The sequence below is a fragment of the Megalobrama amblycephala genome, linkage group LG15, assembly GCF_018812025.1.
Source record: "Megalobrama amblycephala isolate DHTTF-2021 linkage group LG15, ASM1881202v1, whole genome shotgun sequence".
In the NCBI taxonomy this organism is placed as follows: Eukaryota; Metazoa; Chordata; class Actinopteri; order Cypriniformes; family Xenocyprididae; genus Megalobrama; species Megalobrama amblycephala.
Window position 1 is genome coordinate 6,976,138 of NC_063058.1, and position 144,179 is coordinate 7,120,316.

Below are 144,179 nucleotides of genomic sequence, written 5' to 3' on the forward strand. Positions count from 1 at the left end.
TTAAAGTAATATGCAGTGCGCGCCGGCGCATTTGCGCGAGCAATTCTTGAGTTCACACTTCGAGCACAGTAGGCTATAGCCTAACGGCTGATTGGAGTTTTACTGATATAGCCTGGCAACATCTCATGTGACCGCAGTTCACTGTTGTTCAGCTGAAGCTACCTTTTCCGCGCTCGTTTGACTTGCGGCTGGCGCTGAGGCGAAGGTGGAATGCGCGTCTGAAAAGTGTCCCGTTTGTTGTAGTCGTAAAGAGACATTTCTTTATAAACGCAGCGTTTTACTTGGCGATGTTTTAAAAAATATTTTTATTTTTGGTATTTTTTATGCTCTGTTGGTGGTTTGTGGAGTAGCATCACCTGGGGGGGGATTAGACAAATGCTGAATTGGAGACGGTAAAAGTGAGTGGGTCCAATATCATTGGTCTTAAAAAGTGGGTGGGTCTTGTCCCACCCACATACAATGGTTCCGACGCCCATGCCTAGAATTGAAAATTGAATTTACCTCAGCATAGTTAAATAATTAGGGTTCTGTACATGGATTTTTGACATACAGTGAGTCTCAAACACCATTGTTTCCTCCTTCTTATGTAAATTTGATTTGTGCAAAAGACCTCTGAAGAACAGGCGAATCTCAACATAACACCGACTGTGACGCAACAGTCGGGATCATTAATATGTACGCCCCCAACTTTTGCATATGCCAGCCCATGTTCAAGGCATTAGACAAGCTAGTATTAACATTTGGATCTGCGCACAGCCGAGTCAACAGACTTTATGCAGGTAAGCAAGCAAGGACAATAGCGAAAAATGGCAGATGGAGCAATAATAACTGACATGATCCATGATATCATGATATTTTTAGTGATATTTGTAAACCGTCTTTCTAAATGTTTCGTTAGCATGTTGCTAATGTACTGTTAAATGTGGTTAAAGTTACCATTGTTTCTTACTGTATTCACGGAGACAAGAGCCGTCATTATTTTCATTATTAAACACTTGCAGTCTGTATAATTCATAAACACAACTTCATTCTTTATAAATCTCTCCAACAGTGTAGCGTTAGCCGTTAGCCACGGAGCACTATCAAACTCATTCAGAATCAAATGTAAACATCCAAATAAATACTATACTTACATGATCCGATAGGCTGCATGACGAACACTTTGTAAAGATCCATTTTGAGGGTTATATTAGCTGTGTGAACTTTGTCTATGCAATGTATTATAGAGTTGCGGAGGAGCGCGAGTATTTAAAGGGGACGCACGCTGAATCAGCACATTTATAATTATGCCCCAATATAGGCAGTTAAAAACTGAATTTAAAAAAATCTATGGGGTATTTTAAACTGATACTTCACAGACACATTCAGGGGACACCTTAGACTTATATTACATCTTGTGAAAAAGCATTCTATGGCACCTTTAACAGGTCAATCATTCCCAGGCTTTGAACACAAAAGCAACATGTCCATGGATGGTGGTGCAGGAGGAAGGGACAGTGGTGATGGCACATTGTACATGCATGTCTGGTTTGGGAGAGGTATGTTCCCACACTGTGGCACTGATGTACACAGTTTTGGCTGCTGTTGACAAGAGAGAAGGACAAACATGCACTGAGAAGCCATGCACATGGACAAAGCCAAGAACGAAAAAAGTGAAGTACGATGAGTTGTCTAACATCTTTGCTAACCAAGAGCAAGTTGCAACTCATGACCATTTGCAGCACATGACACCATCTGCTGATAAGTTCAAGTTCTTCTGTGCACAGCTCCACCAAAGTGAAGGCCAAGAGGCAAAGCCCAAGAAAAGTGCCATCCTGTCAGTCACCGAAGGCCATTCCCTCAGATACATGCCCAAGACTGTATTATTGGATCTGCCAACACCTCTGACCACTCTCTATGCAAGCACCAGGCTTGAAACGGATTTGCCCGATCTGCTGGAAGAGGGTGCCAAAATCTTTGAGGACCTGAATCTCACACCAGAGCAGGTAAGAAATGAGAATGGCTGTCATTAAAACAAGTGTGTTGTTAAATCAAGCGGTAAGTGCAACCTGTATTGAAAAGTGCTATACAGTTATTATCAGAATGTCAAATTCCCAATATATATACATGACCTAATTCATTAAGACTAGATTCATTCCTTTGTGATAATTACAGCTCTTTTGATAGTTCAATTCTTTTTTGAGTAATTGTTAGTTTAGGAAAAGACCAGGGAACAGAGAAAGTCGAGAGTGTGGTTTGATCAGAGAGCAGTGAGAGTTACTGCATCATCGTTCCATGAGGCATCCAGGACAGAAAAATCTTCATCTTTGATTTAGAGAGTTTGCTGTCCCTGTTCCTGTCAGTTTTCTACTGAAGAAAAATGAGGACACTGCCAGAGAGCCATACCTGATGACGATGCAGGATAATTTCTCAAGATATCCACAGTTATGTGCAGTTATGTGCTTGTCACTTGTACGTCCACCCCAGGCTTTTGACACAAGGGATATAACACCTTGTGGTGTTATTGAAATCAAATATGTTACAGTGTTGTGATGCTTCTTTGGCTTCTCTATGAATATTTCAAAACAGTCAATGATAGAAGTGCTGTATAATTCATAAACACAAAAAGTTATCCCTGAAACACATGGACAGACTGACCTGAATTTGTTGTTTTGATGGCCAAAATATAAGTGGTGACAGTCTAACATACATGACATCTAATGTACTATGAACCATTGCTTTTTAATCACAATCCAAACAAAGATGCCACACACGTTGCATGAGCAGTTGTTTTTCATTTGAATTAGATTTAATTTCAAGATTTAAAGCAAAAACAGAACGGTCTGACTATCTTTGTGAAATTATATGCCATACACACAAAAAAAGCTTGAAACAAAAACAGCAGGCTGAATGAGACGCATATTCACTCTCTGACAGCAGGTGGCACTTATGGAACAGCAGTGATATAGCGTTTCCTTGGTTACCGCTGTAAACAAAGCTGAACTGCGCTAATTAGCTACTTATTCTGAGGTAAGAGTAAAATAAAATGCCGTTGCCATCGAAATTCCTTTTAAAGATGAATTCATATAACCCCTCACCCCAATTCAATATTTATATTTTCTTCCTATATTTTGAGCATCGTGAACAGTGAGCTGCTCTGCCTGCTACAGAATTTTCTCCTCTTCGCGTCCGTTTTGGCCTCTTGTTAAGACTCATGCTACGTTCCAGGCAGGTTTTTGAGCCCGTAAGTCACGACTTCAAATCACGACTCACGACTTTGTAGCGTTCCAGGAAAGTCACGCCAAAATGCCTAAAAGTGTAAACAAACCAACATGGCGGACCGTACGGGGCTTATGCTCATTAACAATTATTTCTATCGCCAAAGGTGCTTACTCCTTGCTTATTTGAGGGAAACGGAGGAGGAAAACGGCGCATAAGGCAAGAGAAGCGGTTATACCTCTTATTTTACCGCGCACTTGCATAAACACCGCATCCGTAGGGGCTGCCATTGTTGTTTCGCGGGCTATGTGACGTCAGAACCCGTAACTGGGAGTACATCGATCTAGTACGAGTTCGCGGGTGGGAAGTCACGGCTTTGACTGCTGTTCCAGTGCACTTTCACGGGTAGAAGGTCGTAAAAACACGGGTTACGGGTTGCCTGGAACACGGCATCAGACATGAGGTGGGCTATTTACCTTTATCACTGTCCCAGTATAATAAGCTCATGGTGTGTTTGAATGATGGCACTGCTAACGTTAATTAAATGGCAACTGAAGTTATGTTCCTGGAAAAGGGAGCTAAGAAATAAAAGTTATAATTGGTTTAATTGATGGCTTTACCAGAGACAATGTGCTGACTGCACAATCTGGAGTTGGATGTTGGCTGCCAGTGGTCCCTTCTGATAGAAACCAACCATTTATTCCACCGATCTAACTCCTTTGGAATTGAATAAAATTGCAGTTCGGGGTTTCTCTGACGACTGTTGTTACAGTTTACAGCACAACATATCCCGGGCATGTTGTGAACCTTCTGGGAATACTTTTTTTGGTCTTCCGCCAGTAGTTGTTACCATAGACTTATACAGGTCACGCAGCTGTGACCGGACACAAAAATGGCGGCGATAAAACGCAGTGACGTAGCATGAAACCCACAAGAATTGAGTGCTTATATAGCAGGGGTCTCAAACTCAAATTAGCCAGGGCAATTGCTATGATTGACACCTCATATAGGAGGGCCATTTTAACATTCAAGCACAAGAAAGTGCAACATTTCTGAAAATTTACTTTCCTTTGTATTATTTCTCATTTACTTCAAATTTCATTACTAAAATATTTTTGCCATACTTAACAAAAAATGTAAACAGCATTGTCTCTATCGTTGTTACGTACATTATAGTGCAAATATTTTTCCTTACTTTATTTTAGCTTAGATAACATCAAAATCTTGCACTGAACAACACTGTACTGAACAAATGCAATCCCTGAATACATTTACACTATTCTATTTCTTGCCAGACACCTGACAGCGCTTCTGCTCACACAGCTGATCTACACTGGTCCAAGATGCCGTTTATTGGTAGCATGGGACGTATTTCTGTGGTTTAAATCGACGCTCGCGACTTGCGCGAGTGCTCCTTTAATCCTCGTTTACACTGCACGCGTCTGCGGTGCGTTACGGCTCCGGCCAAGTTTTGTTCCGTCGTCTGCGCGGTGTCAACTCACACCAGAAGCATTTCAGAGGTGAAGCTGCTGGATTCGCAAGACCACGAGATTTGCCTGTCCAACGTTGTTTTCATTTACTTTGTAATGTTTTTAATGGCTAAATTGTTATATTCTGTCCGGTTTTATTGTGTTTATTGCTATACCATACTTTATTTTGTTGTAGCCTACAGATGAAGTTAATACACTTAAAAGTCCAGCTATGGACAACAAGAACAAAGAAATTTCAAGTTTTTCAACTTAGAATCTCTTGTCGTCAGTTTCTGGCATCCTAGTGATGTGAAATATGAGCGGGAGTCTACACAGGGTGATTATTTTGACTTTATTTTGTATTTGAGCTGCGCGTCTTGGACGCGGGATCCGTCAAAAAATAGGCGAGGCGCCTCTGGGACGCTTCTAAAACGCACCGCGGCGCGGCTGGTGACACATTGACTAGAGTGGCCGCGCGTAAAGTGGCCCGCGGGCCTGCAGTTTGAGACCTCTAGTTTAGTTAATACAGTTGTTCATTGTTTGTTCATGTTAGTTCACAGTCCATTAACTAATGTTAACAAGATTTTAATAATGTATTAGTAAACATTGAAATTAACATTAACAAAGATTAATAAATGCTGTGTAAGTGCAGTTCATTATTAGTTTATGTTAACTAATGTAGTTAACTAATGTTAACTAATGAACCTTATTGTAAAGTACCTTTCTGGGTATGCCATATATGGTACAGTTTGATCTCTGAGTACTATGATTGGATGCCCAGGACATCCTGGATGTTATTGCTTGATCTTGTGTGTATAAATATGACCCATCTTCCTCAAATTTGAGAATGTTATGGTACCACATTTGTGTCTTCTTGATCATTATCTCGAGATCTCGCACTGCTGCTGCCACACATTAGCTTTGAGGCTTCAGATAGTCTACCTAAAAATTAATCTAATAGATCTGGCGGCTCTCCCGGAATATTCCTAAGGAACACTGGACAGAAATTTATACTTTCTTACAAAAATGTTTTCAGGGATCCTCCTCAGTCTCTCACTGAGTTTATGGTTCTGTGACGATAATTCAGGTAAGTGGAATGATTTGATTGAAACTAATTTCTCTTAAGAACATCATCATATTTTTTTAATCACAATATATTTCACTATGTAACTACTATGTATTTTCTGACTCACATTACAGCAAAACTTTCCCTTTTTTTTTATCTTTTTTTTTTTATCTACAGTGGGAGCTATGGAAGCACCATGCATTAATGATACCAACTTCAACCATGAGCTTGAAAAACTTCTGGACAGAATTAAATATGTTGCTCGAAGCTGCAAAGAAATTCTTGACAAATATCATGTTTATGAGGGTATGGTATTTTTGAATTTTTTTTTTTGTTGTTATCTCAAGCAATAACTCAATTTAGGTCACTCAGCAATGCTTTGTTAATGCAGATGGACTGTACTATCTGATCTCACCAAGAGGGGTCCTTTACCAGACGTTTTGTGATATGACCACTGCAGGCGGTGGCTGGACGCTGGTGGCTAGTGTTCATGAAAACAACATGTATGGAAAGTGTACTGTTGGTGATCGCTGGTCTAGTGAGCAGGGCAGCAACGCAAACCGGCCTGATGGTGAAGGAACATGGGCAAACAGAGTCACATTTGGAACTGCAGAGGCCGCTACAAGTGATGATTATAAGGTCATTTTTTATTACATTCAACAATTAAAACATGTTAATCTACAAAATGAATGAACAGTCTGTTTTCTTTCTGCCATAGAATCCTGGATACTTTGAAATTGCGGCACAGGATGTGTCTGTGTGGCATGTTCCTAATAATATGGTGATGGAACACTGGAGCACTGCCTCCATCCTGAGATACCACACTGAAAATCGCTTCTTAACTCGACAAGGAGGAAATCTTTTCAATTTATTCAAGGTCAGACAAAGTTTGACAGCAGCTTTGAGTTTTAAATATTAAAAGGAAATATAGGCTAAAGGCAAAAGACTACAATTTTGTAACACAATTTTTTTTCTTCATTTTCCCAGAAATTCCCTGTGAGGTTTGGAATCGGGACTTGCAACATTGATAATGGACCTGCTATTCCAATAGTGTATGATACTGGAAATCTGGATTCTACTAAAATACTGTATGGACCTTATTCAAGAGGTACAGCAATTCCTCTTGGGCCAATATTTTTCAAATATTTTTAAAGAAAGTAGCTGCATCGACTGACATAAAATCTGTGTATTATTCAGTGATGGTGCCTATTATTTACAAAGCATCATGTTGAGATCCAATCACTTTAATGAATGAATGAATGCTGTGTGCATGGACCTATCATGACAGACCATCATCAATTATATATTGTGCTTTTTTCAGCAATATTTGAGCCTGGATTCATCACATTCAGAGTCTTCAATACTGAAACGGCAGCCCTGGCACTTTGTTCGGGTGTTAAACCAACCGGTTGTCACACTGAACATGTGAGCTAAACAAATATTAAGGATTATTTATAACAATGTTCATGAACAGCATTGGTGAAGTGCTGCTGATCACCACAGGCAAAAATGTATGCTTTAGTGTATAAATGAAGAGGAAATTAATTTACAGTAATACAATTACAACAGAAGTAAATCAACTGCAATGTTATGATGAAATAGATATGTTTTGTTGTATTAATGTACTCATATTTTTGCAGTTCTGTATTGGTGGAGGTGGACACTTTCCTGAGGCGGCCCCTAGACAGTGCGGGGACTTTGCGGGTTTCGACTGGGATGGCTATGGTACTAATACAGTATTTAGTGCTTCCAAAGAGATAACTGAAGCAGCTGTACTTCTTTTTTATCGCTGACCTGCTTCCTTTCCTTCAGTAAGAGATATACAACATTGATTAATACCTGAATACACAATAATTTGCTCAAACATATTTCTTTACAATATATACTGTATATTTTATATTGGTCTATAAACTAAGAATGTGTATGGTGTTTGTAACTGATGAAAAAAAAAAAAAAAAACTGTCAGATTAGCAGTTTATTGGGAGGTTTCTTTTAGTGCATATGAAGACTTCAGATGCAAAAGCCTCTAAGTGCAATCTGAAGTTTTCTTCTAAAATGAGCATTTTTATCAAGCTTGTATGTTTATGGTCAGTAATTTCATTCATTAATAGGTCCTTTTCTTCACCATTAGAGTGAAATTACTGACCCTAAACATATTCCATGAACATACTTGGTTTGTTTACGTTCTGTTCTGCTAATAAAGCCTGTTATTACTAATTCGTCTTCGAGTTCCTGTTAAACCACACTTGGCCGAGTCGTGACCCTGAGTACAATATACATCTGAAATTATAAGGATGCTTCATAGCATTAAACACTCAACATCTTGTGTTGTTAGGGAACATTTGAATAATAATCCTAATATAAGTGCATTTACAATCTCAAGTCCATGTTAAACATGCAGTCTTTCCTTGGCTGTCACACATGGCAGCAAAAAGGGACAGTTTGTGCCTACTTCTGAAATCCACAGGAAAACCACATCATCACTCCGTCTGCTCCGTCATGTCCTGGGTAGTGTTTCCCAAAAGCATCGTAAGCCTAAATTGATCGTAGCTCCATTGGTGGCAAGTTGTATCAAGTTTTGTTGCCAGTTAACAAAAATAAACCAAATGACACTGAATCATGTTTTATATTTGTGTAATTTTTTTTTTTGTTCAACTCAATCAGTTGTTTGGATTTTCTTTGTTCTTAAATGATTTTAAATGAATAGTTTCACAAGTATCACTTAACTAACTTCAAAGATAGCAATACTAAAATTCACCACACGGGGTCACTTTAACAGCGTATATAAACTCCGAACTCAGATATCACAGGAATAATAATAGGAAAATTGCAGCAAACTAAATAATACGGAGTCCCGCACATGACATGCAGGAAAAAAACAGTAGGCCAAGGCTAAATCGAGCGCACTATTTACTATTTCGTTCCCTCGATTTATAAATCATGCGCATGTAAAATTTCGAAGAATTGACTTGAATTAAATCGCGCGCACGATTTATTTATTTATTTGCTTGCTTGTCATGTGCGGGGCTCCGTAAAATAAAGTGTCAATTCTTCAAAATTTTACATTATTACTATTGTTAGGGCACACTTTTAGGGTGAAACCTACACTTTAGAATTATACACATACCTGTACGGTAGTGGCACCCTACCCATAAACACAAAACCCACCGTCAGCATTTTCATTACGTGAATTTAAATACTACTACTAGCATATTACTGTAATTACACAATCTTCGATCATCTCGAACCCTAAGCATAAAATGCACATTTTACATAAACAGGATGAAATTAACAGCCTATTACACCAAATTAAACGATTATCATCACATTCATTCACATAGATCATGGATTTGACCCAGGATGATACACGATTAGATTGATCTCTCATGCACTGCTTAGTCTGTCTCAATATCGCACACTTAAGCCCCGGGTATACATAAAGGTGCTCTAAGCGATGTTACGTGTTTTTAGGCCAAAACATTTTTTGTCACATACAGCAAACATCTCCTCACTATCCGCTAGCTGCCTATCCCCTGAACACGCTGTAAAAAAACACGGTCTCTGTAGTCACCACAAGCTCCGAAAACGGCAATAAAAACAAACTGGTGCAGCCTGGACCACTTAACATAATAAACATGCTCCAGCCAATAACCGAAAAGAATGATTTTAAATGCGCGTTCATGACTGTTTCAGGAAGCACGGAGGGGAGGGAGAGGAGGAGGAGGGAGGGTCTAGCTAGCCTCTGTTTTGTTTGACAACACTTCGAACGTCAACAGGAAGTTACTCCGCCCAGGATCGCTTAGAGCACCTTTAACTTTCCACGCCTCGCGCGCAGTCGTGTCCGCGCATCTTTCAAAGCACGTCATCATCAGCAGCTGCTCTCTTAAAGGGGAAGTACATCTTTTTCGGGGTTTATATTTGAATACCACCAGGTTACATTGACATTTATCCAAAGTGCTATCCAAGTTTCTCAGTTTGTTGACTTTTCATTTACAACAAAAATCTGGCTTGGTTAAAAGTTTGGTTTCATGCCAACAAAGTCCATACTAAATATATATAATCATCTTTCTTTAAAGTTGGAGTTGACTGCTTAGGTTGGCGTATGTAGTGTTAGGTAGTGTTTGTTTGTAGTATTTGGTAGTGTTTATTCCAACCACAATGCAACCTCTGCCCAACAAAGGAGTCTAATGTAAAGACAACATTAGGTTTTGACATCAAATCAATATTAGTTTTTGACATCTGTCCAACGTTGGAGCTTGACTTCAAACAAACGTTGGATTTAGACATCAACCCCATTTAAATTTTCTACCAAAATTTGACGTCTGCACAACATTTCAGTTCAACATCTTATACTGACGCCTGCTGGGTAGTTATTAGGCTTAATAGGCTATAGCACACTTCTTAACGCCACCCTAGGCCTCACTAATTTTCAAACCCTGGTTACGACCTAGTGTTGTTTTTGGCGGCCTGTTTTAATTTTAGTTTTAGTCTAGTCTTTGTGTCAAGCTGGCATTTTAGTTTTTATTAGTTTTTAGTCACGTTCATATTCTTTTTAGTCTAGTCAACTTTCAGTTGACTAAAAGTCTGAGCATTTTAGTCTTATTTTAGTCAGAATTATCCATGACTATTTTAGTCTAGTTTTAGTCGACAAAAACTGATGACATTTTAGTCTAATTTTAGTCAATGAAAATTGTATTTTAGTCTCTTTTTAGTAATGCAATTCTATTTATCCCAATCAATATAGTATAGTACCTAGTAGTATAGACGAAACTAAAATTTTCTTTTAGCCAAACCTATTTTAAACAAGGTTATCTTATTATATTGTTACCTACATTATATAGATAATACCTTATAATGCCTTGAGATGTCTCTTAACCCTTTAAGACCTGAAGGCTTTTTTAGAGGTTTTTTTTTTTTTCTTTTTTTTTCTGAGCAACAAACACAAAAGTAAAGACTCATAACTCCAAAACTGTAGCAAGGAGAGTCAAAAGGTAGGCATCATTTGATAGAACACTTTTTATTGTTTTAGAAAATATAAATTACAAATTACATTTGGACATTTTCATGCTGAAAAACTGCTGATAAAAGACTATATATATATATATATATATATATATATATATATATATATATATATATATATATATTTCATTACATGTGAGCTGCATCTTTTTCAAATTTTGTAGTGATAAAGTGTTATTCATTTTTTCGCCGCTAGATGGTGACCACGGGCGGTAAACTCTGGCTTAGAGGCACTACTCAGCACTCCTTAGGAGTTTTTCGAAATTGTTAGATGCATTAAAAAACAAGTTTCTAAGTTTTAAGATGATACATATTTTGTGTTATTCCACATTGGAAAACGAACATGGATGGGTCCGGGAACATTGGATACACACTGCATCCCGGAAAGATGAGAGACACATTTTTAGCCAAGTATGTTAAATTATTCCATGAGTAATATCTTGTGATCAACGCAATATATTATGTTGATTTTGGATTCATTTTAATCGTAAGAATCTGCTTTAAATAATGATGTGCATTTTCTATGATCTGTGCATTTTTCATTAAGTTATGAGCACATGAAATCTACATATTTCTCTACATATCGGTCCCTTTCTCTATGTCAGAGGAAGTGACGTCGCCTGTGTCTGCGCAGTGCGACCTGATGCAGTCCCTGAAGTGAGACACAGGAAACAGAAATACTGCAAAATAATAATAATAACCCGACTAAATGAGACGAAATAACGTTAAACATTTCGTCTCGTCTCGTTTTGGTTAATGAAAATGAAGAGACATTTTAGCATAGTTTTTATTTTGTAAACTACATTTAGTCTCGTTTTTATTCGTCAACAATATTGCATTCTACATTTAATTTATAGTCATCGTCACATGACCAGCATTTACGTTGTGTCTCGTCTCGTTTTCGTCACGTGATAAAGGTTCGTTGACGATTTAGTCATAGGCTGCGTCCAAAAACCTAGGTAGCTGTCTTGCTGCCTCGCTGTCTTATAAGAGAATGACTTGTACAGCAGCGTTTGTGCATGAAGGTACCTCACGAAATTGATTTCGGACAGACTTCTGAGCCAGCGTAACAGTTTAATGATCTACAGCAATATAGCGCGAGCTTTGGTGAGAACTAAACAAATATTTAATTATTACAGTAGTAATTTCTCGATAGAAATGATATCAAAATTTAAATATGTTGGTCAAAATCATACATTTATACACAAACTGAGCAATAAACGCAACTTTCGGACGGCATCTTTATTTTTCTAGCTGTGGGATATCAAAGGCAGCTAAGGATACATCTATGCTTCCTTCAAAAATCGACCTGAGGAAGGTATCTCATGAGACAGGAAGTGAAGCTAACATTGGATTCGGACGTGCTTTGATGCCTTACTACCTTGAAATGTGTCCTCAGAAGGCAGCATTTTCCAGTTTTCGGACACAGCCATAATTTTCGTTGACGAAAGCAACACTATTACGACCACACCTACTTTATATGCATATTTACTTTCGAGTTGAAAATATTGTAAAACTCTTTCATTTGCTGGGTGTAGAGCAGGCCCCCCCATGCATGTCCATGCCCCCAGCCTGACGACACTTCTTATTTGTTCTGCATTTACATTTACATTAATTCATTTATCCAAATCGGCTTGAGGAATACAACCAGCGATTTATCCTAAGGAGGCATTTAACACAAGAAGTGCTAGCAATACAAAGTTTCAATCATCATTCAGAATAGGACAAGCATTTTGCAAATTATTCCTGGCAAAATGAAGCTTTCTGAAGCAGCACATCAAGCTCAAAACAAATTATAGTCAAATCTTTTCTGCCATCTGGTGGTTAAAGAGAAGATGAAGCGCGGTGTCCTGTTTCAGCAGCAGGTTTTGGGTCTGATTCTTCAAGTTGTCTTGACTGCATTAAAGTGCCATAACATTTATTAATAAAGCTATTATTTTACTATTCGGTGCCATTTGTGTCCCCAAGACATAATAGTGTATATTTTATTTAAAAATGCAATTATACTATTTTTTTAAAGCTTGTCTTATATGATAAACTCTCCTCCACCATAGAAACCAATGATATGTACCTATATAATTAAATTTAATTTAAAATAATTACTCATTATTCAGGGCAAGTAGGCTGAACTGCCATGTCCCCAGTCATGCATGCTTAATTTCAGTTACAAATATAACTAATAAAATAAAATAAATCCTAAACATTTCATTGCTGTTGTATAGCCATATTTATAATATTCCTCACCAAAAGTTATTTTTAATTATTAATGCATTTTTAATTATTAAAATCTATAAATAAAGTTGCATCCCTAAGATGAATGTCCCCCTGTTACTCTTATGGAAATCCCTCTGAACACACCCCCTGGTTGCTCCTCTAGTCACATGACTCTCAGGGAGAAGCTTACAATTTTGGAGGGAAATCATCTACAAGAAGCAAGGTAGGTATTACTCTTTTATCAGATTTTTATTTAAAAATTTAGAATAGTTCACTGATGTGGTAAAGCATAACATGTCCCCCCTGTTATGCTTATAGAGGAAACAATATTTTTTTTGTAATTTTGAGAAATATTGTTAATAAACATGTTAAAAATCTTCCTCTATGGTCAAGTTAGCCTATTGTTTACCACATGAGTAGTAATGGCCAAGTTTAGCATAAAATGTCACTCCTTTTACTGTCCACCCTGTTACTGTTTTACGTAGTAATGGTTGTACTATATACACTGTATTGATATTGATATTTACTTTTTTATTTTATACATTCAAAGAAGATTAGTTTAACAATTTGCATGTATTTGTCAGAGAATGGCACCATTGTCTGCTGCAAAAAAGCAGAGACGATACAGGGCACGTCGTGATGCAGACCCCAAAAGAAGGCAGGAGTACTTCAATAAAGAGAAGGAGAAGTGGAGAAAAGGAAGGAAAAAGAAAGTGTCAGACTTCATTGAAAGAGAGAAAAAAAGCAGAGAAAGAAATGGCGAGACAGAAAGAGAAAGCAGAGAGCTAGTGCCAGATCCAGGACAACCTTCCAGATAGGGAACACTCCTCCTCCAATTGAAAAAATGTTCCTTGGGTCAGTAGGAGTAAAGGAGTTGCTGTTCTTTACTGAGATGTGTTGCTTACTGCTAATGTGATGTCTGAGATTAGACATTGAAAAATGTTCCTGATATTTCCTTTGGGTGTTCAGTACAGTTTATTACTGCAGGTGGAGTGAGGGTGGAGTAAATGAGTTGCCTTTCTTTAATGAAATGTTTTGTTGTTCACTGGTGTGATGTCCAGCTTGTTTCTCCTCTGTCCACCCTGTTACCTGTGCAGTTTTTTATGTTAATAAAATAAAATGAACAAGTATTATGCATGTATTTGTGGTTACTTGCAAGGAATTAATTGACAAAATGAAGTCACTTAAAAACGGGACTTAATTGCATTGAACCACCATTTTAAACTAAATGAAATGTGACAAAAAATCAATTTGCTGTAAAACATAATGTCTTTCTTTAAGATAATTCTTGTTTACTAATACTTTTTTAAAAATATATTTGCAGGGTAAACTGAGGGACATTTTAGCCCTTAGAAAATGTAAATATTAAAGTAACTAATTATTCTAAACAGATGGAGAATGTCCTGTAACAGGGGGGACATTTGGCCTATGTCACACATGAAAAATCTGGTTAAAATTATTAAATCATAATATCCAGAACTGGCCCAATATATTTTTCTTACAGTTTAATAAACCCTCTTTCAGCTGAAATTATAAAATCATGCAAATTAAAAAAAAATAAAAAATATGGAAAGTTACTACCCTGAAATGGCACCAAATAGTAGGAATGACTCATTTGTTGTTATTTATAAGCTTGTATATGTATAATAACAGTTAAACATAAATAGTGAGATATTTGTGTTTGATTCACTAAAAAGAACTGAGTCATTTGAGTCATTTAGGTAAATCGAACAACAGTGGTCATTCGTTCGGGAATCGTACTAAACTGTTTGGGTAATCTGTTTGCTGTATTAGTGGTGCTGTGTGGTGGTGCAATTGAATAAGAATTGCGACTGCAGGATATTCTATCTGTAGCCTATAATATTCCGTTCGTTTCGTGGGAAGAATGCTTGTGCAAGAAATACCTGTGTAGGTCATGCTGGTGATGTGACCTCTTGTGGTTAATTGGAGAAGTTTCAGACTTGTGTGTGATATTGACATTCGATCAGGAGGACGTTAAAGCTGTCGGTCCTTTGACCATCATCTGCTCACAGAAAGAAATGTGGGTTGGGATGGGGTTAACCTGAGTACATTGATCCCTTTTAGGAAACATCAAGTAAAAAAATTGGGTGTTATCTGTGACAGTGCTGTCAAATTTAACTCCCAAATCAGCAAAGTTGTCAAAGTTAATGCATCGGTTGAGTTTATTTGCCTGTATTATTTGGATTTACCTTCTGAGTGTTTAAGACTTTCAACCTGATCTTCCTCTTCATCTTCTGTTTTCTGCAACCGAGCGTGACACTTATAGAATTAATTTGTTTTTAAATCTTTGCATGGTACAGCCCCTCCCTACATTGCTGATCTTATTCATGTTCATGAGTCAAAGAGATCATTACAATCTATTGTGCAAAATCTCCTACATGTTCCTCGATCAAACCTAAAGTCCAGAGGTGATCATGCATTTGCGGTAACTGCCCCAAGGCTATGGAACACTTTACCAGAGTATTTGATACAATCATCGTTGAATTAATTTAAGAAACATTTAAAAACTTTTTACATTAGAATTTAATCAGGTATGAGTGTTGAGTTATTGTTGCTGTAGCTATTTGACTGAGTCTTTCTGAATGGTGTGTGTTGCTGTTTTAAATCCGTTATTTTTGTAATTTTTTTTTATTTGATTTGATGACATGTGGTCAACTTTGTTGTTTTATTATGTGCTTTATAAATAAATTTAGATTTGGAGGAGCTGTAGTGGTTGCCGGCGTCTTTGAGGAAGTGTATGCGGCCTACACACACAATGGTGATGGCCATTACTGGAAGGACCATGGATAGTGGGATGATCTCTGGGACTGTGACGACCCCTGCTGTCTGTTTTGGAGACGCAGTTCGTTTGCAAATTAATTCAGTTGATCGTAAATTGGAGTCATATTGATTTGTTTGTTAGTTCACCTTCTTGTGAGAAAAGAGCAATTATTAAAAGAGCAATTATTAAAAGTTGCAGATCGTTATCAAGTGGTGATTTCTGATAAGAAGTTCAAAGAAAACAGTAAAGTAGTTTTAAAAGCTAAATTGATTGAAAAAGGTATTTTGAAGTCCGATATGGATGAGTCTATACCAGTTACTTCGCAGCTACAAACTAATCTGTCTTTTGAGCAGCAGAAAGAATTGCTGCTTTTACAAATGGAGCATGAAAAATTAAGACAGTGTTCTGAACAAAGAATAATTTAGTTGGAAAAACATAGTTGAAATCATAGTTCCTTAAGCTTGATTTGATGAAAGAGGATTTTCTTTGGAGGAGCAAGGTATGTCTTTTCCTCTTACCTCAAATCTAAAACTTGTTCCGAAATTTAATGAAGACGATCCTGATACTTTCTTTACTCTTTTTGAATGCATAGCAGAATTGAGAAACTGGTCAGATGATAACCTTATTGCACTGTTACAATGCGTGTTAACTGGTAAAGCACAAGTAGCTTTTTCTTCTATGTCGATCAATGATTGTAAGGATTATGATAAAGTGAAATCTGTCATTTAGTGTATGAATGCATACCAGTGCATAAATATGCACAATTTGCGAGGGATTTGAGAAGGAATTTTAATCGTTGGTGCACAGCAGCCGATGTTAAAACACTGGAACATTTGGGTAATTGGATGCTGTTGGAACAATGCTGTTGGAACAATTTAAGAATTCAATTCCGAATCATGTACTGTAGCTACGTTTATTAACGAGCATAATGTAAAGACTCCAGAGGAAGCAGCTTTGCTGGCTGATGATTTTGTACTGATGCACAAGTCCACTTTGTTGACTTGAATGTTCGTGATAATGCTTCTACTTTTGTAAGTTCCCTGCCTAAACCTGACCGTGTGTTCATGGAAAAATTTGACCCAAGTAAAATGTGCAATTATTGTCATGAGAATGGGCACTGGAAACTGGATTGTCCAGTCCTTAGAAATAAATCTAAACATACACATTTCCCTGTTAAGCTGTCTGTTTCTGCAGCTCTGGTTCTGTCTGAGGGTAGAGTCACTAAACAAAAATCTGTTGAAATTTTCTCTTCTTATTCTCCTTTTTTTACAGAGGGGTGTGTGTCTTTGGTTGGAGGAAAATTCCTGTTTTCCTAATTTTGTGAGACAGGATTAGTGGATTCATTTATTTTGGCATCGGTTTTACCTTTTTTCCCTGCAATCTCATACTAGTGAGAATGTTTTAAAGGTGCCCTAGAATGCTTTTTCACAAGATGTAATATAAGTCTAAGGTGTCCCTGAATGTGTATAATGTGTAAATACCCCATAGATTTTTTTTAATTCGTTTTTTAACTGAGAATGAAGTTGTGTTTATGAATTATATAGACTGCAAGTGTTTAAAAATGAAAATAGCGACGGCTCTCTTGTCTCCGTGAATACAGTAAGAAACGATGGTAACTTTAACCACATTTAACAGTACATTAGCAACATGCTAATGAAACATTTAGAAAGACAATTTACAAATATCACTAAAAATATAATGATATCGTGGATCATGTCAGTTATTATTGCTCCACCTGCCATTTTTCGCTATTGTCCTTGCTTGCTTACCTGCATAACGTCTGATGATTCAGCTGTGCACAGATCCAGACGTTAATACTAGCTGCCCTTGTGTAATGCCTTGAACATGGGCTGGCATATGCAAATATTGGGGGTGTACATATTAATGATCCTGTAACAGTCTGTGTTATGTTGAGATTTGCCTGTTCTTCGGAGGTCTTTTAAACGAATGAGATTTAAATAAGAAGGAGGAAACAATGGTGTTTGAGACTCACTGTATGTTATTTCCATGTACTGAACTCTTGTTATTCAACTATGCCAAGGTAAATTCAATTTTCAATTCTATTGCACCTTTAATTTGAGTAATCGGGATGAATGTTTTGTCTGTGCCTCTTCATACAGTGAATCTTCTATCTGATTTGATCCAAGGTAAGGTGTGCGATCAGCTCTGCCAGTTGAAGGAGTTCACATTATTTTAGGAAATGGTGAACGGGTCTGGGCTGATGGTCCAGTGTTTCCCATAGTTGCACTTAAAAATGAAATTGAGCACAGTTCAGTGAATCAAGATGCTGTATGTGCAGTGACTCGGGCAATGACACAAATAAAAAGGAATAAATTGAATGATCCGAAGGTCATTTCATCTGATAAAGTGTGTACTAATGTGTTTATATCTGATTTGTCCACTTTGTCTTACCCTGTTTTGGCAGAAGAACTTGGAAAGGAACAGCGAATGGATTCTTCTTTGGATGAACTTTTTCAAAATGCTGTCACTCCAATGGAATTGGGTAACATTTTGTTGGGGATCCTGTTTTCCAGGTGGTGGTTCCAGTCAAGTTCCGACATATGATGATTGAAGCTGCGCATGATAAATCTGGTCACTGGGGTGTGCTTAAAACTTATGATCGCCTGTTGCGTCATTCTTTTTGGCCACGAGTAAAACGAGATATCTCTGCTTATATTAAGCAGTGTAAAATCTGTCCGTTAACCAGCAGACCTAAGCCAAAACAACTTTTGCCTTTGAAACCGATGCCAGCAATGGGTGAACCTTTTGAACATCTCAATGATCAGTGTACAGTTGAACGTCGCGATTGTGAATCAGGCGATCAGGTCCTTGTCCTTCAGCCGGTTGTATCTTCTCCTTCTGAAGCTAGGTTTGATGGCCCCTTTGATGTGCAATGTAAGTTATCTAATGAGAATTACGAAATAACCCTGCCATGGAAAAAAACAGTTAATACCATATAAATTTGTTAAAACTATATCATGAGAATAAAATTAACCCAGCAGAAAGTAAAAACTCTGCACACCCAGTACTTTCTGCTGCATCTACTGATGGGGGTAAGGTGGTTTTAGTGGGGGAAGAAGAGGGGACAATTTTGCCTGATAATTGTGTTTTTCATGGCCGTTTAAAAAATTCTGAATCTTTGCATAATTTGGAGTGAACTCTTGGTTGCTTATCTCCTGTGAAGTGTCAGAGTTATGTCGGTTGTTATGTGGTTTTCCTGCATTGTTTGGAGATGCACCTTCTCGTACCAATTGGGTGACGCCTAATATTTATGTGGGGGGCGTTTTTGGCCTATTGGCCGTTTATCTTGATTCTGGTGTGCCTGTTGTGATATGCACTGATCATAATCCACTGACATTTTTGAATTCTTTACAGTGTCCGAATCAGAGACTTATCTGGTGGTCTCTGTTTTTGCAGTTCTTCTGCCTGGATATCAGACATATTCGGGGTTCAGAGAACGTCATAGCTGACGCCTTATAACATGCATAACAGGGACCACCGAATTTGGACTTGGGACCCTCGGGCTAGGAAACACCAGAGTCATGGTTGATAAATTCAATGTAGATCCCAGCTTCCTATCCACTGGAGCTTGGGTACTATAGCAAAATTGTACTTCGGGATGATTTTAATGTGATCCCAGATAATAATTTAGATACATGTAGATGGTCTCCCAAAGGAGTAAAAGATGATGTTAGTAACAAGATAAATTCTGGGTTATGTAATAATTTAGGGACTTGATGTCTGGCGGAAAATGAGCCTCCAAAACTTATTTGATTTGTCATTGCAATCTCGTATAGATTTATGGTTAATATCAGAGGAGTTGACATCCTTTGTAGACAACGTTACTATTGGTCCTGCAGTTTTTATGGAACATTAATCTAAGATCTAACAATAGAAAGAACATGAGCAGAAATGGATACTGGATTTTAAAAATTTCTTGATTAGTGTGTCCACGTGCGTTTCCCAAAAGTGCACTTTTCATGAATGCGTGAGAACATGTTCTATGTGCTACTTAAAGCTAATATTTGTGCCCATTTGCAAAGTGCTGAAACATAACCTTCAGTGCATTCCAAACGGGATATATTACCCTTTCGAAGGGCACTTTGGAGTGAAAACAATCATGGCCGCCATATTGAAGGGTCATTCCAAACCGAAGTGCTCAGAACAGGCCACTTCAAAGGGCCCTTTGGAATGATGGATTTTAAAGGGTACAACTGATGGACACTTCAGGCCCCCATGATCCTTTGCACTTGGAAATTGTTTGGCATCACAGAATGGGTACAGGAGGCTCGATTTTACCTATAAATGTATGTATAGTATTTTTCTATACTACTGTAATATTTATACAAGTTATATTTAGTACATTATTATGGTCAAAACAACATTGTACTTCAACAAAAATACTTTACAGCTACCTTTATCAGTCCATTCAGATGTTTCAAATACATAGACACAATATACAATATGGTGCGATAAACCAAAAGTAAATAAATAAACTAATGTTAAATAAAAGGCGCAGCTTGCACAATCTACTTATCGTTCAGAGTGTGTTTTTTTTTTTTTGGTCAACCAGCATACTAAATGTGCGACGAAGGCACCTCCTTGATTGGCTCGTTAAGATGATGCAGAAGTGCATTCCAAAAAAAAAGAGGTTTTTTTTTTTTTTTTTTTTACCCCTACACCCTTCACCCCTTCAAAACTCTCACTCCAGAGGGTAAACCCTTTGAAGGGATTAGGACATAGGGACGAGCCCTTCCGAATGGAACGCAGGGCTTATATGGAATCATATCCTCAATGTTTCACCTAATAATGGTCATCTGATGTGGATTAGCAATCAAGACAAGTATATGAAGCACCTACCTACAGGCTGAGACTCTGACAAAATGGCTGAACAAAAACAAAAACAAAAAAAGAAACCTTTTCAAAAAAAATGAAATTAATGTCCTTTAACAAATAACAAAGATGTTATTTTCACCAGATTTAGAGGACACCATACAAATAAGGAAAAACAAGGACATTGCTACCAAATTAACAGCAACCAGGAGGGTAAAAGATCAGGCTAGGAGGTCCGCAAGAAGTGGCAGGATTTTGCAAGTCTGGCAAAAAGGAAGAGGGCACTGCAGAGGACTGCAATTAAAAAAACAGGTGATCGGACCAATGAGTTCCCCCTTCTCACAGCAGAGGAAGAGAAGGCCTTATCAATACTTGGCACAAGTGCTTCAGATGGCATTATTGGTGGTTATCGACATCCATGGAGGAGTAGGGGTAACTCAACCTGAGCCTGAGGCAGGTCCTTCATGTTCAGAGGAACTATCAGTTTCACCTGCCATCTCCCAGCACCTACCATCTCCTAGTCCTCCAAACAACCCTCCCAGGCGCCAGCCTCCAACTTTAGTTGTCCAGACTGCAGCCACAACACCTCAGCAATTTGATGATGTCTGTACGTAGGGCTGGGCGATATATCGCATGCGATTCTCACGCGCATTTCATCAGTAAAGACGGTTCCCTGATTACCGCTAAATCGCCATCACCTGCTTTCAAATGGAGCGCCATTTAATAGCCAGAGCCGTAGTTCACTGATAAGCCACGTTCATATCGCAGATGAATCGCCTTCGATAATGAACGCGATATTTGCGTGGCTTATCAGTGAACTACGGCTCTGTCTGTTAAATGGCGCACCATTTGAAAGCAGGTGATGGCGATTTAGCGGTAATCAGGGAACCGGCTTTACTGACGAAATGCGCGTGAGAATCGCATGCGATATATCGCCCAGCCCTATCTGTACGTGTAGTCAGTACTTAGTTCAGATGGAGAGGGAGAAACTAGATGTCTTGAAAGATATTAGACAATGCCTTAAAGAAGCCAACAAGAGGGACAACAATTTTCAACAGCAGGCCTTAGAAGAGAGGACACTTGCACTAGATGACATGAAGTTTGCAAGGCCCTCCATTTCTGTGCCAATTATCTTGCCAGAACAGTCAGATAATATGATTATTGTTCATTGGGGATTCATTAAGTTTTTTCATTTCTTGTGCAATTTGAAATGTTTTCTATATGAGGTTATGACTCATCCCACTGTACAATGTCTTTTGCAGGTCCTTGGGAACTGAATAACCCAAATTAATAAAACTATGTTGTTGCAATGTTTTTGATGTCCATGTGTTTGTTGAACCACACAAGGCCTAAGGCCCTATGAAATAATATAAGAAATCTAATGAGTTCTTCCAAGTGTTTCTGAAGTGAATGGCTAATGATTTATGATTATTTTCAGACATGTAAGTTTCAATTTCATTAATATATAAAGTCTATATATTAAGGGTGACAGTAGCACAAATATATGTACTTCATCTAGTCAATACAGTTCTACAGGTACAGAGAAAAAAGTTTATTGCAGACATGTTTTACCAGCACTATTCTATGTATACATATTAAGAAGCACAACTTTTGGTCATTATGAACATTACAAACAGAGGATAGATTTAAGTAAGATGTAATCTGTACAATTTCTAAGCATGCCTTTCTAAGCATGCCTTCACTTTTTTTCAAGGCAGAGCCTAATGTGATTACTTAAATTGATGATAGGCAGTGGGATATGTGAACATTTTCACAGCCTGATTACCTTCACATGGTTCCTTCAAGTAAGGATAGTATATAGAGTTCACACCTCACTAGACTTGCAAAGGAAATCATGGCTGCACTACAGCGTGTTCTTCAGTTAAGGGTCAGAGAAAGACAAAGACAGAGATAACCACGAAGTAGACTGGTGACTTTAAATGCCTTCATCAGAGAGCATCAAACCACTTGGAAATCCTTGATGACATGGCTATAATTGGGAGTTATCGTTTGCCAAGAGGACAAAGGGAGGCATACAGTGGGTACGGAAAGTATTCAGACCCCCTTAAATTTTTCACTCTTTGTTATATTGCAGCCATTTGCTAAAATCATTTAAGTTCATTTTTTTTCCTCATTAATATACACACAGCACCCCATATTGACAGAAAAAACACAGAATTGTTTACATTTTTGCAGATTTATTAAAAAAGAAAAACTGAAATATCACATGGTCCTAAGTATTCAGACTCTTTGCTCAGTATTTAGTAGAAGCACCCTTATGATCTAATACAGCCATGAGTCTTTTTGGGAAAGATGCAACAAGTTTTTCACACCTGGATTTGGGGATCCTCTGCCATTCCTCCTTGCAGATCCTCTCTATTTCTGTCAGGTTGGATGGTAAACGTTGGTGGACAGCCATTTTTAGGTCTCTCCAGAAATGCTCAATTGGGTTTAAGTCAGGGCTCTTGCTGGGCCATTCAAGAACAGTCACGGAGTTGTTGTGAAGCCACTCCTTTGTTATTTTAGCTGTGTGCTTAGGGTCATTGTCTTGTGGAAGGTAAACCTTCGGCCCAGTCTGAGGTCCTGAGCACTCTGGAGAAGGTTTTCGTCCAGGATATCCCTGTACTTGGCCGCATTCATCTTTCCCTCGATTGCAACCAGCCGTCCTGTCCCTGCAGCTGAAAAACACCCCCACACCATGATGCTGCCACCACCATGCCTTACTGTTGGGACTGTATTGGACAGGTGATGAGCAGTGCCTGGTTTTCTCCACACATACCGCTTAGAATTAAGCCCAAAATTTCTATCTTGGTCTCATCAGACCAGAGAATCTTATTTCTCACCATCTTGGCAAACTCCATGCGGGCTTTCATGTGTCTTGCACTGAGGAGAGGCTTCCGTCGGGCCACACTGCCATAAAGCCCCGACTGGTGGAGGGCTGCAGTGATGGTTGACTTTCTACAACTTTCTCCCATCTCCCGACTGCATCTCTGGAGCTCAGCCACAGTGATCTTCGGGTTCTTCTTTACCTCTCTCACCAAGGTTCTTCTCCCCCGATAGCTCAGTTTGGCCGGACGGCCAGCTCTAGGAAGGGTTCTGGTCATCCCAAACGTCTTCCATTTAAGGATTATGGAGGCCACTGTGCTCTTAGGAACCTCAAATGCAGCAGAAAGTTTTTTGTAACCTTGGCCAGATCTGTGCCTTGCCACAATTCTCTGAGCTCTGAGTCTCTGAGCTCTTCAGGCAGTTCCTTTGACCTCATGATTCTCATTTGCTCTGACATGCACTGTGAGCTGTAAGGTCTTATGTAGACAGGTGTGTGGCTTTCCTAATCAAGTCCAATCAGTATAATCAAACACAGCTGGACTCAAATGAAGGTGTAGAGCCATCTCAAGGATGACTAGAAGAAGTGGACAGCACCCGAGTTAAATATATGAGTGTCACAGCAAAGGGTCTGAATACTTAGGACCATGTGATATTTCAGTTTATCTTTTTTAATAAATCTGCAAAAATGTCAACAATTCTGTGTTTTTCTGTCAATATGGGGTGCTGTGTGTACATTAACGAGGACAAAATGAACTTAAAGGATTTTAGCAAATGGCTGCAATATAACAAAGAGTGAAAAATGTAAGGGGGTCTGAATACTTTCCATACCCACTGTATGTGCAACAACATTTGTTTTATTCTTGATATCACAGATTACAGTCAACTTCTATTATTTTAATAAGGTGTTCGATACAGTGGAACACAAATTCATGTCTGCAACATTAGAATACTTTAAATTTGGATTTTTTTAGAAAGGCAATTACAACCCTGAATACACAGAGTGTAGCAGCTGCATTATAATGATTCATGGGACTTCCTGTAGATTTTTTTCTTTCTAAAGGGCATAAGGCTGCCCAATCTTTCAGTTTCTTTTTCTGCTTGTCACACAGGTTCATTCTTGTTATGCAAATATTAATTTCTTTCAAGGTATTAATGTTTTGGGGAATTAATTAAACATTTGTCAGTTGGCTGATGACAAACTGTGACGTGTGCTCTGTTTTGGTTTAGTTTCATTGTGTTTTAGTTCTGTTTGCCTGTGTGACCAAGTTTTCTAGTGTGTTCCTTTGATTAATGATTCTGTTCACCTGTCGTTCTATTTCATTAACTCATTTAGCCTGTGAATATACAGTATACTCTTTGTTTTGTTCAGTTTTTTGTCCGGTCTCGTCTTATGTGGATGTTTCCCCTGTAATTCTTCGATGTATTCTGTGGATTATTGGATTAAAGTTTTGATAGAGTTATTCGTCTTTGTGCACTTACAGCCACTCGTGAAAAGTACACTATTTTTAAAAAAATGCTGCAGAGGTTAGCAAATCAATTGAAATCATAATAATCTATCTAAGATATCTGGATCTTAAATATTAAGAAAATTACCTTAAAGGGTTAGTTCACCCAAAAATGAAAATTATGTCATTAATGACTCACCCTCATGTCGTTCCAAACCCTTAAGACCTCCTTTCATCTTCAGAACACAGTTTAAGATATTTTAGATTTAGTCCGAGAGCTTTCTGTCCATCCATTGAAAATGTATGGCAGTATACTGTCCATGTCCATAAAGGTAATAAAAACATCATCAAAGTAGTCCATGTGACATCAGTGGGTTAGTTAGAAGTTTTTGAAGCATCTAAAATACATTTTGGTCCAAAAATAACAAAAACTACGACTTTATTCAGCATTGTATTCTCTTCCGGGTCTGTTGTTCATCCGGGTTCACGACTCGGGTTCAGTGAACCGCAGCGCACTGCTGACGTAAGACGCTGCTGACGTGTTATCTGGTGCGCCAGAGTTTCGTTTACAGTCTGAGGGAGACGCACGCTGTATTCAAGCTATTTTTTAAAATGGTGCGTAAGTGTGCATGTCGCGGATGTCCTAATCGCCAAAAACAACGACGTAAAAGTGCATTACCAACGCCGACAGATGAAAGGATTCAATGGAATCAATTCAATGGAATCAATTCAATGGAATCAATTCAATGGAAAGGATTCCAGAAGAGAATACAATGCTGAATAAAGTCGCATTTTTTATTATTTTTGGACCAAAATCTATATAAGATGCTTCAAAAACTTCTAACTAACCCACTGATGTCACATGGACTACTTTGATGATGTTTTTATTACCTTTATGGACATGGACAGTATACTGCACATATATTTTCAATGGAGGGACTGAAAGCTCTCGGACTAAATCTAAAATATCTTAAACTGTGTTCCGAAGATGAACGGAGGTCTTACGGGTTTGGAACGACATGAGGGTGAGTCATTAATGACATCATTTTCATTTTTGGGTGAACTAACCCTTTAATATTACGGTCTGTTTGCCAAAAGCATTGTAACTTAAGTAGCACTTGAAAATCATCGTAGATCTACGAGTGCTCTAGAGTAATCATAAAGCCCTAAGTGCATCGTAAGAACAGTCACCTGCAGGACAATCGGCTGGTCTGGTAAAATTCTGCCCATTTTACTATGGAAAAAAAAAACATAGGTTAAATACCATTTTGGTGCTCTCTAATGTTGCGTTCGCTGTAGCGCCTCAGTTCAGTGAAGCGCATGTGAACTGATCCTCTCCTCCGCTTTAAAACCAGTTACAGCATGAAATAAACATGAATGAACATCTGAAGGTATGTTAAAAGATACAGTACAACTTACCGAAATCCCTATCATGTCTAGTGTAATCGCTCAATCAGTGTTTCAACCGCGGAAAGACATTAATAAAACGGCTTGTAAACAATGTTACATTACATACATTTACCTCAGAACAAACATATTCAGTGACTATAAACTCGTTAGTCAGGTAGATGAAAGATTTTATGTTTAAAGTGTTGGTCTCAGCATTGAAGGAAGGTAAACAGAGGGTCTTTTGTCCTCTGTTAAAGCTATAGTCTATACTATAACATCTGGTTTTCTTTATGTACCAGAACAACTTCCATGAGGCTTCTTCCATGGATTGTGTAAATCTGATACCCGGTATCCTAAAAGTTTGGACAGGGTGGTGGAATTTTTTCCCTTCGTGAAACCTAAAACCCAAGGGGAGAAATACTGGACGTGGATCAAGCAGTGTGGAAGGCCTCATTCACAACTAAATGTCGACAGGATTAACAAAAACACCTACGTTTGCTCCAAGGTAAGAGGACGTTAATGTTAGCTCGCTAGCTAACTCACCACATCATTGCTTGGAAATAATGACAGTTCTTTGTTCATAATGCATATATTTGAACGGAAAATAAGATGATTAAAGGCAAGACGGAGGCTGACTGACATACTTTAAAAAATATTTTAGCATTTTGTTAATGGATGGCCTACCCCTGAGTACCCCAATCCGATTGCGGCTCTCCCGGGTTAGGGAGGGAACATCAGGGGGCTTGCCGGAGATCTCCAAGGAAAAGGTTGGTATGTAAACGTAATCAGTTCATTAACAGTAATCACTTATGTGCTAAAAATATAAGCGGGAGAATGTTATCATTGAAAAGTGGTCAGGCTATTGTCTTGTGTTTATTTCACAAGACTTATGGATAAGCTGTCTGATTTATAATAATTAGATTATTTTCACAAATTTCACTTACCCTGCTGTGCATGAACAAAGCTGTTCCCCATTTGAATGGTCAGCGTATGAGGCAGCTGCTGCTTGCGCTGGGACCTATAGGCTTTAGCTTAAATTTTGATTAAATTATTTTCTAATCAGTTGCATATTATGTTGTGGATATATCCCTCAAATGCATACTGCAGTCCCTTTTGTCTTGCTCTCTCAGATATTTCACCTGTTCGCCAAAAATGACTAATTATCTCCATGGGAATGTCTGACACCGGTGCATACATACTGTAATAGACTTGCCAGGCGCGAAAGCTTGACAGGCGTAGCAACAGTAACTAAGGAGGGCGGGGCTTAGCGAAGGGTCAATTAAGAGGACTGGGATGAGGGACACTTCGGGAGCAATAATCTAACAGTATAAAAATATATGCACCATATTACATATTATAATTTTTAATGTTGTTTAATACCCTATATAATGCATGTTTGAATAAATCCGTCAAGTTGACAGCCACCATTTAAATGTTAATATTTCAAAAAACGAATTGGAGTAGAAATAATTTTAGTTAGTAGGCCTATAATAACTTTATTATTATAAAAATGTAAGTGTAATTTAAGTTTGCATACAAATCAGTTCATTTTATCCTTCAATATTATTGTAGTACCAACTGATTCATATGTATATTTTACAGCAGTAGTTGAGTTTTTTTTTCTTGAGAAAATTTGCCATGTACTGTACCTGATATACAGTATATCCAAAATGACTGATATCGAAACGAATTGCAAGCTTGTGAATAGAAATGCATAACTATCATATATGATGACAGACTGGCAGCAAAACAGAAAATAAAGTCCAAACAGGGTGATATTGTGACATACTGATAAGTCTCATCTTTCCATTATTGTTAATAATAGTTGCAACTTGCACTCTTAAATGTGCATTGAAAATTGCCAGCTGATAAAACCTATGCTCCAGGGGACCATTGCGCGGTCGCCAGCCCATCCGCTCCGCTATCCACACTTCGAGACGTCTAGACCAGCCCTCACCTCCACCGATGAGACAGACACCTTCTTCCTCATCGTCTTCATCGACATCCTCCTACTCCATGGCCCAGCCAAACATTCCTGCAATCGAGAAATGGACAGTGCTGGGATTAAGGCAAGCATTGATCAGCACGGATGTCCATTTTTTGAAAGGGATGAATAAATCAGAACTATATCAATTATATACTAATCTGCAGTCAACTTGTGCTCCTTTTAAACCCTCATCTCCCTCTAAGGTCTCCATTAAAGCAACTAAAATCGGTAAGGTTAAAAAACCACGTACCTCCCAAACCCAGTCTTCCTCTACAGCAAGACTGGACCATGGCTAATCATCAGGTAGGGGCAGTGGGCCTTCAGCGAGCCTGGGCCAGGCCCCAGATTCCGCTGCTGCTAGGAATGCTGCTACCCTCCTCCATCCTCTAATCAGCCTCACTCCACGGGTTTTTCCAGCACTGTACGGAATTACCCGCCCCTACCAGCCACTGTCTTCCCCCTAACGCAGATGCCCATACCTCCAAACGCCATTGCTTCAGAACCGCCCCCTGTCGCCAGCAAAATCAGAGCGCAGATTTTATCAGGTGCGGATATTGAACTATCATCACTCCTTTCCCTGCTTCCCCATCCGATTCTAATCGCCAGATTGATTGTGGCGACTTTTCAGTCACCTTAAAAAATCCAAATAATATCTCATCTCAAATCTTTTCATTTTCATAATTTTGCATCGCATTTGGTCGATACACAGAAATTATCTGCGCTGTTTTTCCCCATAGCTGAATGACTATCTCGTGATAGTGGCAGAGCTTGCGTTATCCTAAGGGGGATCAAATTTTTACACTTACCACAAGCTGTTTTCAGCAAATTGCCCCGTTCAAACCGCCCAACGGAATCAGTGCCCCGATTACCCCTACACGGATTTCCACAACGAAATCTTCCTGAGTGTTCGAAATTTTTCCTGTGCAGTTTGTAGGTCGCTCGCCCATTCCACCACAACTTGTCCCCAAGGAAATCCGTCAATTCCTCCAATTCCAGTTCCTAACCAAGAAAAATCAACAAGTCACGTTCCACAGCCAGCTACTACAAACTTTGACTCCTCTGGAAGAGCCACAGCCTTTTCCTCGAGACGACAGGTCTGCAATCACATTTGCAATTACTGTGGCGGCGCTCACACCCACACTATATGCCCTGTAAGAAAATCTACCAATAAAAATTCAAGAAATTACTTATGTGAACTTATGTTTGTCATCGGAATTGTCTCAGCACCCTGATCCTGAATTTACTAAATATTTGATGTCTGGTCTCGAGCATGGTTTTGAACCAACTCTAGAAAGCATTCCCTCACAAAATATGATTTGTGATAATCTTCAATCTGCTCTTACAGAACCCGACACAGTGGACAACTTGATCAATAAGTTAATTCAGGCTTCATGATTGGACCTTTCTATATTCCTCCTTTTGAAAACTTTTGCATCAGCCCTATTGGAGTGGCTACAAGAAAATTCTCTGGTATAAAACGCTTAATAATCAACCTCTCAGCCTTGTCCGTTTCCAAGCATAAACAGCCTCATCCCACTTGAAGAGTTTTCTCTTCACTACCACGACATTGACCAAGCAATATCATTAATCAAATACGCTGGTTGTGGCGCTTGGCTCGCCAAAGTCAACATTATTTTGGCATTTAAAGTGATGCCCATCCACCCAGACTCGTGGCATTTATTCCGCGTCTGATGGCATGAAAAATATTACTTGCCTAACTTTCGGATGCAAAAGTAGACCCAAGATTTTTGACATGCGATCTGAAGCAATTTGCTGGATTCTTTCTAACAACTACGCAATTCCTTACCTTATTCACCTGCTTGACGACTTCGTAATCATCTCGCCTCCTGATGCCATCCCAGCAGCGCATCTCATTACAGTCCAAAAGGTTTTTTCTGAGCAGGGTGTTCCGATCGCCCAGGACAAAACCAGGGGCCCAGCCATGTCCATCGAATTCCTAGGCATTAATCTGGACATTGCTAAATTCCAGGCTTCTTTACCCAAAGAGAAAATTGACAAAATAATTCTGGTCTCTTCCACGTTACTAGACAGCCCAAATTGCTCTAAGCGCAAACTCCTATCTCTGCTCGGCCATCTAAACTTTGCAATGCGCATAATCCCACAAGGTCGCGCTTTCATCTCACATCTTCTCTCCCTTGCATCCTCTGTTGTTGCATTAGATGACCAAATCTCTCTAACCAATTCATGCCATGACGAGCTAAAATGATTGATAACCTTTCTTAAACAGTGGAACAGATTATCCTTTTTCTATAATACTTTGGTGTCCCTCCCAATCGGTATCCAGCTCTACACCGATGCAGCTCCCTCCATTGGCTTCGGGGGATTTTATCAAGGCCGTTGGTTCTACTTGGCCACCTCAGCTTTTAGACTTGATGCATTTCTCAGCCTCTTCAGCACTGTTTGAACTTTATCCTCTCGTCATAGCAGCTTTTCTATGAGAGGCATATAAAGGCATCCAAAAAACTCATCCTACCCACCCAGATGCTAGACAACCTCTAACGCTAGACTTACTCACCAGATGCATCAGTACCCTTCGTCTAGGCTACCATTCCATTAACACCGCTCACACACAACATTCCAGTCTGAAAATTTAGTCTTAATCCTATTCCTACCCCTAAACCTAATCCTACCCATAACTTATCCCTAAAATCAGAGAAGAAAGATAGGTGAATAACACTGATGTAGAAGCATCCAACCCTGCTTGCAAGCCTAAACAGGACATAAACGGTAAACTTGTGCCTCAAATCTGATTGGTTGATTGGAATGTTGTTCCAGGATCAACATCTTTGTCTTACTTGGCAAAATCATGGTGACCGTGTTATTCTCCTGATAGAGGAGAGTCTCTACCTTTCCTTTCGTTTCCTTCTTCTCCATTTTTTTCCAAGAAACTGCACCGTATCGCAAAAATGCAAACAAATATCAAGCTGTTTTGCTATTTCTCTCAATCTCATTGTCGAAGTAACCATGGTAACGGATAGCGTATCCTTCTAAATGGTGATGCCTTCCCGAAATGCAATGAGGAGTGAAAACATTGTGACGTAACTCCTCAATTACGACGCAACAAAGTTAGATTTTTTTTTTTGACCAGTGTGTTGTTTTCCCCCCATTGCCCTGCAATGAAATGGGCCATCCAGTTAGATTTGAGCTTTAGATCATGTACCCAAAGCCGCTGCTGTTGTACAAGAGTGAGAGTGGTGCTGCTGTTTGAAAACCAGTTTGAACACCAAAGCAAAGTATTCCAGAAGAGAGAAGAGACTGTTCTTTAAAATCATTGGTGTCTGTAAACAGATTTATTCTCACATGTTCTTTATAAAATTCTATTGTACAGTAGAACATACTTCTCACAATAATAACAATAATAGTAATAATAATAAAAATAAAATTATTAAAACTTTATTTTTTAAAGGAATAATCACACAATTTTTCTTCCATGTTTTAATTTTAACAGTAAACCTCTGTTGTGCAGCACTTTGCCAAAAAATAAATGGAATTGTTAAAAACATTTTTTGATTACATTTTAAAAGATAAATTGTTAATGTTTTATGCCTTCATGTCCACCTTTTTGATAAATTTGTATTAAAACATAAAAATAAACATTTCATTGGGGCCTTTTATTGCAAACATTTTAATTAATAAGTTGTTAAAGTTTTATGAATTCAACTGATTAGACATGCTTGTTGAGGTGTGCAGCATATCTAAGAATGTGTTGTTCCCATAAATCTTGAATCATAAATCGGGGACTTGTTTCAACTGGGATGGCTATGGTACTAATGCAGGATTTAGTGCTTCCAAAGAGATAACTGAAGCAGCTGCACTTCTTTTTTTTATTGCTGACAAACTAAAATGACCTGCTTTCCTTCTGTCAGAGATATACCACATTGATCCTCTGACTTTTATTGTGTGGACAAAAGATATAACAACATGATGAGGAGTGAATGATGCCAAATTTGGAGTGAATGATGCCAGATTTGAAACATGATTTGTTTATTGTTCAGCAATGTCTACAGGTTGTCCCTTGATAAGAATAGGATTCCGGATCCTAGTCAGATTCCCAAGAAATAAAATTGCTGCATCCCAATTCGCCTACTTATACTACACCCTAAAAGTATGTACTGTTTTTGTGAAGAAAAAGTACATACATTTGAATATGTAGCAAAAGAGTGTGCAAGCTTTGGGACATATTACTTCGTCAAATTTGTGTCTTTAACGGACGCTCTGTCTCTTAGTTACATGCACCCTGTAACTGAACATGTGCATGGAACCTCATCAAGTGATAAAATTTAAAAAAAAAAAGGGGGTTTCATGGACCGCAAGGGTTTCCATGACACTAAATGTTACTGTGTAACATTACTGATGGCAACTCATTTGGGGTGTTTGTCTGCATTGGCCAATGCCTGCTAAAAGAATCAGGTCTATTTTTTTTTTTTTTTTGCTTTATATTTGGTTAATAGATGTGTGTCATGACCATATGTATAATATTACCTCAATAAATTTGTTTCCATAGAAGACTTACATGACTTGTGCCTGGCTTGTGGTGATAAATATTCACATACACAAGGCAAAGTGGGCACTTGGGTACATTGGATGTAGAATATGATTTACATTAAGAATTTACAATAATCTGACATAATTTTTGAAGATTAAACTGCCCTGTCAATCATCACAAGAATTATCACAGTTAAAATTCTCCACATTCAATTAAATTTCATTTCCTACCGTTTCGTAGAGAAATGTAGTCGCACGTTAATCTGCCAGTCATGGGTCTTTCATACAGAGAACTCTCCTCATGTTTGCATAATGATGCATTGTAACATTAATGACCAAACGCATCATTATACAAGTTCACAATGTTGTTGCAAATTAAATGTAATGTGGATAACATTTAATAATTTTTTTTTTATCAGGTTAGATTCTGATTATTAATCACTCAAACCCCTTTATCTAAACCGCTCTGTGGTCTCACACATCGGTCTCACACATCTGTCATTTTTGTAGTAGTGTAACACTTTTTGTAGTTCTAATCGAATCCTCATCCACAGTGCAATGTGTTGTGGGCAATATTAGCTGTTAAGTGTGCACAGATCTGCACTTTGGATTCTAACCGGAAAAAGTAGACCATCCGGGTATCTTTGGAATATTCATTTCAACATACTACGCTTTGGGACACACTAATTCTATTTAGGACGGATAGTATGAGAATTGGGACACAGCAAATCCCTTTCTCGTGATATTTGCCAGTAAAGTGCACAAAGAAGTCTTTGTTCTTGTTGTTCTTGTTTACAGTTAAAGTTCTGTAATGTCTGTTTACTTTAGTGTCTTAACAATCATCAACTGATAAGAAAAGGATGTAAATAAGCATTATTTCCTTAAGCCACTTTAGACACCAAGAAAAAAAAAAACTGTTACTTTACTACTGGCTCATGGAAATGGTAAGTTAAAGGTGCTAAAGAGGATGTTTTGTTTTATACATTTTTGCAATATTACTTGAAACTGACTCTACTAACTGATAAAAGACTATTTATTAGGTGCACTGAAAGTAATAATATTAATATACATCATCTGTGCACGAGGTAGGGCCTTAAAAACATCAGCCAATTGTTTACGCGATCATCACGTAAACGATTGGCCCTCTGGCTTGTCAATCACTGCCGTGACGTTCCTTGTGAGAGACGAGCGCGGCTGCACGCTCCAGTAACTTTCCGCACTCCACAGGTGCTGCATGCAATGTTTTTGTCAGGAGACAGGAGTAACAACTGCAGATTATGAGTTACCTGCGGTGAGTCCGACATAATGAATCCAAAAAACACGACACAGCGAATGCCGGTGGTAAACACTCGTGTTCCAATACTCGTGCACGAGTTTTGGGAGGCGTTCCTTTGAAATGAGCTGTGAAGGAAGGGGGCTGTTCTTACGCATGTGCTCATTTCAAAAACTCAGTAACAGTCTTTGGATTCTCAGTCGACGAAAAAATCCTCTCTATCACCTTTAATACACTGTCTTGTTCAGATAATAGAAAAAATTACAGTTTAATCACAACGTTTGCTTTTAGTAAACATCCTTCACACAAAACATTGAACCAAACACATCACCATTTCAGGTTTGCAAGTTTTCAGAGTGATTTTAATCATGAAGAACTGTTCTCCTTTAGTATGCAGACTGTTAATTTCTTATTTCTTAGGCACCACTTTTGACTACTATTGTGTAAGACTGCCCTTGTTTTATAGACACACACATCTCTATATTTCTTGATATGCCATTTATGGTACGGTTTGACCTCTGTACTCTGACTGGATGTCCAGGACATCCTGGAGGTTATTGCTTGATCTTGTGTGTATAAATATGATATCTCTCGCTGCTGCTGCTGCCACACATCACGGTGCGGCTGAGAAGTCTGTTTTCAGCTGATGACTGATAGCTTCAAGGCTTCAGATAGTTTACCTAAAAAAACAAATCTGGGGACTCTTCTGGGATATTCCCAAAAAACACTGGACAGAAAATCATCCTTTCTTACAAAAATGTTTTTTGGGATCCTTCTCAGTCTCGGACTGAGTTTATGCTTCTGTGATGCTAAATCAAGTAAGTGTAATTATCTGATTTGAGTGACACTAATTTCTCTTAACTCTCTTCATTTAGGTGTCACACTTGAAATGTAACTTTTTTTTTCTTCAGGAAAACTAATGTAATATATTTTTTTTCAATATATATTTTTGATTATTATTTAATATTTTGAGGGTATTTTATGATACTATGCATGCAATATTTATACAATTTTATTAGCTATTTTCCCCATTGAAAATAATTCACAATTGTTTCTAATATATTTTTCAATTATTTTTCAATTAAAGCAGTATTCCATGTTCCAAGGCATTTAAAATCCATTTTTTTAAAGGTAGATTAGTGCCATCTGGTGGGAGTAAAAAATGAAAAACTTACATAATGCCATGGGTTAACCAGTGTTTACTCTTTTTATGATTTTTCTACAGTGGGAATTAAGGAAGGAATACAAGTAACTGATTTTTCTACAGTGGGAACTACAGAAGGAATACAAGTAACAGCAGCACCATGCATTAATGATACCAACATCAACCATGAGCTTGAAAAACTTCTGGACAGAATTAAATATGCTGCTCGAAGCTGCAAAGAAATTCTTGACAAATATCATGTTTATGAGGGTATGGTATTTTTGATTTATTTTGTTGTTGTTGTTGTTGTTGTTGTTGTTATCTCAAGCAATAACTCAATTAAGGTGACTCAGCAATGCTTCTGTTAATGTAGATGGCCTGTACTATCTGATCTCACCAAGAGGGGTCCTTTACCAGACGTTTTGTGATATGACCACTGCGGGTGGCGGCTGGACGCTGGTGGCCAGCGTTCATGAAAACAACATGTATGGAAAGTGTACTGTTGGTGATCGCTGGTCTAGTGAGCAGGGCAGCAACGCAAACCGGCCTGATGGAGAAGGAACATGGGCAAACAGAGTCACATTTGGAACTGCAGAGGCCGCTACAAGTGATGATTATAAGGTAATTTTTTATTACATTCAACAATTAAAACATGTTAATCTACAAAATGAATGAACAGTCTGTATTCTTTCTGTCATAGAATCCTGGATACTTTGGAATTGCGGCACAGGATGTGTCTGTGTGGCATGTTCCTAATAATATGGTGATGGAAAACTGGAGCACTGCCTCCATCCTGAGATACCACACTGAAAATCGCTTCTTAACTCTACACGGAGGAAATCTTTTCAATTTATTCAAGGTCAGACAAACTTTGACAGCAGTTTTGAGTTTTAAATATTCAAATAAAATATAGGCTAAAGGCAAAAGACTACAATTCTGTAAAAAAAAAAAAAAAAAAAAAAAAAGAATTTTTATGTTATTTTCCCAGAAATTCCCTGTGAGGTTTGGAATCGGGACTTGCAAAACTGATAATGGACCTGCTATTCCAATAGTGTATGATACTGGAAATGTGGATTCTACCAAAAATATGTATGGACCTAATACAAGAGGTACAGCAATTCCTCTTGGGCCAATATTTTCAAATATTTTTAAAGAAAGTAGCTGCATCGACTGACATAAAATCTGTGTATTATTCAGTGATGGTGTAGGCCAGTGCTATCTCACGACCAATTTGTATGTATTTACGTTGTTCACTCGTACAAATCCATACGATTTGTCTAAATCCAAGTTACCGGTAGGTTTAGGGGAGGGGTTAGGGGTAGGTATTCGTACGAACTTGTGAAATACGTTCGATTTAGCAAAAAACGTACTAATTTGTATGAGTAAGGTGGTACAAATTCGTACAAATTAGCCACCTTGTAAAATATGTACGAATTGCTGTGAGATCAGGTTGTGTAGGCCTATTATTTACAAAGCATCATCATGTTGAGATCCAATCACTTTAATTAATGAATGTCATGCTGTGTGCATGGACCTATCATGACAGACCATCGTCATTTGTATATTCTGTGTTTTTTTTTGTTTTTTTCAGGATGGTTTGAGCCTGGATTTATCACATTCAGAGTCTTCAATACTGAAAAGGCAGCCATGGCACTTTGTTCAGGCGTTAAACCAACCGCTTGTCACACTGAACATGTGAGCTAAACAAATATTGTGGATTATTTAACTATTTTGAAAAATGTTCATGAACAGCTTTAGTGTATAAATGAAGAGTAAATTCATTTACAGTAATACAATTACAACAGAAATAAATCAACTGCAATGTTATATGATGAAATAGATATGCTTTGTTGTTATTAATGTACTCATATTTTTGCAGTTCTGTATTGGTGGAGGTGGACACTTTCCTGAGGGGGCCCCTAGACAGTGCGGGGACTTTGCGAGTTTCGACTGGAATGGCTATGGTACTCATAAAGTATATAGTGCTTCCAAAGAGATAACTGAAGCAGCTGTACTTCTTTTTTATCGCTGACAAACTAAAATGACCTGCTTCTTTTCCTTCTGTCAGAGATATACGACATTGATTAATACCTGCATAAACAATAATGTGATAATTATATTTCTTATATTTCTTAGGCTATATATTTTCTCTTTTTCTATTATCTAAGAATGTGTATGGTGTTTGTAACTGATGAAAAAAACAAAAACAAAAAAACCTGTCAGATTAGCCGTTTATTGGGAGACTTCTTTTAATGCATATAACTAGTGATCGACCGATATTGATTTTTTATAACCGATACCGATACCGATTATTTGCATGTTTATGTACCTGATAACCGATATGCAGAACCGATATTTATTTACTGTTATACTTCTGTTTTTGACAATTATTACAACACAAATGAGCTGAACAAACCATTTTATTTATAACAATCACTCCCTCCTTGCATACAAAAAAAAAAACCCGTTATATTTATTAACTAAATAATGGTTATGTAGTAAATCAAATGATTATATAATCTAGGGTGTTTAAACGAGATAATCTTGTCAAAAATTTCATGCAGTGGCCGTGCTTGAGGCTTCCTGATCATCAACCCATTCAGGTGCTGAGCAATATGAACGAACTTTTTTTCCGAGACTATATAAAGTTAAACAGCACTTGTCAGTTGACATTTTATGATCTAAATTTAATCTAACGTTAAATCATGAAATGCCAACTGACAAAGTGCTGTTTGACTATAACTTAATCAACCGCGATCGCGCATGGAGATAATAAATAATTAATTTCCACAAAGCGGTAGGCTATATTTATATGTGTATTAGCGAAATAATTGTTATGTAGTAAATGATAATATAATCTAGGGTGTTTAAACAAGATAATCTTGTCAAAAGTTTCATTCAGTGGCCGTGCTTAAGCCTCCTGATCATCCGTCAGTTGCTAAGCAATATGAACGAACTTTTTCTTCTAGACTAATGGTGAGCAAATACAACAGATAGAGAATTAAATTCAGCGCTTTTATTTTCAACATGCACTCATTCATGTCTGTTTTATTTAATTCATGTAAAGTTACGTCTTTATTGGGGCAGGACATGACGAATTACACTACGTGACTCAATGAGTTCGTCTCAATTGTTTAGAAACAAGCTGCATAAATTAACTATATCAGGAATTTATGTCTCAGATCTCATTTGTGCATGTCTGTTATGTTAAATAAAGTTGATTAATTAAAGCAAACCAAGTAGAAAATATACTTTACCTGTGCACTGAGTTGTTGTTGACTGATCTCCTCAGACGCCCGGGCTGCAATGGCGGAAATCTCAAAACGGCCACAAGATGGCGCCGTAAATCGGCGAATCCGATATTACAAAACCGATACCCGATTATGGAAAAATGCTTAAATATCGGGAAAAATATCGGTAAACAGATACATCGGTCGATCACTACATATAACCTACTTTTAACTTCTCAATGTTCATATTTTTTTTTTTTTTTTTTTTTTTTTTTTTTTAACAAATGGAAACAAATGTATAATGTTCAAATAAAACCAATGGGTTGACAATGCTGTTCAAACAATAGATTCAAAACCTACTTTAGGTTTCATAGTTAATAAGTTACACTGAAAATATTCCATGAACATACTTGGTTTGGGTACGTTCTGTTCTGCTAATAAAGCCTGTTATTACTAATTCGTCTTCATCGAGTTCCTGTTAAACCACACTTGGCCGAGTCGTGACAGCATCCCTGAGTACAATACATCTGAAATTATACTAGACAGCCCAAATTGCTCTAAGCGCAAACTCCTATCTCTGCTCGGCCATCTAAACTTTGCAATGCGCATAATCCCACAAGGTCGCGCTTTCATCTCACATCTTCTCTCCCTTGCATCCTCTGTTGTTGCGTTAGATGACCAAATCTCTCTAACCAATTCATGCCGTGACGAGCTAAAATGATTGATAACCTTCCTTAAACAGTGGAACAGATTATCCTTTTTCTATAATACTTTGGTGTCCCTCCCAATCGGTATCCAGCTCTACACCGATGCAGCTCCCTCCATTGGCTTCGGGGGATTTTATCAAGGCCGTTGGTTCGCATCTACTTGGCCACCTCAGCTTTTAGACTTGATGCATTTCTCAGCCTCTTCAGCACTGTTTGAACTTTATCCTCTCGTCATAGCAGCTTTTCTATGAGAGGCATATAAAGGCATCCAAAAAACTCATCCTACCCACCCAGATGCTAGACAACCTCTAACGTTAGACTTACTCACCAGATGCATCAGTACCCTTCGTCTAGGCTACCATTCCATTAACACCGCTCACACACAACATTCCAGTCTGAAAATTTAGTCTTAATCCTATTCCTACCCCTAAACCTAATCCTACCCATAAATTACCCCTAAAATCAGAGAAGAAAGATAGGTGAATAACACTGATGTAGAAGCATCCAACCCTGCTTGCAAGCCTAAACATGACATAAACGGTAAACTTGTGCCTCAAATCTGATTGGTTGATTGGAATGTTGTTCCAGGATCAACAAAGATGATGATCCAGGAGTATGTCTTACTTGGCAAAATCATGGTGACCGTGTTATTTAGTCTCTCCTGATAGAGGAGAGTCTCTACCTTTCCTTTCGTTTCCTTCTTCTCCATTTTTTTCCAAGAAACTGCACCATATTGCAAAAATGCAAACAAATATCAAGCTGTTTTGCTATTTCTCTCAATCTCATTGTCGAAGTAACCATGGTAACGGATAGCGTATCCTTCTAAATGGTGATGCCTTCCCGAAATGCAATGAGGAGTGAAAACATTGTGACGTAACTCCTCAATTACGGCGCGACAAAGTTAGATATTTTTTTTTGACCAGTGTGTTGTTTTTTTCCCCATTGCCCTGCAATGAAATGGGCCATCCAGTTAGATTTGAGCTTTAGATCATGTACCCAAAGCCGCTGCTGTTGTACAAGAGTGAGAGTGGTGCTGCTGTTTGAAAACCAGTTTGAACACCAAAGCAAAGTATTCCAGAAGAGAGAAGAGACTGTTCTTTAAAATCATTGGTGTCTGTAAACAGATTTATTCTCACATGTTCTTTATAAAATTCTATTGTACAGTAGAACGTACTTCTCACAATAATAATAATAATAGTAATAATAATAAAAATAAAATTATTAAAACTTAAAGGAATAATCACACAATTTTTCTTCCATGTTTTAATTTTAACAGTAAACCTCTGTTGTGCAGCACTTTGCCAAAAAATAAATGGAATTGTTAAAAACATTTTTTGATTACATTTTAAAAGATAAATTGTTAATGTTTTATGCCTTCATGTCCACCTTTTTGATAAATTTGTATTAAAACATAAAAATAAACATTTCATTGGGGCCTTTTATTGCAAACATTTTAATTAAAAAGTTGTAAGTTTTATGAATTCAACTGATTAGACATGCTTGTTGAGGTGTGCAGCATATCTAAGAATCTGTTGTTCCCATAAATCTTGAATCATAAATCGGGGACTTTCAACTGGGATGGCTATGGTACTAATGCAGGATTTAGTGCTTCCAAAGAGATAACTGAAGCAGCTGCACTTCTTTTTTTTTATTGCTGACAAACTAAAATGACCTGCTTTCCTTCTGTCAGAGATATACCACATTGATCCTCTGACTTTTATTGTGTGGACAAAAGATATAACAACATGATGAGGAGTGAATGATGCCAAATTTGGAGTGAATGATGCCAAATTTGAAACATGATTTGTTTATTGTTCAGCAATGTCTACAGGTTGTCCCTTGATAAGAATAGGATTCCGGATCCTAGTCAGATTCCCAAGAAATAAAATTGCTGCATCGCAATTCGCCTACTTATACTACACCCTAAAAGTATGTACTGTTTTTATGAAGAAAAAGTACATACATTTGAATATGTAGCAAAAGAGTGTGCAAGCTTTGGGACATATTACTTCGTCAAATTTGTGTCTTTAACGGACGCTCTGTCTCTTAGTTACATGCACCCTGTAACTGAACATGTGCATGGAACCTCATCAAGTGATAAAATAAAAATAAAAAAAGGGGGTTTCATGGACCGCAAGGGTTTCCATGACACTAAATGTTACTGTGTAACATTACTGATGGCAACTCATTTGGGGTGTTTGTCTGCATTGGCCAATGCCTGCTAAAAGAATCAGGTCTATTTTTTTTTTTTTTTTTTTTGCTTTATATTTGGTTAATAGATGTGTGTCATGACCATATGTATAATATTACCTCAATAAATTTGTTTCCACAGAAGACTTACATGACTTGTGCCTGGCTTGTGGTGATAAATATTCACATACACAAGGCAAAGTGGGCACTTGGGTACATTGGATGTAGAATATGATTTACATTAAGAATTTACAATAATCTGACATAATTTTTGAAGATTAAACTGCCCTGTCAATCATCTTGTCACAGTTAAAATTCTCCACATTCAATTAAATTTCATTTCCTACCGTTTCGTAGAGAAATGTAGTCGCACGTTAATCTGCCAGTCATGGGTCTTTCATACAGAGAACTCTCCTCATGTTTGCATAATGATGCATTGTAACATTAATGACCAAACGCATCATTATACAAGTTCACGATGTTGTTGCAAATTAAATGTAATGTGGATAACATTTAATAATTTTTTTTTCATCAGGTTAGATTCTGATTATTAATCACTCAAACCCCTTTATCTAAACCGCTCTGTGGTCTCACACATCGGTCTCACACATCTGTCATTTTTGTAGTAGTGTAACACTTTTTGTAGTTCTAATCGAATCCTCATCCACAGTGCAATGTGTTGTGGGCAATATTAGCTGTTAAGTGTGCACAGATCTGCACTTTGGATTCTAACTGGAAAAAGTAGACCATCCGGGTATCTTTGGAATATTCATTTCAACATACTACGCTTTGGGACACACTAATTCTATTTAGGAAGGATAGTATGAGAATTGGGACACAGCAAATCCCTTTTTCGTGATATTTGCCAGTAAAGTGCACAAAGAAGCCTTTGTTCTTGTTGTTCTTGTTTACAGTTAAAGTTCTGTAATGTCTGTTTACTTTAGTGTCTTAACAATCATCAACTGATAAGAAAAGGATGTAAATAAGCATTATTTCCTTAAGCTACTTTAGACACCAAGAAAAAAAAAACTGTTACTTTACTACTGGCTCATGGAAATGGTAAGTTAAAGGTGCTAAAGAGGATGTTTTGTTTTATACATTTTTGCAATATTACTTGAAACTGTCTTTACTAACTGATAAAAGACTATTTATTAGGTGCACTGAAAGTAATAATATTAATATACATCATCTGTGCACGAGGTAGGGCCTTAAAAACATCAGCCAATCATTTACGTGATCATCGCGTAAACGATTGGCCCTCTGGCTTGTCAATCACTGCCGTGACGTTCCTTGTGAGAGACGAGCGCGGCTGCACGCTCCAGTAACTTTCCACACTCCACAGGTGCTGCATGCAATGTTTTTGTCAGGAGACAGGAGTAACAACTGCAGATTAGAGTGACCTGCGGTGAGTCCGACATAATGAATCCAAAAAACACGACACAGCGAATGCCGGTGGTAAACACTCGTGTTCCAATACTCGTGCACGAGTTTTGGGAGGCGTTCCTTTGAAATGAGCTGTGAAGGAGGGGGCTGTTCTTACGCATGCGCTCATTTCAAAAACTCAATAACAGTCTTTGGATTCTCAGTCGACGAAAAAATCCTCTCTATCACCTTTAATACACTGTCTTGTTCAGATAATAGAAAAAATTACAGTTTAATCACAACGTTTGCTTTTAGTAAACATCCTTCACACAAAACATTGAACCAAACACATCACCATTTCAGGTTTGCAAGTTTTCAGAGTGATTTTAATCATGAAGAACTGTTCTCCTTTAGTATGCAGACTGTTAATTTCTTATTTCTTAGGCACCACTTTTGACTACTATTGTGTAAGACTGCCCTTGTTTTATAGACACACACATCTCTATATTTCTTGATATGCCATTTATGGTACGGTTTGACATCTGTACTATGATTGGATGTCCAGGACATCCTGGAGGTTATTGCTTGATCTTGTGTGTATAAATATGATATCTCTCGCTGCTGCTGCTGCCACACATCACGGTGCGGTTGAGACGTCTGTTTTCAGCTGATGACTGATAGCTTCAAGGCTTCAGATAGTCTACCTTAAAAGACAATCTAACAGATCTGGGGACTCATCTGGGATATTCCCAAGAAACACTGGACAGAAAATCATCCTTTCTTACAAAAATGTTTTTTGGGATCCTTCTCAGTCTCGGACTGAGTTTATGCTTCTGTGATGCTAAATCAAGTAAGTGTAATTATCTGATTTGATTGACACTAATTTCTCTTAACTCTATAGTCCTCTCCGTTTAGGTGTCACACTTAAAATGTAACTTCTTTTTTTCAGGAAAACCAATGTAATATTTTTTTTTTTTCAATATATATTTTTGATTATTATTTAACATTTTGAGGGTATGTTATGATACTATGCATACAATACTTATACAATTTTATTAGCTATTTTTCCCCACTGAAAATAATTCACAATTGCTTCCAATATATTTTTCAATTAAAGCAGTATTCCATGTTAAAATAGAGACAAGGCATTTAAAATCCATTTTTTTGAAGGTAGATTGGTGCCATCTGGTGGGAGTAAAAAATGAAAAACTTACATAATGCCATGGGTTAACCAGTGTTTACTCTTTTTATGATTTTTCTACAGTGGGAAGTCTGGGAACAAAGGAAGGAATACAAGTAACAGCAGCACCATGCATTAATGATACCAACATCAATCATGAGCTTGAAAAACTTCTGGACAGAATTAAATATGTTGCTCGAAGCTGCAAAGAAATTCTTGACAAATATCATGTTTATGAGGGTATGGTATTTTTGATTTTGTTGTTGTTGTTGTTGTTGTTATCTCAAGCAATAACTCAATTTAGGTGACTCAGCAATGCTTCTGTTAATGCAGATGGCCTGTACTATCTGATCACACCAAGTGGGGTCCTTTATCAGACGTTTTGTGATATGACCACTGCGGGCGGCGGCTGGACGCTGGTGGCCAGCGTTCATGAAAACAACATGTATGGAAAGTGTACTGTTGGTGATCGCTGGTCTAGTGAGCAGGGCAGCAACGCAAACCGGCCTGATGGAGAAGGAACATGGGCAAACAGAGTCACATTTGGAACTGCAGAGGCTGCTACAAGTGATGATTATAAGGTAATTTTTTATTACATTCAACAATTAAAACATGTTAATCTACAAAATGAATGAACAGTCTGTATTCTTTCTGTCATAGAATCCTGGATACTTTGGAATTGCGGCACAGGATGTGTCTGTGTGGCATGTTCCTAATAATATGGTGATGGAAAACTGGAGCACTGCCTCCATCCTGAGATACCACACTGAAAATCGCTTCTTAACTCTACATGGAGGAAACCTTCTCAATTTATTCAAGGTCAGACAAACTTTGACAGCAGTTTTGAGTTTTAAATATTTAAATAAAATATAGGCTAAAGGCAAAAGACTACAATTCTGTAAAAAAAAAAAAAAAAGACTTTTTATGTTAATTTTCCCAGAAATTCCCTGTGAGGTTTGGAATCGGGACTTGCAAAACTGATAATGGACCTGCTATTCCAATAGTGTATGATACTGGAAATGTGGATTCTACCAAAAATATGTATGGACCTAATACAAGAGGTACAGCAATTCCTCTTGGGACAATATTTTTCAAATATTTTTAAAGAAAGTAGCTGCATCGACTGACATAAAATCTGTGTATTATTCAGTGATGGTCTCTATCTCACAACCAATTTGTATGTATTTACGTGGGTCACTCGTACAAATTCATACGATTTGTCTAAATCCAAGTTACCGGTAGGTTTAGGGGAGGGGTTAGGGGTAGGTATTCATACGAACTTGTGAAATACGTTCGATTTAGCAAAAAACGTACTAATTTGTATGAGTAAGGTCATACGAATTCGTACAAATATAGCCACCTTGTAAAATATGTACAAATTGCTGTGAGATCAGGTTGTGTAGGCCTATTATTTACAAAGCATCATCATGTTGAGATCCAATCACTTTAATTAATGAATGCCATGCTGTGTACATGGACCTATCATGACAGACCATCATCAATTATATATTCTGTGTTTTTTTTTTTGTTTTGTTTTTTTCAGGATGGTTTGAGCCTGGATTCATCACATTCAGAGTCTTCAATACTGAAAAGGCAGCCATGGCACTTTGTTCGGGCATTAAACCAACCGCTTGTCACACTGAACATGTGAGCTAAACAAATATTGTGGATTATTTAATTATTTTGAACAATGTTCATGAACAGCTTTAGTGTATAAATGAAGAGTAAATTCATTTACAGTAATACAATTACAACAGAAGTAAATCAACTGCAATGTTATATGATGAAATAGATATGCTTTGTTGTTATTAATGTACTCATATTTTTTCAGTTCTGTATTGGTGGAGGTGGACACTTTCCTGAGGGGGCCCCTAGGCAGTGCGGGGACTTTACAGGTTTCGACTGGAATGGCTATGGTACTCATAAAGTATATAGTGCTTCCAAAGAGATAACTGAAGCAGCTGTACTTCTTTTTTATCGCTGACAAACTAAAATGACCTGCTTCTTTTCCTTCTGTCAGAGATATACCACATTGATTAATACCTGCATAAACAATAATGTGATAATTATATTTCTTATATTTCTTAGGCTATATTTTTTCTCTTTTTCTATTATCTAAGAATGTGTATGGTGTTTGTAACTGATGAAAAAAAAAAAAAAAAAACCTGTCAGATTAGCCGTTTATTGGGAGACTTCTTTTAAAGGTGCCCTAGATTATGTTTTTAAAAGATGTAATATAAGTCTAAGGTGTCCCCTGAATGTGTCTGTGAAGTTTCAGATCAAAATACCCCATAGATTTTTTTTTATTAATTTAACTGCCTATTTTGGGGCATCATTATAAACGCGCCGATTTTATGCTGCGGCCCCTTTAAATCCCGTGGTCCACGCCCACAGAGCTTGCGCTTGCCTTGAACAGTGCCTTAACAAAGTTTACACAGCTAATATAACCCTCAAAATGGATCTTTACAAAGTGTTCGTCATGCATGCGTCGGATTATGTGAGTATTGTATACTGTTATATTGTTTACTTCTGATTTTGAATGAGTTTGATAGTGCTCCGTGGCTAACGGCTAATGCTACTCTGTCGGAGAGATTTATAAAGAATGAAGTTGTGTTTATGCATTATACAGACTGCAAGTGTTTAAAAATGAAAATAGCGACGGCTCTTGTCTCCGTGAATACAGTAAGAAACGATGGTAACTTTAACCACATTTAACAGTACATTAGCAACATGCTAACGAAACATTTAGAAAGACAGTTTACAAATATCACTAAAAATATCATGTTATCATGGATCATGTCAGTTATTATTGCTCCATCTGCCATTTTTTGCTATTGTTCTTGCTTGCTTACCTAGTCTGATGATTTGGTTGTGCACATCCAGACGTTGATACTGGCTGCCCTTGTCTAATGCCTTTTATAATGTTGGAAACATGGGCTGGCATATGCAAATATTGGGGGCATACACCCCGACTGTTACGTAACAGTCGGTGTTACGTTGAGATTCGCCTGTTCTTCTGAGGTCTTTTAAACAAATGAGATTTATATAAAAAGGAGGAAACAATGGAGTTTGAGACTCACTGTATGTCATTTCCATGTACTGAACTCTTGTTATTTAACTATGCCAAGATAAATTCAATTTTTCATTCGAGGGCACCTTTAATGCATATAACCTACTTTTAACTTCTCAATGTTCATGTTTTTTTTTTTTTTTTTTTTTTTTTTTTTCAACTGTTCACAAATGGTAACAAATGTATAATGTTCAAATAAAACCAATGGGTTGACAATGCTGTTCAAACAATAGATTCAAAACCTACTTTAGGTTTCATAGTTAATAAGTTACACTGAAAATATTCCATGAACATACTTGGTTTGGTTACGTTCTGTTCTGCTAATAAAGCCTGTTTTTACTAATTCGTCTTCATCGAGTTCCTGTTAAACCACACTTGGCCGAGTCGTGACAGCATCCCTGAGTACAATATATCTGAAATTATAAGGATGCTTCATAGCATTAAACACTCAACATCTTTTGTTGTTAGGGAACATTTGAAGAATAATCCTAATATTTGAAATGAAATCATCAGTCTGAATGACTAACATACTGTCAATTAAGGTCACATCTCTCATACATATTTATAAAAAATAAAGTTACATACTGTAGAACATCTTTTAAATAAGTACCAAACTTTATCTTAATATAGCCTACAGTTGTATGTTGTGCAGCAGACGAGGTTAAAGCCAAATTGGAAAACCTATGAGATACATTCATGAGGAAAAATATATTCTCTGTCAGCGCCATCTTGTAGGCATGAATTAGCTGAAGACGAATGATCGTTTTTCACGCCTACCTAAGTTTCACTCTTGTATCGCAAGACTGTAGATGTACGTAGAGTTCAAATATAAAATTGAGTTAAATATAGCTAGTAAATCAATGATGGGGGAATAAAATTGCAGGGCACCTTGTTTTTCAACTCTCGACTCCCTGGAGCAAAACCCCAGTGAACATGTCATCGCCTCATTAACAGAAAGGTTGCATTTATCCTTGCTTTTTACCTTAGCTTTATGCTAAAATAATCATTTACTAATTAATCAGTGATACATTTCCATATGTGCACATTTTATTAAAAGAATTTTAGGTTCTCTGTTTTATGGTACAAAATGGCCAGAATTTGTGGTGGTTTGCTCCATCAGAGTGGTGGGCGCACTGCCTGCGGTAGGGAAAACGTTGGCTTAAGTGATAAACTTGTATATTTTTATTCACTGCTTTATTCAGGTGTCACAGTCTCGTAATGATGTTGAATAAATATTTTTATTTTTAGGCTTTTCGGCTGGGAACGATACAGCCTGATATTGGACACATGGGAGTGGGTCCAAAAGACAAGCGAGAAGGCAAAGCCTTAATCGCACCCTAGTTACACTTAAGGAAATAATTCCTGGGGTTGTGTGAGGCGGAACTCGCCAGAGGCCGCTTAATCACACTGAAAGAACCCGAGCTTGCAAGGTCGGGACATCGAGATGATAGAATCTGACAAAAGTGGACGGCGAAGACCAGCCGGCCGCCTCACAGATGTCTTGAATGGAAACTCCGTTGGACCAAGCCCACGAGGAAGCCATTCCTCTAGTGGAGTGGGCCCTGACTCCTATGGGGCAGTCTGCACCCAGTGAGGAGTAGCACAGGTTAATAGCGTCCACTATCCAACGGGAAAGGCGCTGTTTTGAGACCGGAGACCCTTTGGTGCGGCCACCAAAACAAACAAAGAGCTGATCCGACTGCCTGAAAGGCTGCGATCGCTCCACATAGGTCCTCAATGCCCTGACTGGGCAGAGTAGCTCTAGCTCTCGTTCATCCGCCGAGGGAGGAAGAGCAGAAAGCGAGATGACCTGAGCTCTAAATGGGGTTGAGAGCACCTTAGGAACGTAGCCATGCCTAGGTTTCAGAACGACCTTCGAGTCTCCAGGCCCAAATTCAAGGCATGCAGGGCTCACAGAGAGGGCCTGCAAATCGCCAACGCGCTTAACCGATGCCAGTGCTAACAGCAGAGCGGTTTTTAGCGTTAGGGTCCTGAGATCGGCTGAACCCATTGGCTCAAAGGGGGCTCCCTTTAAGGCCCTGAGGACCAACGAGAGGTCCCAAGTGGGAACGGTGAGGGGGCGAGGAGGATTCAATCGCCTAGCACCCCTCAGGAAACGGATTATAAGGCCGTTACGTCCCACTGATTGGCCAGCAATGGGAGCATGGAACGCCGCAATGGCTGCTACGTAAACCATAAGAGTAGAAGGGGTGCACCCCATTTCCAAGCGTTCTTGGAGGAAAGACAGTATGAAGGATACGTCACTCTCCACAGGGTCTATGTTGCGTGAGGAACACCAATCAACAAAGACCGACCATTTCTGGTCATAGAGGTGTCTCGTGGACGGGGCTCTAGCCTGAGAAATGGTATTTAGGACGTCCCCGGGGAGGCTGGTCGGCTCCCATCGAGGGACCAGAGGTGCAGAGCCCAAAGCTCCGGCTGTGGGTGCCAGATCGTTCTGTTTGCCTGAGAGAGGAGGTCCCGTCTCAGGGGAATCGGCCACGGGGCTCTCAGGGAGAGCTTGAACAGCTCCGAGGACCAAACTTGGTTCCTCCAGAGCGGGGCCACCAGAAGGACTCTGTGTTGGTCTTCTCTGATGCGCCTGATGACCTGAGGGATCAGTGCGATCGGAGGGAAGGCGTAAAGGAGCGTGCTGGGCCATGTATGGGCCAGAGCATCGACTTCCTTCGAGAAAAATGTTGGGCAATGAGAGTTGTCTTCTGAGGCGAAGAGGTCTATCTCTGCCCTCCCGAAGAACTCCCAAATCTTGAGGACCACTTGGGGGTGGAGCATCCACTTCGTCGGAGGGGATGTTGCTCCGTGACAACATGTCTGCGCCCAGATTGTTCCTGCCAGGAACATGAGTCGCTCTGAGCGACTGAAGCCTCGGAAGAGCCCATTCCAGAAGACGTTTCGCCAGAGCGCATAAGCGGCTGGACGAGAGACCGCCCTGGTGGTTTAAATATGACACCACTGTCATACTGTCCGATCGGACTAGAACATGACGTCCTGTCAAGTGAGCCTGAAAAGACTGAAGGGCCTTCATCACTGCTAGCATCTCTAGACAGTTGATGTGTAGACGGCTTTCCTCATGACTCCACGATAGGGCTGCACGATTAATCGCATGCTATTCTCACGCGCATTTCGTCAGTAAAGCCGGTTCCCTGATTACCGCTAAATCACCATCACCTGCTTTCAAATGAAGCGGCATTTAATAGACGGAGCCGTAGGTCACTGAAAAGCCACGCAATATCGCGTTCATATCGCAGATGAATCGCCTGCGATAATGAACGCGATATTGCGTGGCTTGTCCGTGAACTACGGCTCCGTCTATTAAAAGGCGCTCCGTTTAAAAACAGGTGATGGCGATTTAGCGGTAATCAGGGAACCGGCTTTACTGACGAAATGCGCGTGAGAATAGCATGCGATTAATCGTGCAGCCCTACTCCACGAGCCAAAGGCCGGTCTTCCCTCGCACACAGCGCCCCAACCCGAGTTGGAAGCGTCCGTTGAGAGCACCGTCCTTCGTGAGACCGCCTGTAAGGGTACTCCGCGCTTGAACCACATAGGGTCCATCCAAGGTTTCAGGGCTAGAAGACAGGCCTGATTGACTTTGAGACATAAGCGGCCGTGCTGCCAGGCACTGGGAGGAACCCGGAACTTCAACCAGTACTGAAGAGGCCGTATCCGAAGAAGGCCGAGCTGCAGCACCGGGGAGGCGGAAGCCATCAGCCCTAGTAGCCTCTGGAAAAACTTCAGAGGGAGACAGGCTTTGTTCTTGATTGAGGCCGTGAGCTGCTGAATCGTTAGAGCACGCTCCGGCGAGACTACTGCCGTCATGCGGACTGAGTCGAAAACTGCCCCTAGAAACGAGATTCGCTGGGTGGGGCACAGTGAGCTCTTGGCTAAGTTGACCCTGAGACCCAGACATTGTAAATGGCTGAGGAGCACGGATCTGTGGTGTTCCAGCTCGGCTCGTGAACAGGCTAGAATGAGCCAGTCGTCGAGATAATTCAGGACCCGGATTCCCATTTGCCTCAGAGGGGAAAGCGCCGCGTCCATGCACTTGATGAAAGTGCGAGGAGCCAGAGACAGCCCGAAGGGCAGGACCGTATATTGGTACGCCACTCCCTCGTATGCGAATCTCAAGAATCGTCTGTGACGGGGGGCTATCTGGATGTGAAAATACGCATCCTTCAGGTCCAGCGAGCAGAACCAGTCCTCGGGGCAAATGTGCGCGAGGATCTGCTTCAGCGTCAGCATTTTGAACTTCCGTCTCATGAGGGAGTGATTCAAAATTCTGAGGTCTAGAATGGGTCTGAGACCACCATCCTTCTTGGGGACCAGAAAGTAGCGGCTGTAAAAGCCTGACTCGCTCTCTGTCGGGGAAACTATTTCCACAGCTCCCTTTCTTAGCAACGTCATAACTTCGGCTCGGAGGACATGAGCGTCGTCCGGATTGACCGAGGTTTGAAGCACCCCGCCGAAGCGAGGGGGCTGTCGTGCAAACTGGAGCGAGTAGCCCTGGGTTACGATCCCCATAACCCATTCTGACACATCGGGGATGGCCTGCCAGGCCTCGGCCCGAGTGGCAAGGGGTTGAATGATATCGGGTGACAGACCGCCGTTGAGGGGGTCGTACACCGAGAGGGGTGGAAGAGGAAATTTGCTCTTTTTTAGATGAGGTGAAATATTGTTCGCCGTGAAAACGGCGTTTGGAGTGGGCGCAACAGGTGTGGGCCCAGCTATCACTTGGAGCATGTTTCCCACGCCCGGAATTAAACGAGGCGGAGGGGAAATTACTCGTGGGAGCTTTGGGGGCTGTCCGGTCGCAACAGGACGATCCCCCATCCTCTTCCTTCCTGACGAATCAGGACGACTTCGGAGGCACCGGGTCCAGCACAATCTTGGGCCGGGGTCCCTGGCGTCTCGGGAAGGGAGGGCGCTTCGCAGGGCGCGAGCGCTGGCGATGCTCCTTGGGTGGCGCTGCCTGTGTTGCGGGTGGAGCTGGCTTGTTCTGCTGAGCCGGCGCAGTCCTGGGGCGGCTGGACGCAGAAGCAGAGCTGGAGCGCTTCGGCAAGAAATGCCTCATAGCCTGAGACGATTTCTGCGCAGCAGTAAAGCGCTCGGTGAAGCCGTCCACTGCAGGCCCAAAGAGACCAGAGGGAGAGACCGGGGCGTCTAAGAAGGCCGTCTTATCCAGGTCCTTGATCTCCGTTAGGTTGAGCCACAGGTGGCGCTCCAACACTACCAGGCTGGCCATGGAACGCCCGATGGCCTGGGCCGTAGCCTTCGTGGCTCGCAGGGCAAGGTCGGTGGCGCTGCGAAGGTCCTTGAAGGCCGGCGCGTCAATTCCAGACTCGTCCAGCGAGCGGAGGAGTTTGGCCTGGAAGACCTGAAATATGGCCATTGTATGGAGCGCGGAGGCAGCCTGGCCCGCCGAGGTGTAAGCCCGTCCAGCCAAAGTAGAGGTGGTCCGACAGGGCTTGAAAGGAAGGGCCCTCTTGGTCTTCCATCCCACAGCCGCGGGAGGGCAGAGGTGAGCAGCCACCGCTTCGTCTAGGGGTGGCAGGTGCTCGTATCCCTTCTCTTCGGCGCCGTCGACGGCGGTGAGGGCGGAGCGGTGCGTTGTGTGAAGGCGGGCGGAATACGGAGCGCGCCACGACTTCGTGAGCTCCTCGTGGACCTCAGGAAAAAAAGGGCGCTGAGCGCTGGCGAGGTGCTTGGCGGCGGCCTGGCAGGAACCACTCATCCAAGCGGCCGCGAGATGGCTCCTCTGGAGGGGCCCACTCGAGGTCCAGCTCTTCCACGGCTCTGGAAAGGATGCGGAAAAGCTCGGCATCCATGCCCTGGCCGTGCTCAATGGGCTCCAAGGGAGGCGGGGGAGCGGGGTCATCCGGCTCGCCAGCCCATCCTTCGGAAGCCGCAAGTGACATGGAGTCATCCTGCTCGTTGTCTGTTCCTCCGAATGAGACGAGGTCACTTGCTTCGGCAGAGGGACGCTGCTCAGGGCGAGAGAACAGGACGGGAGAGAGTTCCCTCGGAGGAGAAGGCGAGGCACGCGGGGGCTGGGCCGGCGTGAGCTCGCCTAACTCCGGGCCCTGAGTCGCTCTACCCCGCTGTCTCTTCCTGGCCGGTTCGCGGGAGGAAGGAGACGGGAGGGCGCGAGCGGCGAGATCGCCCTCCGTGAAGAAGGCGACCCGCGAGCGCAGGGAACTGAGACTCATGCACTCGCAGTGCGGGCATGAGTCTCCAGCAAGCGCGCCGTCCGCATGGGGCTTGCCCAGGCAGGCGACACACTCGCTGTGACCGTCGCTATCGTGCAGGGGGGCCCTGCACGTAGCACATGAGTGACGGGGCATCGTGAGACGCCGGTGCCGTGAAAACGGCAGTTGGGTGGCTCTTTGTAGAGCGGCGAGGGCCGCGGAAGCTCTAGAGGCGGTGAAAACCGCTGAAATCGCTCTTTTAGAGCGGCCGTTAAGCCGCGGGTGAAGCTCTCAGGCGGCGCGCCGAATGGCGGCAGGGGACGCACAGGAAGCGGCCGGGAGCGGGAAGCGGGAGGCGGCGGCTCGACGACGGCGCAGAAGCTGCAGTCAGTGAGGGCGCCGGCACTGTCCTCAACCGGCGAGTCCAGGCGAGTCCGCTGCGGGAGCCTCTTCAGACGGCGGCGAGAGCTGTCAGGAAGGCGGCGAGCTTCTTCGGCTTCAGGCGGAGATCAGCGAAGAGAAGTAGAGGTCGTCGCTGAAGGAGAAAACACTGAAATCCTATGGCGAAACGCCTGCTTATATAGCCCCTAACCCCGCCCATTTCGGCGGGAATATTCGCACGCTTTGTCGCCATAGGTCGCGCAGCTATGCCGCGCTGTCATTGGTTCAACAACTTGTCTATGAGTGAACCAATGACGATGCAGTTACACTGCGTTATTGAAAAAGGCTTCAGCAGCGGGGAAAAAGGGAGACCTTTCCCCATACGCAGTACGAGTGAAGTATCGAAAGGGAACTGTGCACTGCACCGGTCTCGTATTTCTCCTAGAGGAGCTCCAGAAGCATAAACGGACAAAACAGTAAAGGACAAGAGAGGACAACAAAGGAGTCTGATATAAAGACAACATTAAGTTTTGACATTAAATCAATATTGGTTTTTGACATCTGTCCAACATTGGAGCTTGACTTCAAACAAACGTTGGATTTAGACATCAACCCAATTGTAATTTTCAACAAAATTTGACATCTGCACAACATTGGAGTCCAACATCTTCCTGAGGTTACACTGATGTCCTGTGCCTGCTGGGTAGTTATTAGCTATAGCATAATTCTTAATGCCACCCTAGGCCTCACTCATTTTCAAACCCAGGTTACGACCACACCTACTTTGAAAATCTTGTAAAACTCAGCCTATACTGTAGTATCTTTCATTTACTGGGGGTGGGGCAGGCCCCCATGAATGCCCATGCCCCCAGCCTGACGACACTTCTTATTTGTTCTGCATTTTCATTTACATTAATTCATTTATCCAAATCGACTTGATGAATACAAACAGCAATTTATCCTAAGGAGGCAATAACACAAGAAGTGCTAGCAATACAAAGTTTCAAACATCGTTCAGAATAGTACAAGCATTTTTGCAAATTATTCCTGGAAAAATTAAGCTTTCTGAAGCAGTAAGTCAGGCTCAATACAAATTATAGTCAAATCTTTTCTGCCATCTGGTGGTTAAAAAGGAGATGAAGTGTGGTATCCTGTTTCAGCAGCAGGTTTTGGGTCTGATTCTTCAAGGTGTCTTGACTGCATGGAAGCCATAACATTTATTATTAATGCTATTATTTTAATATATAATTTTGTTGTTATTTATGAGCTTGTTTTGTGTTGTATTGTGTTTATGAACTGACAAATTGTTGTCCTGGCTGTTCAGAATTATTAAAGCAAATTTATCATGATGATTGTGTACAGATTCTAAACAACTTGATTATGGTTATAATTAGTCTGCAAATATTACTGCATTAAACTAAAAAAAATCACCTGGTGAGTTTTTCTGGGGTTAAACTTTTAAGCAAGAGAGTAGGAATAATAGTGTTTATTATTACAATTATATTTCAGTTACATTGAAATATATTATATTTCGCAATAATGGACATAGCCTACTGTATGCATTCTGTGGAAAATGCACAAGCAAATGAATCACATCGCAATTCAGTCCAGCTAGTAGTTTTTGTTGCATTCGGAAAGAAATGCCAGCACTGTTTGTGACAATGGTTTTTGAACTAGGTTCAACATTTCTAACTTAAAACAATGGAAATGTAAAAGGTTACACAAATGACATGGTCTTTTTAAATGGGGCATAAATCCAACATTTGGATCCAGTCCTTTTACTACAAAAACACAAACATACAAACTAATATATATATTAGTTTGTAAATAAAAGTAATAACAAAAGTTAAACATAAACAGTGAGATATTTGTGTTTGATTCACTAAAAAGAACAGAGTCATTTGAGTAATTTTGGTTATCAAACAACAGTGGTCGCGCTGTATTTGATTCATTAAAAAGAACCCGCTCATAAGAGTCATTCGTTCGGGAATCGGACTAAACTGGTGGGGCAATCTGTTTGCATGGTAGTAGCGAGTTGTGGTGTTGTGTGGTGGTGTAAGTAAAACATTGGGTATGATCTGTGACAGTGCTTTAAAATTTAACTGCAAAATCAGTAAAGTTGTCAAAGCTCCTGGTTCATCACTACCAGAGACTCTCGGCCTTACGGCTCCACTGGGTTTCCTCGTCCCTCCAGCTCCACCTTGGCTCAGTCATCACCAGGGGTTAAATTGGGCCAGGGCCGTCCGGGGCTGAGCCCCGGCACATAGGCTTACCAGGGCTCGACATACGCTTGTACGGAACTGCAGGACAAGTGGATTTTTTGATGTGAAAGAGAATTCTACTTGCCTGACCAGATAAGTAGCTTGATTAAAATGTCAATAACAACCAAAACGTAAGAATGATTAATTTAGCTTAAGTGGCGATAGTTTATAGTGGATAGTAATATGTAATGTATATTGGCGGTGATAGCCTATTGCGCTGTAGAGACGCACATAACCCCTTGAGGAGAATTCAAAACAAATGAGCTCTGCTCACACAAAGAATCTCAGTTATCATGTTGCAATAAAAATTCAATATGTGGGGGTTTTATAGTTTGCTATTTATGACATAAAAGATAAAGTAAAGCATTACATGACCGAAAGAGCTGAATTCCTGAATATCACCTTGATTGAAATTGACACTAATTTCATACAACAGTCCAATAAACAAGTAGTTCATATTTATTACTTACGTTTTGGGAGCACTATTGCCTGTTTTTGTTCTATTGTAGCAGTGAAAATAGTTCCAAACAAAGCAGAACCAGCGCATCTTGCAGCTACGCTCAGCCGTTTTGAATGATTCAGCGTTTTGAGCGAATCAGTTGAGTGAAGTTTCAATGGCCCAATCATAAACAACTGCTTCATTCTTGATTCAGCCTTTGAATGAATCGTTTGAATAAATGACTCAGTGGCTCACTCATTAAAGGGGTGGTTCAATGCGATTTCACTTTTTTAACTTTAGTTAGTGTGTAATGTTGCTGCTTGAGCATAAAAAGTATCTGCAAAGTTACAGAGCTGAAAGCTCAATGCAAACGGAGATATTGTCTTTTAAAGTTATGGCAATTTAATGCCTACAAAAACGACTGGTTTGGACTACAACAAGCTTCTTCCTGGGTTGGTGATATAAACCCTGCAAAACGCCCCCGGGAACACGCAACAAAGTGGGCAAGGCCATGTCGCGCAGAAGAGTTGTGTACACCGGACGCGAGCGGCGCGACGTGTCAAAAGATATAGAACCCATTATAATCTGTGATATTTTCTACACTGGATGCTAAAGACAGCTTTCAGAATCTACATAAGTTTAATGCTGGATTTGCACAAAGGCTTTTACTGAAAGAAGCAGTTCCTACTTTAAAAGCAGAAGCTGCTGTTTATTGGCTTCAAACTGTAAGTATGTTTTATTGTTTGTACATGTCTTTTAAAAGTATAGTTCTGTTGCTATTTTTGATTGCATCAAGGACATATACAAAGAGCAACTCGTTTTTGCTTCGCTAGCCAGTTAGCTAAATTCTAGTGCATACTTCTTCAACAAACGCCAACAAACGTCTATGTTCATAGACAAACAGTTGTTCATGCTATAAATTAAACGATACCTTTACAAAAATGCTACTACTCAGTTATGTATTCTGCTTCAGTAAAGCTTTAATCAGGATAAAACTGTATACTGAAAGCTAACAAGCAGCAGTGACAGCATACCTAAACACTTTGACACAAATACAAAATGAAATATAGCTGCAAGCAGCGATGACAGGCCAAAGCCCGGTGGCACCAGAGCAACTGTGCACTACAGGCAATGGGCATTTAAATTGGTTAAACATAAAAGGTCTATGTCAAAGTCACACTACATTTACTGCAGCAGCTGATGCTCCTATGATCACAAACCACAACAGCCACATCCATGAGATCGGTTAAATTGAGATGAATTTCATGTCATAGAATGTCATATGTCAATTTCAAATGAGTGCAGAATATCATCCTAATCTGACATGTCTGTGTTTTTTCTCAGACAACCCCTATAAAAATTCTAGAGCTAATTATATACTATTATTTGTGCAAACTCCACAGTGCTCTGAGAAATGTAATCCAGTCTTAATGCAAATGTCTGTGATTGCTGATGTTGTATAATCCTAACACTTCTCTTCATTTGTTTTTGACCTCCCTGAGCTGTTGTTTGTGCACCAATCTTATGCACCAAAAGCATGCTTTCATTTAATTTCAGTATGTGTGGTATAAGATGAAAAAATAAAATAAAAAAATAATAAATAGAGCCAAATCACAGAACCTGCAAAGGCAATTTTAATGTCAGTCTCAGATAATAGTAAGGTAGATTTTTCTGCTCACTTATGCAATTTTATTTTAAACAGCCACTATTATAATCATGTGAAATTTACTCATGTGAAATTTACTTGAATTATATCAATAAATAATTAATTTAAAAATAATAATTGTAACTCGAACAACATTTACTAATGTACTGTACTAATAGTAATATAGTGTCATAGTTCAATTTGAAATGAGTGTGAAGTTATCATTTGCAGTGTGTTTTTATATTTTATTTAACCTGTTAGCCAGCACCCCCACTTTTGGAAAATCCCAAGAAATGACATACCCAAACTAAAACAGATACAATTCATGAACCCTTTGCACTAAAAGCATAAGTAAGGTCTCGTTTGAAAGCAGACACTTTACAGTTTATTGTAAAGTCATAATTAATTATTGTCACAATGAAGAAAATAGTTAAAAATAGCTTCAAAGTTTTGAAAAGTTATTAGAAATTAGTTTTTATGAAATATCTTTATGGAAATAAAAGTGAAGTTGGCCTTTTAGCAATCTAGAAATGCACTGAAGCTAAAGCCACATGTCTGACCATGTTACATTTCAAATCTGAAGATGATAAGTCTAAAACTTTTTTACATGTTTCATTACATGTTTTTCAAGACCATTTCATGAGACTTTATTTTGAAAAGACTCTAAAGTGCTAACTGATGTTTATTGTCATCATCTAAGCATCTGTTCAAGTGTATTGTCTCGTTTGTTATGTGATGGTAACTGCCCCATTCAGTTTCAGTCTCCCTTGAACACATTCACACCTCTCCAGCCTGCTTATGGCTCAAATGATTATTTTCTTTTGTCCCTATTATAATTACTATTCAAGATTTAATCCCTCATTTCTTTTACCAAACTTCTCACTTCACCTTCTTTGAAACTGTCTCTAATGCCCTTCTTGAAAAAAAGAAAGAAAAAAATCAGTGAGCTGTACAATTCAAAATTATTTATTTGCATTAGCTCAGAACAGGTGCATCTCTGGGCTCGCTAGCATGTTAGCTTAGCACACCAACAAAACACGACAATTTATAAAATTAAAACCATGTTTTTGCTCCAAACTTACTAGTCGAGTGTTTTAAATAACCTTCTTTGATGTGATGTGGCTTCGGATAAAAAATCAGACAGAAAATATATCATTGTATGCTATTCTGCACAATGAGAAAAGCTATCTCGATTAGCATTGCATTATTAATATAATCTATCTATTATTAATACCAGATATGTCGTAAAGAACAAAGATAAACTACATATCATCACAATCGTGTATTTATTACTTTCAAAAGTGTCAATTTGCATATTTATTGATGTTTTCAGCAATCTCTGTGTTAGTTCCTGTGAGGTCACATGATATGTTTTTTTCTTCCGTGAAGCATTTGTGGACTAGTGTGCACAGAGCGCCCTCCGGCTGCAGGTATGAGTTGAAAACACAGTAGTCAGTGTATACAGCGCTAAAATGATGAAAACAGCGCGTTTTGGGTAAAAATTGAATAAATATTACTCCTCTGTATAGAAAATTGATATAAACATATGACAATCCATCAATATTTCTCCAAATGTGCATGCCTTTAAGCTAAAAGCCAAGAGGGATGTTATTTTGTCAAGTTTTTTCATGACGATCTCAAAGGAGTTTTTCTCAATGGCTGAGGCTGACGCTCATATTTCAATGAAAAGGTAACGACTCTGTTTCTCATATTCATAACTCCCGATGCATATTAACAAATAACAGACACCATACGATATTAAGAGTAAAATAGAGATTAAAAATTGAAGCTTGAGTCTTAGATCTTTTTAATGATGTATAGTTTGTCAAGGTAATTACATTACATTTAACAGTAAATTTGATCTAATTTAAACAAAGAAGCTTTGGTGCGTCGGCGCGCCAGTACAGGTTAACAGGTTAACCTAATTATCAAACTAATAATGTAATACTATGTTGTCAGTGGCCTACAAATACACTGGCTTCAGGCGTGTTTGATTTGAGTTGGCACTAAACTCTAAAGCACAGTGAGTCTGCAATAAAAGGGTTAAATAATTTATCATGATTGTAAAACTCACTCTCTCTCTCACTCACACACACACACACACACACACACACACACACACACACACAGACTGTAGGAGTGAGGGGAGAGGGGGAGAGGAGGAGGGAGGGGGTGGGGGTTGGACAGAGAGAGAGAGAGTCTACGTCTACGTCTGTGTGAAAAATCCACATTCAAACTAAAATATCTGACTTCCTGTTGGTTGGAGCTAATGACTGTAAATTAGAAAGTTGTCCAGCTTAATGAGAACAATATGTGTACCATTTGGTGACTGTAGTTTAAACTAACCCCCCCACTTTTATCAAAAGATGGCACTATAGAGGCCCTCCTCCCCACCTGTTTCTACGGCTTTGCCCGTGTCTACTGGTTGACATCTCTGACATTTGTATCAAGTTTCATGCAGTGTGAAGCATGCTAAGCGTCTCAAAAGCATCCAAAATGGAAATTAAAGTTTGATGTGTTGCCATGGCAACAGTGTTTGAGATATCACAATTCTTTTCACAGGTATCTGCTGTGTATTGACATTACACTGATGAAGTTTGAAACAAAACGGGTAAAAAAAAATAGGGTGATCTCAAAGCATTTTGAATGTGACACACTTCCTGCTGCCAATTGGAGGCACTATAACTTAGACTCACAGTAATCACATCCATGTGATCAGCAACCTATAATAAACACACAGGTGAAGTTTCATAAAAATCAATCAATGTATGCAGACGTATGCAATGTATGTTTTTCTTTTCTCGTCATAAATTCGTTGCCTTGCCATGGCCAAACTGAGATATCAAAAATCCGCTCGCAATTTAGCATCCTCAATGTCTTAACTCCATGCTGACCGAGTTTGGTGGTGATCAGATTAATCGTCTAGGAGGAGTATATCTAATTCCAGAGCACGCATTTTTCCAAACAACCCATAATAACTGACTTCCTGTTGAGCTGGCGTATAACTTAGAGCATGAAAGTTGTTAGACCCGATGAGGTCTATATGTGTACCGAGTTTCATACAAATATGTGCAAGCGTGTTTGATATATGGATAAATTTTTTAGGCACCATTCAAGGGGGCGCTGTCGAGCTCCCCTGCCACGCCCGGGTACCAGCTTCTGCCCGGCCCTGATGGCCAATGATTCCAATGTGTGTGCAAAGTTTCAAGAGTTTTTGAGCATTTTAAGGGCCCCAAAAACCCCAAAAACTTAGAAAAAAAAATAATTTTGCTAAGGAAAACAGTAGGGCCTTCAGCCTTTGGCTTTGGCCCATTGCCCCATTCATATAAATATAAAATGAAATACCATTCATAAACATCCTTCAAAAGCAGCGATTGCAGAGGTTCTGTTTGACCTTCTTCATCTGAGTCTGATTCGGGCTCAATTTGATACAGCAATATAGACACCATTATTTACATTTTCACTGAAGCACTAGTAATAACGAATGATAAGGGGCATGGCGTTTCCAGACGCTTCAGTGAATCACAATACACTGGACCAGCTGCCAACCTGCTAACCAATCTGAGCACATTGTGTATTTTGGAGGGAGTGGCTTCATAGAACCAGGAAGTCAAATGAGTCAGTCAATATTTAAAAGTATAAATTTCCCACCAACATTTCTTATTTGTATATTCAAAAATATTTAAAGAATCTCATAACATTATTAAATGCAGTTGTAGTTTTTCAGTGTAAATGATTTAATTTGGTAACAGCCCTACCCAGCCAGCAATGACATGTGGGGCCCAGATGAGGGCTTAATGGGCGGCAAATGTGGGCCCCATTATGGGCTTGCACCCGGGATCCACATTGGGGCAAGCCGTGGAAGCCCAGACATACTAAAAGTGGGACCTGTAAGGGTACTGCATGGGTCTTAATTGGGCAATTCATGTCAGACCCATTTGGGCCCCACCTGCCCAAAGGGGTCCAAAGTGGGCTTTGCAACATGGCTACACAGATGGGCTTTAAATGGGATCTGTAAGAGTCTTATGTGGGTCCTAACTGGGCAATTCATGCCAAACCCATTTGGGCCCACCTGCCCAAAGGGGTTTAAAGTGGGTTTGCAACCGGGATCCACATGGGGGCCAGCCGTGGATGCCCAGATGGGTTTTAAGTGGGATCTGTAAGGGTCTTATGTGGGTCCTAACTGGGCAATTCATGCCAAACCCATTTGGGGCCCACCAGTCTGAAGGGGTTTAAAGTGGGCTTGCACCCGGGATCCACATGGGGGCCAGCCGTGGATGCCCAGATGGGTTTTAAGTGGGATCTGTAAGGGTCTTATGTGGGTCTTAACCGGGCAATTCATGACAGACCCATTTGGGCCCCACCTGCCCAAAGGGGTTTAAAGTGGGTTTGCACCCAGGATCCACATGGGGGCCAGCTATGGATGCCCAGGTGGGTTTTAAGTGGGATCTGTAAGGGTCTTATGTGGGTCTTAACCGGGCAATATGTGTCAGACCCATTTGGGCCCCACCTGCCTAAAGGGGTTTAAAGTGGGCTTGCACCAGGATTCAACAGTGAATGCCCATATGGGCTTAAAGTGGGCTCTGTAAGGATCTTATGTTGGTCCTAACTGGGCAATTCATGCAAGGTAAGCCCAACCATTCATTTAAGGAAATAATCTAAGAAAAATTAAAAATGAAAAATGAATGTAAGTACAAGATAAATACAAGACACTTGATGTTTTGAACTGCAAGAAATATATTAAATTGAACAACAAAAGTTATCTTTAAAAACAATGTCACAACATACGGTAAACTAAAAAATATATTTTAAAAAAATCTCTGAAAAAAAACCCTCCAAAAATACAATACAAAATACACTCGTTATATAATACATTGAACAACAAACATAATCTTTAACAATTTAAATTTTACAAGGTACGGTAAATAAATAAAAATATATATTTTTTAAAAATGTCTGAAAAAAGAAAACAAAACATCTCTCCAAAAAATACATCCAAAACAGTCATGGCGTTTGTGTTGTCGATGTTCTTTTTTACCCATAGATATATGAGCAATATCAGATGAGTAGCCGTGCGATATGGCTGTATATCAGCACGCTGTGATTCGTCCGTAGGCACGAGGCCGTAGGCCGAGTGCCGTAGGTAATCACTGCGTGCTGATATACAGCCATATCGCACGGCTACGAGTGTGATATTGCGTTTATACAACAGTTCGACGGCACGAGTGTGTAAATAAATAAGAACAACAACAGAGTGTCTTTAAAACCCTCTTTTGTGCAGCACTACTTCCTTCCGCCACGGATTCATATCTCAAGTTGTCAGTAGTGATGTCCGGTTCGCGAACGAATTGTTCTTTTTAACTGGTTCTTTTCAGTGAACCGGATGAACCAGTTCACCAAATCGGTCTGAATCGTTCCAAACAGTTCGCATCTCCAGTAAGCAAACACGAATCCACAAATTACTAAAGTTATTCACTTTTTGACGTGCCTGACACTACCTCTCGAAATAAACCAACATTCCGGAGTTATTCAGTTACTCCAACAGTATGACTTAACCTGCTGTGAAGAGAGAACTGATGATGACGGGCACGAGCAGCAGAGCAGCTGATATGAGTGCGCGTGCGCGGCGCACACGAACGAATATACACGGCCTGCACCGCTCTCGTTCTCGAGTCAAGAATCGGTTGCAACGGTTTTCGGATCATCAGTACACAACCGAGAACCGCTTCTTTCGGACATGTCCGATTTGAGAACCGGTGAGCTGATGATACTGCACATGCGTTTAACTTTTCAAGAGAACGAAAAGCACGTTAGTCAAGTTTTGTTGAACATCGGACAGTGTGATAATATAAAACATACTGGTATGTGTGTATGTGTATAAAATATGTGTATGACTTAATTCAAAATACAAATGTTTTTTTTGCTTTTCCAAATACACCATAGCAGATTGATAGCATATAATACTGCACATAATAAACTACATGCCAACATGAACATAATATTTTGTACACAGATCAAACTAATGTTCAGAAATAGTTCTACAAATTTATTTTTCTATATTAATGTTATTTAAAAAGCAATATAGTGAAAGTTGTGCAGTTGTGCTTTCAAGTTATTTTTTTTTAAAGATTGGAAACATTTATTTCATAAATAATCCATGGACAGTTTATTTAATTTCTAAACAAGGTGATATAAAGATAACTACAGGAAGAGCAAACAAGCGACTTTTGTCAGTTGGACCAAGCCTCCGTTATTAACTCTAAAACGTCACTTTAGAACTAGTAACGAAGGAACGTCGAGTCGCTTAATTGAAACACATTGAATTTTATACAGTATTAGAGAGAGAGAGAGAGAGAGAGTAGGCTATTACCTGTCTGATATATTGCATTACATTCATTCTTCAAGTCGATGTCCATAATATTATATCCATTATAAAAGTCCGTTTGAATGTCCTCTGAGGAAAGCGATCTTTGTATAACACCACAGCGCTAAAAACAACTTCCTTTGCAAAAGTTCCTTTCAATTTAAAAGTCTCTTGTGCTTCACTGACTCATTCCTCCTGTAAAGTGTTGCCGCCATCTAATGGCGTATTAATGTAACTTTCACTCAATCCATATTACTTTCTAATGGACATATTTATATAAAAATAATATTTATTGAACAACAAATAAGCACAATTGTACAGTTCAGTCAAACAAAGCACTAGTTATTTACAAAAAACAAAAACAAAACAAAAAACATTTACGCTTGTATGTGGGTTTTACAAATATTTAACGAATGAAAAGGATTTTAAAGAGCTTGTGACAAAACCTCTTAACTCCATTGGATCCTGAAACTGTCAATCAAACCTCATTACATTAATCCGCCTCCCCTCGTGAATGAAGTGCGCACGCAGTTTGGACATCTCCTCTATGCAATGCCAAGGTAAATAAAGATCTGATGTTTGAAAAAAAATTGTAATGCGTTTTCTTTACTCAAAAAACCCTATGTTTATAAAGTTTAATGTTTTACGTATTTGAAGAGCGGAGAAGAGTCTTCGTCTGATATGTGCCGTCTAGTTGAAGCCAATATGCTACATATAATGATGTAACATAACGTCGTTTATTATTATCAAATTTAACATAGCACAATTCGACTTGCTCTGGAACAAATAATATATTAATAAAGACCAAAGATTGCCTGTTCTATGTACTCAAATTGAATAATGTCTCATGTTTAACCACTATAAGAGCCAGCGGCAAATCCACGAAGCACTGGCCGAGATTAAGCTGTTCTCGGCAGTTACAGAAGCACTGAACAGCCGCTGACGCCCTGGAGCTCACATCTCCGAAAACGTCAAAACAAGTTGTAAAATAGGCGCTGTTATTAAATATGAGTCACATATTTCAGGTCTAAACAACTACATTCTCGCCTAAAAACTATTAAAACTACAGTTTGTGGTACAACAAGTAGTATTTGTAAAAATTGCGGTTGATTTGGTCGGCCGCCATGACGGTCACTTCAAGCGGAGTGATACAAACGGTGAAAAGGTAGGAGGAGTGCTGTTATCACTGAAATATCGCATGGCTATCAGCCAATCAGATTCGAGAACCAGACAGAACTGTTGTATAAATATATATAAGACCCATATATGTGTTCCCAGTTCAAACCCATGCCAACTTGGCCCATAAATATATCATGCAAGACCCATATATGTTTTCCCAGTTCAAACCCATGCCCACTTGACCCATAAAAATTCTATGCAGGACCCATATGTGCATTCCCAGTTCAAACCCATGCCCACTTGACCCATAAAATTTCTATGCAGGACCTATATGTGCATTCCCAGTTCAAACCCATGCCCACTTGGCCCATAAAATTTCTATGCAGGACCTATATGTGCATTCCCAGTTCAAACCCATGCCCACTTGGCCCATAAAATTTCTATGCAGGACCTATATGTGCATTCCCAGTTCAAACCCATGTCCACTTGGCCCATAAATATGTCATGCAAGACCCATATATGTGTTCCCAGTTCAAACCCATGCCCACTTGGCCCATAAAAATTCTATGCAGGACCCATATGTGCATTCCCAGTTCAAACCCATGTCCACTTGGCCCATAAATATGTCATGCAAGACCCATATATGTGTTCCCAGTTCAAACCCATGCCCACTTGGCCCATAAAAATTCTATGCAGGACCCATATGTGCATTCCCAGTTCAAACCCATGCCCACTTGGCCCATAAATATGCCATGCAAGACCCATATATGTGTTCCCAGATCAAACCCATGCCCACTTGGCCCATAAAAATTCTATGCAGGACCCATATGTGCATTCCCAGTTCAAACCCATGCCCACTTGGCCCATAAATATGCCATGCAAGACCCATATATGTGTTCCCAGATCAAACCCATGCCCACTTGGCCCATGCCTGTCCCTTATGGGGCCCATGTAATCAGCTCATATGGGCTTCCTATGTGGGACTCGTACTACAAAACCTACATGGGACCCGCTGATTTCACCCAGCCAAAGCCCATGCCCACACAGTACCCATGGAACCCGTAGTTAACCCATCTGGGCCCCACATGTCATTGCTGGCTGGGTATAGTGTTTTACTATTTTTTCGAATATAAGAATTTGAAATAAAAGATTAAACATAAATTTAATTAGATTTAGGGAAAATACCCTTTATAAAGGTTAATAAAATCCCCCAGGGTAAATAACATAAATATGCAGATTTAAATATGTCACTGCTGATAAAACACTGATGAGAATTTTGCTTGTTTCAGAAATTATATTTACACTACACAAAAAAAATCATTTTTTTCCCCCAGGCAAGATACTTTTTTACTCTGACAAATAAATGACCAATTTAGTTGTCCAAAATACAAGCACAAAACAAGGCTTAATGTCGAACTCTGCATTTTGTATTTATATTCTCTCCTTTAATGGTAGAATCACTCTTATATTTGATACTGACACAAAGGAGAAGGCACAGGCCTACAGAAAGATTTTATTGTCATCAGATGTAGCTTTGCACACTACCAGCATCTATAGAATGATTTTGATCTGCATTTTAGTGTTTATAGCAACTTATATTTTAGTTTGTCAATTGATACAATTTTGTAGTCACACATGCACCCCTGAAACCACAGAGCCCCACACAAAACAAATCCAAATTTAACCCCTGGTCATCACCCTGCCTGCACAACGAACTTGCGAGCCTTCCACTGTGCTCTGTCTCACCACCCCTACAGCTTCATCAGGCTCCTCCTTCCCCCCGGTTCTGCCTACGTCCTCAGTTGCATTGGCTCCGCCTCAGGCACACTAGTTCCACCTCAGATGCTCATTGCCGCGGCACCACTTTGGTCTCCAGTGCCAGCAGTGTCGCTCACTCCCCTCAGCCTTCCGTCCATTCCCTGGGATCCCCTAACTATGGCTCCATCTCCGTTGGTCATCCCCCAGATGTCATCGCCCACCTCTACATCGTGGCTCCTCCCTCCTTTCATTTGCATGGACTCTTATGCCTTGTTTCCACTGAGCAGTACGGTTCGGTTCGGTACAGTTTGGTACGGTTCGGAATGGTACACCCTGATCAGGCTTGCGTTTCCACCGCCAACAGTACCCTTATTTGATAGGCGTGGTGTAGCCGGAACGTAACATTCGACGTCACTTGATAGGCGTGGTGTATGCCAGAACGTAGCGATCGACAAAATTCTTGCGCGAAGAAGAAAGCTAGCAAACAACAATGGAGGAAATAGTGCAGATTTTGTTCTTGCTTCTTGGCATGTGGCTGTTTGTCACAAGAAGGAGACAAGGTTTGTTTGAGCAAAGGCTGCAGGCTGCAAGGAAAAACACAGCCGAAAAATACAGGAAAATCTGGGAAATGTTAAGGAGCTGGGACGAGACGGACAACCTCGCAAGTCAAAAGGCCAGACAAAAACGACGGCACAGGAGGGTAAGCTAAGCTATGTCCTGTCTTACAATGTTATTCGTCTGACATGTGCTAATGTATCTTTTTATGAATTAAGGAACCCTACAGTCTACTTAAAAAGCACTTTGCACTGTCTTGATAATCAATAACATCAATAATCAATAACTGACTTCAATAACACCAAATTGGCCTGTCTTGTGGAGTATATTGGATATTTTATGAAATTATATCTTCTATTTTGTCCAAGGTAACACTTTCAATGTTGTAATTTCCTGTATACTTTATGGGGTAGTGTTTCAGCCACCTGGTAGTTGCATTTATTTAAAGGACCTGAACACACCCTCCTTCACTGCTACAGTGTGTATGACATTATGTTTGCTATGTGTTTTCAGATGATCAATCTGTTGCAAAATCGGCGCCGCAGACCAACCATTTGGACTTTCAACCGATCAGATGAATGGTGGGATGTGATTGTTCCAGGATTCACACAGTGGGTGCACAACTTCAGGATGTCTGAAGAAACATTTCTGTGCCTTTGTACCAAGTTGTGTCCAGCAATGGAAAAACAGGATACAAACTTCAGAGTGTGCATTCCCCTGAAGAAAAGAGTTGCCATCGCACTATGGAAGCTGGCAACCAACAGCGACTACAGAAGTATTGGCCATCTTTTTGGTGTCAGCAAAACAACAGTGTGTCAGTGTGTGCAGGAATTCTGTGAGGCCGCCTGCACTTTGTTAGTTCCAGAACAGATTTGTTTCCCTGACCAGCAGAAGCTTAAAGAAATGGCAGCCTACTTTGAGAATCATGGGGACTTCCGCTGTGTGTTGGTGCCATTGATGGGTGTCACATACCCATTATTGCCCCAAAGGAGTACCACTGCGATTACTTCAACAGAAAAGGCTGGCATTCCATCATCCTGCAAGGAGTTGTAGATGGAAAAGGATTGTTTTGGAGTGTATATGCAGGAATGGCTGGGAGTGTGCATGAGACTGTCCACATTGTGGGAGTTAGTGGAGCGTGGATGCCTTTACCCAGCTTGCACCAGGAACATCAGTGGTGTGAATGCTGGTTATTATGTGCTGGGAGACTCTGCCTATTCTTTGCAGAATTGGCTCCTAAAACCATTTCCTGACAATGGCCGACCGACAGCAGAACAATTGACCTACAAAAAGAAAGTGTGCAGGGCTCAGGTGGTGGTAGAAAATGCTTTTGGGAGGCTTAAGGGAAGGTGGCGGTGCCTTATGAAGAGGAATGACAGTGATATTGAACTGGTGAAATCCATGGTGTTAACCTGTTGTGCTCTGCACAATCTTTGTGAAAGTCATGGAGAGGATTACCAACATGAATGGGATACACCTGTAGCAGCAGAGCCTGTGGTGGCACTGGCACAGGATGCAGAAGAGGAGGGCAGAGATGTACGAGAGGGTCTGATGCGGTATTTGAACAGTTAAATTTTTTTTTTTTTTATAATATTTTAATATTATAAATATTTTTTATAATTTTTTAATAATCCTGGAATGTTTTCATCAAAAACCTTCATTTATTTTTGACTGAAGAAAGAAAGACATGAACATCTTGGATGATATGGGGGTGAGTAAATTATCAGGAAATTTTCATTTGAAAGTGAACACCTGACGTCAGTAACGTTTAGCGAATGACATCAATTTGTAGAATGGGTACGGGAAGAAGCCTATGAGATAGCCATAGAACACATGACATGTGGTAATGGAAAAATTATTTAATTTGAAAAAAGTAAAACAAGTGCTACAAAACAATGAGCTGTGTAACAACAACTAGTGGCTGGATGGAGGCACAGGATCACGGCACGCTCAACACCTGCAGCTGCTCAACACCTGCACCAGCTGACTGAGTGTGCTGAGGAAGGCCTGATTGAAGCTTTCAGTCTGCTCCATGTGTTGCCGGGTGACTTCAGCCTCATGCCGCCTTGCCTCACGGGCCTCCTCCAGCATCAACTCAAAGCGTCGGTCACAACGATCCTCCATCCTCTCTAACCAGTCCTGCTGCCTCACATCAGCGGCCTGCATCTCTACCAGGGCTGCAGCAACATCCTGCTGACCCCTTTTTCTCTTGCCTAGAATGCAAAACAGACAGCAATGTTGGCTGTTTAGTGAAGCATATTAATCCTTGTGATTTGAGCAAAACATGGTAACTTATGAAGATATATGTAGGGGGGAGACATTTATAGCAGTACAATGCAATGTCCAGATTAGTGTATTACTATCGATCCCAAAAAAAAAAAAAATTGTACAGTTCAGTGTATGACTTTTTAGTCTGGTTTTCATATCTTACTGATGGGTGTACAACGGGGTGCTCTCGCAGGTGATGACGTTGATTCTGGTGGTGTCGGTGTACTTGCAAGCGAACTCGAAGTTGCAGGCAAGTTCTCAAAGGTGGACAGTCCCTCTGTGGTTTCCTCCTGACTGATAGGATCCTCAGCTGAAAAGTTACAAGTCACCTTAATTACACAAACTGCAACAATAGGTTCAAGATAAACACAGAACATACAACATGTCAATCACTGCCATTCCTTGTGAGAGACGTGTGCAGATCGTTTATGTGATCATCACATAAACGATTGGCTGATGTTTTTAAGGCCCTACCTTGTGCACAGATGATGTATATTAATATTATTCCTTTCAGTGCACCTAATAAATAGTCTTTTATCAGTTAGTAAAGACAGTTTCAAGTAATATTGTAAAAATGTATAAAACAAAACATCCTCTATAGCACCTTTAAGCTGTATCTTTAGTATCATCATTACTGTATCATTAATAGCTATTTTGAGCAGTAGGATGGACATAAAATTGCATAAATTATAAATTGACGTTCATCGATCAGTACTTTAAATTCATACAAAATGAAGTACTTGTAATCTTTCTCAAGTAAATGTTTAAAAAACGTGCATGAGTACTATTTCATTAAGTTATCTGTACTTTTACACAAGTAAAGTTACTGGGTTTGTACTTCGTCCACCACTGGCTAATAAACTAGCTTCTTAGCTTGCAAATAACTGGATGCTACCTCACTGGCTAGCAAACAACCAACAAACAACAGGCTTGCTCTAAAGTTGTACACTGAATGTGAGCTTTCCCGTGATCTTTGTATACTTTATTATACAACTATAAGAACTTACCGGCAGACTCCATCATTGACTCCAGCAGAGAGGTGGCCGTATCGATGCCGCCTCCTCTTCCCAATTTCCAGTTCTTTCTGTTTACGCCACTCCGGCTGTTGTGGTCTTTCACCTTACGGTATTCGCTCCGCAGCTTCTTGCATTTAACGCGGCACTGCTCGGGCGTCCGCTGGAACCCCTCTTCAGCCATCCTCTTAGAAACACACTGGAACACTTTTTAGTTTCTCACCATGCCATCGAGTTCCCTTTGCACCCTTTCCTCACTGATGATACCCAGGAAGGTCTGCACTTCCTGGGTCGACCAAGCTTCACTGCGCACCGACATTTGTGTTGCAACCGTAAACTTTTAAAAATGGCGCCCGCGCCTCTTATCATTCCCTTTGCACGCGCAAGTGATGATTCTCTGTCAACCAATCAACGTTCTGCAGAGTGTAGCTCCACCCTGTTGGTACGGTACTATTGTGCTTGGTACCCCTTCGAAAGGGTCCCAAAAAAGTGGTACGGTACGGTTCGGAATTAGGGTACCATTCACAACTTTTGACAATGGAAACGGAAAAAAATGCGTACCATACCAAACCGTACCGTACCTCTCAGTGGAAACGAGGCATTATTTTGCTTTCATTAGTTCCTGTTGTCCTTTTTTTAGTTTCCTGCCACTTAATAGTTACTATGGAGATTCATTAATCATCACAGGTGTTTGTCATTATTTCCCTCATTTGCTTTGTATTTAAGTTGCAGTCTTTTCAGTGTTAATTCATCCGTTCACGTTAATGCATCAGTTGAGTTTATTCAGCTGCATTATTTGGCTTTACCTTCTGAGTGTTATTAAAGATTTTTAATCTGATCTTCCTCTTCATTGTCTGTTTGCTGCAACCAAGTGTGACAGAATTCATTTGTTTTTAAATCTTTGAATGGTACAGCCATTGTACTACATTGATGATCTTATGTAATGGGTATTATAATTTGTTTTAATTTAAATTCACACAAAATCCTATTTGTTCAGTTGGGAATTAATATATGTATGAGAAAAGAAAAAGAGGGAAAAAAGTTTTGCGTTTGTCGCAGTTGTGACATCATTACCGCGTGGCACGCTCTTGCTTCAGTCTGCAGAGGTCTGAGCAGAGTTCACTACAGTTAAAAAATGTGTTTTAAGCAGGGGCGGATCTAGAAAATTATTTATAGTGTGGCAAAGGGGTGGCATGAGGTCTATGAGGGGTGGCAACACCAAAGCAAGCGCTCATGCATAGTTTTTGGAGATTTATGGCCTGACATACACAATTGTGTTCACAAACATTGCATTACCACAAAGTAGTCATCTATATACTGTTTAAAATTAAAAAATAAATAAGATTTCAATATCCATCAGGGCACCAAGTAAAGACACTATATAAAAAACATCAACAGATTCTAAATGAGTCTGAGCTTGTATCAGTTAGGGATGGGCATTTTTCCAAAATATTGTATTCGAATATTTGGGCTCGTAATAAACGAATATTCGAATATTCGTTTATTTAAATGAGGTTAAACGAGAAGGGGGGGAGGACGTTTTTTTTTTTTTTTTTTTTTTTAATTCATCAAGATTTTGTAACCATTTCTGAACAAGCTTACGATTAGGCAATATACACAATACACACATAGACAATACACACACACACACACACACACACATATATATATATATATATATATATATATATATATATATATACAGTACAGTCCAAAAGTTTGGAACCACTAAGATTTTTAATGTTTTTAAAAGAAGTTTCGTCTGCTCACCAAGGCTACATTTATTTAATTAAAAACACAGTAAAAAACAGTAATATTGTGAAATATTATTACAATTTAAAATAACTGTGTACTATTTAAATATATTTGACAAAGTAATTTATTCCTGTGATGCAAAGCTGAATTTTCAGCATCGTTACTCCAGTCTTCAGTGTCACATGATCCTTCAGAAATCATTCTAATATGCTGATTTGCTGCTCAATAAACATTTATGATTATTTTCAATGTTGAAAACAGTTGTGTACTTTTTTTTTCAGGATTCCTTGATGAATAGGAAGTTCAAAAGAACAACATTTATCTGAAATACAAAGCTTCTGTAGCATTATACACTACCGTTCAAAAGTTTGGGGTCAGTAAGAATTTTTATTTTTATTTTTTTAAAAAGAAATTTAAAAAATGAATACTTTTATTCAGCAAGGATGCATTAAATCAAGTGGCAGTAAAGACATTTATAATGTTACAAAAGATTAGATTTCAGATAAACACTGTTCTTTTGAACTTTCTATTCATCAAATAATCCTGAAAAAAAATATTGTACACAAATATTTTGTACAATTGTACACATTAAATGTTTCTTGAGCAGCAGATCAGCATATTATAATGATTTCTGAAGGATCATGTGACACTGAAGACTGGAGTAATGATGCTGAAAATTCAGCTTTGCCATCACAGGAATAAATTACTTTGTGAAATATATTCAAATAGAAAACAGTTATTTTAAATTGTAATAATATTTCACAATATTACTGTTTTTTACTGTATTTTTAATTAAATAAATGTAGCCTTGGTGAGCAGACGAAACTTCTTTTAAAAACATAAAAAATCTTAGTGGTTCCAAATTTTTGGACTGTACTATATATATATATATATATATATATATATATATATATATATATAAAACAAAAGCATTTGAGCTCAAGCAGCGTGAACGGGAAAAACGCTTATAAAGCAGACAGCGCCAGTTAGGCCTATCGTACAAAACGTTCCTAATACACTCGAGTCAGTAGCGTTATATGGTATGGTTATCGTTTTCATATTGTTTCACGTGTTCATGTTGATAAAAACAATAATATCCACATGCTCGTGTGAGAAAATGAGACACTGCAGAAACAAGATAATGATAATACATAACGGTGTGCTAAGCTAAGTTTCTAACAGCAGCACTTTGTGATTTCTGTTAATAAATATATCTGCCTCAACGAAACTTAAAGGAAACATGTCTCAAAATAATTTTGCTATCAGATAAATTATTTTCTTGGCTCACACGGGGTACAGCTGCACTTACCTGTCGTGAATGCAGTAAGTTAATGGACAGCTGTCTTTCCTCATTCAACTGGTGTTTAGATTTCATGAGCTTTCTCACTATGGTGGTGATATTATGATAACTCTGTTTCATTAATTAATTTGATCAAAAGTAATTAAATTGTGTTAGATTTTGTATTTTCATCCACGTAATTCCAAACTTCGCGAGGCAGACGACAATTATGTGACGATCAAATAAAGTGAACTTGTTAAACACGCTGCACAGCGCCACCAGTGCATTTAGTTATAACTGCGAGTTTTAGTGCTTAGGATTTATCATGGATTCACTGCATTTACGGCCAGCAAAGCAACATAGTAAAATTCGAATAGTATTTTTATTTTTCGAATATTAATTCCAGGTCGAATATTCGAATATTTGACTATTTGTGCACACCCCTAGTATCAGTAAAGGAGATAAGCAGTTTTATTATTATACAGGCTACTTCGATGGTATAAATCACATGTTTTAGTGCAAGTTAAAGAGCAACAAAACAATATTTGAGTTTCTGTTATTAACAGAGGTGGGAATGTCTGAGTGTGTTCACCCAGAAAAGCCTATCAACTACAATTGATAGCAATCAATACACTAGCAAGAGCCTAGCAACCACCCAGAATCTCCTAGCAACCACCTAGCAACACTTTAGCAATTACCCAGAACATCTATATGCTGGCCTAACTGACCAAAGTTTTGACGTTTTTTAAACAAGACTTTAAGTTGGCTTTATGACAAGCCAACATAAATTTGTCTTTCAAACTTTTCAGTATTGTTTTTCTTTATTGCTAACGCATAAATTCATGAAACAATTCATTTTCTCACAACTATAAACACAATCTCAAAATACACCAACTTGTACAAACCTCAAACTTTGGCATCAGATGACACACAAAATGTAACAAATACACACACTACTGCACAGCCCAGTGAACACTAGTGAGATCAATTCAATACACTGTAACAAAAATACCTACTGTGTAAGTTTAAAACCCCTCCCAGACAACAACATAGTCTGGCCCAAATCGGGCCCACATCTGGTACACGTGGATTACACGCGGACCAGATGTGGGCCAGATCTGGGCCGACACTATGTTGCTGTCGGGGCTGTATATTATGTATTCAGCTCTCTCTCAGATTTTGACTGGTGAGTCATCAGTATTGCTACCAAATGTTGTCATTGTTAAACGTTTTGAGAAATTGTGTCTTTGTTTTGAGAACTGAACGAATGGTTTGGGAAACTGCATGTCCAACTGAATCACTTAGCAAATCAAGAAAAGCTAAAATACATATAGATTCTTACCTCTGCTATTATTTTCTGTGATCGGGATCTTCTTATTGATTTCATGTTATTGTTTCGTCGGATGACAAGACCTTTATCCATGATGAAAGTGGAGCGGGCAGTCGGAGATCAGCTCGCCAAAAAAATTATGAAAATGAATCTCAGATATATTCGGATGGAATTACATTTCTCAAAGGACTTCTGAGTTAGCTGGGAAGCAGTACTTTTCCGATTCACGTACAAATAGGGGAAAAAATCGTGAACTCCTGAAGTGAACTTGGCTGCACTGTGTTTTCTGACTCTCAAAGAACCGGTTCATAAGAGTAATTTGTTAATGAAGCGGACTACACTGGGCGCGCTGGGTGCGCGTACACCCATCACACACAGTTGATTGAAAGACGGGGTTTCTTGCCATTATTTTGCGTTACTCTGTCTAATTTACGTCATCACATTGAAGCGCCGCTTCTGAAAAGCAGTAGGGGAGAGTGGGGTGATTTGTGACAGGGGGGAAGTAGTTCCACCAATTGTTTCTGGAAAACCATAGAAGAAATTGGTCATGTGACCACATAATTTTGAAAAGCCATCCATTTTACTCATCCTCCAAAGAAGAGAGACACATGGCATGAGAGGAAAGCACATTTTAGCTAAAAAAAATGTTTTTTCCCTTTCAAAGTAAAATTTCTATGATCAAGGTTTTTTGATGGTAGTGTCTGAACAATTATAGACAAGTTTGTAAACATTTTACACATTTTAGTGCTTTAGCAGGCTACACAATGAGTCTATACAGTTAGCATGATGTTAGCTCTTAACTGCTGGATCATGCTAGTTTTTCAAACTTGTGGGTCCGGGGTGATTTGTGCCAGAGGGCCTGGGTTAAGTTATGCCAGTGGCACAATTCACCCCCACGTATGATTATTTTCAACATATTATTAATTTGTAATTGTACATTGTACTCTTACATTTTAGCAGTTAAACTATGTGACATTCTTGATTTTAGACCAAAACCCATCATGCTACACACTTATAAAATGCACTTTCTGAAGATGAAAAGCATGAAATGGTCCAATGTTGTGCAAAAGGCATGAAAACAACTAATATTGTGTGAAAACTGAATGAATATTATCAAATTATCATAAGATTTGTGAGTGATTTAGAGCACAGCAGAACTCGGTCAGATAAAGGCTTATTAATGAAAGTTCCTGTCAAAAAAAATAATTGTATTAAAAGGGCAGCTATAAAAAAAAGCCAGTGTTGAGCAGCAAACAGGTATATTCATCTTCAGAAAGATCTTTCTTCCTCCCCATTTTGAAAACTGTGACTTGCTTAATAATGTGGAACAACCTCTAAGTAGGGTTTCTAGGTAGTAGGTTTTCTAAGTAGGGTAGACCTGGCAAATTATTTTGTCTGAGACTGATACCAGTTATAAGACATGGATAAATAAACAAACAAACATTTTCTTAGAAAAACTAAAATCTGAATGTTTATTCTACTGAAATCTTACTGATATGGCACTTGCATAATTATTTGGAATGCAGTGTATTCTTATATGTTACATAATTGAGAGACAGCATTCTATGTATGTCAACAGGCATCTATTGCCAAAGCCTTTTTGCCTGAAATGATTCACAAATATCATATATTGTGTATTTAAGTTTTCTGTGTTTCCCAAAAACTACAAAATATGACTTAGCCTATTCCAACAGTTTAATAGGGTGACAATATCTAAATAAACCTTAAATGAGTAATTTTGTATTGAATTTGTCTTGCTTTCATATAGCATTACAGTTCATAACATTAAAATGTTCTGCTTTACTTCAGAAATGACTGGCACAAATTACCCCTACGTATTCTCCCCAAAGGCACAACTTACCCTGCACAAGGGGCAAGTTGTGCCACGAGACCACTTTTTTTTCCAAAAGCTATATTTCTGAAACAATTTATTTCAGATCCAAAGTTATTGTTCTCAGGCATGCACCACATCCTGAAATATATGTACATTCTTAAGTTGAAGGCATTACTGCCATGGCCTAACTTTAAAGTCACTTTGAGTAAAAACTGGCACAACTCACCCACTTTCCCCTACTTGAAACACTGCTTACATTTATTTTATTCTATGATAATTTTGGGGTGGCAAAGCTTTTTCTTAGGGTGGCAGTGGCCACCCCGTGCCACCCCGGTAGATCCGCCCCTGGTTTTCAGTGAAGTAATCGCTAATTAATTGATATGTATTTTGCTAAGAAATAAGTGAGTATGCATGAGTGTGTTTATCTTTTCTTTAAATTTGTTTTATTTGCAAAAGTGAATGTTTTTTATCAATTAAATGCAGTGTGATGTATGTTGGTGTGAAAATTGGCCTGCAAAGCGTGACTGTTAATCTCTTTCATTCAAACGTTTGGCAGGAGCAGGCTGTTCACACAAAATTATCTATACAACTAATTTTTGCATTTGCATTTTTCAACCCATGCAGGTATGGTTATTTTCTGATCAGTTTTCTTTGTCGTGTGTTTAAAATTTAAAATTTAGTTTATGTATACATCAAATGCTGGAAATGTGTGTGATTTAAGAGGTGCTTTCTATGAGTTTAATTTGAATATGAGTGTGATGCATTATACTAATTTCTTTGAAATGTATTCACTGTTAACATCAAGTGAGGTCTTTTATATAAGACATTTTCTATATATATAGAAAATGTCTTATATAAAAGACCTCAAAATACTATATAAAGTACTATAAAGAAAAAGTACTATAAAGAAAATAATATACATAATCATATTAATCACATCAGATATATGTTTTATATATATACAGTACAGTCCAAAAGTTTGGAACCACTAAGATTTTTAATGTTTTTAAAAGAAGTTTTGTCTGCTCACCAAGGCTACATTTATTTAATTAAAAATACAGTAAAAAACAGTAATATTGTGAAATATTATTACAATTTAAAATAACTGTGTACTATTTAAATATATTTGACAAAGTAATTTATTCCTGTGATGCAAAGCTGAATTTTCAGCATCGTTACTCCAGTCTTCAGTGTCACATGATCCTTCAGAAATCATTCTAATATGCTGATTTGCTGCTCAATAAACATTTATGATTATTTTCAATGTTGAAAACAGTTGTGTACTTTTTTTTTCAGGATTCCTTGATGAATAGAAAGTTCAAAAGAACAGCATTTATCTGAAATACAAAGCTTCTGTAGCATTATACACTATCGTTCAAAAGTTTGGGGTCAGTAAGAATTTTTATTTTTATTTTTTTGAAAAGAAATTAAAGAAATGAATACTTTTATTCAGCAAGGATGCATTAAATCAATCAAAAGTGGCAGTAAAGACATTTATAATGTTACAAAAGATTAGATTTTAGATAAACACTGTTCTTTTGAACTTTCTATTCATCAAATAATCCTGAAAAAAAATATTGTACACAAATATTTTGTACAATTGTACACATTAAATGTTTCTTGAGCAGCAGATCAGCATATTAGAATGATTTCTGAAGGATCATGTGACACTGAAGACTGGAGTAATGATGCTGAAAATTCAGCTTTGCCATCACAGGAATAAATTACTTTGTGAAATATATTCAAATAGAAAACAGTTATTTTAAATTGTAATAATATTTCACAATATTACTGTTTTTTACTGTATTTTTAATTAAATAAATATAGCCTTGGTGAGCAGACGAAACTTCTTTTAAAAACAAAAAATCTTAGTGGTTCCAAACTTTTGGACTGTACTGTATATATATATATATATATATATATATATATATATATATATATATATATATATATATATATATATATATATATAACATATATCTGATGTGATTAATGTGATTATGTATATTATTTTCTTTATAGTACTTTATTGTAAATAAGATTATCTGTATGTTTTGAGCTTGCTTGTCCGCGGGAGGTCTGAGCAGAGCCAGGAGCAGGCTGTTCACACAAAATTGTCTACATACAACTAATTTTTGCATTTGCATTTTTCTCATGCAGATTTTGCCTCGTAAAAAAAAGATCTACTGAACCAGCAGACCGACTCCAGTCTTTATTTCGCACTCACACCACACAACACAACACAGAGGGGTAGCCGAGTCTGAGTGAGACTGACACGTGGGGCCCAAACCGGCTACATTATTCATGTTCATGAGTCAAAGAGATCATTACAATCTAACGTGCAAAATCTCCTACATGTTCCTCGATCAAAACCAAGTCCAGAGGTGATCACGCATTTGCGGTAACTGCCCCAAGGCTATGGAACACTTTACCAGAGTATTTGAGAGAATCATCATTTAAAACTTTTTACATTAGCATTTAATGTTGAGGTGTTGTTGCTGTAGCTATTTGACCGAGTCTTTTTGAATGGTGTGTGTTGCTGTTTTAAATCCGGTGCTATTAATTTTTGTAATTATTTTTATTTTATATGATGACATGTACAGCACTGTTGTTTTATTATGTGCTTTATAAATAAATATGGATTTGGAGGAGCTGTAGTGGTTGCTGCCGCCTTTGAGGAGGTGTATGATGTACACACATGATGGTGATGGCCATTACTGGAAGCACTATGGATAGTGGGATGACCTCCTGGACTGTGACGACCCCTGCTGTCGGTTTTCGGAGATGCAGTTCGCTTGTGAATTACTTTAGTTGATCGTCAATTGCAGACATCTTGATTTGTTTGTTAGTTCACCTTGCCCTTGCTTATCAGTAGCTTATATAAAATAAACATAACGATAATTTACCATAACGTGAATATTTCTTTATAACATGCAAATATATGTGTGGTGTCTACCAAACATTGGCGGAGTCATGTGGAAATATTTCAATGATTTATTCAATAACTCGGACATCATGCAGTGCGGGAGATAGGCCTAATAACAGGCGTCTTGACATGGCTATGGCTGCAAAACGAAACTCCCGAAACAGATAAAAAATGCTAAGAACGAAGAAAGTATGTATTTTTGAAATTTTTTAATTTCTTTTTTAGTCTTGACAAAGCAATAAATTCATAAGCAACAAGGACGTGCACAGGAATTTTGAGGGGCAGTTGCTCTGACCTAAAAAAAAAAGGGCACTCCCCTACCAACCCCCCTTTATTTATTTTTTTTCCACCTCGGAAGGGCAACGTGAGTCGAGAAGGGCATATGGGCAGTTGCCCGGGCAACCTGAGCAACCCTGTGCACGTCCCTGGAAAGCAGCACAAACGAAACTTTTACCGGCACAAACCAGCACAAACGATTGAGACTATTTTGGGCAATTTGAAGCATGTGGGGGGCTGAGTGACCTGAGAATGGGGGGGGGGGGGGTTAATACCTAAAAACCAAAGCAGCAAAAACGAAAATTTTTACGGCACAAACCAGCACAAACAGAGCACAAACGATTGAGACTATTTTGCAGACGTTTAGCGTTGGGTGGGGGGCCAACTTCACGCCAACATGGTAACGCTTTAGATTACAGCCCGGAAAGTACTGCGTAATTACAACGAATTTACAGCGTAACTATCTGTAATTATTTTGTACCTATAAAGAACCTATATGTAGATATACGGTAACAATACGCAGAGGTGTCAAGTAAAGTTAAGTACAAATACTTCGTTACCTTACTTAAGTAGAAATTTCGGGTATCTATACTTTACTGGAGTAATTATTTTTCAGACGACTTTTACTTCTACTCCTTACATTTTCACGCAATTATCTGTACTTTCTACTCCTTACATTTTAAAAATAGCCTCGTTACTCCTATTTCATTTCAGCTTGTTTTCATTCCGGCTTGAAAAAAACAACTATCCAGATAAATCGCACCATCCGGATAGAGTGAATTTGATTGTGGTTGGATGAGAATAAACATAGGCTATACCATTCTGATACCCTATTGGTTTGTACGCGATCCATCACACCTGCACATGACACAAATCACGTCACACTCCAGCAAGGACGACAGTGTTGGGGGTCGTTACTCAAAAAAGATTATTTATTAAAAATTATTATTTCTCTACTACTGGCTCATTAGGCTATCAAACGGCTGTTTTCTCTTCGTCCTCTGCAAATTATGCTAGGTAGTTCGGTAGAGAGACGTTTGAATTAATTAGCGTAGCCTATACACCGGTTTTTAATCTTTTTTTTTTTTTTTTTTTAGCGCGACTCTTTATTTATATGACCCATAGTCATATACAACCATGTAGCTAAACATGCCTAAACGAATTAATTTAAAACGAAACTGAAGGTAAACCTGCGTTGCTCTCATGGTGTTATACCTCTCTCTTTCGGTGAAGTGGTGCAGTGCTCTTGCTGAATGGCACGGATTGCACTACGAACTATTGTACATTTTATATGTTTGTTTTTTTTAAAACTGTATTTTATTTTTTATAACGAACAAGCTGCGATGTCATGTTTCCAGTGCTTTGTTGTGTGTGCGTGAGGCGCGGGCGCGATCAAACAGCTGTCTTTGCCAGGGACTTGTCTCATCGTCATGGCAACGGTTCGTGGCCAGTTAGATTACGTCAGGTCCTGCGTTCCATTCGGAAGGGCTCATCCCTATGCCCTAATCCCTTCAAAGGGTTTACCCTCCGGAGGGAGAGCTTTCGAAGGGATGAAGGGTGTAGGGGTCAAAAATACTCCTTTTTTAGAACGCACTTCTGCGTCATCTTAACGAGAAAGGGGGATAGATAGCGCAAGCTGCGCCCTTTGTTTAACGTTAGTTTAGGCCTATATATTTATTTATTTTTGGTTTATCGCACCATAATGTATATTGTGTCTATGTATTTGAAACATTTGAATGGACTGATAAAGCTGTAAAGTATTTTTTTGAAGTACAGTGTCGTTTTGACCATAATAATGTACTAAATCTAACTCGTATAAATATTACAGTAGTAGCCTATAGAAAAATACTATACATTCATTTATAGGTAAAATCGAACTCCGAGCCTCCTGTACCCATTCTGTGATGACAAACAACTTCCCTGTGCAAAGGATCATGGGGGCCCCCCCATGGGAAATCCTTCATTCCGAAGGGCCCTTTAAAGTGGCCAGTTTTGAACACTTCGGTTTGGAACGACCCTTTAATATGGCGGCCATGATTGTTGCCGTTTGTTGGATGCTCAGACGACCAAACAAATGCAGATTAAACATGTTCAGTCTGGTAAAAACAGACTCCAACCAACGCCAACAGGGTTATCACACCTATCCAACAAACTCCAACAGACAAGTTTGTTGGCATTTTTTGTTGCGATGTGAACTGAAACAGCTGAAAACTACCCGTTAATGTCAAGCCCTGATTGTTACTAAGCCTGCCCTGGGTACACCAAAACTACCCGCATTTTTCTTTCCGTTGCCCTCACAGATTCCTGCAGTTAAGCTTGGATGTACATTTACATTCCAATAAATGTTATTGATGACATTTTGAGGAGGTAGAGTGCACAATAGACCCCTGTAGCGCGGCCTAAGCTTTTGTCCTTAATGGCATTTTTTTCCTTACATTACTTTTACTTTTATACTTTAAGTAGTTTTGAAACCAGTACTTTTACACTTTTACTTGAGTAAAAAGCTTGAGTTGATACTTCAACTTCTACAGAAGTATTTTTAAACCCTAGTATCTATACTTCTACTTGAGTATTGAATGTGAATACTTTTGACACCAGTGACAATACGTAAATTTTGGTTAATAAAAAGGTAACAACCAATAAAATTAAAAATAATTATACTGTAATTATTTTTTAAATAAGGGTTAACTATTTTAATGTTATGTGGTATATGCTAAACAACATTGGAAATTACAAATAGTTATACTGTACGTATTTTATAACTAAGGGCTAAATATTGTAATATACGTGGTATGTATGACCTAATATGCTAACAACATGAAAAATTACAAATAATTATACAGTAACAATTTCATAACTAACAGCTAGCTATTCTAATATTATTACCTAATATGCTAAACAACATGGACAAATCACAAATAATTTTACTGTAACTATTCTACTAAAGGCTATTCTAATATTACGTGTTATGTATGACCTTGGGGGCTATGACTAATATTCACAGAATATTATCGAAGTATTGATCTGATGAAAATTGAGCTGAATAATTACCCTCTTGAGTTGCTTTATAGCTGATAAGCTTTTTTAATAATTTATTCTTCTTGAAACATTTTTTTTTTTTTTCTGTTGTGAAGCTGATTTGAAACAATTTGTAGCCTATATAAAGCGCTATAAATGTGATTTGACTTCTTTAGACTATGTGGTACATATCACTAAAGAATACATGTGGGTTTTAGTGATGATTTTTAGAAATTTAAATGAAGGCTTATTACCTGATAAAAGTGTTACAGATAATTGTTGTTTAAATGGCATTGTAGTCCATCGAGGTGCAGTGCAGTGGAACATAAGCTTTCCTCTTTCCAGCTATTCCCCGAAAATAAAATATAACATAATACAACACCTGCATTTTACTACATACAGTACCCTATAATTTATATATTTCGCTAGAAAAGGGCTCCTGACTCAGTTTTGTCATCTTGTTCCACCCTCTTGTTCCACGTAGTTACAGGGTAACTACATCACCTGCGGGCCGTAAATTAAAGTGGTGCTTGTTACCCCCTTGTTCCACGTAGTTACAGGGTAACTACATCATCTGCGGGCCGTAAATTAAAGTGGTGCTTGTTACCCTCTTGTTCCGCGTAGTTACAGGGTAACTACATCACCTGCGGGCCGTAAATTAAAGTGGTGCTTGTTATCCTCTTGTTCCGCGTAGTTACAGGGTAACTACATCATCTGCGGGCCGTAAATTAAAGTGGTGCTTGTTACCCTCTTGTTCCGCGTAGTTACAGGGTAACTACATCATCTGCGGGCCGTAAATTAAAGTGGTGCCTGTTACTCTCTTGTTCCGTGTAGTTACAGGGTAACTACATCACCTGCGGGCCGTAAATTAAAGTGGTGCTTGTTACCCTCTTGTTCCGCGTAGTTACAGGGTAACTACATCACCTGCGGGCCGTAAATTAAGTGGTGCCTGTTACTCTCTTGTTCCGTGTAGTTACAGGGTAACTACATCACCTGCGGGCCGTAAATTAAAGTGGTGCTTGTTACCCTCTTGTTCCGCGTAGTTACAGGGTAACTACATCATCTGCGGGCCGTAAATTAAAGTGGTGCCTGTTACTCTCTTGTTCCGTGTAGTTACAGGGTAACTACATCACCTGCGGGCCGTAAATTAAAGTGGTGCTTGTTACCCTCTTGTTCCGCGTAGTTACAGGGTAACTACATCACCTGCGGGCCGTAAATTAAAGTGGTGCTTGTTACCCTCTTGTTCCGCGTAGTTACAGGGTAACTACATCATCTGCGGGCCGTAAATTAAAGTGGTGCTTGTTACTCTCTTGTTCCGCGTAGTTACAGGGTAACTACATCACCTGCGGGCCGTAAATTAAAGTGGTGCTTCTTATCCCCTTGTTCCGCGTAGTTACAGGGTAACTACATCACCTGCGGGCCGTAAATTAAAGTGGTGCTTCTTATCCCCTTGTTCCGCGTAGTTACAGGGTAACTACATCACCTGCGGGCCGTAAATTAAAGTGGTGCTTCTTATCCCCTTGTTCCGCGTAGTTACAGGGTAACTACATCACCTGCGGGCCGTAAATTAAAGTGGTGCTTCTTACCCCCTTGTTCCGCGTAGTTACAGGGTAACTACATCATCTGCGGGCCGTAAATTAAAGTGGTGTTTCTTACCTTCTTGTTCCACGTAGTTACAGGGTAAGTACATCATTAAACAATTTAAATTATGTTGGAACAGATAAACTCAACTTCAGCAAAAGTTAAAGAATGAACTGAATTACAAATTGTAAAAGCACATTAAAAAGACTTTAATTGAACCAATAATCCAAGTTTATTTAAAAAGAAATCTTTAACAGAACTATAACATACTAACAATTTTTAAAAAAACAAGAAACTGTAAAAAGTAATGAACAATTCAATAAATAATGATCAATTCAACAAAAGAACATCAATTTAAGTATTTAAAAAATTAACTTCTACTTTTATTTTTATAGGCAATAGCTTGTTTGCTGCCTTTATTTTTTAAATTTTCAGTTTCAGCTGGGGGCAGGATGAAACAAAGAGCAGCAAATTGTTTGCATATGACTGCAAGGTTGTCCCTGCAGTATAGGGAGGCCACATCTTCCTCGTGCAATTTTGACCTGTAACTCAGAGAGAAATATATATTTAGCAAGATGTCAATCAATGTTTTGCACTAGTACAATACTTACTTGTATGGGGTAACAGATAATAAATAATTTTGTGTGAGGGAGGGGGTGGCAGTGCAGTATTACTATGGCAGCTTTGGAATTCCATTGTCTTTCATCAGTTAATTTTGTACATGGTAGTAACATTTGTTTGAGTCCTCCAAAAACTCTCGGAGTGGTTCAGTGTGTATATGTGAACAAACCAAGTGATCTCAGACTCAAAAGCGAACCTTACCCAGACCAGAGGTGGTCTGAGTATGGTTCAACGTGACAGACTCTGCAATAGGGGTGGGACGATACAGGTACCTCACGATTCAATTCTGTGGCGATATGTGGTCCACGATATGATAATATCACGATTCACGATATCTACGATATTGAATATATTGGAAAAAATTTCATCAACGATATATCACGATATATGTGACTGAAAAGAAAAAGAAGGAATAAGGAAATAAGGAAATTTTATGCATTTATTAATGCCAACATTTCCAACATTGTGCAAAGAAATATGCATTTGCATAATAACTCACTGCCTCCTGGTCTTAAATGTAAACACTGTACATCTAGACAGATAAAAGTGCATGAACATTACAAAACAACATGAACATTAACATGTGTAAACCATAATACTGAAACGTCAGTAGTAAGTTACTGTAAACGGTGGACACATCAAGGCATATTCTTCTTGAGGAAAACTAACTGATCAGCATGCTCAGATGTAAGAGCACACCTCTGAGCAGAGATTATGTCACCGGTGGTAGAAAAGATTTCTCTCTGATGGCACGCTAGTCCCTGGCACACACAGGTACCTCTGGGCCAGCTTGGCAAGGTGTGGGTACTTGCATGCCTCAGATTTCCACCAACCCAACGGCTCATCTGACAGTGGTAGAGGTGAGGATTCTTGATATTGCTGAACCTCCTTTTTAGCCTTGGAGTTAGGTTGATGATGGGGTCAGGTAAGATCTGGCATGCTGGAATGTTTGTCCAAGGAGGTTTGCAAGTGCGGATCTCCTTTTTTTTGGTGTGTGTGGTGGTCGGTCCTCATCACTGGTGTCATCAGCAGGACCACTCTCTTCAGTGCTTCCTCCCTCCTCTACATTACCATCAGACTGCATTCCCACATCTGCATTCCCCTATAAGACAAAAAAGCATTTGGCACATCTTCATTGTTATTTTTGTTATTAATGAAATAACATGTTCATCACAACAAGAAATCCTCAGCCCCTAATCATTTTAAAATTTAACACATCTTTGCACATGGTTAGATGTGTGGATGACATTTTTCTACCAGCAGTGCAAGAGTTGAAAGTTTAAAAGGTACAAATACAATGAGAATTTCAATGACCTAAGTAACTGCTGTTCAGTTTTTACAAGTTGTAATTACCATCAGGGCAGCAGCCTTGGACACAACCATGGCATACGTCTCCTGCACTTCTGAAGGCGACAAGAAGAGCATCGACTTAAACCTGGGGTCTAAGGCGGAGGCAACGTAGAGGAAGTTTTTCTCCTCTGCAGACATGTAGCGCTTTGATAGGTCTCCATGGATGGCACACTTTATGTCCTTGACGAGAGGGGCATCCTCAATTGTGCTGAGTGTGTCGCTCAGAAGTTGGGCGTGTTGCTGTAAGAGGAGCAATGATGGAAACAGTTGGACTTTTCTCCTCACACATGCTCTTTGTTGCTACCAGCATTGGATGGAGGGCTTTCACAACCTCTTCTGCATTCTTGATGTCTCCATCAGTCAGGGTAGAGATGTCAGTGGTATTCTTTCTGACCTTTAAAGAAGGAAAGGAAAAGAACAGAATGAAGTCAAAAGTTTAAACTTTATAATGCACATATTCCTTATTAATCCAGACCAAGAAGTCAGGAAAAAGCACTTTACACTAAGGAACAAAATATATATCATGTTAACAATAATATTTTATAACACATTACAGTTATCATATGCAATTAAGTAACAAAACAATAAACGCCTTACCTCTGGAGATAAGAGGGCAGCAGTAACAGCTGGCTGTTGCTCAAGAAACCGGCTGATCATCTCATAGGCACTGTTCCAGCGGACAACAACATCAGTTATCAGCTTGTGGTGCGGAAAGGCCTAACATCTTCTGGTTCCTCTTCAGTGCCTCAGCTGCTGAGGTGCTCCTGTGGAAGAATGTGCAAATTCTCCTAATTCTCCCGAGCAGTCGAGCGACATTTGGCAGTTTGGAGGGCACGCTGCACCGCGAGATTCAAAACATGAGCGAAACAGTATAATACTGAAACGTCAGTAGTAAGTTACTGTAAACGGTGGACACATCAAGGCATATTCTTCTTGAGGAAAACTAACTGATCAGCATGCTCAGATGTAAGAGCACACCTCTGAGCAGAGATTATGTCACCGGTGGTAGAAAAGATTCTCTCTGATGGCACGCTAGTCCCTGGCACACACAGGTACCTCTGGGCCAGCTTGGCAAGGTGTGGGTACTTGCATGCCTCAGATTTCCACCAACCCAACGGCTCATCTGACAGTGGTAGAGGTGAGGATTCTTGATATTGCTGAACCTCCTTTTTAGCCTTGGAGTTAGGTGATGATGATGGGGTCAGGTAAGATCTGGCATGCTGGAATGTTTGTCCAAGGAGGTTTGCAAGTGCGGATCTCCTTTTTTTTGGTGTGTGTGGTGGTCGGTCCTCATCACTGGTGTCATCAGCAGGACCACTCTCTTCAGTGCTTCCTCCCTCCTCTACATTACCATCAGACTGCATTCCCACATCTGCATTCCCCTATAAGACAAAAAAGCATTTGGCACATCTTCATTGTTATTTTTGTTATTAATGAAATAACATGTTCATCACAACAAGAAATCCTCAGCCCCTAATCATTTTAAAATTTAACACATCTTTGCACATGGTTAGATGTGTGGATGACATTTTTCTACCAGCAGTGCAAGAGTTGAAAGTTTAAAAGGTACAAATACAATGAGAATTTCAATGACCTAAGTAACTGCTGTTCAGTTTTTACAAGTTGTAATTACCATCAGGGCAGCAGCCTTGGACACAACCATGGCATACGTCTCCTGCACTTCTGAAGGCGACAAGAAGAGCATCGACTTAAACCTGGGGTCTAAGGCGGAGGCAACATAGAGGAAGTTTTTCTCCTCTGCAGACATGTAACGCTTTGATAGGTCTCCATGGATGGCACACTTTATGTCCTTGACGAGAGGGGCATCCTCAATTGTGCTGAGTGTGTCGCTCAGAAGTTGGGCGTGAAGAGGAGCAATGATGGAAACAGTTGGACTTTTCTCCTCACACATGCTCTTTGTTGCTACCAGCATTGGATGGAGGGCTTTCACAACCTCTTCTGCATTCTTGATGTCTCCATCAGTCAGGGTAGAGATGTCAGTGGTATTCTTTCTGACCTTTAAAGAAGGAAGGAAAAGAACAGAATGAAGTCAAAAGTTTAAACTTTATAATGCACATATTCCTTATTAATCCAGACCAAGAAGTCAGGAAAAAGCACTTTACACTAAGGAACAAAATATATATCATGTTAACAATAATATTTTATAACACATTACAGTTATCATATGCAATTAAGTAACAAAACAATAAACGCCTTACCTCTGGAGATAAGAGGGCAGCAGTAACAGCTGGCTGTTGCTCAAGAAACCGGCTGATCATCTCATAGGCACTGTTCCAGCGGACAACAACATCAGTTATCAGCTTGTGGTGCAGAAGGCCTAACATCTTCTGGTTCCTCTTCAGTGCCTCAGCTGCTGAGGTGCTCCTGTGGAAGAATGTGCAAATTCTCCTAATTCTCCCGAGCAGTCGAGCGACATTTGGCAGTTTGAGGGCACGCTGCACCGCGAGATTCAAAACATGAGCGAAACAGCGAACGTGTGGATATCCAGCAATCTCAACAGCTACGGACATATTCGCTGCGTTGTCAGTCACCACTGCTGGCTCTTTCTCAGTGAGCTTCCACTCGTCTACAGCCGTCTTAAGCACCTCTGCCATGTGAGCGCCAGTATGACTGTCATTCATAGCCCGAGTCTGAAGGACGTAGCTTTGGGCATCCCAGTTGTCGTCTATGAAGTGGGCAGTAATAGTTACGAAGGACTCGGTGGCCCTTGACGTCCAACCATCACAGGTTAGTGCAACTCATTTAGCAGACCGGAGCGCACCCTCCACTTTGGCTCTGGTATCTGCATACAATGCAGGGATGACATTGTCTGTAAAGTGCCGACGACTCGGTATCTCGTATCTCGGTTCCAGTGTTGTCAACATTCTGCAAAATCCATCATTCTCGACCACGCTGTAAGGGCGAAGGTCCTTGCAAATAAATTCGGCGATGGACTTAGTGATACTCTGTGCCCTCGGCGACCCAAAGGGGAGCTTTGCTTTGAACGCAGTAGTGATTGTCGGCTGACTTGGTTTACCCTCATTATCACCTGAGAGTAGTTCACCGTGATAGCGAACGAGGTGCATTTGCAGATTCGTAGTGTTGCTGTTATATTTTATCTTTGCAAAGCAGTTCTTGCAGATTGCATAGTTTTTATCCAGTGCCTTTCCGTCGACTGTCTCGTAAAACCCGAAGTGTCTCCACACTTTAGAGTGGAAACTAGCGGGTGGGTCTTTGATTAGTTTTTTATTGTTTTCCGCCATTCTTCTCGCTTCTCTTTTTTTCTGCAATTCTCTGTTGTTTAGTTAACTTGTGTTCTTCACCGGCCGCTGTTTGTGCCACTTTACCCCTATTTACTCGAACAGCGCCCCCCGCAAACAGAATGGTAGATATTGGGTAGTGACAGTGACACTGACAACGGGTAAATTAATCATTTTGTGTTGTAATAAAATATCGATATTGGGCGTTAGTGTATCGATTATTTATTGCGACAGAGAGCACAACAATATATTGCAATATCGATTTTTTTTCCCACCCCTACTCTGCAACATGGAGGTGGCAGTGAGAGAAGCCGCATATTAGGGGTGTGATTCAATCTGCTCTCTAGTTCAGCAAGTTCTGACCAACCGATCAGCTGTGGTCTTTTCGTAACAAAACATCAAAATCTCAGCCGAACAGCTGATCATAGCTGTACAGGTTGGTTTTTATATCTTATCTCCATAAATATATCTAGTAGTAAAACTAATGCAAGGGCTAGAAATCATTTTATCCTTTGCTGAAACTTCCTGATCCTCTACACAATAATTAAACATAGTAAAGGAAGGGTTGCCAGATTTGCATAATATATACCAACAGCCTATACCAAAATATTATCATTGGTGGAATATTAAAGGATTAGTCCACTTTTAAATAAACTTTTCCTGATAATTTACTCACCCCCATGTCATCCAAGATGTTCATGTCTCTCTTTCTTCAGTTGAAAAGAAATTAAGTTTTTTGATGAAAACATGGGATTTTTCTCCATATAATGGACTTCAGTGGACTCCAAACGGCTGAAGGTCTAAATGACAGTTTCAGTGCAGCTTCAAAGGGCTTTAAACGATACCAGACAATGAATAAGGGTCTTACCTAGAGAAACAATCGGTCATTTAAAAAAATATATAAAAAAGTTTGTTTTATAAGCACAAATGCTCGCCTTGCTTTACCTTTGTAAATGGCGTTTGACTTAGTATTTGCATGTACTTCCGCCTATGTCAAGCGTGACCTTTTCAATGTAATTGCGTATTATCTGACATCACGAACGCGTGAAGCATTTGTGCTTATAAAACGTACACTTTTTTATATATTTTTTTAAATGACCGATCGTTGCGCTAGATAAGACCCTTATTCACTTGTTAAAAGCCATTTGAAGCTGCACTGAAACTGTCATTTGGACCTTGAACCGTTTGGTTCCCAATGAAGTCCATTATATGGAGAATAATCCTGGAATGTTTTCATCAAAAACCTTAATTTCTTTTTGACTGAAGAAAGAAATACATGAACATCTTGGATGACATGGGGGTGAGTAAATTATCAGCAAAAGTTTATTTAAAAGTCGACTAATCCTTTAAATGGGTGAAATATTTAACCACAAGCATTTCAGTTAAATATAATTTGTATGTTGTCGTGGCCACGCGATGTAAATTCTTGGCCTCGAGATCATATGGTGAGGGAACGACATCTATTTCTCATGGCCACGAGTTACCTGTGCAAACAATCTGCACTACCATAGCAACCTGGAACTATCAGAAATGGATAAGATTATAATAATATTAATTTTTAATTAAGAAAAAGCGCGGAATTAAGAAGTGATTATTAACATGTTGCCTATTGTGTTGTGTATGATGCCTACAGCATTCGAATGAAGTTTATCAATAAATATTAGAATATGCCGTGTATATTTTTATCACATCCAACAGTCTTTTAAAGTCTTTTATTTCATATTTTTACATTATTTATTATTATTATTATTAGGCTATGATTATTGGTTAAATGTTTTTTATTCATTGTTATGTAGCCCTATTTGCTTTATTTTCCCCTCATTAGTGTATCCTTTCTGTAGGCCTATATCATGTTGTTAGCTATATTTTGTAAATACTTTAAATGTCAGATCATGATAATAAAATGTGACTTTATGACTGTATTGACTGTAACCTTGAAGAAAGGATAAATGAGCGTCTGTTATCATTTGTAGCCCATCGTGCCCATGACAGCATTTGAATGAAGTTCAAATAATGTATTATTATTAATTGGTTATATGTTAAAAGAATATTTAAGCTAAAAAAAAATCCATTCACTGATATAGCCTAGAAAAAAACTTAATTTTGTTCATCATTTTATTCATTTTATTTATTATTATTATTATTATTATTATTAGGCTATTATTATTATTTTAAAGACAGGATCAGATTAAAAGGCCATTAAATAAAGTTGGTTATCAAATTGATAACAAATTTCATTTGAATGCTAATATGCTATAGACTATTATAGCTTATTACATTCCTGCGCGATGTTGACTATATAGACAGCATTCAAATAATAATATTTTCTTAATTCCGAACTTATTTTATCATAAGTTTCCAGGTTGCTATGGTCACGCAGGTTGTTTACACATTTAACTCGTGGCCATGAGAAACAGATGTCGTTCCCTCAACATATGATCATGTGGCCACGACATAAGGATGTCGTTACCTCGACAAAACGATCTCGTGGCCACGACATATTATCACGTTCCCACGAGTTTATATCTTGTGGACACGACAAAACTAAGTGAACCGAACATGTCCCCTCCCGTTCACCGTAGATGTGAAAGAAGTTTCGCCTGCCTTTTTATTAGGAATGGATGAAAGTTAAAGTACTGTTTACCTGCACACCTGGTGAGATAAAGGAAAAAGGCCGCGCCGAAGCACCTGACAGTTGTGAATATTAGGCTTGTTCCGAGATACATCTTCTTCTTCTTCTTCTTCTGGAGTTAATGGCGGTTGGCAGACCTCCGAGATACATCGGTGCTGCACAGACTGCTTGGTGTGATCAAAGTAGAGTAGAGTAGAGTGACTGGAAAGCATACTACTCCTTATTAATCGCTCTCGCGGTACTTTGATGTCATTGGCTGATCGGTCTGCACAGCGCCGATGCATCTCAAACGAACGGCTTCTCGATTCATTTGTCTCTGAATTGCGAATCATTTTGTATTTTTTGAATCGTTTCGCAAGCCCTACCTCACACATGTGCACGGAGCGAGACGGCAGTGCATGGAAGATAATACAGTAGGTACTATTTTGATTACATTTATAGTTACATAAGTGTTTGTTTGTGGTCACTCTCTTTTTTTTGGTCAAGGATGAATCGCTCCAAAAGAAGATTACAAAACCATCCAAATACATAACGGTGGATGAAAACTCAGAGGTCGTATGTGGGAGCCGCGCGAAAAGCACCGCCAACGTGTCAGCCAAAGATGCTGCTGGGATTAAGTGTAAGAACCTACCTTTTACTTTATTGCTGTTTTGACATTAATTAATTAGCTAACTTTAAGTAAACATCCTAGCTTTGTGACCACCTAACATGCTAACTTATTGTAATGGCTAACATTTCGACTCCTTTCTGCTCTTGCGTGATACCTACAAGGTAGGCGCTGTTTTTTTTAAGAAGTGGGGAAAAATGTGTTCCTGATACAATGCACAGGTGACTTCATGTAATTACCATTGATTAATTATAAAATGATTTTTGAGAAACTAGGTATAAGAACATTGCTCCAGTGTCAGTGGCTGTATTGTGTTAAGACATATTAACAATTTAAAGGTGTAATATGTAATATTTTTGCAGTAAAAATATCCAAAAACCACTAGACCAGTGTTATATATTTTGTTCACTTGAGTACTTACAATATCCCAAATGTTTCCAACAATTTGTAAATCGTGAGAAAATTGCAATTTTAACCAAGGCTTCGGGACGTGTGAGGAGTCGCCTGTCAATTGCGTCATATCTGCGTTACTCTCGGTTTACGCTTTTATTTTGTAGAAACCATGGAAACACCAAAGATGCTTTAATATTTGCATGTTTTAATAGGCAATGGGACATTGGTTTGGTTATGTTTATAGACAGGAAACTAATTATTGTTATATAGCTCAGTCTTATTGTTTAAATATAATTTTCTTGATTTTTTTGCGAGTACCATGCTTTACCACGCCTCAGAGAAAAACACTATTTGGTGAATGGTGCTAACATAGCATAATCAGATGCATCTTTATTTTAGTAACAGTCATACAGCATTTTCTCCATCATACAATACGTTTTTAAAATTAATTTCATGCCATTTATCAACACAAGCCATCCAGCATTTAATATGATATTGTAAAATCGATTTATCTTACTGCAGTGTGTAACAGTGTTTCACAGCAGCCTCCGAGCGAACGCTCAGAGTAACGTTATAACATCATTTTCAACACTCTCAAATGTATCTAATATGATAAACAGAGCTGTGTTTCCTCATATTCATGACTGGAAAAGCGGAAGCTGTGTCATAATAAAGTCCTGCTGCTTGTGATGCGTATGTTGCTCAATCGCTCCAGCTCCTCGTTCAGCTCCCACAACACTCGCTCCTGCTCTGCTTCATACTACAGTAACGTTAATAATCTCATCCAGTGAAAAGAATAGGGATAGGATTTGGGCAGCAATCTTGTTTATGACATGATTTCTGCCTGAGTCCTATCCCTATTCTTTTCCACCGGCTGTGATATGAAGACCACATGTCTTGGCGTCATCATGCTACGACTTTGTTTTGAATAGGCCTCTAGCGGACAAAATTATTACATATTGTACCTTTAAGTAAAATATTATTATGATCACGGGTTTTGACATCCCCTCAAAAGATCTGTAGGGCAGTTGAATGTAATGTCAGTGAATGTGTTGGAAGGTGAAGAATGAGCAAGTTAGGCTGCACGCAAATATCAGCACACTAGAACTAGTGACTACTGTTACACATGTTTGAACTGGACAACCATTTTTGTGTCATGCTGAACAGCTGTCTACACTGAACATGACAGGCCATTTCTCCTTCATAAAAGAAGTAGCGAAAGAGCTTGGAGTATACTTAACACAAGAAAAAAATAATTTACAATGATTATGATGGCCCTAAATGTTTCAGTGCAGGACGACTGTTTGTACTCATTTACTTATTGTATCACTGTTGTACTAACAAACCAATAGGCTATTCTATTATCAAACCAAAAATTTAACTCAATGTTATTGCATATCTGGTTTGATATGGACTTAGAGACTGATTCATCAGGGTCAACAGGAAGAGACAGAGAAACTCAGATTTTATTGAAGAAAAAAAGAGACAACGAGGAGATTAGCCACATACACATGCAGTTGCATTCTGTTTCTGGACTAAACAGTGTGTTTTTATTTATATATATTGCAGAACAGCAAGACTCCTGGGATTCCATCAGCTCCTCAGCATCAGAGTCCCAAGTGAAAAAGAAGATAAAGAAGAAGAAAATTAAGAAGCCAAGCAAGAGACACAAAAAAGGAGGAAAAATAATGATAATTTGTTGTCATGTTAACATCATTAAAATAATAATTGATAATCTTTTTTGAAATAAGTTGTTTAATTTATATTACTATTATTGTTATTCATAATTATTACTGTTATTAAAATAATATTAAAATAAATGTTTTGACATAAAGGATATGCCATTTTGTGTATGTAAATTTGTTGCACCTACGTACCCTGTAACTACGTGGAACAAGAGGGTAACAAGCACCACTTTAATTTACGGCCCGCAGATGATGTAGTTACCCTGTAACTACGTGGAACAAGGGGTAACAAGCACCACTTTAATTTACGGCCCGCAGATGATGTAGTTACCCTGTAACTACGTGGAACAAGAGGGTAACAAGCACCACTTTAATTTACGGCCCGCAGATGATGTAGTTACCCTGTAACTACGTGGAACAAGAGGGTAAGAAGCACCACTTTAATTTACGGCCCGCAGATGATGTAGTTACCCTGTAACTACGTGGAACAAGAGGGTAAGAAGCACCACTTTAATTTACGGCCCGCACAGATGATGTAGTTACCCTGTAACTACGTGGAACAAGAGGGCAAAATATATCACATTTATAGCGCTTTATATAGGCTACAAATTGTTTCAAATCAGCTTCACAACAGAAAGAATATAATGTTTCAAGAAGCATGAATTATTAAAAAAAAAGCTTATCAGCTATAAAGCAACTCAAGATTCAATTATTCAGCTCAATTCAGTTGTTTTCATCAGATCAATACTTCGATAATATTCTGTGAATATTAGTCATAGCCCCCAAGGTCATACATAACACATAATATTAGAATAGCCTTTAGTTATAGAATAGTTACAGTAAAATTATTTGTGATTTGTCCATGTTGTTTAGCATATTAGGTAATAATATTAGAATAGCTAGCTGTTAGTTATAAAATTGTTACTGTATAATTATTTGTAATTTTTCATGTTGTTAGCATATTAGGTCATACATACCACGTTATATTACAATATTTAGCCCTTAGTTAGAAAACACGTACAGTATAACTATTTGTAATTTTCTATGTTGTTTAGCATATACCACATAACATTAAAATAGTTATCTCTTATTTAAAAAATAATTACAGTATAATTATTTTTAATTTATATTGGTTGTTACCTTTTTATTAACCAAACTTTACTTATTGTTACCCTATATCTACATATAGGTTCTTTATAGGTACAAAATAATTACAGATAGTTACGCTGTAAATTCATTGTAATTACGCAGTACTTTCCGGGCTGTAATCTAAAGCGTTAATGAGAACAGTTTTAACTGTAATGTGAAAACATTGATAATTTGCATAAATTAGTCACCTTCATCCTCCATGTCCTGTAAATAGTCCTGCAGAAAGTTGACTACTTTGGACTCCCTTGCACGCCTCATTGTACCCATCTCACTAAATGAAGGTGATAGTGAGTTCATCAGAAAATCAGCATCCACCTTAAATTTACAAAATGAAGAAAGTTAGTTATATTTAAAAACATTTACTGATTCAGCAAGTTATCTATTGGGTGGTATTTATATTTACCTTGCAAAAAGATCCTGGAACAAACAGCTGCCTGCAAATGTCAGTTTCTTGTTGTACCAAGCTAAGGAGGTCATACAGTTTCAATCCAGAGGCGATTTGTTGTAGCATGGGAAGTAACCTCACTGTAGAGTGTAGAACCACAGAGCTATAATACAAAGATAATTGAAGAAAAAAATGAGTATCTGAATTAAAAATCAAGACCAATAACCTACAATAAAATGTCTTATACCGCACAATCTCTTCTTTTTTTTCAAAAGACACTGCCCCTGTATAACCACATGACAAAATTCTGTCTGTGAACTCCATGACAGTTGTGTTGTCAGCTGCCTTAATCTTTGAAACAAAACACACAAAAAGTATTTTAATTTTTAATCCTTATAGGCAAAAAAAATTCCACTACCTTAACAATTTACCAAATAATTTAATTTTAAAAGCCATTTTCCATACTTAAATGAGCTACCTCTTTAATTAGTTCCATGACTTCAGGGTCAGTAATGTCTCTTTCAGTTATTGCTTCCTGATCCACTTCTCCAGTAGATATATACTTGTAACACCACTGTGAAAAGAAGTTTGGTGGTGGTCCTCCCTGTGTGATGCTGACAGCAAATATCTCTCCAATAGCCCTGCATAAAATGGTTTGTCATGTCAACAATAATCGTAAAAAACTAACATTGGCAAATGAGTGTGAAATTTAAATAACCTACTTGAAGTTATGTTTGTCCAAGTCTGTAATTGAGTACTTGGGGTTTTTACCACCATCCCCACCCTCAAAAAAACGCTTCTCTATTCCTGACATCATTTCTTCTCAGAAAAGTAAAAAGAGAACAATAAATTCATAGATATCAACCATAAATTATATTACTGTAAAACTGACCAGTTAAAAATTCTGTCTTCAGCGCCCCATTGTCAATGCCAGCCTCTCCAATAAAAGCAACTCTAAGGGCATTTTTAGGGGAAGACTTTTTCTGCCGCTGCCACTGTTTAATGCCTCTTTCAACCATCTGTTCCCTGGTAACACAAATGCTGAAGGTGCTGCTTTCGTCCACCCTTTCAGTAAGGCTTTTGATGACATCAGCAATGCTAATAATATTGGGAGCAGAGAAAAAAAGCATGAAATTGGAATGTTTCACATTATTAATGTAAAACAGTTAACTTCTGATGAACTATTTGGGGTTTGAGGTACCTTTTAATCTCTTGGTGTGTCCTTAATCGTTTTGGACATATCTCAGTTCTATCTGTGTCAAAGGCCTCTGTTTCATCAAAAACTCTGTGGGAATAAATATACAGTAATACTCTGTAAGCAGAGGTGCAGTTACTATCATAACATGTTAAAACCTTTATTGGAAATCTAGCTTAAAAAATAATTAATGAAAAAATGAAATACCTTTCACCACAGTAGCTTGCGTGGAATTCTACAGTGTCACTGGGGTACAACTGCTCGCAAATGGGACAGGCAGTCTAAAGTAGTATGTAGTAATAAAACACATTATTATTATTATTATTTTTATTACTATTATTCAAGTGGAATGAATTAGTTATTCTTACTGTCTCAGAACCCTTGGCATATGAAGTAAGGTTTAAATTGTTGGTGTCCTTAAAATGTAAAATAAAAACATATTAAAGTATGAACTGGATGAATAACAGTACCTGTGACATGACTTCTTTTTAGGACATACAGACTTTATATTTGCTGCATCAAACAAACACATTTACCGTTACAGATGTTTCAATAGAGGAAGTGTTATCTGGGGAATTTTGCATAGTTATGTCCATGGCAGGACTGTCATCTGTAGAAAACATAGAAGTCGTCTGCAAAAGACCCAAAAAAACTAAATAAATAAATAACTTTATTAGCCATGGGGCAACAAATATGTAATTAATTAATTGTTTTAATATGAAAAAAGAAATATTTCTCACCTCTTCATCAGAGAGTGTCACTGTCTTACAAGATGCCACATGTGCGGCTAAAAACTGGACTGGCATGTTTTCGTAACAGTTACGACATGTTGTTTTCGGCATTTTTTCAAACTCCTTTGAAGAATAAGGAAGAGGTGACATATCAAGTGTTCCTTGCACTGGCACAATGTATAGTGCTGACTTGCCACGAGCAACCGAATTGAGGTAAGCGCCTGTATAACCTTCTGCCTCAGGGGGTACAATACACAGTTTTCTTTGTCCAGATCCACCTATAAGGAGGGACATAATATTTAAAGTCACTTTGCCATGAGATCACATAAGATAGTATGTATAGAAAGTTTCAAAGTCTTACCAACAGCCTTATACAACATCCATGCCCCATTCAAATCAGTCATTTTAGGGTATGTCTCCTCGAGTTTTCTGGAGAGCTGTACATAATTTATATAATGTAAGTACTTTGACAAAAATATGTTTTTTTAATTCTTTAATAACATATGGTAAGTTATATTAGTCTAGCGATCAATAATTATATCTGCAATGCCCCCGGCATCAAAATGAACAGAGCACAGCTGCAAAGGAATTTAGGTGGTGCACTTACATAAAAAACATATTGCAAGTCATAAGTCTGACATGAACATCGAAGTGCAAGTGAAGTTTTCAACTACAACTTACCCATGAATGGTCAGAATCATCTTTGACAGTAATAGTTCTCCGACCCATCCCTGCTTGTAGAAGTGTCAGCTCATCTGAAGCTTTTGGTGTCTTCTCCATGTGTTTGTTTACCAGGTAGAACTGTACTTCAAAACACTTTACAGTATGTAGTTTTCTTTTCATGTCAGTAAAGCTAGAGTGTGTTCCTCTTTTCCTGGTCACTTTTTCCCCAAATGTTTTTCCAAACAGTCCTGGGAAGGATCTGCAAAAAAAAAAAAAAAAAACATAAACAGTAAATGTATTTTACAAAACAATGTTAAACACTACATTCAACAATTTATTGTTAAAATGACCATAAAAACAATATGACAAACCTTTTCATGTTCTGCTCCAAGGTATTTTGCTGTGGAACTTCTTGTCTAGTGTGGTTTGTAGAATCTGCAGAACCTTTTTCAAACACACCAAAGCAACACATTTCTAAAAATGTAAGCCATTACCACTTTAGGAAAGAAATGTTACAAATCAGATATATTTGACTCATAAAATGACTTTTTAAATTTTTACCCCTCAGTTAATAATAATATAATACAGTATATAGATTATTTAGGCAACTCAATTTTTATATTTTTAAATCAGTTATAAAATGAGCAAAATATGTACTAAGTCTACCCTTGAGACTTTTAACATTATTCATTTAATATCTTAATTTTAGATTATAAAATGCATGTCATCAAGCCATTACTACAGTATATATTAATTGAGAGGAAAACATGTTAACCTATTGTTTACCTTATGCCAATATCTCCGAAAAGCACATGTAATTTTACACTTACACATTTACACTTAAATGTAGGTTTACACTTACCCTACTACTTTTATATTAAATGGTGATAACATTGCTGCTTTAATATCATGCATTGTATGATCAATGTGCAAAATTATGTAATTGTCAATCTTTTAGAAAAGCAGATCAGTGTAAGTATAGGTAAGGATGAGAACAATCCTCACTGTCTCTTGTTGCAGGCCGGGAAAGGGCGCTTTGCAGCAGTGAGACGACCTTTCTTGCTGCCTCCTGCAATTCTTCCTAATAACAGTTTACAGATATGTGTATAATCAGTCTTTCGTAATTATGAGCTGACTATACAGAAATCAAAAAGAAGCCAAGAACATGATGGAATTGATCACTTAGACGTATGCAGAATATTTTCATAACAATTAAATATATTTATTTTATATTACTGCTGTTGTCAAATAGGCTCTGCAAAGTAGGCCATTCCCAATTTATGGTATTAAGGACAATAATGCTTGCCATTGTGTTTTACCTCATTTTTCGCCGACATTCTTGGGGATTCTTTGACGAAAATGCTGTAAGGGGGGAGGGGAGGCGGCAGATTGTAGTTGATTGGGTTTTACAAATGACCAATCACAGGTGGGAAGACAAAAGTCATTGCCCCGCCCTCAAAGTGTCAAAAGTCAACTCGAGGAGCGAGCGAGTGTTGAGTAGTCGCGCGAGCGCTCATGTGCAGTTGTGCGCGCTAGGCAGCAGGGGCTTGCGCCAGTATTCATTTCCGCTCCTAAATACTGTTCTGCGCGCTCGCGGTGTACAAATGCGCGCTCGCGGGTGCACAGATGCGCTCTCGCGTTGTTATTTTCCTCTCGTGGGTCTGTTTTGCGCGTTTGGCTTTATTCGAGTGCTCGTGGTTTTCGTGCGCATGACTTTTGACTCTATTTAAATGCCATACGCGGCCACAAATGGGCGGCGACCGCTTCTTCCAGTGGCAGGAGCTTCACATATCCTTTTTCCTCAGCGCCCTCAACAAATAGAGCGTTAACTGTACGTACACACCGCCGCCGACTTGAGCTGCAAAGAAGCTCTGGCCGCTTTGTCAAAGACGCTTGTCAAAAAGTACGGGGAAGCTTGACACTTTGGCCGCTCTGAATATTGAGTGCGCGCGCGCGGCCGGGGCTCTCTCTCTGCTCGTGCGCGCTGAAAATTTCATATTTTGGTATGAACATTAACCCGCCAGTGTGGCGGATAGCCTTTTGAGATTTGCTCGCCAAACGGAAAATCTACCCGCATTTGGCGCTTGGCGGGTGTTAATTTCGGACCCTACATGAGACTATTTTTATTGAGCAATTTAGCTAGCCCACATCATAACGCACGTCAGACAACATTTGCAACTATAGTTGAAGTCTGTAACTTAGTCTCGGCACACAGACTGATTAGGCAAGGCTACGTCTGTAGTGACAAGGCTCACCATTTTATTATTTGCTTACCTTGATTGTCTTCCAAACTTTCACACGTGCCGACTCCGACTCCGAACCTATGCTCCGAACTCTCTCTGAACTTCTCACACGCAACTGACGTATCAGGTGCAAGGTTTTCAGCCAATCAACGATCAGAGAATACTGCAGTGAGAACGTTGTAGGGAGATGTAACAGCTGTGGGCCTTAAATTCCTCTCCTGTCATTAATACGCTGTGGTCTAGTCATCAACAGCAAGTAACGGATTGAGAGGGGAGAAAAATGGATTTTGGCGTGACATTTCTTGCGTGTGCGTGAGAGCGTGAGATTGATGCTGAAAGCGTGAGTGTCACGCCAGATGCGTGAGAGTTGGCAACCCTGATTTGAATTGGTAATTCACACGTGAAATTTCTCTGTAGCCTACTGTACTATAGGCTACGTGTTAGCCATTTAAAAAAAACGTAGTTTCATATTTATGTTTAAATAGTCCTATGTTATGTTTTAAATTCATCTATTTGATTATTAAAAGTGAATATCGGGAGACATGGAGTGGGTCAGACATGATTTTGACCACTTCATGAAGTTTTGTTTGGTAGAAAGCCTTTCTTTAAAGTGAATTTCGTTTTGTAAAAATTGTATCTTAATTTTAATCAATGTGTCATCAACTAATTACCTGGATGTAATAAATAAGAAGCAAATATAGCAGAAAATATAATCATGACATGGAGGCGCGGGCGCGATCACTGGCGCGTGAACTGGAACGCGTCTTACACAAATGAACCGAAACTCAGCGTATAGGCTGCTTGCCTCAGAGACATGAGAAATATTTCTATAGAAAGCATGAAATATCTACTTTAACGACATACCTCCGGATTAACGTTAACTCCTGGATGCTTTGCATTGATGTGGTAGCCTACTTTAGAGGGGACGAACTCCGGTGATATAAAAATTCCTTGCTGCAGACGACTTTATTTTTATCAACACTTCCATCAGGCCGTTTTTTATAAGTAGCTAAATGTTCCAGTCAATGATCCAGGCAGCGCCAGCGCGTTCTCGTCTCGTCTTCATTTTACAGTCGAATGGTGGCTAGAACGGCTCCAGGTTCAAAGGTCAATACGGAATGGATTAATCTGCGTTATTTTTTTTAACGCTTTATTTTTTCTCCGATGAATTAATCGAAATTAACGCGTTATTTTGACAGCCCTATAAAAAAGCTAAACATAAAACACATCAGTGCAAAACAAGGTTATTGGCTCATGTTTGCTCTGTATCCCGTTTATCTGAGTGCCTGCCCTGTACTCAATCAGGCAAAATAGCTTAGACGATTTATCATATCACACAAACTATGCATTGTTTTGAACATGTGAACTGTTGACTAACATTGTATATTTTATTACCTTTTCAATTTGAGGAGCGTGTACTAAAGGTGCGTTCATGCGGCCTCGTAATTCCTGTAGTTACGAGATTCTAGCTTGTAAAAAGCGTTCACGTCCTCGTAGAGCTCGTAATTACAGGTTGTAAGCTGGGAGTTTTCTGGAAGCTCCCAGATGTACCAAGTGGCCACGCTGTACCACCTGACTGCTGTAGATTCATTTAGGCGTCAATAGTGCTGCCATGGAAACGCAAAATTCCCAGTTCAAGGACCAAAAGGACGTGAACAGCTCCGAATATAATGTCACGTGTTGTCATTTCAAGATTCCAGTAAATACGAGGTGACGTGAATGCAGCTTAATATTTTCAGTTCCATTCACTTGCGCGTTGTCTCAAGGACACGCCCACAATAGCAGGATATCATGAATATTCATGTAAGCGCCACCCAGTGGAACAGAATATTTAAGGAACAGAATATATTGTAACACCGGCTTTTGTTTCTTTTGTTATTGCCCCCGCCCTCCAAGGGAAGCGTGGCTACTTATTGTGCACAGTGCAGCAAAATAGACTTAAAATACTCCGTCATTTTTTGTCATAGAGACATAAGTAATTTATCAATTGAAACTATAGAATGTTTTCTTTTATTTGTGTACACTCAGAGTAAAAACAAAAAGTTGTGCTTTTTGTAATACCTATTGTCACTCCCAGCAGGTGAGAATAGGTGAGAACTGCACAAACTTTAGAGGCGTTTTTCTCTCTTTAGAGCTTTTTTGAGTGCCTACCTTCAAATGGCCACAACTTCTCCAAATATTATCAGATTTCCATGTGTTACACATCGTTGGAAAGCTTTCAGAATCTGTGAACTTTCAGAATCTGTGAATTACTCAAAATGCCCCAGAACCGACTTGTGTCCCTACTTTCCGTGATTGGTCACAAATAGTAATGAGCATTTAACAAAAACATATCTTATAAACTGATGCAAAACATAAACTGATGCAAAAAGAGGGGGTGGGGGACACTTTAGATGTTAAAAATGGATGCATGAATTAATGTGTGCGCATTTGATTGCATGCGTCTGTTTGAAAGTGTGCGTGTGTGTGTGCGCGTATAGAGAGAGCAAGCGGGGGAGTCACTGACCAGGTTTGAGCAGATTTCAGGTTCAATGATGAGTGTTAAGAGAACGGCGAGGCGTCTAATCGACGGGAATCCATCCATATCAGGTACAATCAATCATTTCTTCTCTCAAATTCACTAGAGCGTGTCCAAAGCAGCAGGCCGGAACCACCCGTCACATACGTCACTCATCGCCTCACACATCACGTTTACCTTACGTGCAGGATATCAGGAACAATGCCTCCTAGGTGAGCTATTTCCCCTTTTTATACTGCGCTCCTTATTAACACGCCTCCATTATGACGTTCGTTAAATGAAAATAAACAGGATTACCCGCTGCTCTGCTACAAATCAAACACAAATATCTCACTATTTATGTTTAACTGATATAATTATTTTAAATTATTGTTTTAGTTTGTATGTGTTACAATACAGAGGAGGTCAGAAACACAGGTACAGTGAGACAACCAGAGAGGAATGCAGGTGAGTGAAAGCAGACAAAGTTTCCAGACAGATTATATATCAAGACAGTGACACTTGACTTGATCTTCACACCAGGTTCAATGAAGGCTGAGAGACGTAAACAGACAAGGATTCCAGACAACACAGATATCAAGACAGGAATACTGGACTTGATCTTCACACCAGATTCAATGAAGACTGAGAGACGTGGAGCAGGAGCAACACGGAGACACTCACGGAGGACTGGAGAACACAGAGGATCTAGGAGACACACTGGAGACAGGCAAGTAGTCCGTAAGGTAAGCATTCAGGTTAGTATGCGTTAACGAGACCAGACAATGACTGAGTAGGCATTTCTCAATGTCAAGGATACTTCCTTGGCAGAACTGGTCCTTCCAAGTCACTTCCTTCAGAGGCTAGGCGAGCTCCTCTTTAGCATTCGGAGAACACGTAAATGGAACAGACTAGCAAGTGCACGTCATTGCGTGATTACCCCCCGGTAAATAGCTGCTTGTTTTCTACACGGAGACATATAGAAAAGCTATAAATAACGCTGTGAATGGTATAATGGTATAATATTAACGTTAAATTACTTTGGACAACTTAACTAGTTATTTATAAATTAAATGCCGGTGACGGCAACCAAGCTAACAATTGTTAAATGACGGTCCGGTTCAGTTAGCCATCAATAACGTAATTTGTATTTGTATATTTTATAATATCAATACGGTAGTAATTTGTACTGGCATTTAAATGTTAAACTTTATTTATCTGACATGTTTACTACAGTTATAACAAATGTTTGGTAACGTAAATATACTTACATTTGAAAGCATATTGCCCGCTAACGTCCAACATTTTTTAAAAATTTTTTGCACAAGATCGCAAAGCTGCGCGCATAGGATTATGTGGGTGATTTGAGAGCGCGAAGAGCGCGAAGGCTACACATATGCATCCTTTCCTGTGTATGGGATACTTTTCGAACGAAGGACTCTGAGAAAATTCAGGAAATTCTGAGGATCCTCGACATTGGAACAGTCCTTTGACGGATGTCGATGACGTAGCATCCTCGAAATTCTGGCTTCCGAGGATCCTTCCTTGACATTGAGCAACGCCTAGTGACTGTAAGTGGCTGCGTCCGAAAACCTAGGTAGCTGTCTTGCTGCCTCGCTATCTTATAAGAGAATGACTTGTATGGCAGCATTTGTGCATGAAGGTACCTCACGAAATTGATTTCGGACAGACTTCTGAGGCAGCGTAACAGTTTAATGATCTACAGTAATATAGCGCGAGCTTTGGTGAGAACTAAACAAATATTTAATTACTACAGTAGTAATTTCTCGATAGAAATGATATCAAAATTGAAATATGTTGATCAAAATCGTACATTTATACACAAACTGAGCAGCAAATGCAACCTTCGGACGCCATCTTTATTTTTCTAGCTCAACTGTCACAGAATGGAAAGCACAGGATTGTGGGATATCAAAGGCAGCTAAGGATACATCTATGCTTCCTTCAAAAATCGATCTGAGGAAGGTATCTCATGAGAGAGGAAGTGAAGCTAACATTGGATTCTGACGTGCCTTGATGCCTTACTACCTTGAAATGTGTCCTCGGAAGGCAGCATTTTTCAGTTTTCGGACGCAGCCAGTGTCTTTATTGGTGCTGCTGATTGGGCTGGTGATGAGTGTCTGGTGAGGGAGTGCGACATCATTGGCTGGGTGCAGAGCCTGGCGTGTCTATGACAGTATGTTTGTTTGTGTTTTTGTAGTAAAAAGACTGGATCCAAATGTTGAATTTATGCCCCATTTAAAAAGACCATGTCATTTGTGTAACCTTTTAAGTCAAGTCAAGTCAAGTCACCTTTAGTCACCCCATCAGTGCATCCCTATTAATTAATAAAATTAACCACAAACACCCACATTTATCCATATTTGCTGGAAAAAGTCTAAAAATAAAAATATTTATTCAACAACATTACAAGACTGTTACACTTGAGCAAAGCAGTGAATAAAAATATACAAGTTCATCACTTAAGCCAATGTTTTCCCTACCGCAGGCAGTGCGCCCACCACTCTGACGGAGCAAACCACCACAAATTCTGGCCATTTTGTACCATAAAACAGAGAACCTAAAATTATTTTAATGAAATGTTCACATATGGAATGTATCACTGATTAATTAGTAAATTATTATTTTAGCAGAAAGTAAAGGTAAAAAGCAAGGTTAAATGCAGCCTCTCTGTTAATTAACTCTGTTAATGGGGCGATGACATGTTCACTGCGGATTTGTTCCGGGTAGTCGAGAGTTGAAAAACAAGATGCACCAATTTTTCTTTCCCCATCATTGATTTACTAGCTATATTTAACTCAATTTTATATTTGAACTCTACGTACTGCTACAGTCTTGCGATGCAGCCAGAGGCGGCGCTAGGGGTGGGTTAAGGGGGCTGGAGCCCCGAATGTTTTCCCAAAAACCCCGAATCTTTCAGGTTTGAGGATTCTTAATAGTGCTCTCTAAATATATTTTTTCTAAATATATCTCTCTATTAAAATATGTTAAACAGTCCAACACCGCTTTTCTACAGTATTCATCATAAGTATCCATACACCGGCAGCGTTTTCTCTCTCTTCTCTCCGACAGCGCATTCACGCACACAGCAGCTGAACACAGACACGCCTCCTGTCACTCACTCAGAGTAGAGGCAGGCCTCGAGACACTCGTTCGGTCCGGTTGAAGGGTTTTTGTTATGATATAACAACTAATAGCTATGACAACTTTAGCAAATTTGTCAGCTAAACATATATTCAGTGTTTCCCATTAATGACCCTGTGCTGCCGCCACCGTTTCATAATGAACTGAAAATTTAAAACATAGGCTACTACGTTGTATTTTACCAACGAACTAAAATCGGAACCGTGATAAGGCTTTGTGCCTTTATAAAACAGCAAAATACAGTGATTAAGTATATATACAGTCTGTCTGTGCTGCGTGTTTTAAAGAGAAGTGCGCACATTTGCTCACGCGATCAGCTGGTGATCTGGTGATCAAAATAAAAGCTCAAGGATTTAACTTAGAGATTAGTACAAAAGTGTTATAATTTCCCAATACTGTTTTGTAAAGTAAGTAACTAATAAAAATTGTCATTTATTTTAGAGTGCATTTGTTACAATATATGGAAATTACTGTCATGAATAATTAGTATTAAAACATTATTATATTGTTTTATTGTAATAATTGTTTGGCATCCTAAAACACAATGTAGACTGAGACTCTATATCAGAACTAAAAAGATGTTTGAACCCTTTTTAATGCCCAGGTACAAGTCAACGCTGTTTCTTTGTTCAATTTACACACTGTATGGGCCAGTGTTAATTTTGACAGCAAATTTGAATTTAGTCTTAGTCATAGTCTTTTGACTAAAATGCCATTTAGTTTTAGTCATATTTTAGTCATCGGAAATTGTTTTAGTTTTAGTCTAGTTTTAGTCGACTAAATATCATAAGATTTTAGTCGACTAAAATTTAATTTAGTTAAATTGTAATGCATTAAGCATTTCTCTAACAATGCATAGATCCTATGCACTGATATAGGTAGGCCTACATATTCCCCAAACTGTTTATGTTCACCCAACTGTACTTTGCTCAAAGCGGACGTTTTTTGACCGTTCAAGTGCAAAAAGACACGAAAGAACAAAATTCAGTACTTTTCAGGGATTGGCACATTGTCAAACATTGTCATAATTCATCAACATTAGCTTATAGAGAATACGAACCCACGTCATGCCGTGTTGCATGCCGGGGCGGCGCCGCCATTTTGACAGGATCGCCCCCTACTACTTGCACTGAAATGAATACAGATACTTGCTTACCTTTTGTTTTGTTTCTGCCATTAAGTGGAACATTCACATTTTTAAGGGTATCGTTTGCAGGGAACAGAAGCTATTTTATAGCATCGCATGATAATTTTATTTATTTTTTATTTTTTCACTGAAGTTTTGTAGAATTTCGTTTACAATGTTCATCTGTTTACCGTATCGCACACTGGACGCTCGCGCTGCTTCAGCCATCATATGAATATCCAAATAAAAGTATGGGTTCAACACTCTGAGAAAAATCGATTCATTTATTTGTTGGAAACGGTTAAATTATGCTTAAATGAGCATATTGAGTAGGCCTACAACTGTTGTCATTGTAAATATTCCTTTCCACGATCCCAGAGAATCAGAGATTATGGGTCAGTCAGCGGACAGACGGACACGAACACACTGTATTTTTATATTTATTTCAACAGATGACAAACAAAATCAAAACCCTAGGAGCTTGTCAACAGTTTAGTAGTGAGTCCTTGCAAGGGCACCTTTTAAAAACGCTGGCTTAGTGTATTATGATGACATTATATTAAAAGATGTGCAGACGAGCCCTGAATATGAACGCAACGCGTTCTCCACACAGTATGCTTTAACAGATATGTACAGAATCTTGTGTTTGTCTCGGTGCATTAAGCGTTTCTTCATTCTTAAAAGCATTTGAATGTCCCCGTTCAAGTTCTACTAATTCACGAGCGGAGTGAGGGTCAGACTCGCAAAAGGTAATGTTAATTATTAAACCAAAAATGTCAAAAAACACTCAGCAATGTGATTCTTTTATTGAGTGATATGCAGTGGGTTTAATCAGTGCCATTACTAAAATATTTGCCATCCGGCGTCTTCTCGTCATCTCCTCGACCTGCTTCCCTTGCTGTTTTTACACGTAGAAAAGGCAAAAAACGTTGCTCATTGTCCAGTTCTCTCTCAGAACGATTATCAGAGTTACTATCACCATTATCGATACAGCATTAATGACATACAATGGTGAAATTTTTCACAATCATGACAGAAAACAAATTACTGAACTAAACTCAATGACGGAAAGGCTGCGTGATCCTGTCAAGATGGCGTATAAACAAAGAAGTTACCCAGAACTCAACGCGGCGTGACGTCAGAATCGTATTCTCTATAAGCAATAGCATGGCATAAATGTGCGCTATTCATTAATTGTGAAGCAGTCAGATGTGCTGCTGCGCGAGCCTGTAGAGCGCAACAGCGCTGCATTTCCCGCGGTTAGATCAGCACATTACAATTCAAATGTCCGCATCTTCCACACAGGACAGCAGTCCTGACTGGATATCTTCCCAAATCATCCCTCTCTTTCATTTTCGTCTCGTTTCTATTCGTTGACGAGTAGATTTTAGTCATAGTTTTAGTTATTCAAAACACATTTTTATTTAGTCATCGTCTCGTTTTCGTCCGTGAAAAAATGTCGTTGACGAAAATTATTCGTCAATGAAATTAACACTGGTATGGGCTTAAGCTCTCAAATTTGAGCTCTCAAAGTGCCCCAGATTGATGCATTTAACCTTAAAATGTACAAATTTTTTTAAAGTTTTAAAAATGAACAGTGCCAAATAATGTACATTTTTTGAACAAGAATACTACTACATAAGCTCCTTTTATGTCAGTAAAACTGTTAACAGAAAATTAAATGTCATTGGTCAAATATAGATTTGGGCTGAGCCCCGAATGTTTACAATGTCTGGCTCCGCCCCTGGATGCAGCTACAGTAAGTGAAACTTTGGTAGGAGTGAAAAACTATTGATCGTCTTCAGCTAATTCATGCCTACAAGATGGCGCTGATTCCTCATGAATGTATCTCGTAGGTTTTCCAATTTGGCTTTAACCTCGTCTGCTGCACAACATACAACAGTAGGCTTATATTAAGATAAAGTTTGGTACTTATTTAAAAGATGTTCTACAGTATGTAACTTTATTTTTTATAAATATTTATGAGAGATGTGAACTCGAAGACGAATTAGTAATAACAGACTTTATTAGCAGAACAGAATGTAACCAAATGTGTTATGGAATATGATCATGGAATATTTTCAGTGAAACTTATAAACTATGAAACCTAAAGTAGATTTTGAATCCATTGTTTGAACAGCATTGACAACCCATTGGTTTTATTTGAACATTATACATTTGTTTCCATTTGTGAACAGTTGAAAAAAAAAACCCATGAACACTGAGAAGTTAAAAGTAGGTTATATGCATTAAAAGAAGCCTCACAATAAATGGCTAATCTGACAGGTTTTTTTTTTTTTTTTCATCAGTTACAAACACCATACACATTCTTAGATAATAGAAAAAGAGAAAATATATAAGAAATATAAGAAATATATTTGAGCAAATTATTGTGTATTCAGATATTAATCAATGTCATATATCTCTGACAGAAGTAAAGGAAGCAGGTCAGCGATAAAAAAGAAGTACAGCTGCTTCAGTTATCTCTTTGGAAGCACTCCATCCTGTATTAGTACCATAGCCATCCCAGTCGAAACTCGGAAAGTCCCCGCACTGTCTAGGGACCGCCTCAGGAAAGTGTCCACCTCCACCAATACAGAACTGCAAAAATATGAGTACATTAATAACAACAAAACATACATATTTCCTCATATATCATTGCAGTTGATTTACTTCTGTTGTAATTGTATTACTGTAAATAAATTTCCTCTTCATTTATACACTAAAGCATGAAATATTGCCTGTGGTGATCAGCAGCACTTCACCAATGCTGTTCATGAACATTGTTGTAAATAATCCATAATATTTGTTTAGCTCACATGTTCAATGTCACAACCGGTTGGTTTAGTGCCCGAACAAAGTGCCATGGCTGCCTTTTCATTATTGAAGACTCTGAATGTGATGAATCCAGGCTCAAATATTGCTGAAAAAAGCACAGAATATATAATTGATGATGGTCTGTCATGGTCCATGCACACAGAATGGCATTCATTAATTAAAGTGATTCCATCTCAACATTGATGATGCTTTGTAAATAATAGGCCTACACAACCTGATCTCATAGCAATTTGTACTTACTATACGAGGTGGCTAATTTGTATGAATTCGTATGACCTTAAACTTCCCCTAAACCTACCGGTCACTGGGGTTTAGACAAATTGTATGAATTTGTACGAGTGACGTTGTACGAATTTGTACGAATTACCCACCTTGTAAAATACGTACAAATTGGTCGTGAGATAGTGCTGGCCTACACCATCACTGAATAATACACAGATTTAATATCAGTCAATGTAGCTACTTTCTTTAAAATATTTGAAAAATATTGGCCCAAGAGGAATTGTTGTACCTCTTGAATTAGGTCCATACAGTTTTTTGGTAGAATCCACATTTCCAGTATCATACACTATTGGAATAGCAGGTCCATTATCAATTTTGCAAGTTCCGATTCCAAAGCTCACAGGGAATTTCTGGGAAAATAACATAAAAAGTTTTTTTTTTTTTTTTTTTTTTTTACAGAATTGTAGTCTTTTGCCTTTAACTTATATTTTATTTAAAGCTTAAAGCTGCTGTCAAAGTTTGTCTGACCTTGAATAAATTGAAAAGATTTCCTCCGTATTGAGTTAAGAAGCGATTTTCAGTGTGGTATCTCAGGATGGAGGCAGTGCTCCAGTTTTCCATCACAATATTATTAGGAACATGCCACACAGACACATCCTGTGCCGCAATTCCAAAGTATCCAGGATTCTATGACAGAGAGGAAACAGACTGTTCATTCATTTTGTAGATTAACATGTTTTAATTGTGAATGTAATAAAAAATTACCTTGTAATCATCACTTGTAGCGGCCTCTGCAGTTCCAAATGTGACTCTGTTTGCCCATGTTCCTTCTCCATCAGGCCGGTTTGCGTTGCTGCCCTGATCACTAGACCAGCGATCACCAACAGTACACTTTCCATACATGTTGTTTTCATGAACGCTGGCCACCAGCGTCCAGCCGCCGCCCGCAGTGGTCATATCACAAAACGTCTGGTAAAGGACCCCTCTTGGTGAGGTCAGATAGTACAGGCCATCTGCATTAACAGAAGCATTGCTGAGTCACCTTAAATTGAGTTGTTGCTTAAGATAACAAAAATAAATTCAAAAATACCATACCCTCATAAACTTGATATTTGTCAAGAATTTCTTTGCAGCTTCGAGCAACATATTTAATTCTGTCCTGAAGTTTTTCAAGCTCCTGGTTGCTGTTGGTATCAGTACTTTTAATACATGATGCTTCTGTTTCTACAAACATAGCTCCCACTGTAGAAAGATCAAAAAAAGAGTAAACACTGGTTACACCATGGCATTAGGTAAGTTTTTCATTTTTTTACTCCCACCAGATGGCACTAATCTACCTTCAAAAATTTTGATTTTAAATGCCTTGTCTGTATTTTAACATGGAATACTGCTTTAATCGAAAAATAATTTAAAAATATATTAGAAAAATAGCTAATAAAATTGTATAAATATTGCATAGTATCATAAAATACCCTCAAAATGTTAAATAATAATCAAAAAATATTATTGAACAAAAATATATTACATTGGTTTTCCTGAAAAAAAGAAGAAGTTTCATTTCAAGTGTGACACCTAAATGGAGAGGACAATAGAGTTAAGATAAATTAGTATCAATCAAATCAGATAATTACACTTACTGCATTTAGCATCACAGCAGCATAAACTCAGTGTGAGACTGAGAAGGATCCCAAAAAACATTTTTGTAAGAAAGGATGATTTTCTGTCCAGTGTGTCTTGGGAATATCCCGGATGAGCCACCAGATCTGTTAGCTTGTCTTTTAAGGTAAACAGGTGCCTCAACTCCTGTGATGTGTGGCAGCAGCAGCGTGAGATATCATATTTATACACACAAGATCAAGCAACCTCCAGGATCTCCTGGACATCCAATAATAGTACAGATATCAAACCATACCATATATGGCATATTGAGAAATATAATAACAAGTAAGAGATGTGTGTGTCTATAAAACAAGGGCAGTCTTACACAAGAATAGTCAAAAGTGGTGCCTAAGAAATAAGAACATATTAACAGTCTGGATACTAAAGGAGAACAGTTCTTCATGATTAAAAACACTCTGAAAACTTGCAAACCTGAAATGGTGATGTGTTTGGTTCAATGTTTTGTGTGAAGAATGTTTACTAAAATGCAAACATTCTGATTAAACTGACATTTTTTCTATTATCGGAACAAGAAAGCATATTAACTTACCATTTCCATGTAAAGTAGTAAAGTAGTAGTAAAGTAGTAAAGTAACAGGTTTTGTGTTCATGGTGTCTAAAGTGGCTTAAGGAAATAATGCTTATTTACATCCTTTTCTTATCAATTGATGGTTTTTAAGAAAGTACCAAAGTAAACAGACATTACAGAACTTTAACTGTTAATAAGAACAACAAGAACAAAGACTTCCTTGTGCACTTTACAGGCAAGACCTCCAGGTCTGTCAACTTTGTAGTGAGCTGGTCTAGCTGTGTCTTTAGTTCGATAACCGATCGCCTGTCCTCTCGTGCAGCCGTCTGAACAGATTCCACACGGTCTTGAGTCCGTTTAGTAGATTTGGCTACCTTCTCAAGTTCACTGCTGATCTCCTTCACAGTTTCATTAGTCTTTTGGATTTCCGTTCGCAAGTCACATAGTGCTGGGACCAGAATGGAGTCCACAGCTTCCCTGACAGTGGAGGCTACGGCCACATCTAGACCACGTTGTTGTTCTTGGAGGGCTAGCTTTATGCCATTAGCAATAGCTGCATCGAGTTCTTCCTTGGAGATGGCAGAATCCTTGAATTTTTTTCTTTAAGGGCGATTATTCATTTTCCCTTTTCCTTGCTTCTTTGTTTGGGGAAGGATTCATGATGAGATAGATGTCTGTCACAGATCCCTTGTCTCCAGGACTCCAATTCCCATAATCCTCCTATTCTCCACACCTGCACTCACTTCCCTCGTCTTCTCCCCATCATCACCGATCATCATCACCTGGACTTCCTCGTTAGCACTCCCTTTATATTGGACTCACTCCCTTCACTCCCTGTCCGTTCTTAATGTAATGCTATATTGTGTGTGTATGCTTCGGCTCTGTAGTTCTTCATTAAAATACCCTTCGTTGTGGATATCCGTTTACGTTTCATCTCTATTGCAACACCGACACGTTACAATGTCGAAGTATTTGAAGTATGTTAAAGGATTATTGAAAAAATAAGACTATGCAAGCAGAGCCGATGGGTCACGTGATCCCTCTGATTGTACTTTATTTTATGTGTATCATCTATTATTTCTTTTAATTATTTTTCTTATTTCATTTTTAATGCATTTTGTATAAATCTTTTATGCATCCTCTATTTATTTTCATTTCTAATGCATTTTAAATCTTGCTGTCTGGTTGAAAGAGCTGGGAGAATTAGGAAGTAAGCATTTGTTATCCCTGGATGAAGCTAGTCCAGGAAGATTTGTCTGTAAGGGTATTGTTTAACCCCTTTACGTTCAAGGATCGACGACGGCTTCATGTGTGACATCGTTTACATTGATCGCTTGTTTACAATACATTTTATCAAGTAAAATGATCAAGTTGAGCGAAATTTATCAAGTTGTGTGAAAGATACAAGAATGCTTATTCAACCTGTACAAGCATTATACAATCAAGATGACTTTATAGTAGTTTTTTGTTATTCTGTATGACCGTGAACAAAGACCACAAAAGGGAGGGGGCGTCCTTACCTTTTTGTGTTGTGGAATTGTAATGTTTGGCAGTATAATGGTGACATCGTTTTTTCCATGGGAAGAGTCCAGTACACGATTTCCATAGTAAATATTTGTCCAAAAGCATGCAAACTGGTATAAAAATCGATATAACTTATATTGTTTACATCCTGTAAGCACTATTCATGGGTGCGCTGTCATGTTTATTCGGCGAACTGTCCACATCTAGTGCTTTATTCAATGAAATAAAACTTATCACTGTATTTAGTAGTGTGTCTGTAAATGAATGAGAACAGCCCAGAAGATGTCCGATGAAAACTGGACACATATACATATGTATAAAAAAAAAGTGGACAGGAGCTTTCAGTGACGTGTGATTACACACAGGCAAACATAAGTGGGAAAAAAAGTAAAAAGACAGCAACGGCAAACTATTGTGTTGTCATGTAATGTTAGCCTATGCAATAAGGATTACGCCAATGTGTTGATTTGCATAATATCTAGCGTAGCGTCAGTTCTGGCAGGTCACGTCAGTCAAGCTTGCATCAGCTGACTCCCAGGTGACTTGCGTCTACCTATAGGAATACGACGCCTATTACGGCATCTATATATAAGCTCCTCCGTATTATCAGCAGCTATTGCATTTCTCAGGAGCAAATTAAATGGCGAATTCGACAGGCAAACAGCATCATCTCACTAGGAATTGTGCAATCGGGAATTTAGCGAGAGGGATTTGTGGATTTCACCTCTCATTCACTGCATTGATCATAAGCCGACTGATTGGAAATGACTGAGTTAAGGTTAGCATTGCTTCTCGCATCGCTGCAATTAGACATGGACTGGCAGTTCAAATGATCTGCACTCCCCGCATGAAGAACGTTTCAAGACAAGAACAAACATCCATGTTACAGCCGGCTATTTCACTCTCCTTCATCTCTGAATGTTTCCACGAAGCTAAGCTAAGTTCCTTTTAATGCTCATTGTTTTAAAGCTAACTCATGATGTTGTTAAAGCTATTACTCTTGCTTAGGCTTCTAGTCCTTCTCAGTAAAAATGTTTTTGCAAAGCTTTTGCGATCGTATTTGGCAATGTGCGTTACTATCTGTTGTCATTGGCAACCGGCTTGATCGCCGCACACGCTGGTCGGGGCGCTTTCATAGCAACATACACGCTGGTCGGATCGCCGTGTTTAGCGCTATACGTCGCAGATTCAAGCAGCTTTGCAGTAGAGACAGAAAAACAAAGATTCATGGTGCAAACGGCTTTTCTGTTGTGATGCAGCACATAGTAAACATCGTTTTTCTTAAAGCTATAGTGCCACTGGAAACGCTCGTTCTTAAAGGTTAGAACAAGCTAGGCTATCTAAAAAATTGCTTGTTACCAAAGCTCTAGTGTCATTGCTGCATACTATAAGCACTACTGTGGTAAGTTTATTCAGGTACATGTTATCTTAAGCTGTTGTCTTAGACTTATGCTCTTTATGATATCCAATCATATCGCAACATTCTGCGATAAGTGAACAAACGTCTGTGGCTTGAAAACTTATCAGAGTACTGTAACATGCTTTTCTTTAAATACACAGAGGTTTCTTATTCAACCCTAACAATGTCTAACTGATGGTCCTGTAAGGAGTGTGATATCATGGGAGTCGCCATCTTGTCTTTCGTAGCCAAAGGAATCGGCCCGACTGGAGCAGAAATCGTGCTCATGATGAGGAAGCACTGCATTTCATTTCTTAGCTGCACGCTGCATCTAACTCAGAGCTATTGCTGCGGGTGTATGCTTCCCCAACCTGACTACCACTAGTTTAATACTAGTCTGTGATTTACAACATGCTTTTGTAACAGATTGCTGCCACTAGGGGTGTAAGCTTCCCCCAATAGGAGAGAGAAGAGAGAAAAAAAAAAAAAATTTAGGCAATGGGTGTATGCTTCCCCGACTAGATTGCTGCTAACGGTGTAAGCATATATGATATATAAAAATCGCTAACTAAATGCGCTACAACATGCTTGTTGTATCAGATTTGCTGCCGCTACGGGTGTAAGCTTCGCCCATTTATTTAAAAAAAAAAAATAAATTCAGGTCATTCAGGTAACTGCATTTTGAGGAAAAATGGCATTCAGATTTTCACACTCAGTTTGTGTTGGGGGATATCAGCATATGGTTTGTTTTGGGGGTTTATTGCTGCTCTCCCTGCTCTTATCCATGCTAGGCTGCATGGATGCGCAGGGAGTTCTTGCCCAGAACAGAACCATACCGCCAATACAAACTCTATGCATTATCTATCATATTTGACGATAGTGGTCCTGACAGAACTCGCGTGTAATACATTGTTGTTTAGTGTGCGTAACAATTTGGTTCCAGGAAAAATAGTGCACGCCCACTGGCGTGACGCAAATATAAGGGACACACCTGCTGGCCACTAGCACTCGCACTGCTAGCATTCGCCAGCCATGGATCAGCGTCGTGCACAGAAGTTGTTTTCTCCTGTTTCTGCATTGGAAGAAATTATGCGAAGCAGTGATGAAGAAAATGTGGATTATTCGGAGGAGAGTGCTGTATCTAGCGTCTTGATTGCAGTCTTGGTCATTAGCTGCTGGTGTAAATGTTCAATAAGGGTAACAATAGAGTGGGTATGATGGTAAATTGCTTTGTGTAAATGATCCTTTGCATTTGAATATAAAAATTGTAAACTGATGTAAATCTGCCATCAGGGCAACAACAGGGTGGGTATGGCTATATGTTGCTGTATGTAAATGATCCTTGGATTGCATTTTTCTAAACTTTTAAGAGGAAAAAATATACCAGATATAGTATATAAATTGTGCTTTGTCATATTGGAATGATAAAATGTATGGAAATGATCAAATAGACTTCTTATACTTCACAGTAAAAGGTGGTTACCAAGTGTCCCTTTGGCATCTCCAAGTGGCCTTTTTGGAAAGGTGCCTAGACATGCACTGAAATAAATGGTTGTAAAAAATTCATTTTTGCTTGTATCACCTTCAAATTTTAAACATATATTGATTAGACATATGGCTTTAGTTTGCTTATGTTTCCAGGCTCCTATGTATCTGCCTTTTGCATTTTTCATTTTCATAAACAATTATTATGGAACAAAAAATATCCATTGTGTTTGAGCTTTTTTGTCTCTCTATTAGTAATTGCTAGAGTAATTGCTGAGTCTTTCATAGTAAACTGTCAAGTGTCAGCTTTCAAATGATACCTTGGTTTTGTGTGTAGTCTGGAGGACTTGTTAGCAGCAACCATTTTATTTTGGGTATGTCATTTTTCACTACCTGGCCAAAAGTGGGGTGACTGGTAAGGGGTTAAACGCACAGCTACTTGACAAATATAAATATTTTTACAGTTATCCCTCCAGCACAAGGAAGACCCATTTAGATCTGTGTCACGTCATCTGTTTTAACAATGTTTTTAATACCTTTCTGGACCTAAGAAGGTGCAATATCATTGCTGCCTATGTGTGGATCAGATACCCTTGGATTTCATCAAAAAAAAAAAAAAAAAAATTAAATTAAATTAAAAAATTCTTAATTTGTGTTTCAAAGACAAACGAAGGTCTTATGGGTTTGGGACAACATGAGTGTGAGTATTTGATGACACAAAGTTCATTTTTGGGTGAACTAACCCTTTGAGAGGCTGCCTGTGAGATGGGGCGTCGAGAAAGCAAACTTTGCCAGCTTCCTTTATCTCAACCAGTTTCAGCCAGAGATGACATTGTTGGACCACCAAGGTGGACATCGCCTGGCAAAAGGCCTGCATGGTGAGCCTGATGGACTTGTAGGAGGGCCATATCATGCAGGGTGGAGGCAGCCTGTCCATCAGCACCGTAAAGGCACGAGGTGCACACTATGCGATTTTGGCCATGATTTGAGAATTTGAGATTTGAGAATCCTAAAAGAGTCCTATAATCCTAGGCTAAAATCTGTAGTCTTTGATCGCTAGTTTGACATGTTCACAGCCAGCTGATTTATGACTGTTGCGATCAAATTTTACCTCCAACGAAATTCTGGCAGTGTCAGAAGTTTTGGCACACAGTCCTGCAGTGACTTCTCCTACAACATTTTTCAAGACAAGCTGTGATCAAAATTGCCAGTGGCGGCACTTTGCGAGCAGTAATGCACTGCAATTGCACACTCTACCTGAGGAATCTACACATAACCACCATCGAGAGTAGTGAGAGCGGAGGAAGCAAGTAAGCAGCTTCAGGCAGTAAAAGGACAGGAGGATGTTGTGCAACACACCCCACACCGAGAAACCAATCGTCCAGTCACGAGCATTCAGGACAGGATGGATGGTTCCACTCAAGCCCAACTCTCGCAGTGGCCTGGGAAAGTATGGTCATCAACTCTGGGTTGGACTCAACCTGCACCACTCTTAGTCTTAATCCCCAGAAGACTCAAGGCCACCCTCCGATGCAGCAATCAACATCTGGTCCTCCGCAGGAGCTACAAAAGGGACACTGGGTCCCTCGTGAAAGGACCCGCAGACTCATTGGGGAGCATCACAACCCGCAATGTATGTGAGGAGTGGGAGGCCCGTGGGGACTGGCCCAGTGGGAGAACTCCAGCTATAACCGTCATATCATCCTGTGTATTAATTGAAGTGGTCCTCTGCTGTACAGAGGGAGCACACCAGTGAATAGCGAAAAGGGACTCCACCTTTTTCAAGGTATTGGAGTCTCGATCTTAGCATCACAATTGTCATGTTTCCGCAGTAAGAACGAGTCACCAACAAACGCTGTGATTTTGGCTGTCAGACAGGGAAAATGCTACTCACACTGACACCATCAGATGAGAACAAACACTTGAATTGAATTAAGCTGTCTATGTTGTCTACTGTAGAGCTGCTCTACAACTGAATCACATCTTGCATCACTGACATTGTTATTGAAACTGAACCAACACTGACCTGACTAATACTGAATAATGGCATTGCTGCCTTTTGTAGAACTTCTTATAGCTGAACTGACCTTGCTTCAAAATTTGATGATCTTCACAGTGTTATTAACACTCTGATGTCTGAGGTATCGCCGGCGATACCACGACGTTTTTTTCTTACCAGTGTGAAAGAGACTCAAAATACTGTCAATGTTGCACATATAATTAAGAGTTATACACCATTTTAATCTGTTGAATATCTTCTTTTATTTGTGTACACTCAGAGTAAAAACAAAATGTTGTGCTTTTTGTAAAATAAAGAAAACTAACCTGAAGCGTGATCTGTCATCTCCCTCTGAACGAAGTCCAATCTGATAGTTCTCAGAAAATTAACTGTAACTTAGTGAATACTAATGACACAAAAATGAGACTTATGTCTGAAAAAACATTGAAATGTCAGGTTTTAAATTGTGTAAGTCAAATCGAAAACAAATATTCTCTGTTTATATAATCTGTTTGAAAAGAGAGCCATGTCAGAAGTCCGTAATTCAGCTCATTATCCGCTAATGCGGCCACGCCCATGGAGCCAGACGCAAATTCAGTCAATACATGCATACATCGTCTCAATCGTGTATTTAATGTCTTGAAAAGTGTTTTGAATAGCCATAGTTAGCGATCTCTGGCAATATAATATTGAATAAATATTACTCCTCAGTATAGAAAATTGACAAACATATGAGAATCCATCAATATTTCTCCAAATGTGCATGCTTTTAAGCTAAACTCGAAATGCCACAGATGTAACATAATTGCTCAGACACTTTGCATCACAGAAATACATTATATTTTAAAGAATATAATAGAATACCATTATTTTAAATTGTAATAATATTTCTCAGTATTGCTGTTTTTTTTCTGTATGTTTAATATACACCATATGATGAGCTTGAGATATGATCACAGAGGGTTTTTTCACAGCCTACTTGACTGAAAGTGCTCATTATTATGCAAGTCATTTCAGGTCATTAATATATGATTCTTTTGTCTTCTCAGGTGAGAATCACCCATTACCCATTATTCATGATGATGATAAACAGAGATGATCCCACAGTAGCTGCACGAATCTCAAGCTGTCTGGCGGACATCTCGGATCTAAGACTGAGCTTCTCGTCTTCCCTGCCAATCCGACTCTAAATCACGATTTCAGCATCCAGCTAGGCACATCCTCAATTACCCCATCAAATTCGGCCAGAAATCTTGGAGTAATCCTTGATGACCAACTGACCTTCAAAGACCACATTGCAAAGACAGCTCGGTCATGCAGATTTGCACTTTACAACATCAGGAAAATCAGGCCCTTTCTAACAGAACATGCAACACAACTTCTGGTCCAGGCTCTGGTCATTTCTAGGCTTGATTACTGCAATGCTCTTCTGGCTGGACTGCCATCATGCACAATCAAGCCTCTACAAATGATTCAGAACGCAGCAGCACGTCTCGTCTTCAACGAGCCCAAAAGAGCCCACGTCACGCCTCTCTTCATCTCTCTTCACTGGCTACCACTTGCTGCTCGCATCAAATTCAAGGCGTTGACGCTTGCTTACAGATCCACCACAGGCTCAGTACCCTCCTACTTCCACTCACTCTTACGAGTCTACACTCCTACCAGAAACCTGCGCTCATTAAAGGAGCGAAGGCTTGTGGTACCATCACAGAGAGGCACGAAATCACTTTCCAGAACATTCTCATTCACTGTCCCTTGCTGGTGGAATGATCTTCCTGCCTTCATCCGGAATGCGGAATCCCTGGCAATATTCAAAAGACAGCTGAAAACCCATCTCTTTCGTGAGCACTTAACCTCATCTTAAAAAAAAAAAAAAAAAAAAAAAAAAATTCTTATACTTATCCTTTCACTTCCTCTCTATTGTAGCTTAGGATAATCTGAGCACTGCCTATAACTTGTATTATGAGCACTTCTTGTCTATTTGCCTCGTCATGACGACTCGCTTGTTGTATTCCTCACTTGTAAGTCGCTTTGGATAAAAGCGTCTGCCAAATGAATAAATGTAAATGTAAATGATTCACGCCTTCACGCATACTGTGTTTCTTGACAAAAAGTGTCTTACAAAATTTAAATCTCTCTATTGTTTTACATTAACGAGTAGGCAGCATAATTTTTACATCATTCTGAAAATTGAAACAAAATTCATCATTTTACATCATTTCAGTGACTTAAGTTTTTTGCTTTTTCAATAACCACGCATAAACGTTATTCCTTCAAAAATACAAACATGTACATACATGTTTCTCGCATATTATTGTAGCCTAGTTTGTGCTGAATACAGTGTAATGACACTTTTTCCATTAATATGTTTATGAACAACTGAAAAAAGCACAAATGTCAGGGCATGTCAAAACTTCTCCAGGGCCCCGAATATCCTCAGACCCCAGAGGGTTAACTGAACCAACACTGAACTGACTTGAGCTAAATAATGACACTACTGTCTTTTAGCTTTACAGCAGTATCTGAACTGTCTCCATAGTTGAGTTGCCATAATTGATTCTGCTATTTTTCCTGTTCATCTCTGTGAAGGTGCTTTGAAACAGTCTGTAGTGTAAAAACCCCTATACAAATAAAAGTGACTTGACTTGACATTCAGTTATTGGAATGTAATCAGGTATGAGATTATTTCAGATAAACAAAGACATGCACTTTCTTTTACTGCTGTTCTCTTCTGGAAATATTATAGATTTTCTTTTATTTGAGTTTATTTTTTCATTTCAATTTAACGAGACAGCACTCTCACTCATCTGTATGTTGATTAATAATTAGTTTTTATGGTGGGAAAAATATCTGCCATGCTCTGTAAAGTGTTTCATTGATAACTTTTCATGCATACAAATCATATTTACTTATAAATTCATATCTATTTATAAATCCTGTTTCAACAGAGGAAGACTTGATGAAGTATTGGTGCAGAATGCATTCACTCATATTGTGGTTGATTAAATTGATTCAGTGACAGTTATATTAAAATAAAAGAAGTGGGAAAAGATTAATTTAATTATTACATTTGCACATTTCACAGATGCTTTTGTATGAAGTGAATTCAAGTTAGACATTTCATCAGTTTATTAATTTCTTGTTCCTTGTAAACAGAACTTGCTTGTGCAGAAACTTCTCATCATGTGTTCAAATATTTAATGTGTGCTCTTGTGATCAGGATGTAAACAATGATCTTCTGCAGTTGGGTAAATTTTAATTTTATTTAGTTTTGTTTGCATTTTTTGCAGGTATGGCATGGATGTTTTGTTCTCAGAATTACAGAATTTGAGATCTAGAGTTTTTGAACTTTCTAGATGCAATCATTTTATTTAATAAAATAATGATTTTAATTCATAATTTGCACTTTTACTTAAAATAAATAACGCTGATCTGCACTTGTTTTTATTATTATTATTATTATTTTTTTTTTGTTTATCAATTTCTATCTTTTGAGTGAAATAGTCTAGTACTGAAAATAAACAACATTGCAGGCAAGTACAATTGATAAAATTATTGTCAAAACAGGACACTTAAAACACTCCAAATACTTTTAATGCTTGTTCAGTTTATTTATTTGAAACATTTGACTTCATTGCACTCAACTCACTTAATTGTAAATTAACGTTAATGTATCATGCTTTTGAGTTGGGATAATATGAATCATTTTTATTGACAGCTGAAACTGGACACTGGATTTCCCAGCATGCTCTGTATGGGATTGGATTGAAAAGCTAAACTCAAAAAATCCTCCATTACATTCATGCTTGTCAGTATATTATGATCTTACAATTCAAATTAACTGACAATCTCTATACAAAACACTTTGTTAGTGTGAATTTCCTACAATATGTACAACAGGATTTGAGTTGAATACCATTTACTGATCAATGTAATAACTGTTATGCTAACATTTCAATTTTAAAATAATAATATCATTTTTTATGTTTCTATATCACAACACGTTTCCTGGCATACAAAGAAAGAATTATTAAAATATTGTTGGGTAGTTTGAACCCAGTATGAACAGGATGTGTGCTCAATGTAAACATTACTTTTTCATTTGTGCAGTTTTATGTACTTTTTGGTTGTGTTTACTTTTAATAAGGAAGAACATTAGCTTTCAGTAAACATGACATTGGCACGATGTACACAATATACACTATCAAAAATTAAAGACCGTTTTAACAACGACAGATATAAATGATTTTGAAAAAGCCGTTTCAAGCATCATAATTGTTGTTTTAATAATAACAACTATTTTTATTGCCTTTACGTGTATTGGTTCTGTAAAATTTTCTGTCACTGCTTATAGGTTTGGGATTATTATTATTATTTTTTTTTTTTTTAATTAATTAATTTATTGCCAGAACCATGCTTCACTGTATTCTACAAAGTGTCCTCCTTTTTTGCTGTTATGATTATTATTATTATTCATTTACTTATTTTTTTTTTTTTTTTATTAATCAGATAAAATCTAAATCTAAAATGATACATTAACAATTATTTCTTAAATTAAAAAATCTTTATTAGGTTAATACATTTTAAATTGAATCCATTACAGAGGTAAATACAACTGGACACTGGATTTCCCAGCATGCTCCGTATGGGATTGGATTGAAAAGCTAAACTCAAAAAATCCTCCATTACATTAATGCTTGTCAGTATATTATGATCTTACAATTCAAATTAACTGACAATCTCTATACAAAACACTTTGTTAGTGTGAATTTCCTACAACATGTACAACAGGATTTGAGTTGAATACCATTTACTGATCAATGTAATAACTGTTATGCTAACATTTCAATTTTAAAATAATAATATCATTATTTATGTTTCTATATCACAACACCTTTCCTGGCATACAAGGAAAAATTATTAAAATATTGTTGGGTAGTTTGAAACCAGTATGAACAGGATGTGTGCTCAATGTAAACATTACTGAAAATTAAAGTAATGTTAATAAAAATTATTTCTTAAATTAAAAATCTTTATTAGATTAATACATTTTAAATTTAATCCATTAAAATGGATTACCTCTGTAATTTCTTATTAAAAGTAAACACAACCAAAAAGTACATAAAACTGCACAAATGAAAAAGTAATGTAATTCAACTGCAGAAGATCATCGTTTACATCCTGATCACAAGAGCACATATTAAATATTTGAACACATGATGAGAAGTTTCTGCACAAGCAAGTTCTGTTTACAAGGAACAAGAAATTAATAAACTGATGAAATGTCTAACTTGAATTCACTTCATACAAAAGCATCTGTGAAATGTGAAAATGTAATAATTAAATTATTTTTTTCCACTTCTTTTATTTTACAGTTTTTCTCCATTGGTTTGGCTCATTTCTTGAAACAGAAATTACATTCTCAAAACTCTAAGATCATTTGCCAAAATAGTCTTACAGTTCAGCACAACACTATAGCTCACTTGAAAAAGCTCATATCTCTCCCAAAACTGTTCACTCATGCTTCAAAAAAACGTACTCGGTTACGTACGTAACCTCGGTTCCCTGAGATACGGGAACGAGTACTGCGTATGGGGAAAAGCTAATTTTTCCTCCTTGCTGATGCCTTTTTCAATAGCACAGTGTAACTGCACGTCTATTGGTTCAAAGGAATGCAACTCTTTGAGCCAATGATGGCGCGGCGTAGTCGTGCAAGCCTACATAGTGAAACAGCGCGCCAACGAGCCCACCAAAACGGGCGTGGCTTATGGCTATATAAGCCGGCATTTCGCCATGGGATTCAGTTTAACTCGACTGAAGCGATGACACTGAGCCGCAGTGTCGTGGCACGGCATTAAACGCAGTACTCGTTCCCGTATCTCAGGGAACCAAAGTTACGTACATAACCAAGGAACGACACGAACATATCCGAGCATGTAAGGTCGGGATGTCCAAGTTGTAAAACCTGACAAACGTGGACAGCGAGGACCAGCCGGCTGCCTCACAGATGTCTTTGAGAGAAACTCCACTAGACCCAGCCCAGGACGAGGCCATGCCTCTAGTGGAATGAGCTCTTACTCCTATGGGGCAATCCAGGCCCATAGAGGAGTAGCATAGAGCAATCGCGTCGACTATCTAATGCGAGAGGCGCTGCTTCGAGACCGGAGACCCCTTGGTGCGGTCACTAAAGCAGACGAAGAGCTGGTCAGATTGCCTGAATGGCTTGGACCGCTCAACATAGATTCTCAATGCCCTGACGGGGCAGAGTGATTCCGTCTCTCGCTTGTCCGAAGGAGGAGGTAGTGCCGAGAGGGAAATGACTTGTGCTCTGAACGGAGTCGAGAGCACCTTAGGGACATAGCCATGTCTGGGTTTCAGAACAACTTTAGAGTCGTTGGGCCCGAACTCCATGCATGCAGGGCTCACTGAGAGGGCCTGCAGGTCCCCAACATGCTTGACCGATGCTAATGCTAGTATCAGCGTGGTTTTGAGTGTTAAAGGCCGGAGATCGGCTGGAGATCGGTGGGAACTGTAAGAGGTCTAGGGGGATGAAGCCGCCTAGCACCTCTCAAGAAACGCACAATGAGGCCGTTTCTGCCCACTGTCTGGCCAGCGATGGGGGCGTGAAATGCTCCGATGGCTGCAACATAGACCTTGAGCGTGGATGGGGTGAGACCCTTGTCCAGTCGCTCTTGGAGGAAAGACAGTATCTGGGATACGTCACTCTCCACAGGGTCAACGCTGTGTGCTGAGCACCAGTCAACAAAGACTGACCACTTCTGAGCGTAGAGACGCCTGGTAGACGGAGCTCTAGCTTGAGAGATGGTGTGTAGAATGTTCCCGGGGAGGCTTATCGGCTCCCATCAAAGGACCAAAGGTGCAGAGCCCATAATGACAGCTGGGGGAGCCAGATCATCCTGTTCGCCTGAGAGAGGAGGTCCCGTCTCAGGGGAATTGGCCACGGGGCTCTCGAGGAGAGTCTGAACAGCTCTGGAGACCAGATTTGGGTCCTCCAGAGCGGGGCCACCAGGAGGACTCTGTGTTTGTCTTCCCTGGTGCGTCTGATGACAGAAGGAATCATTGCGATCGGGGGAAAAGCATAAAGGAGAAGCCTGAGCCAGGTGTGGGCCAGCACATCTCTTTCCTTCGAGAAAAAGGTTGGGCAATGAGAGTTGTCTTCTGAGGCGAAGAGGTCGACCTCTGCCTTCCCGAAGATTTCCCATATCTTTTGCACCGTCTGGGGATGGAGCATCCACTCGTCTGAGGGGACGTTGCTCCGGGACAGCATGTCTGCTCCCAGGTTCAATTTCCCAGGTATGTGTGTCGCCCTGAGCGACTGCAGTCTGGGTGTTGCCCATTCGAGGAAGCGCTGCGTCAGGGCACAAAGGCGGCTGGACGACAGGCCCCCCTGATGATTTATATATGACACAACCGTCATGCTGTCCGATTGGACCAGGACATGGTGTCCTTTCAGGAACTTCTGGAACAACCTGTGTTGGAGGCGTCCGTCGAGAGCACCTTCCTTCTTGATACCGCCTGAAGGTGAACTCCACACTTGAACCAACTGGGGTTCATCCAAGGTCTCAGGGCCGTGACACAGGCCTGATTGACCCTGATTAGGATCCTCTCCTCGACGGCCCTTGAGAGGATGCGGATTAGTTCGGCGTCCATCCCTGGCCTGGGGTCAATGGGCTCTAGTGACGGCAGGGGGGCGGGCTCTTCATCGCCGATCCACTCCTCCGCTTCAGATGCTGCGAGCGACATGGAGTCGTCGAGGAGAGAAGCGAGACTCATGCGCTCGCAGTGCGGGCATGAAGTTTCGGTGAGCGTGGCTTCTGCGTGGGGTTTACCCAGACATCCGACGCACTCACCATGGCCGTCATCATCCTGCAGAGGGGCTCTGCAGGTGCCACAAGCGTGGCGCGGCATTATATCAACGCCGCCGCTGTGAAAACGGCGCTTGGGTGGGCTCTTTTAGAGTGATATAGACCGCTGGAGAAGGCTCTTTTAGCAGCGGTGGAGAACCGCTGAGGTGCTTTAGAAAAGCTTGCCGGATGGCAGCAGGAGACTCGCTGAGAGTGAAACCGGAAGCTCGCGGCGGGCGGTCGAGAGCAGCGCTCTGGGCGGCAGTCTGCGGCGGCGGCGGCAGGAACAGGCGGCGGTTTTCAACTGTCCTCTGCAAAGCCTCTTCTACGGCAGAGAGAGCTTGTTCCAGCGGCGAAGGCGATCAGCAGGAATCCAGCGGAGTGCAGTCGTCATTGGCTCAAAGAGTTGCATTCCTTTGAACCAATAGATGTGCAGTTACACTGCGCTATTGAAAAAGGCTTCAGCAAGGAGGAAAAAGGAGCTTTTCCCCATACGCAGTATGAGTGGGAATATCGAAAGGGAACTATGAAATAGAAATATTTATTAGAATTTATTAGATCCTTCTCAATTGCTTTGGCTCATTTCTTGAAACAGACTGGACATTCTCAACACTCTTGGTGCTTTTGCTAAAATAACTTAGATGGTTAGGCACAACACCATGGTTCACCTGCAAAAGCTCATACCTCTCCGAAAACAGTTCACTCATGTGTCAAAACTAAATTTTCCTTCTCATTTAAACAGTCAGTGCCCCCAAAATGCTTTGTCCCTTTGGCGTTGTGTAAGCACTGCAAGTCAAAATGTTTAGATGTTTTGTCACTATAGCAGAGGACCATTGAAATATCCCTCATGTCCACCTTTCAGTCTTATCCCAGTCCTTCATTGACAATGGTTACTGTACTGTTTTTTGTCTAGCTAACAGAATACAATTGTGTATAAAACTGAAAAAAAAGAAATAGGATTTTAGGGTAAGAGTAGCCTCCAAGGTTTTACATCACACATTGCACTCATACTTCCAAGGAAATTGTAACAATTATCATTCATTCACACACATACATCAGTGCTGTAAATAAAGCTGGAGTTTCACAACTAACAGTTCTTCACTGGTTGCTGTCCTCACCCTCCCTCTCCTGGCCACGGTCCTCACCCTCCTGGCCGCACATCCTGATATTGCTGAGTTAGATGTATCCTGGGTCAACATATTTTGTTGATCCTGGAACAACATTCCAGTCTGAAAATTTAGTCTTAACCCTATTCCTACCCCTAAACCTAACCCTACCCATAAGTTATCCCAAAAATCAGAGGGAAATGACAGATGAATAACACTGATGTAGAAGCACCAATTCATGATTTTAAACCTAAATTTGACATAATCTGTAAACTTGTCCCTCAAATCTGATTGGTTGATTTGAATGTTGTTCCAGGATCAACAAAAATGTTGACCCAGGAACATGTTGAACTCAGCAAAATCAGGTTATGCAATATGTCATTGTATGGGACAATGTGGCCTGCTCATCAGGGCCTGGTTCAGTACTCATCCAAGGATGGTTAGGGTGTACCTACCACCTCACTCTCCTTTCCTCAATCCTGTTGATGAGTTTTTCTCTGCTTGGAGGTGGAGAGTGTATGAGCTTCGGGCTCAGTATCAGAGGTCCCTGCTCCATGCAATGGATGCTGCATGTGAGGATATTACAGGAGATCATTGTAGGGGATGGTTGCGACATGCACGCCGTTTCTTCCCTTGTTGCATCGCAAGGGAGAATATACGCTGTGATGTGGACTAGAATCTGTGGCCAGACAGACAGCAGCATGTGAATGGCCAGGAGGCATAATCTGGTTTTGCTGAGTTCAACATGTTCCTGGGTCATCATTTCAGTATAGAGATTGTCAGTTAACCTGTTAGCCAGCACCCCCGCTTTTGGAAAATCCCAAGAAATGACATACCCAAACTAAAACAGATACAGTTCATGAACCCTTTGCACTAAAAGCATAAGTAAGGTCTCATTTGAAAGCAGATACTTTGCAGTTTATGGTAAACTCATTAATTATTGTCACAATGAAGAAAATAGTTAAAAATAGCTTCAAAGTTTTGAAAAGTTATTAGAAATTTATTTTTATGAAATATATTTATGAAAATAAAAGTGAAGTTGACCTTGTGGCGATCTAGAAATGCACTGCAGCTAAAGTCACATGTCTGACCATGTTATATTTCAAATCTGAAGATGATAAGTTTAAAACTCTGAGTTTTATTACATGTTTTTCAAGACCATGTCATGAGACTTTATTTAGAAAAGACTCTAAAATGTTAACTGATGTTTATTGTCATCTATTCAAGTGTATTGTCTATATTGCTTTGTGGTGCTAACTGCCCCATTCAGTTTCAGTCTCCCCTGAACACATTCACACCTCTCCAGCCTGCTTATGGCTCTAATTATTCTTTTCTTTTGTCTCTATTATAATTACTGATGTTCTATTCAAGATGATTTAATCCCTTATTTCATTCACCAAACTTTTCACTTCACCTTCTTCCAAACTGTATCTAATGCCCTTCTTGGGAAAAAAAAGAGAGAAAAAAAGTGAGCTTTACGATTCAAAATGATTTATTTGCATTAGCTCAGAACAGGTGCATCTCTGGGCTCGTTAGCATGTTAGCTTAGCATACCAACAAAACACGACAATTTATAAGATTAAAGCCACGTTTTTGTTCCAAACTTACTAGTCGATTGTTTAAAATAACCTTCTATGATGTGATGTGGCTTTGGATCAAAAATCAGACAGAAAATATATAATTTAATGCTATTCTGCACAATGAGAAAAGCTATCTCGATTAGCATTGCATTATTAATATAATCTACTATTATGAATACCTGGCATGGCGTGAAAAACACAGATAAACCACATATCGTCACAATCGTGTATTTATTACTTTCAAAAGTGACGTTCTGTATGTTTATATCAATGATTATAGCGATGTCTGGTAGCCTCTGTTAGTTCCTTGTATGTCACATGATTGCCTCTCCTTCATCATGTGTTATTTGTGGACTAGTGTGCACAGAGCGCCCTCCGGCTGCAGGTATGAGTTGAAAACACAGTAGATCTGTGTATACAGCGCTGATATGATGACAACAGCGTGTTTTGGGTAAAAATTGAATAAATATTACTCCTCTGTATAGAAAATTTACATAAACATACGAGAATCAATCAATATTTATCCAAATGTGCATGCTTTTAAGCTAAAAGCCCTGAGGGATGTTATTTTGTGGAGTTTTTTCATGACGATCTCACAGGAGTTTTTTCTCAATGGCTGAGGCTGACGCTCATATTTCAATGAAAAGGTAACGACTCAGTTTTTCATATTCATAACTCCCGACGCATATTACCAAATAACGGTCACTATACGATGTTGAGAGTAAAATAAAGATTAAAAATTGAAGTTCGAGTCTTAGATCTTTTTAATGATGTATAGTTTGTCAAGGTAATTACATTAAATCTAACAGTAAATTTGAGCTAATTTAAACAAAGAAGCTTCGGTGCGTCGGCGCGCCAGTAAAGGTTAACAGGTTACATTAACTGTAAGATCATAATGAATGAATTGTAAGATCATAATATAGTGACAAGCATGAATGTAATGGAGGATTTTTTGAGTTTATCTTTTCAATCCAATCCCATACAGAGCATGCTGGGAAATCCAGTGTCCAAAATGATTCATATTATCCCGACTCAAAAGCATGATACATTAACTTTCATTTACAATTAAGTGAGTTGAGTGCAATGAAGTCAAATACTGCAACTAATTTCAAATAAATAAACTGAACAAGCAGCAAAAGTATTTGGAGTGTTTTAAGTGTCTTGTTGTGACAATAATTTTATAAAATTGTACTTGCCTGTAATTTTGTCTATTTTCAGTACTAGACTATTTCACTCAAAAGATAGAAATTGATAAAACAAACAAACAAACAAACAAACAAACAAGTGCAGGTCAGCATTATTTATTTTAATATAAGTAAAAGTGCAAATTATGAATTAAAATCATTATTTTATTAAATAACATGATTGCATCTAGAAAGTTTGACAAAAACTCTAGATCTCAATTACTGTAATTCTGAGAATAAAACATCCATGCCATACCTGCAAAACAATGCAAACAAAACTAAATAAAATTTAAATTTACACAACTGCAGAAGATCATTGTTTACATTCTGATCACAAGAGCACACATTAAATATTTGAACAAATGATGAGAAGTTTCTGCACAAGCAAGTTCTGTTTACAAGGAACAAGAAATTAATAAACTGATGAAATGTCTAACTTGAATTCACTTCATACAAAAGCATCTGTGAAATGTGCAAATGTAATAATTAAATTAATCTTTTCCCACTTCTTTTATTTTAATATGAGAAGACATAACTGCCACTGAATCAATTTAATCAACCACAATATGAGTGAATGCATTCTGCACCAATACTTCAAGTCTTCCTCTGTTGAAATAGGATTTATAAATAGATATGAATTCATAAGTAAATATAATTTGTATGCATGAAAAGTTATCAATGAAACACTTTACAGAGCATGGCAGATATTTTCCCACCATAAAAACTAATCATTAATCAACATACAGATGAGTGAGAGTGCTCATTAAATTGAAATGAAAAAATAAACTCAAATAAAAGAAAATCTATAATATTTCCAGAAGAGAACAGCAGTAAAAGAAAGTACATGTCTTTGTTTATCTGAAATAATCTGATACCTGATTACATTCCAAAAACTGAATGTCAAGTCAAGTCACTTTTATTTGTATAGGGGTTTTTACAATACAGTCTGTTTCAAAGCACCTTCACAGAGATGAACAGGAAAAATAGCAGAATCAATTATGGCAACTCAACTATGGAGACAGTTCAGATACTGCTGTAAAGCTAAAAGACAGTAGTGTCATTATTTAGCTCAAGTGAGTTCAGTGTTGGTTCAGTTAATAACACTGTGAAGTTCATCAAATTTTGAAGCAAGGTCAGTTCAGCTATAAGAAGTTCTACAAAAGGCAGCAATGTCATTATTCAGTATTAGTCAGGTCAGTGTTGGTTCAGTTTCAATAACAATGTCAGTGACGCAAGATGTGATTCAGTTGTAGAGCAGCTCTACAGTAGACAATAGCTCAGCTTAATTCAATTCAAGTGTTTGTTCTCATCTGATGGTGTCAGTGTGAGTAGCAATTTCCCTGTCTGACAGCCAAAATCACAGCGTTTGTTGGTGACTCGTTCTTACTGCGGAAACATGACAATTGCGATGCTAAGATTGAGACTCCAATACCTTGAAAAAGGTGGAGTCCCTTTTCGCTATTCACTGGTCTGGTCCCTCTGTACAGCAGAGGACCACTTCAGTTAATACACAGGATGATATGACGGTTATAGCTGGAGTTCTCCCACTGGGCCAGTCCCCACGGGCCTCCCACTCCTCACATACATACGCATACGGGTCCTTTCACGAGGGACCCAGTGTCTCTTTTGTAGCTCCTGCGGAGGACCAGATGTTGATTGCTGCATCGGAGGGTGGCCTTGAGTCTTCTGAGGATTGAGACTGAAGGGGCTCGCACACCGGACGCGAAGCTCAGCACCTCGCCACGTCTTTAAAATTCGAACGCGTTGTTTTCTATGAGTGTACGCACACCGGCGGCGACATTCAGAGACTCCGAAAAAAATATAAAACAATGCGTTCGAATTTGAAAGACGTGTCGCGGCGCAGCGCGGCGCTGAGCTTCGCGTCCGGTGTGCGAGCCCCTTAAGAGTGGTGCAGGTTGAGTCCAACCCAGAGTTGATGACCATACTTTCCCAGGCCACTGCGAGAGTTGGGCTTGAGTGGAACCATCCACCCTGTCCTGAATGCTTGTGACTGGACGATTGGTTTCTCAGTGCGGGGTCCTCCTGCCCTTTTACTGCCTGAAGCTGCTTACTTGCTTCCTCCACTCTCACTACTCTCAATGGTGGTTATGTGTAGATTCCTCAGGTAGAGTGTGCAATTGCAGTGCATTATTACTCGCAAAGTGCCGCTATGGATCAGATACCCTCAGATTTCATCAAACATATCTTAATTTGTGTTCCGAAGACAAACGAAGGGGGCGACATGAGGGTGAGTACTTCAGAATCAGAATCAGAAAGAGCTTTATTGCCAGGTATGTTGTTTACACATACTAGGAATTTGTTTTAGTGACAGAAGCTCCACAGTGCAACAGAGTGACAGCGACAATACAAGACACATAATAAAAAGAATAAAATAATAATATACAAATTTACAAGATAGACAAAGTGCAAAAAAAGCAAAAAACAATATATATTATAGACCAGTGGTTCTCAAACTTTTTTCCCAGTGGGCCGCACAATGGTCCAAGTGCAAGTCTCACGGTCCGCATATAATTTACATATGACGTCACCAATGCAAACCAATCAGATTTAATGTTATGGTATTAGCAGATAATACTATTATTATACTTAGATGTTGCACACAATAAATAACAAATAAAAACTAACTTACTGACATTAGCTTTACAATAATAATCAGTAATGCTCAATGAACAGTGAACACACAAACTGTATATACAATCACTTTAAGTTGCTATTTAATTCTGTATGACTTTAGACTCTCTTCAACATCATCGCAATAGTCACCAAACAATCACATAAACGCCTTAATAAGCAAATATTACTCAGCTCTTTTTACAAACAACGAGTGCACTGTAGGCTAATTACAATCTCTGACAATATCAAGCTTTCGGTCATGTCGCAATCCCTCGCGCAGCATCGGATCCGCGAGCGCGCGGCCGAGTTGGGCTCATCCAGCCGCGGGTGCGCTGATGCGGTTATTTTTACTGATTTAAAATACATCAATCAAACACATCGAATTCACAGTTCATTCTTTTGAAATTGTAGGTTTTGCTTATCAAGTACAGAGCAAACAGGAAGGCTGCCCATCTCGCTCATTAACAGCAAACTGATTCTTCCATTCTTCTTACCTTTACTGCTGATGCTGCGACTCTTCTTGTTTGCTTGTGTTCCTTCATTTTATCTTCCACATTTAGTTTTTCTCCTTTAATAACAAATTTGACCATTTTGAGGCTTAAATTTACAAAATTAATGGCTACTGTTTGAACTCTTCCTAAGTGCGCACTTTGTTTGTTTCGTTAACTGAGTGATTGCGTCATTAGCCTACATTGGCTGATGTCTGAAAATAATAAATGCTCACCCAAATTATTTTATATGACAAATAAAGCATTATAGCTCATTTATATTTTTTTAATTCACTTTAATTTAAATTTTAAAACAAAAATAAATTGTATGCTAATTTTTTATTATTATTATTATTGTGGCATATCGCGGGCCGCATTTACATTTGTGACGGGCCGCAGGTTGAGAACCACTGCTCCACACCCATTCAAACGCTTACTGCGCGTGAAGTGTCGCGTCGCGCAACTCGAGCCCAATTACATCAAAAGTAGCCTATATGCTCACTGGATGTCATGGCAACTGAATCACGGAGGAAAACTTTAAATATCTCGCCTTCGCTTTAATTTCGGACCATCTCCAAAAAGACATAAAACACTAAACAAATGATTTTGACATGCGTTTATCAAAGTAGGAAATCCAGACTTTTAATCCCTTACACACAATTACTGCTGTTGAAATATGAAATGGAGGCGGGTCCGGATTGAATCCCCTCCGGGTCCGGACCCGGACCGGAGTCCGGACTTTGAGAAGTGCTGTTATAAACAATTGTATATACAATTATGTGTGCAAATTGAGATATAAATAAGTGTTTTAAGTAAATAATGTGTAATAGTGTTGTGTGTTCCGTGTTTGTCAAGTGTTCATGAGATGGATTGCTTGAGGGAAGAAATTGTTCCTGTGTCTGGTCGTTTTGGTGCTCAGGGCTCTGTAGCGTCGACCGGATGGCAACAGTTCAAAGAGGGAGTGTGCTGGATGTGAGGGGTCCAGAGTGATCTTCTTTGCCCTTTTTCTCACTCTGGATAAGTACAGTTCTTGGAGAGTGGGGAGGGTTGTGCCAATGATTCGCTCAGCAGACTGGACTACCCTCTGTAGTCTTCTGAGGTCAGATTTGGTAGCTGAGCTGAACCAGACGGTAATTGAAGTGCAGAGGATGGATTCGATGATGGCAGAGTAAAACTGTTTCAGCAGCTCCTGTGGCAGGTTGAACTTCCTCAGCTGGCGAAGAAAGTACAACATCTGCTGGGCATTTTTCATAATGGACTCGATGTGGTTGTCCCACTTCAGGTCCTGGGAGATGGTGGTGCCCAGGAACCTGAATGACTCCACTGCAGTCACAATGCTGTTCATGATGGTGAGTGGGGGGAGAGCAGGGGGGGATTCTCCTGAAGTCCACGATCATCTCCACTGTCTTGAGCGTGTTGAGCTCCAGGTTGTTAAGACTGCACCAGACAGCCAGCTGTTCAACCTCCAGTCTGTAAGCAGACTCGTCACTGTCCTGGATGAGGCCGATCAGTGTGGTGTCATCTGCAAACTTCAGGAGCTTGACAGAGGGGTCTTTAGAGGTGGAGTCGTTGGTGTAGAGGGAGAAGAGCAGTGGGAGAGAACACAGCCCTGAGGGGCGCCGGTGCTGATGGTGAGGGTGCTGGATGAGAATTTTCCCACCCTCACTAGCTGCTGCCTGTCTGTCAGGAAGCTGGTGATCCACTGACAGACAGAGGTGGGCACGGAGAGCTGAGTTAGTTTGGGCTGGAGGAGTGATGGGATGATGGTGTTAAAAACAGAGCTGAAGTCCACAAACAGGATCCTCACATAAGTCCCTGGTCTGTCCAGATGCTGGACAACATAATGCAGTCCCATATTGACTGCATCATCCACAGACCTGTTTGCTCGGTAAGCAAACTGAAGGGGGTCCAGTAAGGGTCCAGTGATGTCTTTCAGATAAGCCAGAACCAGTCTTTCAAATGACTTCATGGCCACAGACGTTAGAGCCACAGATCTGTAGTCATTTAGTCCAGTAATTTTGGGTTTCTTTGGGACGGGGATGATGGTGGAACGTTTGAAGCATGAGGGGACTTCGCACAGCTCCAGTGATCTGTTGAAGATCAGTGTGAAGATGGGGGCCAGCTGGTCAGCGCAAGTTTTCAGACAGGCTGGTGAAACGCTGTCTGGGCCTGATGCCTTTCTTCTCTTGTTCTTTCTGAAGACCTGGCGCACTTCATCTTCACTGAACTGAATTGCAGGTGTGGGGGAGAGGGGGGTTGCTGGAGGTGTTAATGGTGTTTTTTTCAAACCTGCAATAAAACACATTCAGATCGTCTGCCAGTCGTGATGATGACAGATATACAGAAATTTAATTTTTGAGTGAACTAAGCCTTCAAACGATACTGTCAAGGACATTTTGCCCATCAGTTCTCCACAGTACAGAAGCAGATGGAGACAATGAGTTAGTCTAACCCTCCACTTGCCCGTTGCCAAGGGCATCCCCCCGCAGCATCTACATCTAAGGCAAGGCAAATTTATTTTATATAGCACATTTCATACACAATGGTTATTCAAAGTGCTTTACATAAAAAGGAAACAAATACATAAAAATAAAAATGCATAAGAAATAAAAATAACAATAAAAACAGAATATCTGTTTTGAAGATTCAGGGAGTTTCAGTGAGAATATTTGTCAGGTAGCTGTGCATTTAAATGGTATCCTTGCAGAAAAATCTCCCTGGAACCACCAGGGATAACACAACTTTGTTTTCCCATCAGAGCAGATCTAAATGGATCTACCTTGCTGTCACGGGGCAAATAACACAAGATCCATTAGCGAATGCAATAATTTATTAATTCCTCAGCAGAACAGAAGAGCAAGGCAAGATGGTCAGATGTAGAAGTGCAACATGTAGAACTGGCTTTGGTGGCAAGGAGCCTGCAATGGGTTGGAATCCGCTGTCAGAAGAAGGATAATCCAGAGACAATCAGATGGGCGAGGTAATCCACACTCGAGCAACACACAGGAACTGGAGACAAGAGAATACTGCTGGGAACAACGGAGACAAAACGTGAACACCAGAACAATCTGAAAATGAACACAGCAAACACGAGACTACATATAGGGACAGATAACGAGCCGCATCTGCAAACTATGGCAACACTGATAGACAGACTGACACTGACAGCACAACAATAACAGACAACATGAACAGGCGAACCGTGACTCTCGCGCTGGAGGGATAACTGTAAAAATATTTATATTTGTCAGGTAGCTGTGTGTTTAAACAGTAACCTTACGGACAAATCTTACTTGACTAACTTCGTCTAAAGCTCCATCCAGAATAACTCTTTTGAACTTTGTTGTCCGTCAGAGCGGATCTAAGCGGATCTATCCATCAGAGCGGATCTAAATGGGTCTTCCTTGCGCTGGAGGAATAACTGTAAAGATATTTATATTTGTCAAGTAGCTGTGCGTTTAAACAGTACCCTTACAGACAAATCTTCCTGGACTAGCTTCATCCAGAGCTCCATCCAGGGATAACAAATGCTTACTTCCTAATTCTCCCAGCTCTTTCAACCAGACAGCAAGATTTAAAATGCATTAGAAATAAAAAGAAATAAAAAGAGGATGCATAAAAGATTTATATAAAATGCATTAAAAATGAAATAAAAACAAGAAAAATAATAAAAAATAGATGATACACATAAAATAAAGTGCAATCAGTTTGGACATAGCACAGTGCTCAATCAGTTAATGCATAGCTAAACAGATATGTTTTGAGTCTGGATTTGAATGTGACTACTGTTGGAGCACATCTGATCTCTTCTGGAAGCTGGTTCCAGCTGCGGCTGGCATGACAGCTAAAAGCAGACTCTCCTTGCTTTAAATGAACCCTTGGTATTTCTAAGTGACTTGATCCTGATGATCTTAGTGATCTATTAGGTTTGTATTCTATTAGTATATCTGCAATGTATTGAGGTCCTAGGCCAATAAGTGATTTATAAACAAGTAACAGTACTTTAAAATCAATTCCAAATGCAACTGGAAGCCAGTGCAAGGACCCAAGGACTGGTGTGATATGTTCATATTTTCTGGTTCTGCTCAGAAACCTGGCAGAAGTGTTTTGTATTTTTTGTCTTGACTGGAGACAAGGCATTTAATTCTTTCAATATTTTTGAGATGATAGTATGCTGAATTAGTTATCGATTTTACATAACTACTGAAACTCAAGTCTGACTCCAAAATCACACCAAGATTTCTGACTTGATTTTTAGTTATTTGGCCCTAGAGTGAAGGTATGCATGATGAAAATCAAGCATCACATTAGCTCAGGCAGGCCACGTCAGTCAATCTTGCACCAGCTGACAGTCAGCTGTTTCTGACCTGTACCAGTCCAGTTGTGACTCTTATCTCTGCGGTTCATTTAAATCCCCATTCATTCAGCCTCTCTCTATTGCTAGCTGCACGCTGCATTTTTACTCCCCCCTCCATCCCCAACTCCACCTAGCTGGAATCTGTAATCTAATCTGATGTCTGTTTACCACTGTCTTCTGCATACAGTTATTTCACTGTATTATCCTTATGTATTTTAGCTTGTTTACACAACTCATGTAAATTTTGATTGTAAATTATGTATGTATGATTACTAGATCTGTTCTGTACCCCATGTCCTTCACTCCTTGAAAAAAATAGAGCAGAAGTATAATGTAGACATGTTGATTTTCAATTCACTGAATACACTGGGGTTACTGAGAAAAAGTTTCATGCTTTTGTCATTGACTCAATGTTTGATAACCTACAAATGTCGTGGAGGTTAGGCAGAAGTACAGTAGCGTGAGCCACAGAAATCATGCATCTATGTGTTGGTATCATTTATTTACTATACTTTATTTCACTGGCTCAGAGGTAAGGTAAAATGGGGCTTTAATAAACATATAGCAAAACTGAAAATACTACTAATAATAAACTGTTGTTTCTGCAATTAAATGCATAAATTAATTAGTGAAAAAAGTACTAATCTACATCAACTGAACGTTTACATGGGAAACCCCGGTCAGGAAGTGCTTGATGATGAAACTTACTAATGGAAAAAATAAAAACTATTAAAGTCTAATGAAAATGAAAATATTAAAAAGGTATTAAAAAGTGAAGTGATGAAGTGAAGAGAGAGCCACAGAAGAGACTATGAGGAGAAATTACAGAGGTAATCCATTTTAATGGATTCAATTTAAAATGTATTAATCTAATAAAGATTTTTAATTTAAGAAATATTTTTTAATGTATCATTTTAGATTTAGATTTTATTTGATTAATAAAAAAAAAAAAAAAAAAAAAAAAAAAGAATAATAATAATAATAATAATCATAACACCAAAAAAGGAGGACACTTTGTAGAATACAGTGAAGTATGCTTCTGGCAATAAATATATTAATAAAAAAAAAAAAAAGAAAAGAAAAATAATCCCAAACCTATAAGCAGTGACAGAAAATTTTACAGAACCAAAAACGTAAAGGCAATAAAAAATAGTTTTTATTATTAAAACAACAATTACAATGCTTGAAACGGCTTTTTCAAAATCATTTATATCTGCCGTTGTTGAAACGGTCTTTAATTTTTGATAGTGTAAATTGTGTACATCGTGCCAATGTTATGTTTACTGAAAGCTAATGTTCTTCCTTAAAAGTAAACACAACCAAAAAGTACATAAAACTGCACAAATTAAAAAGTAATGTTTACATTGAGCATACATCCTTTTCATACTGGGTTCAAACTACCCAACAATATTTTAATATTTTTGTCCTTGTATGCCAGGAAAAGTATTGTTATAGAGAAACATAAATGATGATATTATTATTTTAAAATTGAAATGTTCGACGTATGTCAGTAGTGACCGTCGAATTGCGATATCTCAATTCGTCGGTCACTACTGATGTACGTCGAACGTGACCGACTGAAAGGGAACTGCAAATTTTGAATTAAAATCATTATTTTATTAAATAAAATGATTGCATCTAGAAAGTTTGACAAAAACTCTAGATCTGAAATTCTGTAATTCTGAGAACAAAACATCCATGCCATACCTGCAAAACAATGCAAACAAAACTAAATAAAATTTAAATTTAACCAACTGCAGAAGATCATTGTTTACATTCTGATCACAAGAGCACACATTAAATATTTGAACACATGATGAGAAGCTTCTGCACAAGCAAGTTCTGTTTACAAGGAACAAGAAATTAATAAACTGACGAAATGTGAAACTTGAATTCACTTCATACAAAAGCATCTGTGAAATTTGCAAATGTAATAATTAATCTTTTCCCACTTCTTTTATTTTAATATGAGAAGACATAACTGCCACTGAATCAATTTAATCAACCACAATATGAGTGAATGCATTCTGCACCAATACTTCATCAAGTCTTCCTCTGTTGAAACAGGATTTATAAATAGATATGAATTTATAAGTAAATATGATTTGTATGCATGAAAAGTTATCAATGAAAACACTTTACAGAGCATGGCAGATATTTTTCCCACCATAAAAACTAATCATTAATCAACATACAGATGAGTGAGAGTGCTGTCTCATTAAATTGATATGAAAAAATAAACTCAAATAAAAGAAAATCGATAATATTTCCAGAAGAGAACAGCAGTAAAAGAAAGTGGCATGTCTTTGTTTATCTGAAATAATCTGATACCTGATTACATTCCAAAAACTGAATGTCAAATCAAGTCACTTTTATTTGTATAGGGGTTTTTACACTACAGACTGTTTCAAAGCACCTTCACAGAGATGAACAGGAAAAATAGCAGAATCAATTATGGCAACTCAACTATGGAGACAGTTCAGATACTGCTGTAAAGCTAAAAGACAGTAGTGTCATTATTTAGCTCAAGTGAGTTCAGTGTCAAGTTGGTTCAGTTAATAACACTGTGAAGTTCATCAAATTTTGAAGCAAGGTCAGTTCAGCTATACGAAGTTCTACAAAAGGCAGCAATGTCATTATTCAGCATTAGTCAGGTCAGTGTTGGTTCAGTTTCAATAAAAATGTCAGTGACGCAAGAGGCGATTCAGTTGTAGAGCAGCTCTACAGTAGACAATAGCTCAGCTTAATTCAATTAAATTCAAGTGTTTGTTCTCATCTGATGGTGTCAGTGTGAGTAGCAATTTCCCTGTCTGACAGCCAAAATCACAGCGTTTGTTGGTGACTCGTTCTTACTGCGGAAACATGACAATTGCGATGCTAAGATCGAGACTTCAATACCTTGAAAAAGGTGGAGTCCCCTTCCGCTATTCACTGGTCTGCTCCCTCTGTACAGCAGAGGACCACATCAGTTAATACACGGGATGATATGACGGTTATAGCTGGAGTTCTCCCACTGGGCCAGTCCCCACGGGCCTCCCACTCCTCACATACATTGCGGGTTGTGATGCTCCCCGATGAGTCTGCGGGTCCTTTCACGAGGGACCCAGTGTCTCTTTTGTAGCTCCTGCAGAGGACCAGATGTTGATTGCTGCATCGGAGGGTGGCCTTGAGTCTTCTGGGGATTAAGACTAAGAGTGGTGCAGGTTGAGTCCAACCCAGAGTTGATGACCATACTTTCCCAGGCCACTGCGAGAGTTGGGCTTGAGTGGAACCATCCATCCTGTCCTGAATGCTCGTGACTGGACGATTGGTTTCTCGGTGTGGGGTGTGTTGCACAACATCCTCCTGCCCTTTTACTGCCTGAAGCTGCTTACTTGCTTCCTCCGCTCTCACTACTCTCAATGGTGGTTATGTGTAGATTCCTCAGGTAGAGCATGCAATTGCAGTGCATTACTGCTCGCAAAGTGCCGCCACTGGCAATTTGTTCACGGCTTGACTTGAAAAGTGTTGTAGGAGAAGTCACTGCAGGACTGTGTGCCAAATCTTCTGACACTGCCAGAATTTCGTTGGAGGTAAAATTTGAGCGCAACGGTCATAAATCAGCTGTCTGTGAACATGTAAAACTAGCGATCAAAGACTACAGATTTTAGCCTAGGATTATAGGACTCTTTTAGGATTCTCAAATCTCAAATTCTCAAATCATGGACAAAATCGCATAGCGTGCACCCGCCTTTACACTGCTGATGGACAGGCTGCCTCCACCCTGCATGCTATGGCCCTCCTGCAAGTCCATCAGGCTCACCATGCAGGCCTTTTGCCAGGCGATGTCCACCTTGGTGGTCCAACAATGTCATCTCTGGCTGAAACTGGTTGAGATAAAGGAAGCCGGCAAAGTTTGCTTTCTCGACGCCCCATCTCACAGGCAGCCTCTCAAAGGGCTAGTTCAACCAAAAATGAAATTTGTGTCATCAAATACTCACACTCATGTTGTCCCGAACCTGTAAGACCTTCGTTTGTCTTTGAAACACAAATTAAGATTGTAAAAGAACTGTAAAAATATTTATATTTGTCAAGTAGCTGTGCGTTTAAACAGTACCCTTACAGACAAATCTTCCTGGACTAGCTTTCATCCAGAGCTCCATCCAGGGATAACAAATGCTTACTTCCTAATTCTCCCAGCTCTTTCAACCAGACAGCAAGATTTAAAATGCATTAGAAATAAAATGAAATAAAAAGAGGATGCATAAAAGATTTATATAAAATGCATTAAAAATGAAATAAAAACAAGAAAAATAATTAAAAGAAAAAAACAGATGATACACATAAAATAAAGTGCAATCAGTTTGGACATAGCACAGTGCTCAATCAGTTAATGCATAGCTAAACAGATATGTTTTGAGTCTGGATTTGAATGTGACTACTGTTGGAGCACATCTGATCTCTTCTGGAAGCTGGTTCCAGCTGCGGCTGGCATGACAGCTAAAAGCAGACTCTCCTTGCTTTAAATGAACCCTTGGTATTTCTAAGTGACTTGATCCTGATGATCTTAGTGATCTGTTAGGTTTGTATTCTATTAGCATATCTGCAATGTATTGAGGTCCGAGGCCAATAAGTGATTTATAAACAAGTAACAGTACTTTAAAATCAATTCCAAATGCAACTGGAAGCCAGTGCAAGGATCCAAGGACTGGTGTGATATGTTCATAG

At 39.0% G+C, this 144,179-nt stretch overlaps 5 protein-coding genes and 1 long non-coding RNA gene across 11 annotated transcripts; 3 read left to right on the forward strand and 3 right to left on the reverse strand.

Moving 5' to 3' along the window:
* The first annotated feature begins 5,502 nt into the window (after window positions 1-5,502).
* Window positions 5,503-37,204, forward strand: LOC125247107 (intelectin-like). Of its 5 annotated transcripts, none has more exons than XM_048158304.1 (7): window positions 5,503-5,754; window positions 5,911-6,039; window positions 6,125-6,372; window positions 6,452-6,610; window positions 6,721-6,841; window positions 7,055-7,158; window positions 37,034-37,204. In XM_048158304.1, the coding sequence occupies exons 1-7, from the start codon at window positions 5,694-5,696 to the stop codon at window positions 37,184-37,186; spliced, it is 975 nt and encodes a 324-aa protein (XP_048014261.1). In that variant the 5' UTR covers window positions 5,503-5,693; the 3' UTR covers window positions 37,187-37,204. The 5 variants fall into 5 exon arrangements, with proteins under 5 accessions (XP_048014261.1, XP_048014259.1, XP_048014262.1 ...); XM_048158302.1 differs by lacking the exon at window positions 37,034-37,204 and adding an exon at window positions 7,374-7,835 and having other exon boundaries at window positions 5,504-5,754; XM_048158305.1 differs by lacking the exon at window positions 37,034-37,204 and adding an exon at window positions 7,374-7,835 and having other exon boundaries at window positions 5,504-5,754; window positions 6,194-6,372.
* Window positions 37,205-43,278: 6,074 nt separating this feature from the next.
* Window positions 43,279-46,041, forward strand: LOC125247114 (intelectin-like). Its single transcript, XM_048158318.1, has 7 exons — window positions 43,279-43,493; window positions 43,908-44,063; window positions 44,157-44,404; window positions 44,484-44,642; window positions 44,764-44,884; window positions 45,367-45,470; window positions 45,655-46,041. The coding sequence occupies exons 1-7, from the start codon at window positions 43,433-43,435 to the stop codon at window positions 45,805-45,807; spliced, it is 1,002 nt and encodes a 333-aa protein (XP_048014275.1). The 5' UTR covers window positions 43,279-43,432; the 3' UTR covers window positions 45,808-46,041.
* A 41,722-nt stretch (window positions 46,042-87,763) lies between these two features.
* LOC125247126 (E3 SUMO-protein ligase ZBED1-like) lies at window positions 87,764-88,592 on the reverse strand. Its single transcript, XM_048158330.1, has 2 exons — window positions 88,506-88,592; window positions 87,764-88,254 (listed from the first exon to the last, which is right to left on the reverse strand). Exons 1-2 carry the CDS (start codon window positions 88,575-88,577, stop codon window positions 87,790-87,792), a joined length of 537 nt encoding a protein of 178 aa, XP_048014287.1. The 5' UTR covers window positions 88,578-88,592; the 3' UTR covers window positions 87,764-87,789.
* A 4,412-nt stretch (window positions 88,593-93,004) lies between these two features.
* Window positions 93,005-95,630, forward strand: LOC125247132. The gene is made up of 3 exons (XR_007180019.1): window positions 93,005-93,177; window positions 93,251-93,383; window positions 95,334-95,630. It is a non-coding gene; the product is annotated as an uncharacterized LOC125247132 (long non-coding RNA).
* A 2,013-nt stretch (window positions 95,631-97,643) lies between these two features.
* On the reverse strand, window positions 97,644-99,048 carry LOC125247122. 2 transcript variants are annotated; one of them, XM_048158327.1, is made up of 6 exons: window positions 98,919-99,048; window positions 98,715-98,810; window positions 98,547-98,594; window positions 98,386-98,459; window positions 98,185-98,268; window positions 97,644-98,081 (listed from the first exon to the last, which is right to left on the reverse strand). In XM_048158327.1, the coding sequence occupies exons 1-6, from the start codon at window positions 99,018-99,020 to the stop codon at window positions 97,844-97,846; spliced, it is 642 nt and encodes a 213-aa protein (XP_048014284.1). In that variant the 5' UTR covers window positions 99,021-99,048; the 3' UTR covers window positions 97,644-97,843. The 2 variants fall into 2 exon arrangements, with proteins under 2 accessions (XP_048014284.1, XP_048014283.1); XM_048158326.1 differs by having other exon boundaries at window positions 98,715-99,044.
* Window positions 99,049-110,611: 11,563 nt separating this feature from the next.
* Window positions 110,612-113,470, reverse strand: LOC125247118 (intelectin-like). Its single transcript, XM_048158321.1, has 7 exons — window positions 113,301-113,470; window positions 112,759-112,905; window positions 112,429-112,676; window positions 112,192-112,350; window positions 111,953-112,073; window positions 111,423-111,526; window positions 110,612-111,204 (listed from the first exon to the last, which is right to left on the reverse strand). The coding sequence occupies exons 1-7, from the start codon at window positions 113,359-113,361 to the stop codon at window positions 111,052-111,054; spliced, it is 993 nt and encodes a 330-aa protein (XP_048014278.1). The 5' UTR covers window positions 113,362-113,470; the 3' UTR covers window positions 110,612-111,051.
* Between the last annotated feature and the right edge of the window lie 30,709 nt (window positions 113,471-144,179).

Bases quoted from the DNA above. Each gene is read 5' to 3' on its own strand.
- LOC125247122 (XM_048158326.1), bottom strand. From the start codon at position 99,020: ATGCCGAAAACAACATGTCGTAACTGTTACGAAAACATGCCAGTCCAG. The intron at 98,269-98,385 runs GTATTTCATTTT...TTATTCCCACAG, and splicing joins GCAAGCTACTGTGGTGAAAG to AGTTTTTGATGAAACAGAGG. The intron at 98,082-98,184 runs GTACCTCAAACC...CAATATTATTAG, and splicing joins ACACACCAAGAGATTAAAAG to CATTGCTGATGTCATCAAAA.
- LOC125247126 (XM_048158330.1), bottom strand. From the start codon at position 88,577: ATGCTCTTCTTGTCGCCTTCAGAAGTGCAGGAGACGTATGCCATGGTT. The intron at 88,255-88,505 runs GTAATTACAACT...TTTGTCTTATAG, and splicing joins CCAAGGCTGCTGCCCTGATG to GGGAATGCAGATGTGGGAAT.
- LOC125247114 (XM_048158318.1), top strand. From the start codon at position 43,433: ATGTTTTTTGGGATCCTTCTCAGTCTCGGACTGAGTTTATGCTTCTGT. The intron at 43,494-43,907 runs GTAAGTGTAATT...ATTTTTCTACAG, and splicing joins CTTCTGTGATGCTAAATCAA to TGGGAAGTCTGGGAACAAAG. The intron at 44,643-44,763 runs GTCAGACAAACT...TAATTTTCCCAG, and splicing joins ACCTTCTCAATTTATTCAAG to AAATTCCCTGTGAGGTTTGG.
- LOC125247118 (XM_048158321.1), bottom strand. From the start codon at position 113,361: ATGTTTTTTGGGATCCTTCTCAGTCTCACACTGAGTTTATGCTGCTGT. The intron at 112,351-112,428 runs GTAATTTTTTAT...TCTCTGTCATAG, and splicing joins CTACAAGTGATGATTACAAG to AATCCTGGATACTTTGGAAT. The intron at 111,527-111,952 runs GTACAACAATTC...TGCTTTTTTCAG, and splicing joins GTATGGACCTAATTCAAGAG to CAATATTTGAGCCTGGATTC.
- LOC125247107 (XM_048158301.1), top strand. From the start codon at position 34,768: ATGTTTTTTGGGATCCTTCTCAGTCTCGGACTGAGTTTATGCTTCTGT. The intron at 35,776-35,854 runs GTAATTTTTTAT...TTTCTGTCATAG, and splicing joins CTACAAGTGATGATTATAAG to AATCCTGGATACTTTGGAAT. The intron at 36,850-37,033 runs GTGAGCTAAACA...ATATTTTTGCAG, and splicing joins CCGCTTGTCACACTGAACAT to TTCTGTATTGGTGGAGGTGG.